Source organism: Drosophila mauritiana, chromosome 2L, assembly GCF_004382145.1.
Source record: "Drosophila mauritiana strain mau12 chromosome 2L, ASM438214v1, whole genome shotgun sequence".
NCBI lineage: Eukaryota > Metazoa > Arthropoda > Insecta > Diptera > Drosophilidae > Drosophila > Drosophila mauritiana.
Window position 1 is genome coordinate 12656834 of NC_046667.1, and position 121896 is coordinate 12778729.

The 121896-nt window shown below is 43.6% G+C and overlaps 9 protein-coding genes across 15 annotated transcripts; 4 read left to right on the forward strand and 5 right to left on the reverse strand.

Moving 5' to 3' along the window:
• The first annotated feature begins 6401 nt into the window (after positions 1 to 6401).
• LOC117141781 (high mobility group nucleosome-binding domain-containing protein 5) lies at positions 6402 to 7624 on the forward strand. Its single transcript, XM_033305417.1, has 2 exons — positions 6402 to 6678; positions 6859 to 7624. The coding sequence occupies exons 1-2, from the start codon at positions 6523 to 6525 to the stop codon at positions 7549 to 7551; spliced, it is 849 nt and encodes a 282-aa protein (XP_033161308.1). The 5' UTR covers positions 6402 to 6522; the 3' UTR covers positions 7552 to 7624.
• A 6262-nt stretch (positions 7625 to 13886) lies between these two features.
• LOC117139577 (V-type proton ATPase catalytic subunit A) lies at positions 13887 to 18086 on the forward strand. Its single transcript, XM_033301989.1, has 5 exons — positions 13887 to 13992; positions 15151 to 15249; positions 15611 to 16308; positions 16417 to 17394; positions 17462 to 18086. Exons 2-5 carry the CDS (start codon positions 15174 to 15176, stop codon positions 17552 to 17554), a joined length of 1845 nt encoding a protein of 614 aa, XP_033157880.1. The 5' UTR covers positions 13887 to 13992; positions 15151 to 15173; the 3' UTR covers positions 17555 to 18086.
• A 217-nt stretch (positions 18087 to 18303) lies between these two features.
• Positions 18304 to 20823, forward strand: LOC117139570 (V-type proton ATPase catalytic subunit A). The gene is made up of 2 exons (XM_033301977.1): positions 18304 to 19555; positions 19622 to 20823. Exons 1-2 carry the CDS (start codon positions 18407 to 18409, stop codon positions 20702 to 20704), a joined length of 2232 nt encoding a protein of 743 aa, XP_033157868.1. The 5' UTR covers positions 18304 to 18406; the 3' UTR covers positions 20705 to 20823.
• A 12566-nt stretch (positions 20824 to 33389) lies between these two features.
• LOC117148065 (protein YIPF5) lies at positions 33390 to 40256 on the reverse strand. Its single transcript, XM_033315259.1, has 6 exons — positions 40073 to 40256; positions 39805 to 40010; positions 39353 to 39387; positions 37439 to 37549; positions 37104 to 37288; positions 33390 to 33850 (listed from the first exon to the last, which is right to left on the reverse strand). The coding sequence occupies exons 1-6, from the start codon at positions 40165 to 40167 to the stop codon at positions 33688 to 33690; spliced, it is 795 nt and encodes a 264-aa protein (XP_033171150.1). The 5' UTR covers positions 40168 to 40256; the 3' UTR covers positions 33390 to 33687.
• A 145-nt stretch (positions 40257 to 40401) lies between these two features.
• On the reverse strand, positions 40402 to 43771 carry LOC117148916 (V-type proton ATPase catalytic subunit A). Its single transcript, XM_033316639.1, has 5 exons — positions 43695 to 43771; positions 43229 to 43361; positions 42265 to 42962; positions 41202 to 42179; positions 40402 to 41146 (listed from the first exon to the last, which is right to left on the reverse strand). The coding sequence occupies exons 2-5, from the start codon at positions 43302 to 43304 to the stop codon at positions 41054 to 41056; spliced, it is 1845 nt and encodes a 614-aa protein (XP_033172530.1). The 5' UTR covers positions 43305 to 43361; positions 43695 to 43771; the 3' UTR covers positions 40402 to 41053.
• A 387-nt stretch (positions 43772 to 44158) lies between these two features.
• LOC117150491 (serine/threonine-protein kinase Tor) lies at positions 44159 to 52898 on the forward strand. Its single transcript, XM_033317394.1, has 7 exons — positions 44159 to 44676; positions 44732 to 44952; positions 45115 to 45681; positions 46066 to 46799; positions 46856 to 48797; positions 48857 to 51394; positions 51469 to 52898. The coding sequence occupies exons 1-7, from the start codon at positions 44451 to 44453 to the stop codon at positions 52633 to 52635; spliced, it is 7395 nt and encodes a 2464-aa protein (XP_033173285.1). The 5' UTR covers positions 44159 to 44450; the 3' UTR covers positions 52636 to 52898.
• Positions 52899 to 53037: 139 nt separating this feature from the next.
• LOC117150492 (ubiquitin conjugation factor E4 B) lies at positions 53038 to 58830 on the reverse strand. Of its 2 annotated transcripts, none has more exons than XM_033317396.1 (9): positions 58454 to 58830; positions 57516 to 57840; positions 55948 to 57360; positions 55315 to 55886; positions 54811 to 55207; positions 54633 to 54745; positions 54001 to 54325; positions 53601 to 53943; positions 53038 to 53535 (listed from the first exon to the last, which is right to left on the reverse strand). In XM_033317396.1, the coding sequence occupies exons 2-9, from the start codon at positions 57720 to 57722 to the stop codon at positions 53267 to 53269; spliced, it is 3639 nt and encodes a 1212-aa protein (XP_033173287.1). In that variant the 5' UTR covers positions 57723 to 57840; positions 58454 to 58830; the 3' UTR covers positions 53038 to 53266. The 2 variants fall into 2 exon arrangements, with proteins under 2 accessions (XP_033173287.1, XP_033173286.1); XM_033317395.1 differs by having other exon boundaries at positions 57516 to 57843.
• Positions 58831 to 59254: 424 nt separating this feature from the next.
• On the reverse strand, positions 59255 to 60989 carry LOC117150401. Its single transcript, XM_033317265.1, has 3 exons — positions 59898 to 60989; positions 59476 to 59604; positions 59255 to 59407 (listed from the first exon to the last, which is right to left on the reverse strand). The coding sequence occupies exons 1-3, from the start codon at positions 60843 to 60845 to the stop codon at positions 59354 to 59356; spliced, it is 1131 nt and encodes a 376-aa protein (XP_033173156.1). The 5' UTR covers positions 60846 to 60989; the 3' UTR covers positions 59255 to 59353.
• Positions 60990 to 61570: 581 nt separating this feature from the next.
• LOC117146978 (zinc finger protein 521) lies at positions 61571 to 99360 on the reverse strand. 6 transcript variants are annotated; one of them, XM_033313934.1, is made up of 7 exons: positions 98420 to 99351; positions 89412 to 89453; positions 69414 to 71087; positions 68566 to 69340; positions 67510 to 68240; positions 66767 to 67445; positions 61571 to 65192 (listed from the first exon to the last, which is right to left on the reverse strand). In XM_033313934.1, the coding sequence occupies exons 3-7, from the start codon at positions 71024 to 71026 to the stop codon at positions 63021 to 63023; spliced, it is 5970 nt and encodes a 1989-aa protein (XP_033169825.1). In that variant the 5' UTR covers positions 71027 to 71087; positions 89412 to 89453; positions 98420 to 99351; the 3' UTR covers positions 61571 to 63020. The 6 variants fall into 6 exon arrangements, with proteins under 6 accessions (XP_033169825.1, XP_033169667.1, XP_033169903.1 ...); XM_033313776.1 differs by having other exon boundaries at positions 66224 to 67445; XM_033314012.1 differs by having other exon boundaries at positions 67046 to 67445; positions 67510 to 68252.
• Positions 99361 to 121896: the final 22536 nt, after the last annotated feature.

The following is a 121896-nucleotide window of genomic DNA, read 5'->3' on the forward strand; positions in this document are numbered from 1 at the left end:
CAACAGAATGCGGTATAAATTTACATATTTTATTGAAAATTGAATAGCGCCAAGCAGCAGCAGAAGCCACCAGCTCCTCGTCCAGACAACAACAGGAATAACAAAGTTAACAAAATCCAGAAGAGCATATCATCTGCCCCCGAAAACCCCATGAAACATAGATCCCCGAAGAACAAAAAGCAGTGTGCAGAAAAGAATGAAAGTTTTAATACGAAAGAAGCATTCAATAGAAAGGCAAGCACAATAATAACAAAGGGAGCAGTTGGGGGGGGGGGGGGTTGGTTGGCTTTTCCGAGGGGAAAACTGGGAGTCATGACTAGATGAAAATATGACAGTAAGTTATATGCCAAAGCCAAAACAGGAAAAGAAGCGGAAATGGTGGCAGTAGCAGAAACAGGAGTATCGACAAACTGCCGAGCACCGCATCGAAAATGGTCTTTGCAAATTTAAGAGGTCATTTAATAATTGAACAAATGCTACTATACATTAAAGAAAAAACTTGGTTCGCAATTGGAATAATTTTAGCTTAATAACTGCATTTAGCTGTACATTGTTGTAAAATATTAAATTGTTATGGCCTGTCATGAAATGATATAAAAATGCATTTGAAAGCGTACAAGCAGATTATAATAAAATTTAATATATAAATGACTAGATGTATTGAAAAAGTGTTGAGTAAATTAAGCATTGAACAAATATTAACTTAATAGGTGCATTTATTGTTGTAAATTGTTTTATAATTCTGCATTGTTACATTTTAAAGTGAGTTAAGCCAAACCAATTAAACAATAAGTACATATTTAACAAATAAATAATGTAAAAAATGCAGCTGATTTCCTTTAATTTGCAATTATAGTATTTTTTTAAAGTTTTCGAACGAAATTCCTATACTCGATTTCATATGACTATCCCTAGATACCCAATAATACCAAGGGCATTGGAACATTGCAATTTGTAGTTGGTAGTTTTGGCGCAGGAGGAGGTGTTACTGCAGTTGTTGTGTTGGCTGATTCCGATTCCGAAGCGGATTCTGCGCTTGGCCTCGCTTACACGGAGATTCATTTCAAATCAATACACATAAAGAATAAAGGTAGCAAAACCACTGAACCACTGAGCACACGATAGGAAAAACGGATGGGGTTGAGTTCGGTGTTGGAAGCAGGGAAAATGGAAAAGCTGAATCGAAATAAGCTGATGTCGGTGTGAGTGCCTTCGCAGGGCATCGCATAATTTAGACAATGTCTGTCAATGAAGTGGAGCAATTCGATTCCAGCGCCATTCTCCGAAATTCTGCATTCAATTTGGGAATCTATCTCAGGTGTCGAAACAATGTGAGATATTTGCCATGTGCCTGGGAAGCTGTCATAAACTTCGATTATGCCAGGGGGAATCCGTATATAAGGCTGAGATCACCAGAGATTCCTAGTAATACCGTGAATTAAGTTTAGTAGCTTGATGGGTTGGCAAGGAGACTGTTACTCATATTTAGCACATACATAAGTCAGTTACTTAACTGCCAAATAAAAAAGCTCAACTTTTAGTAACTAAATCTGTTAGTAAAATGACCACCGGGAAAATCTATAATTCTGCTCTATGTAATGAAAAGTTTTGCCTTGAAAATCATAGCACGACAATCCCTTTAATTTGCCGCATCAACCCGTCTTTTCAGCTGTAAAAAAACAATGTAATTCCAGATTAAAGTTCACTACCATAACACCTGAGCAGGAAAACCACCAGCAGACAGACATATTGCTCATACGCCATGGTGGTCGCATTCCCAGTCTCTCACTCTCTCTCTTCTCTCGCCATTGTAAGTTAATTAGCTTTATTCCGCAAGTTTAGCTGCTTTCAACTTTACTTATCGATTTGCGTGGACACCCATTTCCGTTTCCACCTCGTCTTAAAGTCAAGCCGCAGAATCTCTTTTCTCCCAGGGCAAAGACTCGGTGTTTGGCCTTAATGAAAACTCACGCTTTAACAACCACCACACATCGAATCCACGCCCTCAGCAAAATCATTTAAAATTGTACAGACACATGCCACGCCCTTGCCGCTCCCGCCCATACACACACGCACACACACGAATACACAGTAACGCACATGGGACTGTAAGAAGAAGTATCAGCCGCAGAGACTGAAGGTGAAATTGTTGCTAAAAATGCGGAGCGTAAAAGTGCAGCGTACGTGCAAAATGTACCGCAAACAGGGGCGTAGCTGAAAGGGGTGTGTAAGTCATGTTGCCCCATGGAAAGCCAACAAACCCGGGCTCAAAGTTTTCAATGCGCGCGTACCGAAAACAAAAGGTTTTTTATTGAATTTTGAAATGCTGCGCTGAAGTGAAGTTCCTTCTGTTCGCCCTCAACCGCACAACACCCACCACCCACCGCCCACTCCCCGTTTCACTTCCGTCAACCCATCGACCCACATTTCAATACCGCCCGTACAGGTGTATGTGTGCGCTTAGTGAAAAAGCCGCGACTGTCACGCTGCATTTGCTGCAAGTTGGAGCAGCATCAGCCAGAAGAATACCTCAGCCAGGTGCGACTTGGGCTCAAGCAAAGCCAGTACGTGCCAGCGGGGGGTATGCACTTTCAAAAATATTATGGCATGTTCCTAGCAGTTTGATGTACTTTTTTTGAAAAGTTGGACATGTCTTTAAAACGTATTGAGTTTGATGTTCAGCTAAGTCACCTATAACGTTTTAGGGGCGGTAGTTATATTATATATTACATTTTAGAGTGAATACATAATATTACAAACCAATCTTAAGTATTTGGCATAATGCAAGCAAAGGGGCAAGCAGCTCAAAAGGTTGCAATGAAAATGTATTAACCAATACTCTGATTCTGCACTCTTTTCCTATGCACCCCCATATTTAAACGTGCAATTTTTTAAGTTTTTCCCTTACTGCATTGGAATCTGTAACCAGCGGGGTGGCAGATTTTCCACATCGCTAGTGCGATCAAAGTTTAGCGGGGATATTTTAAAGCTTGTCAAAAACGTTGCAATAAATAAACGTGGCTAGCTAAAGACCCCACCCTTAAACGTCTTGAGGCAGCTGGAAAAATGCGGCAATCCAAGGGCTCTGGGTCTGTGGTGGAAAACATTTGAAAGCGCTTGCGGGTAAATAACGTTTAACGGACATGCTTGCACCTTCGGCTAGTTGCCCCAGGCAGCTGTCAGGTATTTAAAGTAGCAAGGTGAAAGGAAACCAACTGGAGCGATGAGCATTTAATTCACACGAAAAATTAAATGCATATATAAATGTCTTTTCTGAGCTCAAAGGCTATTAGAATGCCACTTAAATGCATTTTGCTATTATTGATTAATGCAAAACGGTTTACCTTAAATAAAAGTGGCTTACTTTTGGTTTGGATCCTTCTTCATTCCGACGACCTTCCATGGATAATGACTTCTCTCATTCAGGAACGCACTACACAAAAACTGTCTACCAAATTAGGGCCAAAGTTGTTGGGCCAAATCGAAGGAATTACTTGGAAATGTCCTGGCAAATGAAATGATTACCTGGAGAGGATTCCGAGTTTTCTTTTCATGGCAAAACCCACACATTGAGCCACAATTAAGCCTTTAGTCAATGCCTCTTGATCATTCCCCTTTGCGACGTGATTACATAAATCCCAAGCAAAAAAAAAAAGAAGTACGGGCTGTGGAGGTCGTGTGCGAACCTTTTTTGATTATGATTGGGACACATGGTGAAATGACTGCTGGTCAACTCAATATGGCTAAAAGCCAAGCGAGATGGCCAGCAGGTCCTTGGGTATTAGGCTAATTGCTGAACCAACCTGAAAAGATATCCGGATGCGGATTGAATCTGTGGAGTGGATGCAGCTCCTTGACTCATGTCAATGCCAAGCCCAGTTTAATCAACGTTCCACAGACTTTTTCTCCCTCACTTAGTTTTTGCCGACATTTTTTAAGTCCTATAGTTTCGCATACTCTTTCTGTGAGCTGTCTTTCCATGCGAATGCAATTGAAAAAAGATGCTCTAAAAATATATCTATTAAAATCCTGAGATACCAAATAGTGCATTCCATAAAGAATTCATAAATTTATATATGCTCGCAATTTCATACAACGTATTTTGATTTATTTTATTGTAAGCTGAATGATTTTATCATTTGGGTATTTTATATTTGGGACATTATACAAATAACAGCTTCTAATATAGGTGACTTGTGACTATATCATTTTCATAATGCCATGATTTTCCATTGAGCTTTAGAAGTAGATTTTTTTTCGTTAGAGTATTCGCAGCGTACCCTTGCTGTTTATTCTTTTTTTTTTGTATATATGCATCCTGATGTTGGCAAATTAATTCAGGAAATTCAATAAAAACAAGCACCAAAACATGGCAAACAAAACTCGTCGAGTCGTCGAGAATTTGCCCTCAATGCTCGCAGCTCCATGCAATCAAAGAGTGCATAGATAAATCACCCGGCTAAATCCAGAGGGTCTGGGGGACATGGGCGGCTAGTTGGGTAGGGGTTTTCTGGATGCCTGTGCCGGGTGGCGGTGGGTTAAACAACACGGCCAAAATGTCAATGCAAATTTAATGGCTGACAATTTATATGCATGCCAAGTGACTTTTGGCCAACTACTGAACTTTGTGTGAATGCGAAAGCAGCCGGGGAACTGGGAACAGTTTGGAGTAGCAGCGGCACAAAAACCGGATGTGGATGGTGGGTTGATTCGATGGTTGGGCTAGAAAAAAGTTCTGAAGGTGCCAAGTGGCTGTCAAACTTTTGCCAGCAAGCGGGCAAGTAGGAATTCGCCTCGCCCAAAATCGAATCGAATGGAATGAAAATGCGAAATCGAATCGAATTCCTCGTTTTGGTCCTTGCTGCCGCGGCTCATAAATTAAGCCAACGCATTCCCCTTCCGACCACCGCCGCCCATATCCTTCCGCTCTCCCTGCACTCCATGTTAACATTAACGGTTTATTTATGCCGCTGCCGACATTTAAAATGCATTTCCTGCGACCAGGTTGGCCTCGGTCCCTCAGTTGAAACCAGCAGGCCAAGAGAAATGGCCAAAAAGCGATGGATAAACAGAGCTGGGGAAAAAAAAGAGGATTAAGCCGAAGAAACAACTTTAAGACGTGTATTTATAACGCAACCGGGCAACTTTATGGCAACGCATCGGGCGCATAAATACGGAAAGGTGTCGACGTGACTCCGGAAATAGCCAGTGACGTAGTCCCGAAAATGCCTCCGGGAGTAGTTAAGAACTCCAAGAAGTGGGTCAACTAAAAGTTAAATTTAATTTCAAATAATTTTCATCTTATGCCGATTTGCACTATAATAATTTGGGGAGATAATAATAGTTTGAATAACTTCTAAGTCAGTACAAATCGAAAAAGTTATTTATCACAATTGAAATTTAACAAGACAATGCCACTTCTTATATGACGTCACTTACATCCCACATTTGTCAATTTAAGTAATTTGCCTACACATTTGCTTTCCGGTATTGCCACTAAAACGCAGTCCCATCACTTATTAGCCCAAATTTTGTGGTCAAGTCTCCTTTGTCGTTATCAATCAACCGCATACAAGACACTCACAAGTGGTTAATAAATTATTAATTAAGTTGAAAATCAAGACAGCAATGCTCATGATTGATGGGTATTCGGAGAGGGATGGGAGGAGCTCCTGCCTTGCGACTGGCGCCAAACTCAGCCAATCGAAAGGCAATAATGCCCATTGTGCCACTTGGGCATTTGGTTTCGGTCTTCTGGCCTGGTGATTTCCAATGACAACAACAATGGGGCCAGTGGAATTGGATCGGTTTTGCAATGTGCAGCGTAACAAAGTCGCTTGTTTTGGCCAACGGCAGCAACAGTGGCAAGAAAGAGCTACCAAACCGCAAGAAGTTGGCCCGATCGAAGGGTTTTTTGTCGGGAACAACGTTATGCACTTAAAGACAAAAGAAATATGGCAAACAACCAACCGAAAAACAAAAAAACAAATAATGAAGAAAAAGGGTAGGAATGCTTTATATTAAATTACTTCGAACATTTGACACCTCTTATAATTTGCACAATATTTTATGAAAATATAACCATATATCAAATTCGTTTTGTAAATTGCAAGATACGCAAAATCAATTCATGCCATGGAATATAATCAGTACGTATACTGAGATAATGAAATTAATTTTGAATTTAATATACAATACTTAGAAATGGCAAAAATGCTTAGAAATATTTAATATACGATTTAATTTTCAAAACAATACATACCTTTGCAATACCTACTACTAAACGCAATACACCGAAACGAAACCCAAATAAAAAGGGGTGCAAAAAGCTGGTAGCAAAGTTGGCAAATCAGCCGCAAACTGTGGCAGGGCGAGAAGGGTTTGGATAAAAAGCTTCGGCGGCTCGAGGCGAGTCCAGTAGACTGCGATAAGCGGGCGTGGCAGCCACACCAGAAGTAGGGGAAAAAACCAGCGGGCAACAGCAGCCAGCCAGGATAACACGGAGCAGCAGTGGCATCAGCAATGCGGCCGGCTTGGCAAGTGATAACGCTGCTGGGGCTTCTGGCCACGGCTTTGGCCCTCCACTCAACGCCAGATGGGGCAATGGCCATAAGCGCGGTGCTGCTTGGCCAGGACTTTGAGGATTTTCAGCCGTACTTCGCACATAAACAGGAGCAGGTATGGAATTCTAAATTTCTAGAGATTTAGCTGTAGTTACAAAAGAATAATTGAATTTAGCTAAAAGTACTTTAATTTCCCTTTAAAGGTTATTATATGATTGAGCTCTGAAAGTTATATTTTTTATATTAAGTATACGCCATGTTGCAGTACCATTTTAATTTAACAACCATATTTTAGGAAGAAGATCAGCTAGTGGCCGCCACAAAGCACGAGGAGCATTCCGAGGGTGGCGAGGAGGAATCTGGGGAGGAGCACCACAGCGAGCACTTCCACAAGAAGGGGGGAAAGAGCAAGAAGGGTCACAAGCACGGCGAGCACTCCGAGAAGGGGGAGAAAGGTCACCACGACAAGGAGGGCAAGAAGGGGGAGCACGGCGAGGAGGAGGGTCACGAGAAGAAGCACAAGCACTCCGAGTCCCATCACAAGAAGAAGAAGAAGGGCTCCAAGGGCGAGAAGGGCAGCGAGTTCGAGGATCACGGCTCCTACAAGAAGGGTCACTCCATCAAAGGCAAGCACAATGTCCACAAGCTGGACGAGAACAAGAAGGAGAAGAAGTTTTACGATGAAGATCACAATGAGGGCGGCGAGGAAAAGCACGGCGGATTCGAGGAGTCCAAGAAGCACAAAAAGGGCAGCAGCTTCAAGAAGGGTCACCACAAAAAGGGCGGCCACGAGGAGCACTACGGCAAGAAGGGTCACAGCAAGAAGGGTCACAAGAAGAAGGGCCATAAGGGGCACAAGAAGAAGCACGAGGAGTCCAAGAAGTGGGGCCACAAGAAGGAGCACGGCAAGAAGGGCGGCGAGGAGCACAAGAAGAAGTGGCACAAATCCCACAAACAGAGCAGCGAACACGATCATGGACATCATTAAATCTCAAGTCGACCAGCCTGCGATTTTTCATTATTTTGTTGTATTTTTTAGGCATTAAAAACAGATAACTCAGACCCAGTTAACAAGTAACTGTTTTACTTATTAGCGAATTAGCATTGTAGCTCTAGGTTTTTAACGTTTTAAACAAACCTACAAAAATATGTAGCATAATTTACTGACCTCTATGAGTCATCGAATTTCTTCGCTACTCTCAGCGGAATCTGTTCTTAGGTAGGTTATTTAATTTAATGTGCCATTCGTAATCTCCTCTCGATGCAGATAAATTATTTAAGAGGCAGAAATGACGTTCATGTTCCATATAGCCTAACATGTATAATGAACACAAAATGTCATTTGAGGATTTGCCATAGTTATCTTTAAATTACGACCTGCAAGCAGCCACTACTACTCATGTACGCAGCTGCTTAGAAAGAGATTATGCAGGACCCAACCGCCCCGCACTCACACAAGCTCATCATGCAGATTAAAGAAAACATAATTAGGAGCAAAATCGTAGTCATCTTTGGCCAAGGGCTCACAGTTCAATTGGCGATGCCAGGTCCTTTCCCTGTGCCCTTTACCCATTGCCCTTCGCCCCCACACACCTGCAACGAAGCTATGGCCAAGCGTTAAGTGAAATATGAATGTGCCAGGACGAAGGAGTGAGACCGAGGAGCAGGGTGGCCTAACCCGTTCGTGTCAAAGGTTAATTACGCATACTGCAGGTCATTCCCTTAGTCGCCTTCCTGTCGCAGCACACAAACACACACACACACACTCAGATATGCACACTTTAGCCCACATACGTGTATATGCATGTTTGCTTAGCCATTTCCGGTTCGATTTTAGCCCAAATCTTGTCCATTTTCTAGCCTAAGCAAACAAACGGAAACTGGCTTAGTTGGAGCAGCCGTTGTGGAGTCTTGGCAGGACAAGCGGCTCTGTTTGGTCTCATATGCTAATCCCTACGACCAGCGTCATAAATCATTTTCAACCAACTGGAGAATGGATGGTGGTCCAGGGACAGCCGGTCCGCAGGACAATGGGGTTCGGGGTTAAGTAAAGTTCGTCTGGGCCTAAAAGCATTTGACGATGCCCTCTCAGCATGTGAGTTCAAGCAAGCATTAAAAGCGCATCTTGATTTTGACTATATAATTCATGGCATATTTTCATTAAAGCCAGCTCATTTTTTAGTTATGAAATGGTATAGCGCTTGTAGTCATAATAAGTCATTCCAAATTAGTAATTTTTTAAAGCATTTAAAGAAGCCTAATTTTTAGAAGCCAAATTCCAGCTCTTGTTTACTTACCGTGCTCAGGAGCATTTCCATCATCTACACTTTCGTGCGCATTCTTCACGGCGTTTTCCTTCTTTCCGCGGATGAGTTATGCTGCAATCTTTGGCAAGCAGGGTATAAAAAAAAAATGTATGCCAGATCCATGGGGATCTGAATCCTGCAATGCCCCACAACAACTGCAAGGACCAATAACAATGGCATGAATATAACAAAAGCTTCAGTCCCAGACCGAAAAGTAGCTTCAACTGGGACTCAAAAAGCGAGTTTTTGTGTGACTCAGCCTCCGTCTTTTTGGATTTTGTGTGAGTTGCAACTGCAAGGTGAACAGTCAACAGTTGAAATTCGCCTAAACATAAAATGCACTAAAGTCAAAAATAAAAATAAGACAATTTTTGATGAAAGTGGAGTTATAGCCAACGTAGAATTCCATTGAATTTAGTTAATCTAAGCCCTTCTAATTAAAGTACTCCGATTTAAGTTAGTACTTCTTTTCTTTCTGTGCAAGTGTGTGTGCGTATTTGTGGTATCTGTTATTGTTTTTGGAAAATTGCCTGAGCAGCAACGACAAATATGGCAGGAGCAACAAGAATCCCACATGGCCAGTGCAAATGCATTAAGGAAAGTGGCTGAGAGTGCAACAGCGGCGCCGGCTTAAAGGGGCTGCAATGCACAAGGGTGGCGGAGGTGGGGGTGGTTTTGCCTAAGAGAGGGGAGCAAGCCAGGCGCTGCCGTGTGGCCTGGTGTATCAGCACTAAGAGATCATAAATTACACAAGTCGGCTAATAATTCAGTTAAGTTGAAATGCGCAACACACAAGTTGCACAGCTTCTACTGCAAAGGGGGAGGGGGGTGGTTGGAGGCTACTGGAAAAGCGAACGCTGATGAAGTTGGGCACAGGCTTGGGGGCTGGCGTTGGCGAGGGGGGGTCGAAGGGTAAGTGCCACCACACACATACGCTTGGGAGCCATTTGGAGGAGTGGTGGGGAATGGCGAGTGGCTCTCCAATTTGGGTTTATGGCCTTTATTTGAGAACTCGTTATAGAGGAGGGGCTATCAGTTGCGATTCAAAAATGATGCATAAATTAATATTTAGCAATACTACTTAACAGTGTTTGAAACCAAAGTTAGAGTTAGAAACTTTAAACTATTTCAAAAAATTTTAAAAAGAGTATATCAACGAATTGTATTGGGATATTACAATAAATCTTAAGTACTTATGAGTATGGTTTATAATTAAATTCAATTGAACCATAAAACTTATTTTGGTACTTATACCATAGTAATTAGTTTAGCATTTTACCATTAAATGATCGATAGTGCAGCAGTTTGAGGGGATTTCCAATATTCTTGGAAATTAGTTTCAGTCTCCCATGTGAATGAACTAATGGGTGTGTGTGGAAAAGTTTATTGCTTATGGGGAGCAAAAGCTTGGACCTCCTTGTTGGCCCTGGATAAAGCCCGAGTTTTGGCCATGTTGTTGTTTGGCTCTTTGCGTTTGCCGAGTCTTAGCCCTGTTTGCTGTGGTAAAATGCATCCTTTCTTTTTGCCCACAAGGCTTAACTAAAAGTAATTTGGTTTACTTAATAAAGTATAATATTACAGCCAAATATAAGAAAAGACGCCTGCAATACCTTGAATCACAAACTCTTTAAAATTTACAATATGCTTAGAACCATTTTAAACCAAATTAAATTGTTTGATTAACAATGTAGTTGCATTGCTTATTATATAATTATATTACAAATTCTATCCCAGCGCGTTGGGTTATGTCAATTAGCGTATAATTGAAATATTTATGCGCACATATGAAGGCCAACGAAAGGCAGAAGTTCGACCATTAGAACCCAAAGGCCAAATGAGCTGGCACCCTTTGAGCCAGAAAACAGGGCGTGCTGGGGGCGATGCATCTGCTTGGGGACAATTAGGACAGCTCGTAAATATGCCAGAATGCGCTCGGATGCATCAATGAATGTGTCAATGATTAGGCACGCCGGGACAAAGGACACGATGGCCACGATGATGGCGCAAATCGAAATGTTGCACTCCACGTTGGATGAGCGAGAGGGGAGGGGGGAGGATGCCTAATGCAACTGCAGTGAAATGGGGCAGGGTAAGGGTAGTGAGGGGCACGATCGCCGAGGGCCGAGGTGCGGTAACAGGCCATAATCAAGCGAATGGAAGCGAAGGACAACGGCTGCCACGATTCTCAGTGCACTGGGAAAAATGGGAATTACCTATTAAATAAATTAAGATCTATAAGATGCCTATGAATATCCATCAGATTAATAGTAATTCAACCCAAAATATATCTTACAAATATATAAAAAGTGCATTCAAAACATACATGCCTATTATTACCACTCCGCTTATATGATATCTACACATTTTTAAGTACCATTGAGCTGATAAGCAGCTCGTGTTATCTTTTAGATAAGAAAAACGCTAAGCTGATAAATATGTGCGCCATTTCATTTGGTTTTTATAATGCATGCAAAGAAACTTTTGGTGCAACTATCCACTTTCCACTATAAAATGTAAATAAAGAAATGTCTGAGTATTAAATATTTTCTAGTGCACACACACACACCCACATTCGGCACACACACACACACACATGGCAGTGCCATTGCAGTCAATTTATTGTGACCAATATTACGCCCGGACTGACTCGCCGGATAGCTCCCGTTTGTTGGTGCCAAGCGGGAGGAGGTGGGTGGCAAGTTGGTTGGGAGGGGGGAGTTGGTCTCACTGGGTGCATGTAAATTGAAAATTATGGCAATGCGCAACAAGATTAGCCAATGGCCAATGGCTGCTGGCGGTGCTGGCGGTTCCGAGCCTTCCTAACAAGACCCAAATGAATTTATCGAGATGGGCGGCGATGTGGAGGGGCGACGGGCGGTACGCGAGTTGCACAGACATAAACTAAATGAATGCCCATGGCCGCCAAATGAAGTTATGACTTAATGTATACAGTTATCCATATATGTATCTATATGGAGGTCGAGCCAAACAGGCAGATAGCAGTCGAAATATCGCGCAGCGAGCATAAAGTTATTGCAAATATATGATATGCAGATTTGTGAGCAAAAGTTAGCACAGCCTGGAGCTCAAAAATGAATCAAAATCAGCGAACGGAAGTCAGTAGAACGCTAAATTATGTTAATTTCATGCTTTATGCTTAATGCTTAACTGAACCAATAGTTTTCAAATATATATGTATGTGAATTCGGAAAAAGAGTTGCAATTCTGCTTAATGAAATGCGCTAGCAATCGAAGTTTTCGATGCTACAAGAATACATCTTAGAAGTTTTTCACACTAAAATGTTGACAGAAATGCTGATTTCAATGCATATCTGTGATAAACACGACAAGGATTTTATCCACGACACTCACATACTATGAAAAACACTGGGAAGTGGCCCAGGAATCGAGTGGATAAGGGTGCATATCCCAGCTTCGATGTGTCAAATTCATTCCACTTTGGCGCTCCTCTGCAGTCAGCAGAGTCAGTCGAGCACTTTTCTGCGCCATTTTGACACCGAATCAGAATCCGAAACACTCAGTCACTCACTCACACACACACACACGCATACATCTGCAGTGAGGGGAATCCCCGTTCCCAGGGCTGATAGAAATTTGCAATGAATCGCAGGCAGATCCTCATGCCACGTGCACTGCTGCCTTATTATGCAAATGCTGCGACTCGAGATGCGCTCTCGCCTGCCAACGTCATCGATTTATAAGTTATGCAAAGAGCGGGAGCCAGAACTCACATACCTACCCTCTGGCCCTGGCGTGTCCTTCGCATCCTTCGCATCTCGGAAACATAGAGGCTTTCGCTGTTCGACTTCTATGTTAGCATGGCTTTACGTTGTAGTTGCCACTTTTGCTGACTGCAATCTGAAAATTTAGCTAAATCAAGCTGAGTGCAGCGACACTGAAAAAAACTATCATGGACTCAATTTATTAGTTATATATTCTTAAATATTATATTATATATTCTCAACATTTACAATTAGCACATTCATTTTCCTCTTTAAATAAATCCGCCATTAAGGAGAATCCAGCTAAAGAAATCTGATAATTGCTGCATATTGTACTATTTACTTAATGTTAAAAAAGTATAGCATAAAAACAATCTGATCAGGTTAATCTTAACTTTTTCGCTGCTCCATTCTCATTGATTACTACCGCACAAAAAGTGGGGAAAACGTGGAATCCTAACTAGATGTACGGAAGAAAGAATAATGGATAAAATACAAAGGGGCAGGGCAGCAAAAACTTAAATCATTGGCAAATACCTTTTTACGTTGCGGATTTTAATCAAAGTTTTTGCCAGCGCTGTGAGTTTCTTTTTTTACTTAAATTGGTAATAAAAAAAACTACGATAAATAAACATTTTAAAATAATTGCTAACAGCGTGTTGTTGCGCTTTAGTGAACTTATTAGTCGACCCTCGCTCCGGCCAATGTCCCCATTTGATTAATTTAAAACTGCATTTCTGGACATTTAAAAGGGAAACTAATAGCTTGTATAATTAATTGATTGCCATTTTTATTGAGGGCATTTAACACCATGAAAAGCCAGGTTTAGGATGGTTTTGTATTTAAGCTATATATTCCTTGTTTAAACATGATCACTATGTAAGCATATTTTTTATGAGTTAATAAATATTGTGTTCTGTAGAACTTAAAAAGTTCTTATTCATTTTGATCAAGTTTTTGACATATTTATGTACATATGCAGTTTGATTTATACCGATTGATCATCAATGACTTAATAAATGGATTCATACAACTTCGAAAAGAGCTCGTTTACTCCCAAAACTTCAGAATCAACCCACGAACTTCGTCGAGCCAGTGTGACCCCATCCGCTCTTTAGCTCGCTCTCGCTCCATCTCGCTTCCGCACATCGATTGACGAAAGCTTCGCTCGCACTCGATATCAGCTCACAACTTCGGTTGCAAGCTCGCCGCGGAAAGCTCGCGATCACACGGGTCGAAATCGAAATCGAATTGCGGTAGGGAGCTTTTCGAAGTGCGAGCGTCGACGTTTTATTTCTGCGGCTCAGTCGGTTTTAGTTCGTTCTGTTGGAGAAAAGCAGCAATCACACGTTCGCAAGGTGAACGCGAAGACACAGCAAAGTAAGCCCCCCAACACCACACACACCCACCCCCCCAAAGCAAATAATTAACTATAAATAATGGTTGGAAATCGGTTCTGAGCGATTTAAACAATTAGCGAAAGAAAGCGGCATTGAAATCCGCCTTGAATTCGCCCCGAAAAGTGACGAAGCAGCGATCAAAGCGCAGAGCGAAAACACGCACACAGACTGCAAGTGTGTTAGATAATAAGTGCAGCACAAGTCCACACTTGAGTAAAATAATCCCAGAAAAAGCCGAGTAACAATTAGTTTTCGAAGGAGCTTAAAAAAGTGCGGTATGAAAACGTGAAAATTTGCGCGTGGAAAATTATTTTGCCTTGTCAGCTGACCCCCTTCCCCGTGTTCGCTCCATCCCTGTCGCACCGCGGGTCTTGTGATCGCCGCCGCTCTTGCGCTCGCTTGCTCTCCCATTTCGAAACTCGAAACAGAAGTGGGAGTTATTCGTATTCCGATAATGAAAAACCAATATGGAGAACGAGCGACGTAAAAAGGCGGCCCAATAATTTTTACCATTTCCCTTACCCACTTTTTTTTCATTTGTCAGCTGACGGCAATGACAGTAGTCTTGTGATCAACGTCAAAAGCAATTGTCAAATATTCGAACTCGAATGGAGAGCGAGAGAGCCAGAGCGGAGAGTTGCTCTCCCACTCCACCCTCTCTTGTTTTTCTTTGCTGATAAATATGAAAACCCGCATATTTTGAAAAACATGCATTTCATTTACATTCCTCCGTTGAATTTGTTAACCTGTGCGTGTGTTTTCACAGCTATTATTTTATTTATTTAGCGATTAGTAGCGATTAATTGCTCTCTTCGAACTTTCAAAGCTCTGTCACGTGAAACGAAAGCTCTGCTTTTAAAGTTTTACGCAGCATAATCAAAGAGGGGGAGTTAAAAAATAATTAAATCAATCGAAATTAGTAGCTGCTTACCTACCATTTTATAACCTATAATCGAAAAATCGAGAGCCGTGGACTCTCCAAAAACTTAACCTGTAAATGTAGCAGATACACCTGCCCCTTGTCAGCTGACAGAGGGCTGAGCAAGAAATTAGTGATAAGAAAATGTTCACATTTATCTTCGCCCTTTTGCAGCCAGCATTTAACACTTTTCCTCTTCTATTTTCCCTTCTTTTGCAGTCGAAAAAACAGAATAAAGCAAAATGTCCAACCTTAAGCGTTTCGATGATGAGGAGCGTGAGTCCAAATATGGACGTGTCTTCGCTGTCTCCGGTCCTGGTAAGCACCCGTCTATACTGATTAACTGATTAACTCATGCTATCTAAAAGTTAATAAAAATAAGTTAATAATATCTGTAAACTGGAAACCTCACTTTTATGAATAGTCTAGAACTTACACTTCTGTGTTTTGGTTTAATTTTTCAAAATTAAATGTTAATAAATTTAATAATGTATTAATTACTTGTTTCTTTGAACTTTTTTCTATAATTCTACATTCCTAAACATCATTGAGTATCATTAATAGTAAAAAGTTGTAAATGAAAATGATGAAGGCCGAAAAGGTTTCATCTTGGCTGAGTTAGAAAAAACTTAATGAATGAAATATAGCCCCTCTAACCCAACCAACCGCTTCATTCCAGTCGTCACCGCCGAGGCCATGTCTGGATCAGCTATGTACGAGTTGGTCCGCGTCGGCTACTACGAGCTGGTGGGCGAGATCATCCGTCTGGAGGGTGACATGGCCACCATCCAGGTGTACGAGGAGACCTCTGGCGTGACTGTCGGCGATCCGGTGCTGCGTACCGGCAAGCCCCTTTCCGTGGAGCTGGGACCCGGTATCATGGGCAGCATCTTTGACGGTATCCAGCGTCCCCTGAAGGACATTAACGAGCTGACCGAGTCCATCTACATCCCCAAGGGTGTGAACGTGCCCAGTTTGTCGCGCGTGGCCAGCTGGGAGTTCAACCCCCTGAACGTCAAGGTCGGCTCCCACATCACCGGAGGTGACCTGTACGGTCTGGTGCATGAGAACACCCTGGTCAAGCACAAGATGATTGTGAACCCCCGCGCCAAGGGAACAGTGCGTTACATCGCCCCCTCCGGCAACTACAAGGTCGACGATGTCGTCCTGGAGACCGAGTTCGATGGAGAGATCACCAAGCACACCATGTTGCAGGTGTGGCCAGTGCGTCAGCCACGTCCCGTGACCGAGAAGCTGCCGGCCAACCACCCCCTGCTCACCGGACAGCGTGTGCTCGACTCGCTCTTCCCCTGTGTCCAGGGCGGTACCACCGCCATTCCCGGAGCTTTCGGTTGCGGCAAGACTGTGATCTCACAGGTGAGTGTCCCATAAATTAAGATATTAAGGAGCGCTGCCTCGTGTAGCCTCCATATACTCAAGTTTCGTAAAAAGACAATTCCTAATAAAACCATTACTTGCTCGCAGGCTCTGTCCAAGTACTCCAACTCCGATGTCATCATCTACGTCGGTTGCGGTGAGCGTGGTAACGAGATGTCTGAGGTACTGCGTGACTTCCCCGAGCTGTCCGTGGAGATCGACGGTGTGACCGAGTCCATCATGAAGCGTACCGCCCTTGTGGCCAACACCTCCAACATGCCTGTGGCTGCTCGTGAGGCCTCCATCTACACTGGTATCACCTTGTCCGAATACTTCCGTGATATGGGTTACAACGTGTCCATGATGGCTGATTCCACCTCCCGTTGGGCTGAGGCTCTTCGTGAAATTTCTGGTCGTCTCGCTGAGATGCCTGCCGATTCCGGCTACCCAGCCTACTTGGGAGCTCGTCTGGCCTCCTTCTACGAGCGTGCCGGTCGCGTCAAGTGCTTGGGTAACCCCGAGCGCGAGGGATCCGTGTCCATTGTCGGAGCTGTGTCTCCTCCTGGTGGTGACTTCTCCGATCCCGTGACCTCCGCCACTCTGGGTATCGTGCAGGTGTTCTGGGGTCTCGACAAGAAGCTGGCCCAGCGCAAGCACTTCCCCTCGATCAACTGGCTCATCTCCTACTCGAAGTACATGCGGGCTCTGGATGACTTCTATGACAAGAACTTCCCCGAATTCGTGCCACTGCGTACCAAGGTCAAGGAGATCCTGCAGGAGGAGGAGGATCTGTCTGAGATCGTGCAACTGGTCGGCAAGGCTTCTCTGGCCGAGACCGACAAGATCACGCTGGAGGTGGCCAAGCTGCTGAAGGACGATTTCCTGCAGCAGAACTCCTACTCCTCGTACGATCGCTTCTGCCCCTTCTACAAGACCGTGGGCATGCTGAGGAACATCATCGACTTCTACGACATGGCCCGTCACTCCGTGGAGTCTACGGCTCAGTCTGAGAACAAGATCACCTGGAACGTGATTCGTGAGGCTATGGGCAACATTATGTACCAGCTGTCGTCCATGAAGTTCAAGGTGGGTTAACACGCAGATTTATCCATTACCTAGACACTGTGTGACAACATTTTTCAATCCATTTCAGGACCCTGTTAAGGATGGTGAGGCCAAGATCAAGGCTGACTTCGAGCAGCTGCACGAGGACCTGCAGCAGGCCTTCAGGAATCTGGAGGACTAGAGACCGCGCTGGCCCTACTTTTACACTCTAATCTTATATTTGTTATATAGTTAACGTTTAAAAATGAAAGCAGTCAAAAACCATCCGAAAAAGCCTAATCAAACACCAACAATTCCGTGCTGCATTCGATGAAAAACAAAAGTCCAACAAATACCACAACTTCTTGGTGCCTGCGAGAGATGTAAACATTCCGGCCTGCGGTTAATACTTTCCCCTAACCACGCCCCCTCCGCCCCTTTGAGGGGCAACTATAGGCAACAACAACTACTACGTCCTGCTATGTACTTCCATTTACAACAACAACACCAACACACACTTGAATAAAAGTACACGGACACCGGCGCACACACACAACACATACATAAAAGACACAAATACAAATGCATGCATAAATAGTATTATTGTTTAATGAATGGAAATTCTTGTTTATTTGTGAAAAAGTCATGTTTTCTCCCTGTTTGTTTGTTAAATTTATGTAAATATTTAAAGTATGAAATATTAAATGTACGAATAAAGTGCAACAACAAATACATTTAATGTAATTGAAAGTGAATTTCCCTGGCAGCAGAATGGATATTAAAAATGTGTCACCTCGATAAAAAGATAATAAGTTAATAACTCAAAATATTTTTTTTAATTTAAAACCTTAATTGAATATAAATACTTGACTATGTGAACAAAAGTTTTAAAAAAGCTAAAATGGGAATATTTTAAAAAGCATAGTCTAAAATCCTATATAATTTGCAGTCATCATCTTAGTCATTCTATAAACTTCTGCCGCATTGATTTTATTTATTTGTCAATATTAGTATAAATTGTACCAAGTGGAAAAATTGTATATATTTAAGCCAAATGGAAAAGAAGTCCTGGGTTGCACCGCTCACCTCGTTCACCAACAGTAACGCAAGTAACGAAGACAGACCCCGCAACTCGGGATCGGTAAACCAAGATGGGAACCCAAGGTCCATGCCTCACCCAGCAGTTCCGGCTAAGAAGTGCACATGTCCCAGCTGCGCTTGCCAACGTAATGACCATACAGCCAATCCGGTACCCCCTCCGCCTCAACCACGCAAGCCCGCAGCCGAGCCGGAAAGCCCCCACGATACAGTCAATGACGAGGACAGTTTGAAGGACATGAGACGTTCGACGGACCAATCCCACAAGAGCGCTCACATCGCATTGGAGAAGAATGAGGACTCGGGTTTTGTGATCGAGCAGGTGGTTGATATGCACAAATATTCGTCGGATGAGGAAGAGGAGGAGGAGACGATGGGTCGCATTTTCGGAGTCTCCGGTCCGGTGGTCAATGCCGAGGAGATGGCCGGCGCAGCCATGTACGAGCTGGTTCGCGTCGGACACTCCCAGCTAGTTGGTGAGATCATTCGACTGGAGGGTGACATGGCCACCATTCAGGTTTACGAGGATACTTCGGGTGTGAGCGTGGGTGATCCCGTCTACCAGACGGGAAAACCGCTCTCCGTGGAATTGGGACCCGGCATCATGGGCAGCATTTTCGATGGAATCCAGCGACCATTGAGGTCCATCAGTGAACTAACCAACTCCATATACGTGCCCAAGGGCATCGATACGCCCTCGCTGCCCAGGAACATTGCGTACGAATTCACACCCGGAAAATTAAAGATCGATGCTCTGATCACCGGCGGGGACATCTACGGGTCTGTTTTCGAAAACAGCATGATGCACGATCACCGCCTGATACTACCACCCCGCTGCAAGGGTCGCATCCGCTGGTTGGCCCCGCCCGGAAACTACTGCGTGGACGAGGTCATCGTGGAGACGGAGTTCAACGACGAGGTCACGAAGCACACCATGCTCCAGGTGTGGCCCGTACGCAAGTGTCGTCCGGTGGAGGATAAGCTCCCCAGCAATTCACCACTCCTGACTGGCCAGCGCGTCCTGGACGCCTTCTTTCCATGTGTCCAGGGTGGAACCACCGCCATTCCGGGAGCGTTTGGATGTGGAAAGACCGTCATCTCGCAGGTGAGAGGGTTGATCTTATATATATTATTTTTAAAATTGTTATATTCCAATCACTTGTACCCCTAGGCCCTGTCCAAGTACTCCAACTCCGATGTCATCATCTACGTGGGCTGCGGCGAGCGCGGGAACGAAATGTCCGAGGTTCTCCGGGACTTTCCGCAGCTTGAGGTTGAGGTCAACGGCACCATGGAGTCGATTATGAAGCGGACTGCCCTGGTGGCCAATACCTCCAATATGCCGGTGGCTGCCCGAGAAGCCTCCATCTACACGGGCATCACCCTCTCGGAATACTTCCGCGACATGGGGTACCATGTGTCCATGATGGCGGACTCCACATCTCGATGGGCGGAGGCGCTGCGTGAGATCTCCGGACGTCTGGCCGAGATGCCTGCCGATGCTGGCTATCCGGCTTACTTGGGAGCTCGACTGGCCTCCTTCTACGAGAGAGCCGGACTGGTGAAGTGCCTGGGCAGTCCCGATCGTGAGGGATCCGTGTCCATTGTGGGAGCTGTGTCGCCTCCCGGTGGCGACTTCTCTGATCCCGTGACCTCCGCCACCCTGAGTATCGTTCAGGTCTTTTGGGGTCTGGACAAGAAGCTGGCCCAGAGGAAGCACTTTCCATCGGTGAACTGGCTGCAATCGTACTCCAAGTACATGCGCACTCTGGACACTTACTACGAGGAGTCCAATCCGGAGTTCACCCATCTGCGAGCCAAGGCCAAGAAGGTATTGCAGGAGGAGGATGACCTGGCGGAAATCGTCCAACTGGTGGGCAAGTCGTCGTTGAACGAGGAGGACAAGATCACTCTCGAGGTGGCCAAGATGCTGAAGGATGACTTCCTGCAGCAGAACTCGTATAGTCAATACGATGCCTACTGCCCCTTCTTCAAGACCATTGGCATGCTGAAGAACATGATGACCTTCTATGATGCGGCCATCCTGTCGGTGCAGAATACGGCTGACAATGAGGCGCGTGTAACCTGGGGCTTGATCCGGATAAAAGCCGCTCATATTCTTTACGAGCTCTCCACCATGAAGTTCATTGATCCCAAGCTGGGCGAAGCGACTGTCCTGGAGAGCATGAACAAGCTACATGACAATATCCTTTCAACTTTCCGGGAGATAGAGGATAATGTCGAGGACTATTAGAAGTTGTAAGGGTTAAGTAAAGACTTAAATTATTGTATCGATTAGTATTTTAAAAATTAAAGTGCATCATCTGTCATAGAAATGTTATAAGGAAAGATGAAATATTTGTATTTGTATGGTATAATAAATGTATATATAACAGATATACATATTTATGTACAATTGTTCGGATATTATACGAACTCTTTAGTAAAACTACGATTTAATTAAATTATAAAAGCAAAGCCAACATTAGATAATCATAATCAAAAAAGTACTTACGTTTGCATGCGAGAGGAAACCACATTGAACCGAACCGCCACCGAACAGCGATTATCGAGTAGTAATTGCAGCCAACTTATCGCAATCATTTTCCAGTTGGTGAAAAGTCATTTACCCGCCGACGCGTTTTGCTCATTAGAAGCCATAATGGTGCATCGTCTGCCTGCTCTGAAAATTTCCACCCAGCTCCCCAGCTGTGGATGCCAGCCGCAGTTAATCCTTTGCCCAACCACGGCGCGAACGCAAAGGAGATTATAAAAAATTTGGTTGATTTATAGGAAAAGTTTGTTAATGCGCCAAAAGCGGCCACGCCCCGACAAAACGGGAAAACGGACCGAATTTCCCAGCTCACACCTCTGGCAGCCGCAATCGGAAAAGCAAACGTCAAGGCCCTGTGAAGGGCTTTTTTCCGCAGCAAGGGAGCGAGAGATCGATTTCGATTCAATTAGTGGAAATTAAATGTAAGTATATATGTACAAGTCGCCACCACGCTCGCTGCAACGCCACCCCCCGCTCCCTGCCCACCGACCCCTTGTGCCACCCACTCGGTGGATTGCGATGATTACATTTCCGCAGTCCGCCCGACCCCGCCCACTATGGCAAACCAAGTCAGCCATAAAATGAGCGCCCAGCAAAAGAAGCAAGCCAAAAAATCAGAATCAGTTCAATTGCAAATTGAAAATCCCCTTACAACTTCCGTTTCCGCTATGCGAGGGGCCCTCACTGAGAGAAAAGTGCACTCGAAAAAAAGGGGGGAACTAATTCTTTTCTATGTAAATTGAAACACATCAACAAATTAATTCGTAATATAATTTTTAAGAAGTTAATAAATAAGGCATGTATTTTAATCATTTCTCTCTTATATTTCTCATATGTTTATGTAAATTAAATGAGAATTTACTTTTTCGTGTGTGTGTCTGCCTCTTGCAGACGTGTGCGTATGTGTGCGAGAGAGAGAGTGTTCGGTAGAGTGCAAGTGTATGTGTGGGAGTCTGGCTGCCATGACAAACGTGGCGTATGAGCAATGCGCGCTAATTGGCTGCCATTCGATGCTCGCTCCGTTCCGTTCCGTTTCGTTGGCATCGCTCTGGATCTCAGAGCAGGCGAGTATCCTTGCTCCACATCCCGACATCCTGCTCCCTGCCGCCTGCCATCCTCGAGTCCCTGAACCATTTGCCATTTGCGAGTAGCGAGCTGAAAGCTGCTTGGGCTCAGCTTGGGATTGCGTTGCTGATGGCGGAGTTTCACAGGACCAGAGTACTGAGTATGATGGGGCCGGGCTTCCTGGGGACTTATTGCATAATTTGAAGGGGTTAAGCCATTGAGCTTTAATGCAAAATTTCAATTGAACGTCAAACAGTCAATTCGCTTTAGCGGCGATAATCGTAAAAGGATAATGGCGCTAAAAGCGCATAAAAAGGCAGCAGTCAGGCGGCAAGGACTTCTGAAAGCCACCCCCCCACCTCCCTTCACTCCTTTCCCAGCGTGAGTGTGAGTGTGTGACTGTGTGGTATGTGTATGTGTGGGGGTGAGTGTCTTTTTTCCTTTTTCCGTCTGCTGCTTGGCCTAAGTGTGCACTCAATTAAAGGATTTCTTTTCGGGACAGAGGCTAACGGCCAAACAATATTGGAATGGTTAGATAAGCCCGGCGCCCACTCGCTACCCTTTGCCAGATATTTGCCCCTCTCGACATTTTTAAGCCGATCTGTGCAGTATCAGACTGGGCAAATACAAAAAAGCAGGCTTTGGAAATTCGAGTAAATGCCATAAATAGGAACGTCTAAATATGGGCTTATTTAAAGCGCCATTTAAATTTGAGCTACAGATTGCTTAAAATTAAAGCTCGGAATGCTAAAAACTAATATTGAATTAAGGTTTAAGAAACCTACTTTTACGTTTTATCTGCTTATGGCTAAAATATCCAATCTTATCTCTTAATAAACTTATAAAAATGTACCTACCATATATGCAAATAGAATATTTTATTATCAATTAATTGATTTATCGCAATTTTCTATAAACAAAAAGCATTTATCGCTTTATTAATAGATACGAGCTTAATTACTTAATGACGTTGCACTTGCTATTAAAATCGCTTACGTAACTAATCTAATCAAAAGCTCTTGATACTCATTAGCCCAAATAAACAAGCTAATAGATAGATCCAATGGGCTTTTAACAGATTATGCATTCCTCCATAATCTCAATTTACATGTTCACTGAACAATTAAAATTCAGTAAAAATACGTCGACCTAGACATCGCAGGATCGTTCAACTCCTGGGACTTCTTTCGTGATATCCTATCTGTTAATTTAAGGTCTCAGCGCCCAATCCTTAACCCATGCCCCCAACTCACCGCAATCGCTGACAAGTTTAACCCGAATGGGAAGCGTGTGCCGAGGCCAAGGACATGTTTCGCTGCTGGTTATTGTTGTTTCTGGTTGTTGTTGCTTGGCCGCAGGGCCAAAAGGATATCATAAGCACATAAGATGATGAAGTTGGAAATGCTGTGGAAACCCCGGTCTGAGTGGAAAACCAGGGCGCCACAAGGACATGAACAAATGGCAAAAAAGGGGGCGTGGGAACACGGATGAGGGCAACTTAATTTGCAACTTATACGCAAAATCCTTTTGATTTTGTTATGTCGCCGCTTAAAGGTCTTCAGTGTCCCCTGGTATATCCTTTCCGCTGTGTGTGTGTGTGTGTGTGTGAGTCTCCCCGGCTAGCCTGCAGTTATTTACCAAACTTAAGGGTGCAACCTTTTCGCCTGGTTTTCCACGTTCTTTTCGGTTGTTCTTCGGTTTCGGCTTGGCCAAGTTTACATTTTCGTTGGAAAAAAGGTCCGCTGATCATTGTCCTTTTTGGCCCTAACCATACACACACACACACATAGGCGAAGACATATCGGGCTGCTGTTTAAGGGAATTTAAATTAAGCCTATGCAAATTCGCCTCGGGATGCTTTTCTTTCTTCAGCGCCTGTTTTTCTTGATTTTTTAAGGGAGATTGAACCACCAACTGCTGGCTGTATTAACGCCGCATTATGGCTGCAGTCACGCCCTTTTTTGGACTCGCCCATTTATCACAGTAAACCAATAAATAAGAACATCAAAATATGAAATGATTGTTATTCAAATACGTATATAGTTTTTTTATTTTTTTAACTATTATATTATTTTATTAAGCGTTGAAACCATACATTCTAAATAGCATCTTAACAACATATATAAAAACAAATCTTAATGATTAACTAACAAATCAGTGCTAAGATAGTTCTTTCTATCTTTCTGTCTAAGAACAATATATTACATATAAAACAAAATTTAAACTTAACCTTTGAAAGTAAAGTATTTGGATGTTAAAAGCGTGTCCCTTCGCCTTGACCAGTTTATTGGGTTTCCACTGTGCGCACACATGAATCAGCGCCTTAATGTATGCTCTGAAAAATGCTATGAAAAAGTTTTTGCCATAAAAATTTGCTCGCTTCTTGGAGCTTTACAGACAGATGGAAGGGGGAGCGGAAATGGAGAGGGTGACTGGGGTTGGGGCCGGGAAACTGGGGGAAAGTCCTCTGCCACTTGCTGCGGCGTGTCGCCTGTCACACAACAACTGCCCTATCACTCACTTTCCCCCACTTTCCCTCACCGCTGCTCCGCAGATAATGAAATTGTTGCGAGCGCAGAGAGAAAAAGAAACTTTTCGCTGTGTTCTGTGTTCATCAGGCGAAGGCAGGCAAACATTTTAAATACAAAAGGATATGTGTGGGCCAGGACGAGGAGTCCTTTTACAGTGACATTGATGAAACGCTTGAAATTTACTGCGCTACGACCTCCTCCACGCCTTGTTTCGCTTTAAAATAAAGTAAAACGCACTCAAACAAAATCTACAAAAATTTATCTATGTACTATATGCATTTAATAATAGATAAAATGAAAAAAAAGTAATTATGCCTAATTAATAGACATTTTGTTAAATAATGATTTCTTAATCTGTTTCTACGAATACTTCAATGATGAAAATTGTTTTGCTCAGTGTAAAGAAACCACTCTTTATGTCCTTTTTTAAACTTTGTGGTTTCCTCGCATCCTGGTCCTTGCTCTGGTCCTGATTCTGTTTCTGCTTGCTGGCATTGTTGTGCTTACTTATCCCTGTCGAAAAATTGCCGAAACTTGGTGAAGCGCGTCCTTGAGGTTGTGAAAAACGAGAGGAGCATGGGAGGCTGACTGAATGAAGGAGGGAATGAATGAAAGGGAGCTCTCCAGCTCGTAGTCAGTGCATTTAGTCAAAAGTGATTGAAAAGGCATTTTGTTATAATGCCAACTTAATGACAACGAAATTACACCAAAAGCCAAGCCAAGGGAGCGGCAACAACAATCGCTGCTAAGCAAAATGAGTTTCCAAATACTTTGAGTCCGAAACTTTGTCTCCGCCACGCATAGAGCGCCCCAAAATACAACAATTTCCCGCCATTTTCCCCTAGCTGCTATTTTTAATAGAGTGTATGTGTGTGTGTGTGTGGGTGTCCGCGCTTTCCCGACCGCTTTTCCGGCCCGCCTTTTCCCCAAACACTCAGCTGGCCTGTCATGCTAGCAAAGCGTTTTAATTGTTTGTCGTGGCCATAGATTTCCCAGAATGTTTAAGTAATCGAATCAAGGCTGAAATCTTCTTTAAGATTAACTCGGTGCTGAAACTGATTGCAAAACTTTCGCCAACGGCTGCTAGACAGATAGAACTGAAGCTGAAGTCGGGATAATTAAATTGGTGGGGGAATTAAATGCGCGAAAACTTGGCTTAGCTTAAAGAGGAGAATATTTATTTCACTATATATATTCACTATATTTACATTATTCTTCAGACAGTTTTTTTCATAATAGTATCTTATTAAACCCATTAGTTATGGCGCTTTGAAAAAATGTACTCATAAATCCACATAATTCACTTAATTAAAATCAATATTCTCGATTCCTTGACTCTTCCATTTCATTTTTTTTAGTTTGCACAGCTTATCGCTTGATTCCCAATTCCTGTGCAAATCGAATAGGTATTTCCTGCTGCTTGCACTTCATGGGCTCGATGAACTGAGAAATCCGGAAAATTTTGTGCCTTTCATTGTCAGGCTCTGTGTTAAAAGGGCAAAAGAGTTTCAATTATTCACATTGAATAAAACGCATCAGAGCGCACACACACACGCACGCATTCGCACAGATCTGCAGAAATTTTTGAGTGCAAATATGGTAGTTTCAGATGGTGTTATATTAACTTTAACATGGTGAAATTTATATAAATTTGATTAATGAAATTTACATGAATTTATATAATTGCATTTAGAATATTCTTCAGGTCAAAAAATATCTTCTTTCCTAATGTTTTTGTTCAATAGGACAACGTTTACATTAAAAATAAATTACATACTTAAAATTTCACTTCTTTTCAAGAATCTGTGTAAAATTATATTTAATTTATTTATATTTATATTTAGTTTAAGTGTGATACTTAACTTTATTGCTATTATTTTCACCGCTGCTGTATACGCCACACACACAAGCGCAGAGATTTCTGAGAACCAGAGAACTGCAGCAAGCCACTGGCAATCTAAGTGCGCTCGTTAAACACTGGGTGTCTAGGCACCCGGGTGTCCAGCTCTCTGTCCCGCTCACTGTCCCGCTCTCTGTCTGTATTCTCCGTTATGAGTGAAGAGTGCGATCGGCACCCGCAACGCAGTGTGGCGTATTGATTCGGTTGCCTGCACATGCAGATTTTGACTGGTTGTTTGTAAGCACCCACGATGTGAGTGGTGAGTGGCACACGCACTCAAAATTGTGTAGTTGAAATGCCACCCTTGCAGTTCTCTGCTGTGAACTCCCTGCTAAACTGGCATCTGCATCTGGAGTTGGACTTGGAGCACGTAGCCGAAAAGTATGCTATTGAAATATTTATGCATGCTCGCCTTGCTCGTTTTCTTTGTTTGCATCCGTCTACTTTGCATTCTTTCTGTGCCTGTGTGAGTGTGAATGTGTGTGGTAGAGAGAGAGAGAGAGGTGAGTGTGTGAGTGCAGGCGCAAGTGTGTGTGCGGCTGATTAAGCATTTGACATACATATTTGCCTGCTGCAGCGACGAGTTCAAAGCGCATTAGGCATGCAAAACAAACACGTGCCGACACACAACACACTCTATCTGCCTCTTTCTTAGACACACACTAATGCAGAGGCGTGTTTTTAGGGGGTTCTAACTGAATTTTAATCATTGTCTTAATTATATTTTTAGCAAGGTATTTTTTAAATTCTATTATTTAAGATTTTATTATATATTTCCGCATTCAAGTGTTTCGTATTTGCAAAAGACAAATAAGAATCTTGTAATTCTGATTATGAAATGTAACTCACTTTTAATCTTAATTATTTGTTAACTATGTTAACTGCATTTTGAAAAATATTAAATGCTTGATTTTACAAGCTTTCTATAAACAATCAGTTAACTTGAGGGGAGTTTAAACCCCTTGAATCCCCACCATTGATCGCTGCACATTTCACTGGCCTATGTGCCGCATTTTCCTATTAGCAGCCAGCCAGTCGAGCAATTCGCAACAAAATATGCAAATGCAGCCAAGCGAGTGAGCCCAACCCCCCTGCCAACCGGAGATCCCTTTGACGCCGCCCTCCTTTTTTTGGGTTCCCTGAAATCTGTCTTTGGCCGGCATTTGGTGCATTGTTTTTCTGTCTGTTTGTTTGTTGTCGCCTGAATGGTTTCTAGCCGAACATTTGCCAGACAAATTTGCAGCACGTGATGCTACAAATAACAATATTAAATAACTCTGTCAAAGGGTGTGTTTGGCCAAAGTGAAACTGGGGGGAGCACACTCAAAAATTTGTAATCACATGATTTCATTTCCCAATGAAATAAATAATTTAATAAATTTTAAGCCTAAGTGTGGAGTTACAAAACTGACTTTTCTTATCTGACTGCAACCAGCGCAAGAAATCAAAAACTGGAAAACTCTGTATTAATTTGCATATTTCGAATCATTAAGTCAACTTTTATACTCATGTTGAACTGAAAGCAATTGCTCCCCAAGTTACTATATATTTTTGCCAAACTTGTCGCACTAATAAGACCCATTGAAACCACTTTTTTGGCAGCTACTCACTCGATCCACCATTTTCCCCATTGTTTCAATTATTCCTGCCTTATCTCAGTGAGTTCAGACCCGGAGAGTCCGGGGAGCAGCAAGGACTTTAAGGAGTCGGGTCTGAAGGACAAGAGAACTGTTATGTTAGCTTTTAATTGAATTTTGAAACCGCATAACTGAAATCGCAAAGCCAGCAGCCAAATCTTGACCTCCGCCTCGATTTCCCACTTCCATTCGACAGGCAATAAAAGTGTTGTAAAAATTTCGCCAAAAGTAATTTGCGCTAAGCAAGTTGGTTGCTTCAATCGGGCTATTATCGAAGCTTTATTACCCTCTATAGGGATATTAAAAATATCAAATTGATATTATCAATATCAAGAAGATATGTGTTAAAAGTACATAAATTTATATGATTAAATTTTGTTTTAAATATTTATTTTATGAGAATTCAAACTATGTATATGCTGTCCCCTCCAATAGTTTGGCACCCCTTTTGCAGCCTTAGTTTTTGGCGGAAATCCACCCGGCGGATTACAGGCGATTGCCACTTGGCGATAGCACTGCCAACAGCTCGACCGAGGTCCCCATCCTTCGGATGGTATCTACTGCCCCCCATACCAACCCGTATGGCCCCGGTCAATTAGTTAGCGCATTAAAGGGGATTCCAGAGCTTTCGAGAAAGCGAGTTGGCCGGTCAAGGAATTTATTGGGCTCCCAAGTCCAAGTCGGTTATCGCTGTAACCAGGCTGCTGCTGCCTGGGTGGTTATAGAGGGAACCATGCTCGGATCGACTCGCATCCGACTCCAGTTGAGTCGTAATTGACTTGTTGCCAAGTAATCGTTGCCTGTTAACTGCTGTTGTCAGGGGATTATCTACAGTTCAGTTGAAATCGACTGCTCCACACATCCCTAGGTAAGCTACAAGTCGAAGTTCAGTCAAGTGCATAAAAAGTGAAAAACAATAAACATCATTGGGTGGCTACTTTGGCCAGGACATGGCCACCACTCAGTTGGGTCGGCTGATAATTTAAATTAATATCGAATTCAATTGAATACTCGGTGTCTAAGGCATTTTCCATTTCCTTTGCACAATACCATTTTAATTGGTGCACTGAGCAGTAAAGTTGTTGCTGCCAATTTTATTGTTTATAACAAGAAGCATAAGTATTATAATTTAGGTATTTCTGAGGAGTTTCGATGGAATTTCATTCAATCTACTGCAAAAAAGGTACTTTCCGCATTTTCCATCTATTTTAAAATGTTTCCCACAGAGTAACGAAAGCACCTAATCTTAATCTGGAATTTATAGCTACTATATTTATCACAAATATATATATATACCATATACCGAAATCATTACCAAGAGGCAGTGTTTCTATATTCTGAACTCCCAAAACTCTCCCACTGCGTGGCAACCAAACCACTCTTCGGCTAATTGGTTCTGCAATGGTCGAGTGTCCTAGAATATTTACCTGGTCCTTCGGCCATCCATCCATCATCTCGCCAACATGCTCAATCTCTGTCTGCAACTGGCGCACCGGAAGTGTGGCCGCAGCAATCAACGCGCCAAGTTGCAAGCCCGCTCATCCCCTTTGTGCTGCACTGGCGGCCATTTTGGGAGCTTAACCATAAATGTTGCATTTCGCTTTTAAGCTGCAACCTAACGATGTGTGTGTGTGTGTGTGTGTGGCAGCCGATGCAGGGGGATCGAACCTCGGTGTTGGGTGATGGGCGGTGTGGGGTGGCTCGAGGATGAGGCTTACCAGCAATTTGGGTTGGCTTTTCCCCAGTCAAATGGGGCTGCGAACTGGTAACCAGGCAGCATCTGGCCACCTTTTTACACGTGCCTCGACTGCGGCGCGTCCTTCAGCCAACCGCTCATCTCCGGCTAATTCTCTATGCATTTCAGTGCCGCAATTCAGGAAGAATCCACCTGCCATTATGGCCCCGCTGCCCCCATCGCTCCACCGACCATTCGCATCCCTTTGGCCGGAGATGTGGTCCATTAGAATCTTCCACTTGTTGGTGCCCAGTTGGGTATCGGCATACTTTGGTGAGTAACTAGTCTTGCAGCTTAGTCTTCAATTAACTTATTGATAGTCACTTGAAAAGGTACAAATCTAGTGTATATTAAAACAAAGGGGTTTTAAGCGTAATTATCGAACATATTTTCTTTAAAACAATGTTGTATTCATTCAAAAACCTTTATTCTTCGTTTAATACGATTATTTACATTTAAAGAATTTATATTTTAAATGTTCTTTTGATAAGCTAAAAGATGAAAATGTGGGGAGTTAACATATAATGGCATTCAATTAATTAATTTTTTGTATAGTGAGTTTTTACTTACTAGTGTGAAAAGTGATGAAATGAGTAATGATTTTTTGGTAATAAAATTGCAACGATTTTGTTCTGCTTTGTCACAGCGATGAATCCCTAGGACATGCCAATGTTAATATCATCACAATTTTTCATTCAAAACATAATACTCGATGGTGATTCACTGCTGAAAACGTAATGAAAGGATCTGCAGGATGGCTGACAGCTTGTTTCGCTTTTCCTCCTCCTTCGTTTACGTTTTTTTTTTCGACCATTCAATGAGCTTTTAAGAGCGCTAATTAAAAATGTGGCAAGTGTAACCAATGCAGACGCCTCCCCCCTCCCCCGCTACCACCGCCTTTCATGCCATTAAGGCCTGGCCCGAAAGGATGCCACATAGTGTGGCTGTCGTCTCCGTTTCTATTGGCTGCTCTTGAGCGTTTTGCGTTTCTGGGAGAGCGCAATTAACGCCTTTACTCTTGGCATTGGCAGCCCTGGAAAAACTAAGGAAAACCGCAGGAAAACCCTCGAAGCGCCCAACCCCGCAACGCTTTTCTTGCGCCCACCCAAAAGCCCCTGTGGTTATTGCGGCTTTGTTTGTGTGGAAAGCGTTTTAGATTGCATATTTATTAAAATGCAGCCAAAGTTGCAGCACATGAAAGCACAAACGCAAGACGAACGAGCCGAGGAAAAGCTAAAATGTAATAACTCTTGTTGGGAAAAATCCCAACCCACCCCCTTGCCGGTTTTCCCATCCCCTCCGCTTTTCCTGGGCTATGCATTTCCGTAAGCAGCTTTTGTCCGCAGGTGTTTGCTATTGTGTTGGCTCAACGCTTAACGCTCGATGGAAAGCGATGCGTTGCGGGAAAGGCACTGTCAAAAATTATAGATATTTTTAAAAATATTTAAATATTTATATTTTTATTCAATATCATGTATTTATAGCAGCGAAAGAGGAAAGAAATTTGTACAAAGCTGTTGGCACCCACTTTATGCCAAAAATATCAATTCATGAATTAATTTAATTAATGAAAAACTAATAGTATGATTACTGATAAAATTTAGAATTAAACCTTTTATATTAAAATTTCCTTTGAAATATGCCATGTCAGCTGCAAGAATTTTCCTTAGTGTACCGGTTGAGCGCTCATTTCGTTGGCAAGGATTTTTCAAGACCAAGCTGCTTATTATCGCGAAAAATGAAAAACGAGAAAAAATAGAAACGAGCGGCAACTAATAAGCTTATGGCCATGCAACCAGCCGAAGAGCCAGCCAGCCATCATCATCGTAGCCGGTTCCAGCTAATTGTGAGCTAATTCTAATTATCAGCAACACATTCGAGAGGCACTGGCTCTCGGTTTGGTCCTGGTTCCGGCATCAGGACTCCAACGACCCCGCCGCCCGTCCCCATCAACGTCTGCCAGCTAACGAGTGTTTATTAATAGCGCTAATGGCAAGCGACGCCTTTGATGAGCGTAAAATGCTTAAGCACACAGATCCTGGCCGGGCTTTTGGCTCCTCCTTCTTCATTCGGGCCACGCAATTAGCGCACAAATATTTCCGCGTCTATATATATTTCTTCTCCTTTTTGTTGTATTTTTTTTTTGGTTGTTGTATTCCCTCTGCCTTTCCGTTTTGGCCATAAAAATGCTCAACCGAATTGTAGTAATTACAACAATTTGCATAAGAGGCAAAGGGGCAAAGTGGCGGGGGCGGAAATCAAAAAGCGCAAAGCGCACAGAAGTATGCTACGCATTTTGCAATTTATTCAGGCAGCCAAACGGGAAAAGGACAACCCAGAAATTCTGACAAAAAAAAAATACAAAAGAGCGCTGAGAGAAAACGCTAATTATGTAATATGAAAATGCGAGGACAACGTTGTATTATTTGCATATGGTAAGGAGAACCTTTTCTTTTTCCACATCCCTTTTTTTGGGGCATTTTTTATGCTGATTTGTTTTTTCAATCATTATCAAATTGAATTAACACTCCCCATGCGGCCAGGAATTTTATTTAACAATTCTTATTACCTTTACCAGTGCATTGCAATGCGAAAACCACACGCAAATGGAATCGGCATGTATATCTGGCCAGCATCTGCTGCACTTGAAATTTCAATTAGGCCAACGAATTCACAATTGAATAGATTCAAAAACCTGCATTGCTTCGCACACTTGATGTCGATTAGTGCCGCAAAGTGCAACAAACGAGCGGAAGGCAGCAGCAGGATTGTGAAAATCATAAATTCCAACAATCGGAGGTGGAAAATTCGATTCGATTTTCTTTCTACGTTCAGTTTGGCCAGGTAAACGTGCTGGAAATGGCACTAAAGTCCAAGGAGGAGATACCCGAGTGATTCACCGGAATATGTAAACATTTCTTGCAACGATTCATGAATATGAACAAAGCCGATTGCCCAACAAGAAATGAAGGTGTGTCAAACGATATCGTAAATATTTAATTCCAATGCAACAGAACATGTGAAAATGCCTGCAAACTGCAAAGTTACGCTTAAAATCTTTTATATTTCATAATCTGAAACATTTTATAATGAACAGCAAACAGAAAGATTACTGTTTTGCTATGTTCTTTCCGATTATGCTTAAATATAAATATTTTTATTAATTCACTTACCCCATTTCGTTTCGCATGTTGTCCAAAGCCCGTGCAATCGATTAACTATCCAGGTAAATTTGCGCCTGGCGATTCGTGGCATAATACCCGTATAAATACCCACAACGCAATACCAAAGTTCTTAAAACAAAAAACAATAATTGCACAAATATAGGGCGAACACGAAGAGCATTCCGAAAAAAAGCGGGGGGCATATTGCCTGAGTCGCGTTAATTTTGCATGCCCCAAAAAGTGTTCAGTGCGACGGAAACGGAAACGAGAGCGCGAAATTTCAATATGCTGCTTACCACGACTACAATTGTGCATGGCAAAAAACCAATTTCAGTTTGTTAACCATTTTTTTATTCGCAATCAAATTTATTACATTGGCTGACAACAAAAGTATTGAGTAAACGCGGAGCTTGGCCAGCGAAAAAGGAGAATGTGGAAAACAAATTCGCAATCGGCGCTTATTTTCTTAAAAATATACATATCCATATGTGGTTCGGGTTGGCTCCTCCTCTTGCTTCTCCTCCTGACATCTGTCCGTGTGTGTGTATTTATTGTGCTGCAAGAGTGTGTGTTTGCAGGACAATTAAAACCAGGCAAACACAACAACAGAGGGCGTAGTGGTGGTGGAATAGCAGCGGGGATCTCGTAGCCCTAGTAAATGGTAATCAACGCAAATCCTCCATAGAGCACCGCACACGGATAGGCAATCAGCAGCTGTTGATGGTCCATGGAGAAGGCGGTGGCGAACAGTTTCGAGGCCGATATGGCGCACCAGAATATGGAGATGCCGCTCACAATTAGGCCGAGTGTGCCCCTGCAAGAGTGAAACGAGATACCAACTCAGTCCAGATAGATATAGACGTCGGTGAAATCAATAAACAATGCATATGCATGAAGCACCGCCTCTACAGAGTCAGAAAAATCCCATGCGGAAGTGTTCTTAATTCCACTACAAATCTTACATACTTAGCGAAAAAGATGAAACTTATAGAAATTTGAGTAGCTAGAGTCTTGCAATATGATAGAACTGGAAATGTACTCTTCTTCAGTTGGAATCTTTATATTTAACTTAGTTATCAATAGTGACGATAAGATGTGGAAAAACATAATATTTACATAAAATATAATTCAGATAGTTACTGAGCTATTTCATTCGTCGATGTCCTTTTGAAATCCGAAGATAATTAAAATAATGACTGCTTTTGACACTATTTTTCTCAGTTCATCGACTTGGGATATACTCTATTCGGCTGAGTGTTCATAAAAAAGGATGAGTGTGCATGTGGGTGTGGGGTAAGTCTGAGCGTGTGTGCGAATGAATGGGCAGGGCAAACAAAGACAGCAGGCGATGTGCCGGCAAAAGGATGTGCAAACATAGTCCAACTACAAAGCGCACACATAACCAACCAACCAACCAACCCACACTCGCTCACACAGGGAAAGCCCAGCGGAAAATGAAAAATTGATTTCAAAGCGATATACGGAAAATGTTACCTTTATTCCCCAACGCACAAGTCGGCGAAAGATTAAAGGCGAGCTTACGAAGATACAATCCGAATAATTACTTTGATTTCGTGGTTTCAAGCAATATTTTTCGCATTATCTTACCAAAGCAATCACATGTTTACTTTGAACTTTACTATAAACTTGAAAAAAATCGTATCCAAATATTTTACGATCAATAAATCAAAAAAAGAAAACAATATCAAAGTTATAGACTCTATACGGTCAGCAAGGATAAACAAAATGTATACTTGAGTTAGACATAAGATTAAACACTTGAAAAGCGAAGGAAAAAAAGTTGTGATCCCAGCATCTCTTCGGTAAACCCATAAAATCCGACAAAGAAATCAATTTAGGAAACCAAAACATAAATCCCCATATTCCAGAGTTCCAATTTTCAGCTACACGCACCCGTTTAATGGATTGCCTTTCTGTGGTCTCGGCGGCTCGACTGTTCTTCTCTTTCCCATTTCCCGCCACTCAACTCAACTGGGCTCCCGGGTTTTTTTTTCATGGTCCCTGCAATCTTGCCCAGAACTGTGTCGCACGATGGTCACTGTGTCCAGCGCAGTGCTGGTGCCAAGTGATTTTTTGGCCCCGAACTGGGCAGCTTAAATGGTCCGGCACTAGCCTAAAAACCAATCAAAACAATACTATGTAGGGCCGGATAACTCGACTGTCTGTGTAATTTTTGCGCACTTTTGCATCACCAAACAAACTCAATTAAAAAGTCTGTCTAAAAAAAAAAAGAGGAAAAGGGAAATGGACAGCGGGGAATCGCAAAAATATTTACTGTAAACTTGGCTGGCACTCGCAGGACTATATGAACATCAAAGCTAGCACACACGCACACGCACACCACCCACAAAAGTGCAAGCGCTTAAAGCCAACAAATAAAAAATGCAAGCAAACAGGCAACCAAAATGGCAATTGCACTGGGCAGTTGGACAGTTTGGTGATAGGGTTGGGTTGTGGGCCGGAAATCGCTGGTGGTGGAGTGGATTGGGTGGCAGGATGGGGCAAACAAAGCGCGCTTGGTGTCGAGTAAGCTGGAGCAATAGTTGTTTTCCACACACACACACACGCTCATATCCACCCACGCCCACCCAGCGCAGCACTTAGCTTCCCCGCGCTGCTCTGAAATTATGACGTGCCAACGGGATGGTGGGTGATGGGTGGAGGGTGGTGGGATGGAGGAGGTGCATCCACCAGAGAGAGCGCTAAAAACTCACGCAGCATTTGCGTGTTGCTCCTCGCATGGCCATCATAAAAAGCGTGGCGAGTGAGTGGAGTCAGTAAAAAAACGGAAATAAAAACACAAAAAATGACGGAGAGGAAAGGCGGCGAGGGGCGGAAAACGGCAGGGAAAAGTGGGCGGCGAGTGGGCGGAATGCCCGAGCCAGCAAGTGCTGGACACATATTTGAAAAGGAAACTACGTGAACGAAACTCAACGGGTGGCAAAACAGGACATGGAACGTTAGACAGATGGACACTGGACCGCCGGGCAGGAGCATTTCCACCACCGAAACCGCCCACTTGGCCAAAAACCACCCACTCCAACCATTCGCAGCGCGAAAATTAAACGGCGCATAGTTGGCGTTATTTGGCTCCGCTTTTTGCCTGTCTTGCCTTGGCTTCAATGGAGTCCAAGCTCCCCCGTCCTTCGTTTTGTCCGTCGTTGCGAGTCCTTGGTCCTCGGTCCGCAGTCCGTAGTCTGTAGTTTGGCAGTTGTGGCCCTGGAGTGCACTAAAAGCGCAAATTAAGTTGGCTACTCGTTTTTATTCGCATCCGTGTGTATGCATCGCTGGCCCAAAACTGCAACAAAATTAAAAACCTAAATTGTGCGAAAAGAGCCAGGGGGAAATCAGGCCCAAAGGATGGGCAGATAAAGAAAAATTAAACGCTGGCCGATGAGGAATAGTAGTTGCATACTGGAAACTAAAAGGTCTGCTTCCAGCACACGTATTTATGAATGAAACTAAACTATCTCAAGTTGCCATCATAAGATTAAGATGCAAAAGAACTAGAACTAAAACTAGGAAAAAGATTTAAATTAGAAATTCGTTGGCGCCAATAACCTGAAAAGTCCTAATTGCTATTTACAAGCCCACACTGGGGGATTTTCATCTTCGCAAGGGCAACTATTTCATTGCAGTTACATGACCGTATCAAACAGAACGGCAGACTCAAATCAAACAATCGAAAAACAACGTCACCCGCCATAACAATAGTAATAACAGCCAGAAGTGATCAACTTGAATGGGCGAGGAGCAGCGGCAGCAGCAGCAGCAGCCGGAGTCCAAGCATCAATAGAACAAATTTGAGCGGTTGGAGCGGATCGAAAACGTGCTGCAGTCGCAGCTGGACGAGCTTAGGCAAAAGTTTGTAATTACAGGCCACAAACAATGAGGATTCGACGCCAATGCATTGGCAACTTTTCAATTAAAAACATAAATATAAAGCACAGCGACTGATGGCTTGAATGGCTCGACTGCCTCCACTGGCCAACGAAATGAATGGAGGGCAGATGAAAAGCCAGCGACTTGTGTCAACAATTACTTACTGAATGGTGATTAAAATGTTGATGCCCGACAGCACCACCATGGGCAGCAGACAATAGCCCAGCACGGAGGCCACTGCACCGAAGGTAACCTGCGACCGGCTGACCATCAGGGACAGCAGGCAGTAGAAGAAGATGCAGCCCATTACGCCGATGCCGTAGATGTACGAGAACGTCACCTTGCCGCTCTGTGGATAAATTAAATATAAGTATAAATAAGATAAGTGATAAAACGTAGGCCATATTGCACAATATATAATTTTAAACGGAAATTCTTACTTGAAATATTGATTACAATTGATTTCAACCACATTTAGAGTATTATCTGAAAAACTTACCAGCAGCAGGAAGCCGCCAAGTGTGAGGCAAAAGACCAGTGGACCCGCCATGTCAGTATCCTGGAGGATTTGCTGGTCAGTACCGCGCAGCGGATTCAGCACGGCGAGTGTCTAGTGAGAGCGCGAGAGTAATACGATTAAAATTAGAGCAAGTGAAGGATTACACAACGACAGGAGCGGATTGGGGGTTGGGTAGGGTGAAGTCCGTCCGGCAACAGGCCATCATCACTCATGGAGCTTGCGGCACGACATGGAATTCGGAACACGGGACTTTGGACCCGGGACATGGGACACGGGAAACTACACAACACAATTCATTTGTTCGCACAGCGGTCATAAAACGAAGCCCAACTCCCGTTTTCCAAACATTTGTTCTCTATGCGTTTTGGTTTTGCCCCTTGTTTTTGCACCGTGTGCAGTGGCATAGAAGTTTGAAAAATGGAAATTGATGATAAATGATATTGCTGACCAGCCAGCCATCCAGCTAGCTACCAAGTGAGCCGGGGCTTGGGAACTCGGCCAAAAGCTGTCAACGCATTTGACGCATGCGAATGTGGGCCAGGGACAAGAGCCATGAAATTTGATATTAGAGTCGGGCAAAAGGACCCACTGAAAATTGTCGATGAAATTCCGAGTGTCTCTTTGTGGCTTTACCAACATTAATTGAGATTGAAAAGAATTTGAAGTGGAAAAATGCAGGCCATACATTGTGGTTGCAAATTAGTTTTCGATATCCAAAACTAGACCAAATTGGAGTTGTTTGTAGTGCCGCAGCCATATTCAAATGACCCTATTGCAAAGGGGAGAATTTGTATGCATATCATACGATTTTAGTATACATTTTGTAATAGAGCTAAGTGTTTGTTAGTCGTTTTTTTGTGTGGATGGATATTTCCCGTGAGTACGTAAAAGCCTTGAAAAAGCCGCTGTTGACCTTGCCATTTGCCAACGATCCATTACTTTAACAAACAGGACCAGAGTCACACACAAATCTAACCATAATTCCCCCAGCTAGCTGATGAACAATTTAATTAGCATTTCATTTCATTTCATTTCGTTTCAGTTTTATGATGGCACACGGAGTCATTAACATTAACATTTTCATTTTTCAATTAACACAAGCGTAATAAATTCCGTGCCGGAGCGAAAGAAATGAGAATCAGGCGCACGCAAATTTTTTACAAAATGGACAAAAATGCAGAAAGTTACACAGCGAACTGGACCGAATGCGAGGGGTAAAAAGTGTGCGAGAAAAACTTTAATTAAAAACACAAAAGTTGCTTTATTTATTTAAAAACAACTACGGCCACGCCGCCGGCGAGTGCAATGAAAAAATATGTCTTCATTAACGACACAAACCCGCAAGTGCAACGACAACATAGCACACAATATAAAATGCATACAAAAAAATGGCATAAAAGCGAAAAACAATAGAATTATTGCGCCAGGAGGAGATGCTTGCAATAAATACAAAAGCGGAATGCAAAAACATTTAAATTTCAATTAAAACGAAGTTGGCGGACGCGCCGGAAAAGCGCGGCCTAAAGTGGCCGCCCAGAAGGAAAGCCACCCATTGCGTTGCACAAATTAGAAAAAGGCACTGGGCCGCAACCGGGACAGGATCCGGGGAAAATGCGTAAAGGCAAAGCAGGAATTACGCGGCGGGTGGAGTAATTGTCCGGGCAAACAAAGTGGGCAACTCAAAACTCGCAGCTCCTTTGCGGCGTGTGTCGGTGGAATCGGGCGCATAAAATATGCAATTTGCCTTTCTCCCCTCAAGTTCTAAATTTGAAAATGCGTTCAAGAGCAGCAGGCTGTGGGAGGAACGGACAGGAAGGGGCAGCTCCAAAGGTGGAGTACGCAAATTACGGAAAGCTGCGGCGTAGCATTCTTTGTTCTGCTTTCTTTACTTACCTTTTGGAAGATGTGATTCGGATTGATGCCCAGCTCTGGAATAAAAAAGGAGGAAAGGGAAAGTTCGTTATGCGATAAAAGATAAAGATGATGGTCAAATATAATAACTTATTTGACTCAAGAACTGCAATATACATATAAGTATATAGAATGAATAAAAGTATCTGTTAGCTAAATTGATCATCACTGAATTCTTGAGTTAAGTGAATAAAATGCACAATAACGCTTTTTAGTACTATAAATATTAATTTCCAATAGCCAAAACTACTGGTCATATTATAACAATTAAAAACGTATAAAGAATAACAAAACTTGGTTGTATGCAAATATATAGGTGTGAAAAAGTTATTATTACTTTGGGCTCAAGTTCTCTAAACAAGTAACAGAAATCTAATAGGCTAAAGCTCGCAAGTACTTAAAGACTGGTATGCCCATTTGTAACCGAATCTCACCTTCCAACAGTGGGGGCTCATCATCGAATTCGTTGCCGGCTCCTCCGTCAGCAGCTGACTTTCCGCTCTTGTCCTGTCCGTAGCTCGTGTCGGTGTACGCCGTGGGATCGTAGAAGCCGCCCAGTCCTTGGCTCGGCGGCTGGGCATACGACGCATCATAGTTAGGCGGCACTGAAGCCTGTGTGTTGTCGAAGGTTTGGAAATTGCTGCAAGCAAGTGGAGCAACAATTGTGAATGCTGTGAAATGGAATTCCGGGTAACAACTCACAGTTCCTGGCCAAATTCTGGCATATCGAAGTTGTAGCTGGCATCGGCCGAGGGCGCGGAGCCGTAAAAGTCGTTGGGTCCGCCGAACTGAGACATGATTACATTTAATTTAAGCGTAATTCATATATTTACAAAATGATATTTAATTTAACAACACGTCAACTAGAGATGAACAATAGCTAAATTTAACCGATTAATTTCGACGTTACATATCGCTTAAAGTAGTCTACGGATGATATCGGTGCTATCGGAAATCGATATTTTCTCGCCCATCGATTTGTTTTAAATTCAAAAAATTACGCCACTTTATAAATAATAAAAACCCGATAATTTTGTAACATTCATAATACATTTTATTTCCATAGCTCCATTTGCAACACACACAAGTTACTGAAATAGCTATCCTTTGGTAGTAGAGGTACATGCTTTTGGGGCTACGTTGTTATTGCGTTCTTTAAAGGTCTATAATATGTAGGAATATAATATTTTGTAATTTCGTAAAGATTCAAACGCCCTTTAGACTTGTCGTTTAGTTGGTTTAGTTTCACACAATAGGGTAACGAACACAATCGATAACTATATGAAAATTTACTAACAATACATAGCTGTGAATTATATTTATATATCAACATAGATAATTATACATATGTTTCGTAATATGTATGGTATTTATGTATATGGCTGGTTTAACTGCGTTCCATTTGCGCTACCGACTAATTATTGTTCGTCTTTCCTTTCGTTTTGCGTATCTTCTTCTGGTGATTCGACTCTGACCTGACTAGACCTGAAGCGGGCCAAACTGTTTGTTAAACTTATAAGTAAACTTGGATTCAAATATCTTATTATGCATTATGTAAATATGACTAGATTGAATGGGGAATTCGAATAATAACCTAGCTTTGGTTTCTTATTTCGTTTGGTTTGCTTCTTTATCCATTCCTCTCGCTAGGAAAGCCCGCAGTTGGTTTCTGGCCGTTTCCGCTTAGTCCTCCAGATTTCGGAAGGCCTGCTGCAGATCCTCGTACAGCTGGTCGTAGTCCGCCTTGATCTTTTGCTCGCCATCTTTCACAGGGTCCTTGAAATGTGCACTATTAATATAAATATGCATCGGCATAGATAAACCCACTCACCTTGAATTTCATCGACGACAGCTGGTACATAATTCCGCCCATCGATTCCCTGATAGTGTTCCATGTGATCTTGTTGTCCGACTGGGCTGTGGACTCAACGGCATGCCGGGCGGTCTCATAGAAGGCCATGATGTTTCTCAGCATGCCCACCGTCTTGTAGAAGGGACAAACGCGATCGTATGGTGAGTAGGAGTTCTGTTGCAGAAAGTCGTCCTTCAGCAGCTTGGCCACTTCCAGGGTCACCTTGTCGGTCTCGGCCAGCGATGCCTTGCCCACCAGCTGCACGATCTCGGACAGATCCTCCTCCTCCTGCAGGATCTCCTTTACCTTGGTACGCAGTGGCACGAACTCGGGGTAGTTCTTGTCGTAGTATTCATCCAGAGCACGCATGTACTTCGAGTAGGAGATGAGCCAGTTGATCGAGGGGAAGTGCTTGCGCTGGGCCAGCTTCTTGTCGAGACCCCAGAACACCTGCACGATACCCAGAGTTGCGGAGGTCACGGGATCGGAGAAGTCACCACCGGGGGGAGACACAGCTCCGACAATGGACACGGATCCCTCGCGTTCCGGGTTACCCAAGCACTTGACGCGCCCAGCACGTTCGTAGAATGTGGCCAGACGAGCACCCAGATATGCAGGGTAGCCGGAATCGGCAGGCATCTCAGCCAGACGACCCGAAATCTCACGAAGTGCCTCGGCCCAACGGGAGGTGGAATCAGCCATCATGGCTACGTTGTAGCCCATATCACGGAAGTATTCAGACAGAGTGATACCAGTGTAGATGGAGGCCTCACGAGCAGCCACAGGCATGTTGGAGGTGTTGGCCACCAGAGCAGTTCGCTTCATAATGGACTCGGTGACGCCATCGATCTCGCAGGTCAGTTCGGGGAAGTCACGCAGTACCTCAGACATCTCGTTACCACGTTCGCCACAACCGACGTAGATGATCACATCGGAGTTGGAGTACTTGGACAGGGCCTGCGGATGGTTGAAGTACAGATGGGAAGGAATTGCCATTTAATAAGATGTACGATGTGGATTAAACGAATAATTTGCAACTTGCCTGCGAAATGACGGTCTTGCCGCAGCCAAAGGCACCGGGGATGGCAGTGGTGCCGCCCTGGACGCAGGGGAAGAGCGAGTCAAGGACGCGTTGGCCCGTGAAGAGCGGATGGTTGGCTGGCAGCTTCTCTGTGACGGGACGTGGCTGACGCACCGGCCACACCTGCAACATGGTGTGCTTGGTGATCTCGCCATCGAACTCCGTCTCCAGGACAATGTCCTCCAGGTTATAGTTGCCCGCGGGGGCAATGTATCGAACGGTTCCCTTAGCCCTGGGTGCCACAATCATGCGCTGCTTCACCAGCGTGTTCTCGTGTACCACTCCATAAAGATCTCCTCCTGTGATGTGGGATCCCACACGCACATTCAGCGGATTAAATTCCCACATCTCTGAGCGCGACAAAGCAGTTGTGTTGACACCTTTGGGTATATAGATGGAGTTGGTCATCACACCAATGTCCCTCAAAGGTCGTTGGATGCCGTCGAAGATGCTGCCCATGATGCCGGGTCCAAGTTCCACGGAGAGTGGCTTGCCGGTACGCAGCACCGGATCGCCCACGGTGACGCCCGAAGTCTCTTCGTACACCTGAATGGTGGCCATGTCGCCCTCCAGACGGATGATCTCGCCCACCAGCTCGTAGTAGCCCACGCGGACCAGCTCGTACATAGCGGATCCAGACATGGCCTCCGCCGTGACCACTAAAAGGGTTTAAAGTAGTTGAAGGAAAATAATCATGAAAAAAATGATTGGCAGGAGTGGATGGAGCAGGATAAGAAGCAAATTGAGGGAGGTTATTCGGAACAGGAGGAAGAAGAAGAAAGTAGACAGAAGGATGAAAAGGAGAGGCAAGATAATAAGGAAGATGTGGAGGAGTACAGTTAAGAACATCAGAAAGAAAATAGGAAATTTAAGGATTAGAGATCTTGGGGGTCAGCTCATGAAGGACGCTGGTGACGTCGCTTACCTGGTCCGGATACCGCGTAGACACGGCCATACTCCGACTCGCGCTCCTCGTCTTTGAATTTCCTCAAGTTGGACATGGTCGCGGTTGCTGCTCTTCTTCTTCTTCTGTCGGTAACGGTCAAATCGTTCGTTGGCTGTGGAAAAAAGTAACCGTTTTTCTTATAAACAAAAACACGCATTTTCCATGCCCCCGAACGAGAGAGCGTTTTCCGCGAGGAAAATCATAGGTGGCGCTCATGTGCAGCAGCAGCCCCCAGTGAAAAGCTTCACACCCCCGCAGCACAGAATCGATTTTCCAATACAATTTTCACACATGCCACCAACGGCAATCTGAATTTTCCACCTTTTACACATCACAAAAGCAATTTACACACTTCCTTTTCATTGCACACCTTGGGGTCAGTGTTCTAATTGTTTTGTGGCATAAAAACTGTTTTTTCAGCTGCTCTAAAATTAAATAAGCTCACATTTGTTTCACCAGCTCTTATGAAAATTCTCCTGCTTTTTTGATTTCACTCTAGTATTGATCTATCGGTTATCGGCGAGGGCTCCAGGTTGTCGTTAGAGATGGGCTCACATCGTACTCACACACGCACGCACGTCATGACAAATTAATAGTCGGATTCCACTAGCACATTCTGCCGTTAAATATTGAAGAACCTGTTGGTAATTAATATATATTTTACATATGTTTGCATATCTCTGCTAATTCCCAAAGTCTTCAATGCAACTTGTTCACTCCAATATTATGAATGTTTTAATTTGTTTAAACTTGTTTTAAGCCAATTTCTTTTTCTTATAATAAAGCACAAATTTAGTAATTACTTCAGTATCTTATTTTTAAATGTTCTCTAAAATTTAAAAAGTTTATAAGTCGGCGCAAATTCATAGAAGTATCTGCAAGAAAATATCGATTGTAAATTCATCGATTTCTCTTTTACATCACTAATCGGCAGCGGCTGCAATAAATTTCCGTAAAAACCGAAGTAATCCGGAATTAAAGGAAGCAAACGACCTGCATCCGTGTGAGATCGTTCGGCACCGGTGCCGGCACATGAGATCATATCGAGTGACCAGTGGAACAGTGCGTGCAGCGCCCCAGGGCAACCGAAAAGATAACCTCCAAAGTCCGGAGACAGCAGGCAGATGCACCTGCTCCACCCTTTCCCATCCCAAATGCAAGTGAAAATCGCGTTTAAATAGTGATTATACCCTGCCCAGCCATGTCGACGACGTCGGTGGTGCAGCAGTTCGTCAACGGGCTTAAGTCCCGCAACCGGAATGTCCAGAACAAGGCCACCCAGGATCTGCTCTTCTATGTAAAGACCGAGCTGCGCGAGATGTCCCAGGAGGAGCTGGCGCAATTCTTCGACGAGTTCGACCACCACATTTTCACGATGGTGAATGCGACGGACATCAATGAGAAGAAAGGCGGTGCCCTGGCCATGAGTGAGTTCCTGGTTCGCCGGCAGTGCTTGAGAGGATTTAACGTCTTCCCTTTCAGAGTGCCTGATTAACTGCGAGGGCAGTCTAACTGCCAGGAAAGGCATTTCGCCCTATCTCAACCGCCTACGCGATCTTCTGCTGATCAACGATGTGTCCGTCATGGAGATTGCCGCCCGCTCCCTGGTCAAGTTGGCCAACATGCCCACCTCCAAGGGCGCCGATTCCTTCGACTTTGATATTAAGAAGGCTTTTGAGGTGCTCAGAGGCGAGAGACAAGAGGTGAATCATAAGGGAAACCTAAAAATTAAGCTTTTAAGTCTGATTTCGAGATGAAGATCTAAGAATTTTATAATAATGAAAGTAATAGTTGTAGTTATAGAAATGCATTTAATTCATTGAAAGTGAAATGTTTAAGCTTTTTTAAATGTGTTTATTTTTCAGTACCGCCGCCATTCAGCCGTCTTTATCCTCCGTGAGCTGGCGATCGCCCTGCCGACATACTTCTACCAGCACATCTTGACCTTCTTCGAGGTTATCTTTAACGCCATCTTCGATCCCAAACCTGCTATACGAGAGTCAGCTGGCGAGGCTTTGAGGGCGGCTTTGATTGTCACCGCTCAGCGAGAGAGCACCAAACAGTCCAGTGAACCACAGTGGTATAGAATCTGCTATGACGAGGCGAATGGGAGCTTCAATGCAGATTTGGCCTCTAGCAAGGATCAGAAGGGCGTGACCCGAGATGATCGCATTCACGGTGGCCTCGTCGTCTTCAACGAGCTCTTTCGCTGTGCCAATGCCACCTGGGAGCGGCGCTACACGTCGCTGAAGACGCTGTTCCCCAAGACCCAACACAACAAGTTCCTGGAGGCCAGCAGTTCGTCGAGTATGGGTTCCCAGCTGAATACTCTAGTGCCGCGGCTAAAGGTGCCCTTCATTGACAAGCTCGGCAGCTCCCAAACGCATTTGGGCGAGGGAGAGCATCACAAAGGAGTTGCCAAGTTCGCGAGCGTGAGTCTAACGATCAAATACCTCCAAACACGAATGTATTTGTCATTTTCATTTATTTACCTTTTGGTTTACGTAGTATGTACACTTTACATGTATCTAAAAACCAAGCGATGCCTGACGGGAAGAAATCAGCTGACCTAATTATAGTTTAAAAATTGTGTAAAATGTCGAGGTATTCATATTTAGCAGTAGAGTGTGATACTTTACCAGTAGTAATTGTGGGGCGGCAATCAGGCAGCCGTGTTTTTATTAAAAATAGTATATTTTTCATTTCTTAATTATAAAAAAGATATTTTAATGTTTCTTAATTATAAATACAAACTCTTCACTTATGTTTAAGCACCTTAAAACATACAAGTAACTAATAATATCGACATCCACCAGCACAACGTACTGGAGTCCGCCTATGCTCAGGAGATCCTTCAGGAGCACTACACCAATATTTGCGACAATGTTTTGGAGCAGCGAACTTCGAAGTCTCCGTATGTACAGCAGGCACTCCTTCAAATTCTGCCCCGATTGGCTGCTTTTAACCGTGCGGTGTTTGTGGAAAAATACCTTCAGACATGTGTGTCGCACTTAATGCAGATCCTGCGGGGCAAGGAGAAGGATCGCACGGTGGCCTACATTACCATTGGGTACATAGCTGTGGCGGTGCAGAGTGCGATCGAAGTTCATCTATCCAGTATAATGACCAGCGTGAAGGTCGCTTTGCCGGCAAAGGATTTGACCAGTAAACGAAAGGTACCAGTGGATCCTGCGGTCTTTGCCTGCATAACGCTCCTTGCGCATGCCGTTAAGTCGGAGATCGCCGACGATGTTAAGGATATCCTTGAGCAGATGTTCTACACGGGTCTCTCGCCAGCTCTGACTGTTTGCCTAAGAGAACTCTCCGAGAATGTGCCGCAGCTAAAGTCGGCCATTACAGAAGGATTGATCGGAATCCTATCCCAGGTGCTGATGAACAAGGCGGCTGTTTTACCATACACTGCTTTGCCAACGATCGCCATCGATGGCTCGCTAATGCAGAATGGTGACGGAGCCACCACAGTGCTGGCACTCAAAACGCTGGGTACCTTCAACTTTGAGGAACAAAACATGCTGGACTTTGTGCAACGGTAAGCCTTAATTTAATATATTTTAGTTATAGTACAAGGTTTGATATCTTTTTCAGATGCGCTGACTTCTTCATCGTTCACGAGCAGCAGGAGATTCGTTTGGAGGCAGTGCAAACATGCACACGACTCCTTAAATTGGCAGTGCAATCCTCTGAAAGTATGGAGAACTCCAAGACCCTCAGCGACACCGTTTCCCACGTGATTGAGCGCTTGCTTATGGTGGCCATTACTGATATGGACTGTAATGTGCGAATACGTATTTTACGTTCGCTGGACGAGACCTTTGATGGGAAACTTGCTCAGCCAGAGTCTCTAAATTCGCTATTTATTACGCTGCACGACGAAATCTTTGAGATCCGGGAGCTGGCAATGGTGACCATTGGTAGATTGTCGTCCATAAACCCGGCTTATGTGATGCCCAAGCTAAGAACCACCATGATCGAGCTGATCACGGATCTGAAGTACTCGGGTATGAGTCGGAACAAGGAGCAGAGCGCAAAGATGCTTGACCATTTGGTGATAAGCACCCCCAGGCTAATATCCTCGTACATGAATCCGATCCTCAAAGCCTTAGTGCCCAAGTTGCATGAGCCGGAATCGAATCCAGGAGTTATTCTGAATGTGCTTCGCACCATTGGTGATCTAGCAGAGGTAAATGGAGGCTCCGATGAAATGGAATTGTGGGCAGATGACCTTCTGTCCATTTTACTCGAAATGCTGGGCGACGCTGGCAGTCCGGATAAGCGAGGAGTGGCTCTGTGGACCTTGGGACAGTTAATCAGCGCAACGGGCAGAGTGGTTAGCCCATATCACAAGTACCCCGTGCTCATAGACATTTTGATTAATTTCCTTAAAACGGAACAACGTCGATCCATACGAAGGGAAACGATACGAGTGCTGGGCTTGTTGGGAGCCATGGATCCTTACAAGCACAAGATGAACAAGGGCTTGATTGATAGCCAAAAGGATAATGTTTTAATAGCATACTCCGATGGCAAAGTCGATGAAAGTCAGGACATCTCCACCGCTGAGTTGCTGGTTAACATGGGCAACGCATTGGATGAGTATTATCCCGCTGTGGCCATAGCTGCCTTGATGAGGATTCTACGGGATCCCACGTTAAGTACACGTCACACCAGCGTGGTGCAGGCGGTTACTTTTATCTTCCAGAGCCTGGGCATCAAATGTGTGCCGTACTTGGCCCAAGTGCTTCCAAATTTGCTGGACAATGTACGCACTGCGGATAATAATCTGAGGGAGTTTCTCTTCCAGCAGCTCGCCATTCTGGTGGCTTTTGTGAAGCTGCACATCATTAGCTACATGGGAGATATTTTCAAGTTGATCAAAGAGTTTTGGACCATAAATACGCCTCTGCAAAACACTCTAATCAATTTGATTGAACAGATCGCCGTGGCTTTGGGATGCGAGTTTAGGGATTATTTGGCGGAGCTGATCCCGCAAATTCTGCGAGTGTTGCAGCACGACAACTCCAAGGATAGAATGGTCACGAGAAGGCTGCTCCAAGCTCTCCAAAAGTTTGGCAGCACCTTGGGTTACTATCTGCCGCTGATTTTGCCTCCGATCGTGAAACTCTTCGATTCTCCGTACGTACCACGGCAGGTGTCACTGGTAGCCCTGGAAACGATCAACAATCTAGCCTGTCAGCTGGACTTCACCGACTTTTCCTCGCGCATCATACATCCGTTGGTTCGAGTGCTGGACGCTGAACCAGAGCTTCGGGACCAAGCTATGACAACCCTTCGCTCACTGGTAAAGCAACTGGGTAATAAGTACCTCGTGTTCGTGCCTATGGTCCAGCGCACTCTCAACAAGCATCGCATTGCGGATCCCGAGTACGAGGACCTACTGAGTCGGATTAAGTCCAACAGCACACGGGCGGATTCCTATGGAGCCGGGGAATCAGCTCTGCGGCCGGCCAGGTCCAAAAACAACGAGCCATTTGTGACGGACCGAAATAGCAATAATAAAAATCTGCAGGTTCGTTGATAATAGTTTATTGTTTTGTTCCAGCTATAACATTTTTTATTTTCTTGTAGGTCACCACAAACGAACTACGAACGGCGTGGCAGGTGACGCGGCGGGTGTCCAAGGACGACTGGGTGGAGTGGCTAAAGCGGTTGTCCATTGGCCTGCTAAAGGAATCGCCGTCGCACGCACTGAGAGCCTGTCGTTCGTTGGCCCAAGAGTACGATACGCTGTTGCGAGATCTTTTTAACGCCGCATTTATCTCCTGTTGGACGGAACTTTCGCCGGATTTGAAAAACGAGCTAACACAGTCGCTGATTCAAGCCCTGCAAGTTACCGACATGCCGGAAATCACCCAGACAATCCTCAACTTGGCCGAGTTTATGGAGCATTGCGACCGCGATCCAATACCAATAGAAACTAAGCTATTGGGTACTCGAGCGATGGCTTGCAGAGCTTATGCGAAGGCATTGCGCTACAAGGAGGAGGAGTTCCTTCTGCGAGAAGATTCCCAAGTTTTTGAGTCCTTGATTTTAATCAACAACAAGCTGCAGCAAAGAGAAGCAGCGGAAGGTCTGCTCACAAGGTATCGGAATGCAGCCAACGAACTAAATGTTCAAGGAAGATGGTATGAAAAACTTCACAATTGGGATGAGGCGCTGGAACACTATGAAAGGAATCTAAAGACGAATTCCTCAGACTTGGAGGCGCGACTCGGTCACATGCGCTGCTTGGAGGCCCTCGGAGATTGGTCGGAGCTGAGCAACGTGACCAAGCACGAGTGGGAAACCTTCGGTGCGGAGGCCAAATCAAGAGCAGGACCTTTGGCTGCGGTGGCCGCCTGGGGTCTCCAGGATTGGGAGGCGATGCGGGAGTACGTAAGGTGTATACCAGAGGATACCCAAGATGGAAGCTACTATCGTGCTGTCCTCGCCGTGCATCATGACGACTTTGAGACCGCACAGCGCCTCATTGACGAAACGAGGGACCTCCTGGACACGGAGCTCACATCAATGGCGGGCGAGTCTTATGAAAGAGCTTACGGAGCCATGGTTTGTGTACAAATGCTGGCGGAGCTGGAGGAGGTCATCCAATACAAGCTGATCCCCGAGAGGCGAGAGCCCTTAAAGACCATGTGGTGGAAGCGTCTTCAAGGAGGCCAGCGACTAGTAGAAGACTGGCGAAGGATCATCCAGGTGCACTCGCTGGTGGTAAAACCGCACGACGACATACACACCTGGCTGAAGTACGCTAGTCTGTGCAGGAAGAGCGGCTCCCTGCACTTGTCCCATAAAACTCTGGTGATGCTGCTAGGCACCGATCCCAAGCTTAATCCGAACCAGCCACTGCCTTGTAATCAACCGCAGGTGACCTATGCGTACACCAAGTACATGGCTGCCAATAATCAGCTGCAGGAAGCCTACGAGCAGTTGACGCACTTCGTCAGCACCTATAGCCAGGAGCTAAGCTGTTTACCTCCGGAAGCACTAAAGCAACAAGATCAGCGACTCATGGCCCGCTGCTATCTGCGCATGGCCACCTGGCAGAACAAGCTGCAGGACAGCATCAGACCGGATGCCATTCAAGGCGCTCTCGAGTGCTTCGAAAAGGCCACCAGCTATGATCCCAACTGGTACAAGGCCTGGCATCTGTGGGCATACATGAACTTCAAGGTGGTGCAGGCCCAAAAATCGGCCCTGGACAAGCAACAGCCTCCGGGAGCCAGCATGGGCCTCGACAGTGATCTAATGATCATACAGCGATACGCCGTTCCGGCAGTTCAGGGATTCTTCCGTTCAATCAGCCTTATAAAAGGCAATTCGCTGCAGGATACGCTTCGGTTGTTAACTCTTTGGTTTGACTATGGCAACCATGCGGAGGTGTACGAGGCGCTGCTCTCTGGAATGAAGCTGATCGAGATCAACACCTGGCTTCAGGTTATCCCGCAGCTTATTGCCCGCATCGATACCCACCGTCAGTTGGTGGGTCAACTGATCCACCAGCTCCTTATGGACATAGGAAAGAATCACCCGCAGGCTCTGGTCTATCCTCTAACAGTCGCTTCCAAGTCAGCATCATTGGCGCGCAGGAACGCCGCCTTTAAGATCCTCGACTCGATGACGAAACACTCGCCCACCTTGGTGGAGCAGGCGGTCATGTGCAGTGAGGAGCTCATCCGAGTGGCGATTCTGTGGCACGAACAGTGGCACGAAGGTTTGGAGGAAGCCTCGCGACTTTACTTTGGAGATCGCAACGTAAAGGGCATGTTCGAGATTTTGGAGCCACTGCATGCTATGCTGGAGAGGGGACCGCAAACGCTCAAGGAGACATCCTTCTCGCAGGCCTATGGACGCGAGCTGACGGAGGCGTACGAGTGGTCGCAGCGGTACAAGACATCGGCGGTGGTGATGGATCTGGATCGAGCATGGGACATCTACTATCACGTCTTCCAAAAGATCTCGCGCCAGCTGCCACAGCTTACCTCCCTGGAGCTGCCGTATGTCTCGCCCAAACTGACGACGTGCAAAGATCTCGAACTGGCCGTGCCCGGGTCCTACAATCCTGGCCAGGAGCTCATCCGGATTAGTATCATTAAAACCAACCTGCAGGTAATGATAACATTTTCTTTGGATTTCTTAATGGCTTGTGGGTATTAATGCAAGTTTCTCTACATATATTTTAGGTGATTACTTCCAAGCAGCGCCCGCGAAAACTGTGCATACGCGGCTCCAATGGCAAGGACTATATGTACCTTCTAAAGGGACACGAGGATCTTCGTCAGGACGAACGCGTGATGCAGCTATTCTCCCTGGTGAACACATTGCTGTTGGATGACCCCGACACTTTCCGTCGTAACTTGGCCATCCAGCGGTATGCGGTTATCCCGCTCAGTACCAACTCGGGTCTTATTGGTTGGGTGCCACATTGTGACACCCTGCATACGCTAATCCGCGACTACCGCGACAAGAAGAAGGTGCCACTTAATCAGGAGCATCGCACTATGCTTAATTTTGCGCCAGACTATGATCACCTCACGCTGATGCAGAAGGTGGAAGTATTCGAGCATGCGTTGGGTCAGACGCAAGGCGACGACTTGGCCAAGCTGCTGTGGCTCAAGTCTCCGTCCTCCGAATTGTGGTTTGAGCGGAGAAACAACTACACCCGCTCACTGGCAGTCATGTCAATGGTTGGATATATCCTGGGTCTGGGCGATCGTCATCCATCGAACCTTATGCTGGATCGAATGAGCGGCAAGATACTGCACATAGACTTTGGCGACTGCTTCGAGGTGGCCATGACGCGCGAAAAGTTTCCCGAAAAGATACCCTTCCGTCTCACCCGGATGCTAATCAAGGCGATGGAGGTCACGGGCATCGAGGGCACCTACAGACGCACCTGCGAAAGCGTGATGCTGGTGCTTCGCCGCAACAAGGATTCCCTGATGGCTGTGCTGGAGGCCTTTGTCTACGATCCGCTGCTCAACTGGAGACTGTTGGATGTTGACAAGAAGGGCAACGATGCGGTGGCTGGGGCGGGTGCTCCAGGTGGACGTGGCGGTTCCGGAATGCAGGACAGTCTCAGTAACTCCGTGGAGGACTCCCTGCCCATGGCCAAGTCGAAGCCATACGATCCGACGCTGCAGCAAGGCGGCCTGCACAACAACGTGGCCGACGAGACGAACAGCAAAGCCAGCCAGGTAATCAAGCGGGTCAAGTGCAAGCTAACAGGCACCGACTTCCAGACGGAAAAGAGCGTAAACGAGCAGTCGCAGGTGGAGCTGCTCATCCAGCAGGCGACCAATAACGAGAACCTTTGCCAGTGCTACATTGGCTGGTGTCCGTTTTGGTAGGTCAACCGATCCGGCAGAGATCCCGTGCGACAACCGGCAATTGACTGAGCGAGATTACGAACTTACGATTACTACTGCTAACTGAATTGGGTGCAAGCATCTCTGGAGAGGATTCCGAGGTGACTGCAAACTGTGCATTAGGTATAAAATATTTTTATAATTTATGTTAGAGGTACGCTTAATTATCTATTATTTGTAAATCAGATTGGAAACTAGATTCCAACTTTGTATAAACCATTAAAAACCGTGAAACCGAAAATCAATTAGACCATTTGTGTTATTCATTATTTTTTATTTGGAAATCCAATTGCAAGTAAATTCAATTTTTTAAATCACCAAATCACCCGCACAACTCGGTATTGTGTCGTTTTTTTCGCAACCAAGTAGAAAAACAACGAAAGATTTGCGAAAATTTTCAATATTTTTCAAACATCTAAATTATTAGGACTCCTAACGGGAGCGGTGATTAATGGTAACTGATACTTGCAGGCCACCCAAAAATCGGGCGCACCACAAATAAACTAAGTCCTGCACAAAGAATATTTATATTTATATGTAGAAGATAGGTAGACACTAAAACTGCACATTAAACTAGTCCTAAGTATAGCAGTATGGGTTGCGGGTGCGCGACTTAGCAGTTGTTCCGCTTGCCACGCTGCTCCTTGCGCCAGGCGTCGATGCGCTGCTTCAGCTCAATGTTGGCCACCAGCATGTCCTCGGTGAGTGGCTGCCGGTTGAACGGGTCCGTGCAGCTGTTGAGCAAGTGGCGGGTGATAATCGCCCGATCCATCACCGTGCCGGAGGGAAGCACCACTGGGTCCGACATTAGCGTGTCCATCAGCGGATCCTTAAACTCATCGGGTGCGTCGGCGCACTCATCTTCAGTCTGTTGGTTGGTAACTGCAAGGGAAACGTTTGCATTTGCATTTCAATCAGATTTATTTAGTGGTTTCTTATGTTCTTACCGTAGATTTCGTGAGCTCTCTGTGTGAGCGCCTTGAATCGCTCTACCTCCACCGCCGATCGGAGGGCCAGTCGGTTTATCCTCGATGCTGCCTCGTTGCAGATTTGAAGGTCGAAGGAGCGCTCGTCGGCAGCCAGGGCCTCAGCGAATCTATCACAGTCCAGGTGGAGATATATGTCGAAGATCTGGGCCAGCAGACTGCGTGGCTCCCAGCCGTATTTTGCCGGGTTCTTGACCTTCAGGTCGTTGCACTTGGGCCCGGCCAGTTGTTTCAGATTGAAATTCAGCATGGAGCTCAGTCGATCTACGAGCTCGTCGCGCATGAACGGCTCCTTAATGTCGCTCTAAAATTGATAATCGGTTTAAATTTAAGATGCACACGTATTCTCTTCTTCACTCACTGTCAGATAGTGAAACAGATCGACTGTCTCGCGAGCCAAGGTCAAGTAGGAGCGACACTGGCGCTCGTCCGTCGCCAGCTGAGTGAGTCGGCTCTGCTGCTGCTCCGCGCTCATCTTGCTGAGATTAGCCTTATCCGAGAGCAGCTGCTGGGTCTGATGGATGCGCTTCAGGTTCTCCAAGCACTCGTCCAGCAAAAAGGTGGTGTCGTTCATCAGCATATTGACAAACTTCACGAACTGATTTCCCACCCGGGATTCACAAATGACGGCCTGCCGATGGATGGGGTTCTCCCACATGGATTTAAACAGATGGCTAATATGATATCTGTACAGGAATAATATTTGATTAATTACACGTGTTTGTAAATCATTCATTAAGCGAATTGAGAGAGTGCTTTGCATTTATGCGTATTAGTATGAGATTGCGAATATGTGTATATTCATGTTTGTATTGCCAAGATAAATCACTTAAAAAGCATTTAGCTTTATATAAAAGAATGTTTGTTTATCTACGCCTCAAATAACTTTCGGAACTTTTCCGTGAGGCGTTACCAAAGTGAGGGTGCGTAACAGTCGTTATGACTCACTCTAAATTACGAAGGTAGCGCGGTTGGGTTCATTGGCATGCTCACCTAATGGTAAACTTATCGTAAAACTCAGTGCTTTGGCCCGTTGTCTCTACGTCCACATAGAATCTCATCAGTGAGCTGACCAGGGCGTTCTGGGCCAACTCATGGTTCCACATCTGTTTGGAGCACATAAACAAAGCTTTAGAAATATGACACTTAGGGGATTGTAACCGGAACCTACCGCCGCGTTAATCGAGTTGGCTGGCTTCAAGGAGAACACAAACATCACCTCAACCAGCTTGGCAGTCACATAGGGATTCTTGATGAGGTGCGATGCGCAGACGCAGGTTAGCAGCCAGGTGATGATCGAGTGGTCGATGCCCTGACGGATGTCCATGTTGGCATGCTGCATGGTGAACAGGATGAACTCAGCGATGTCATCGATGTACCACTCGGGCAGTGCGGAAAATGCATCCGTTGGTAATAGCTGCTGCACGGGCAGCTGGGAGATGAAGGGTCCCCCGATCGGGCGTCCCTCGAACTGGTATAGCATGAACTCGCAGACAGTGGAGTAGAATTCCGTGCAGCGCTGGAGCAGGGCCGGATCCAAAAGAGTGATCTCGCAGCAGGTTTTTGATCTGAAATTAGGAAGGGATACCAAATTAGATCCAAAGATGCGTCACGCTTAGGTGGAAGTGACTCATAAAGCGTGTGAAGGTCACGAAATGATTTTTAAGTAACCTACCGATTTAGCTTTCGCAGTTGCTTTTCCCAGCGTTCCTTAAACTGATTATTACGGTTGGCGTAGCGGGAGTTCATCCAATGGGACTTGGTACGGTCCAGCTCGTCGATTAGTTTCTGCAGTTCCTTAATGGCGCGCACCTTCTGACGGTAGCGCTGGATGGCAGGCAGGTAGCCCAGATGATGGGCCTGTAGGGTGAGGAACCAACACTGCGTCTGGAAGTTTGTGTTCTCCACGGGCTGGCTAAAATCACGGGCCAGGAAGTTGCGGTACTCCTCCTCGCTGTACCTTATCTTCGTGTCCTGCTCGATGTTAACGAGCGAGTTCTTGTAGTAATGGAAATTTGGCTCAATGCGGTCCAACTTGATCTTCACCGACAGCTGCTGCAGCACGCTCATCAGGTTAATCATAAAGCCGTCCCTGGCCAGCAGCTTTTCGTCGCTGGCGAACTGCACACGACGATCGTTGTGCCGAAGGATACTGGCGATGTATTCCAGCGTCTTGGGACGACTGCTAGCATTTACGCACAGCGAATGGAACACTACGTGCATGTGAGTGCGCATTGAGTGCAGCTCCTAAATGATTAAAAATTCATTCAATGATTACATTGTTTAACAATAGTACTTAATTACTCACCCATCGCAATCGAGAGCTGGAGGCATCTTCAAGCTTGTTCTTGGTGGTAAACTCCGCAAACTTGATGTTCTCCTCAGCGAACAGCGACACGGAGAGGAAGGGTCCCAGAAAGCTGCATTTTACTATTTCGCGACCGGAGATCTTTGTGCAGATCGGTGGCAGGAAGTTGGGCTGCCTGGACACGAGATCTGCGATGGGTCGCACACTGCCCACCTTTATGACGACCAGTTTGGACAGCCACTCGATTTGCTGCACACTGATCTTGGAAGTGCAGATATTGCGCTGCATTCCGGCGAAGAGACCACGAAGCACCTGACTGAAAATTGTGTCGAATGTATCGCGATCCTGGTGCGTGTGGACTATCAAGTCGATGAGGAAAGGCTCGCTCACCTTGGCCATGTACATCAGATCCAGCAGAGCAGACTGATCCATGTGGCTGTTGAGATTCTGGTAAATGCGATCGGTGAGCACCAGGACGGTCATTCGCATCACCTGTTCAAACGCCAGCTGCAGAGCAGGCTGGGTGAGCGGCGTCTTTCGGCAGCACTCTGCCTGATAGTTCTGGTAGCAACTGATTAAATAGAGCAGCACGTGGTGTTTGGTGGTGGCCACGATGCTAAGCACTGGTGGAGCCACGCAGTTACCGGCTGCCTCGCTACTAGTCGCTTCAATTGGTCCAGATGCGCCAGCAGCCGCAGTTTCTCCGCTGGCAGTTGCTCCTCCGGTGGCTACTGCGTTGGCAAGGATTTCCTGTACTTCCGTATCATCTGATTTAATTTTCTTGGCAGAGGAGAACTCTTTATCGTCCGCTTTAACGGAAACGCCCTCTCCTTCGATCAGCTCACCGTTGTAGATCTTCAAAGCAGCCTCCATGAGCACATTGGCCACAATGCACTCGAAGTCGAATCTGCGGTGGGGCTGCTGCTCCAGGAAGCTGGCACTCTGTGCACAAATGATGGACCCGCTACCGTACTCATTCCACGTGGCATTCAGCAGGCTGGAGAGCAGCTGTTCGTTCTGCTCATCCGCACTTTTTTTTGGGCCGCCTACAGTTTCAATGGACAACTCGGCATTTCCAGCTAATATCTTGCAACTCTGCAGCACACTCCTTTTGGTGGCCTCGGCTGTTGGCAGGCTGAGCGCTGGCGTCATATCCACATCTTGCACTGGTGTCGAGACCACCGACTTCATCTCCACATCCATGTCCGGTTTTCCGCTCAGTTCCCTCCAGGCGGGCGCCGAAGTGGGCAGTGACACCTCCTTTTCGCCAGGCGTGGCCTCACGTACCAGTCGAGACTCGCCAGAGACGTTGGTCGGCTTCCGTGGCGCCTTCTGAGGACTAGTAGTCAGGGGCGCCAGGACATTCTGGATGCCACCTCGGGCGGCCAAAGTTCGAAGACGACGGGCGCGCATCTGAAAGAATTTAAGAGGTTAGTTCCAACAATTTAGCTTTTACCAATTTAAGTATATTCACTTTCGTTTTACATAATAGTTTACTTGTATTAATGATTTAGATAACTTTGAATATGATATTTTGTTGCTTCATTAAGTTTTCGAAAACGGTATACCTCTTCTGCGGATAATTCGGTGACCACCACAGCCTCGGCCGGCTCTTGCGGCTGCACATCGGGGTTGGGCTGCTCAGGCTGTTCCTGACCGGGCATCTCGCCCTGCGGCAACTGGGGCTGCTGATCCTGTTCGTGGTCCTGATCCTGCTCCTGATCATCATCCTCCTCCTCCTCCATGGGCTTTTGTGGCGGCTCTTCTTCCGGCATTTCTCGTATCCGCTGGGGCTCTGGGAAACAATGCGCAGTTGTGCTACCAAATCTGTTTTCGCCTCTCTCACTGTTTTTGTTTGTTTGTGGCGTAGTTTTTCCGCCGCTTCTTCTGATGCTGCTGCAAAATAAGAGGCGATGATGTGGGTTAATGAACCAAACAAAAGCACGCGCAGTCGACAAATAAATAAAATAACAAAATGTGAGAAAATTAAAACAAAGTCCAGCGGTCAACGTCAAGTTCACGAGGAGACAATGCCGCCATCGCGAAAACCAGATGGATTGGTCGTTTCTCTTTGTGCTACGCAACTACGCACTACGACGGATGATGTGCAGCATACCTGGGAGCATACCAGGACAACTGACCTGCCGCACACAGTCACCATGCGAATCAAAAGCGGACGCAGAGCTGCCGAGGTTGACAAAAAGTGCACGGCTGCAACTATTTTTAGAAGGGGATTTCTCGAGCACTGGCGCTGCACTGCACCCAAAACAAGTAAACAATATCATAACATATGCGGAATCGGATGGCGAAACCTTATATAATGGTTAGGGATAGGCGATCGTATAGGATCGGATCGGCACGGGATATCGCCAGCTCATTTGCGCATTTGAGACGGCGGATAAAGTACACAAAATCGTGGGATATATAATCGGACATTGGGCCAATGTGAGAGGGTGTGTGAAATGCGGAAAATCGCGGATTGTGTCGCACATATATTCGCACTTACCTGACTCGTCGGACCGACTTTCACCTGCTGCGAAACTTATTGCTTGAGCTACGGCCCGTAACTATTGCATTTTAGGGAATTCTATCTGGTTTAGACAATGCAACCGAGCAATTCCACGTCTGGTGACCACGCAAAAAATTTCTCTTTTGTTCGTCGAGATTCGAGGGGATTGGTTATCGGCACTAGGCTGGCTATATCTATGGGGGGATCGCCCGAATGCGATCCGTATATCGACACAACTGCTTCACTGGCCAGACGATGGGCTCAAGAAATACAGACCTCCGAACTCTGCTCCAATTGAATTACTTATAATTTTTGGGTTTCGCGTCAGTCGACGAACTCAGTTTCAGTTTGGTCTGGTGGCCGACAGTCACACTGGCCGCGGCGTGGTCACACTTAAAGATGGAATGTTCGCCGATAGTTGCTTTAACCCTTGCAGGGCCCTCATATTTTTGTTTTCATTATCGAATTTAAAATTTCGTTAAACATCCGAAAAGTTGTGAATCATTTGAATACTACTTGTAATTTTATATTAGCACTTTTGTTTCTGCCTTAAATTGCAATAAAGTTCTCACAGAATGTATTCCCAATTTATTTCCTTTTTGCTCTAAGAGAACTAGCTTGAAAATATCTGAAACTATTATTTGTTTCTGGTAATAGTCGTTTGAAAATATCTAACTCTTAATCGCTGAATTGCTAGGAGCGAACTTAATCTACTGACTTACGACGGAAGACAAAAATTAGGCCTACCAAAATATTTATATCCCGTATGACACATAATGAAAAGAAAGCGTTGTTTAGTTATTTTTGTTCAACAAAAGAAAATCATTTACTTCATTTTACAAAAATGTTACAATTATGTGGAACCTAATTATGAACCTAATACCTAAGTAACCGCTACTAGAAATCCGTGTATCGCTGTCGCAGACTCTGCCGTTTGGCAACGTGATGCATCTGCAAAACACAAGCATTAGAATTACAAACTGGCATTATATGTGGTTTTAATTAAGATAAGGACTAACCAAGCGCTGCTGACGTCGTTCTCGATTCATTTCGTAGGCCTTGAGCAGCGAGGGGCACGTGCGCTTGATGAACTCCTCCGATTCCCAGAAGAGTCCGCCTTGGTTCTCGTAGCGCAGAAGGAATTCAACCTGCAAGGATATTAAGGTTATTAAATGATACCCACAATTGGGATAGAGGGCAAACGACATATGATTCAGACTGGTTTAAAAGTTTTCCTAATGAAAGCTGATCTTTGATTTATTTATTTTGTAAAAGCACTTTAAACAGACGGACAAGTCATAAAGCAAACCTCCTTCTTCTTTTGTTTACTAGAAATGATACCAACAAAGTCTTGTAAATGAAACTGTTATCAAATTCATGGCAAATATGTGAACCCTAAACTGTACTGATAATCTATTTCTTTCCTATTGCAAAAACGTACCTTTCCCGCCTTGGTCTCCTTGCCCAGAATGCGTTCAATGCCGTTTTCGGGCTTGATGCGTCTGAAGAAGTCCTCGTCGTTGTACTCGGTGACCACCTCCTCGCCGACTTCGTTTAGCATGTCCTCGATGCTGAGCAGTCCATCCTGCAGCCGCTCGCCGTTCTGTTCGACGCGCTGCACGTACGTCAACGGGTGCTGTTTGAGGTAATCCTCCGCCTCGGCGATTGTCTTGGCCAGATCGAACTCCTCCTCCGCCTCCTCCTGCTCATCGTCATCGTTGTCCTCGTACTCACCGTCCAGCTCCATGCCATCACAGTTAGCGCCGCTGGGCGAGGAGGTTCGTTTGGTATGCATGGAGCGTCGCTTTCTTTTCATCCAGTTCCCGCCGTCGTTCTCCTTGACGTCCGGATGGAAGCGTACCTTCTTCACGCGGACGGACGACGAGGCGGAATCTGTTGTTTCGGGGGTGGACTTGTCGGGTGTCTGCTGCGACTCCAGCATGCTGCCGCTGATGCTACTGGAGGCGGACGTGGGTGTTGATGTGGATGTGGATGCTGATACGGAGGCGCCGGTGCTCTCCGCCAGCGTGGTTTCCTTGAGGTTCTGTGAGATAAGCTTGACTTTCGTCTCGAAGGCAGTGCATGGAGATGTGGGCGATTTGCTGGCTGGATGTTCTGGTGGGGATTGGCTGCTCTGCGGACTGTCGCCCTCGCCCCGCGTACCCGGCGCAGCTTCAGTCTTGTGATCCTCCTGCTTGCCGGCTCCCTCCATCGAACCGGATTCCTTGTTAATCGATTCCGCAGCGGAATCCCTGCTGCAGTTGTCCAGATCTCCGACTGTGGAGTCTCCGTCGCCCGTCGTCGTTGTCTCCACCATCACACACTTGATTTGCATAGATTTGTCCAGCGAGTCACTGCCAGCCGAGTCATCATTGGACTTGGTATCCATGTGGTTGGGTGGCTCCGTGTGCTCTGCGTTGGCTCTCTCTCGTTTTGGGGCTCTGCTAAAGTTCAGTTTTGGCTAAATGCATCGCAATTCAATTGTAATCTTTCAACAAAACGGCTTTCTCAGTGTTACCGTACCGTCAACTATGATAAATACCTTCCAATTTGCGTAGCTGACTTGGCAGCGATTGTGAAACGGTGGGAAAAGCAACAGGGTGCTAAATATTTTATTTAATTTTATATTTTTTTTGACTGCTTTGATTATTTAGAGTGGATACGACCAATATTTTTTCTATAATAATTAATAATTATAATTTAATAATAATTTAGTTGTTATTTAAGTGACTCAGCGGGAGTAATCTTAAATAGCATTGCATATCCCTTTTGGATCTTTATTCCCTTTTCTTTATTTAAAAAAAGAGTAAAATAATCATATGTTCCATATTCCATAGTTCCACAGAGTTGCCATATCTTGAAATTCACCTTTAAATTGCTTTACCGTTATATCGTTACACAGGCTACCTTTCAAATTAAAATTCCGTTAAAAAAGTAAAAAAATAAGTACAGAAATAAGAAAAATGTTTATGCGCTTTCAATTTCATAAAAGTCAATGAAATATTTTGCATTATCATCTGAATTTTTAGAAACGACTTTTGGCCTCTAGTTTTGAATTTCCCGATTGGTCAATTGCGTTTAAAAAAAGTACCAAACATACAGATAGTCGGTCAATTGTAAATGCAACTTGTGTTGTTTTTATTTGATTTCTTTATTAACAATTGTTTTTGTACATTTTCTCTTTTGTAATTCAATGCCGTAAATCTTATTGTGTGTTTGTGTGGTGTGTGTGTAAGTGTTGCGTGTGGCTGTGTGCGCAGTAAACAAAACTAAGTTATTTACACTAGATTTAAGTTTAAATGTAGTTCAATGTTAAGGACTATTTAATATATAATATATTGTGTGTATAGATATTCGTATCGATATAAGATGTATATATGCATATCAAAGGCGGTTTGCAGTTATATCCAAGTTAGATTCTGTATACATATCGCTTGTTTGCGCTATATCTTCTGGTTTTGATTTGCTTTGTTTTCAAATGTTTCCTTGCATTAAGTTTAAACTATTTAAATATGGCCCCGCTATTCCACATGTGTTCTTTTTGTTTGCTTACAGTTTAATGATAACATTTTGTTTGTAGTGTTAACGCCTACACTGTGCTACAAAGACGCCGTTTGCTGGAAAACATTCGCATTAATGATGAGAACATAACTAATCCGTAGTAGAAACTAATTACTATTAACTAATTTTAACCGTGTGCTGCACTTGTACAAAATAATATTGCAAATATTGCAAAAATTTCCCTATTCTCTGTTGATTTTTCAATTGCATTTTAAATGTGTTTCTTTTCGTTTCTATAGTTTTTATTTTTGCAGCAGCAGTGTGTAAATATATATATGTATAGATTTATATAGTATGTATATAGTACCATATTCATTGCATGATATACGCGCTCACTTTCTTTTTGTTTTTTATTTTTTTTTGCATTTACAATTATCAATAATCACAGTTCCCATTCGAAAAATTAAACGAATTATTTGTAGCAAGACATAATTTTGAATTTATCTCTTTTTCTCCTGTACAAAGTTGATTTCCTTGAAACGCTTTTGGATCTTGCTCGGATTGGGTTGGTTTTCCAATTTCATATATTAAGCCGATGGTAAATATATAGGTTCTATATTAAAATGCCTTCTATAGTTATCTCTTTGATAAGTTACAATACGATTAGTTTAAATTACATTTTGCACCGTTCTAGCAAGTAATTACATTAAGAATTCCGGCTTATCCCATTTGCAAAGTATTCGAATAATGGTATTTCATTCCATTTTGTTTATAAATTATGGTTACGTAACACTAACTTAGGTTCTAGAAAAAACGTAAATGTGCAGGAACATGTTCCAACTAGGTGTGTATAAGTGGGTGTGTGTTAGTGACAATAGAAATCCTAAAACAGGTGCCTAAAACGATTTCCCAACTCCACTAACGCATACCCCAAAAAAAATGGAAAAGCATAAGCAACAACAAAATATTAACAAAACCAAAACTCACTTAAATCGAAATATAACCATAGGCTTAGTTGGATAAATTATGGATTAAATTAAAAGATTCGACCCCTGGATGTGGCCTACTTTCTGGAAATGACTTTGCCCGTCTGGGCATTGACCAGTATCATTTTGTCCGGTGTTGCGGGTCGCTCCTGGCCGGAGGTGGAAGTGGCGTCCTCCGACTGGTTGGCACTTCCCCGGAGGATCCTTCTGCGCAGGCGATCGCTGATGTTCTCGCTCTTCTGGGACTCGGAATTGGCGCCCTCATCCTGGGAGAGCTTCACACTCAAACCGCCATCGTTCTTGTACAGAATCAACTTGGTGCTGGACTTCTTGGCCGACGACTCCTCCATCCCCTCGACAGCTGGCTGTTCATCTGTGCTGTTGCTGCTCGGCTGCTGTTGCTGCACATTGGCGTTCATCACATTGTCCTGGTTGTTGTTGTGCTCGGTCTGCTCCGCCTTTGAGTCAGCAGTTTCCTCCGGTTCCCGCTCCACGCTGATCTCAAGCTGATCGTAGCAGGTGAAGAACTCCACGGACTTCAGCTTCTCACTGGCATTGAAATGCAGCGCCGTGTGCTCCTCCATTTCCGCCTCCTCATTGGCATTGTAATCACAGTGGGCACATTTCTGGTAGTTGGGAGGTGGAGGATTCACGCAGGCGTGCTTCTGGAGATGCTGCATGAGCTCCTCGTGATGCTGCGTTTCGAATGGACAGTGGAGACAGCGTTCCGGTGCCGGAATGGACTGGGGCATGTCAACGGATCCTGCATCACTGCTGCCATCTGCGGCCAAATCACTGGTGGCCACCGAAGCGCTGGTCGACGGCGTGGAGCTGCTACGTCGCTCCTCGTCCTCCTCGGGGGCTTCCGCCTCGTTTTTGGTCACCGACACTTCCCGGGGAAGTGCGATCATCTGGCCACCGCCCGATTCCAGCTGCTTCTTGAGCAGAGAGTTCTGGTTGTCAAACCCACCGGTGGAGGTACTAACTGCACCTCCGGTAGTCTGCTGCAGCAGCTGCAAGCTCAGCTCATTGTCCACCACCCAAATGGTCTCGGGACCGGTCAGCTGCAGCAACTTGGGTGCCGGATACTCGACATCCTCCTTGCAGTTCCGGTACAGCTCCTGGCACTTCTCCTGGTAGTGGGACATGTGCACCGCACGGTGCAGTTGCAGCAGGGTCTCCTCCGACGTACGATACTCACAGTAGGCGCAGACATAGCTCGGATCCTGATCCTCCGGCTCCTGGTCGCTGTGTGCCAGCAAATGCTGCTCCAGCTCTTGCTTGGCATTGCGCTCGTCATTGTGCTTCTGGGCAAAGCGAGCCGGACACCTGGGACAGTAGCTGATCAGCTTATATTGGTACTCCGGCGGCAGTTGCTGTGGATTGAGCTCCGCATCGGAGGCAGCATCCATCTGGATCTGGGACAAATCGATGGAGAGTGGTGTTGAGGCGGGCAGTTGTTGCACCTGCTTGGCAGCTGCGGCCAACTGCAGGGCCACACTGAAGTCCAGACCCAGCGAGGCAGCTCCGCCTCCTCCTACACCTCCGGCTGCTCCTGCGGCTGCACCTGCTCCCGATGCCACCATCTGCTGCTGGTGCACCGTTCTCATGTGGCTGCTCAGATGCTGCTTCTTGGCACACACAAAGGTGCACAGGCGGCACTCGTACTGCGTGGGCTTATGAAGCGACACATGGTAGTTCATCTGGGATTTGCTCTCCGAGATGTACGGACAGACCGGACACTTCTGCTGCTTGCTCTTTGTGTTGTTGCCGCCGCCGCTGGATCCGATGGAGTGCTCCGCCGCGGTCGTCAGGCGGGTGACCTCGATCTGGTCGTTCTGCTGCAACTGCAGCAACTCCTCGGCGCTGCTGTTGGCCACCACTGCCTTGCAGGCTGCTGCCCAATAGGCCGCCGCCGCTTGTATATCCTGCTGGGTGTTGGCCGCATTCACCACTGCAGCGGCGCTGGCGGAGAGTGGTGTGTGGAAGATCTGCTCCAGCTGCTTGGTGGTCAGCAGCAGGGGCTGGGCACTATTGCTGCTGATGTTGCTGTTGGCATTAGTGTTGCTGCCCGACTTTAGGATGTTGCTGGTGATGGGATTCGACGGATTGTGGATGTGGGACTGGGATTCGTTGCTGGCACCTGCTCCCAGGGGTCGGTAGATGGGTGGTGCGTTCGCCGAGACACTGGCTCCTCGCTCAAGGGTCTCGATCCGAATATCCCCGGAATGCTTTAAGCGACAGTGCCGCTGTTTTGGGAAAAACAAGGGAAATAAGTCAACAATTAGTACAACTTTTGTATGGGTAAATGGCATTTAGTGTGTGTCCTTCTGTTTTCATGTATATGTATGTATGGTGGGTGTATGTGTGTGTGAGTGTGCATGTACGTATTATGTGTGTGCCCTTGTTCAGGGATAATAAACCATGAGTTTAGCCCAATCGAAAACCCTCGCACCGTAATGGGAATCCCTTTAAGGTTAGCTTTATATTTTTATGGTGTCATGGGTTTGTTTCTTTTTTGGTTTTGTTTATGATTTTGGATTTATGGATTACACTTAGTTCGAGAGAGAGAGAGAGCAAGCAATACTTTCACCAATGATTTGCTTATAGTTAATAATCGTTTATCATATAAGTGTACAACAAAAGCAAGACCAGACACCACACATTTAAACAGTCAAAATCGGGATAATTAAAGATGGGGCTTACAAAATAGACTTTGCATATTTACCAGCGCAGCGCAAGGACTACGGACACAGATGGAGTGGTGAGATGGGTGGCAGAAGGTATCGGATCGGGGACTGCAAATTGTCTAGGTTGTGTGCTAAGCTAGTAGGAGATCTTGTTTGAACTTCCTACGATTCCCAGACTTTTTGAACTGGAAGTAGGCACTCTGGCTGATTTACACTACATTCATTCCTTTCTTAATCATTCACAAGTTCTTCAAGATTAGATAAATACTTATAAAACCCATTTGATAAAATATAGTTTTCGATGAATAAATATAGATAATTTCTAAAATATTTAAAAAATTATACAAAAACTTGTTAAACGGGAAAATATTAAATTTTATAATCTTATATTAAGATCTGCACTGTGGAATGCTTCTATAAAAAGTTTAGGATAATAGATCCCTCCAATCCTATGGACTATTATAAAGACCCTAGTAATTCAGGTGACTTGGCGTAGTTCGGGTCAAAAACGAAACTTTCGGGGATTGGCGGCTCGCTTCGGTTTTTCAATGGGACAAAACACAAATCCATTAAAGTGCACTGGGCCATACCTGGATGACATGCTTCCAATTCGAGACCTGGTGGCAGTGGCCGCAGCGATACGGCGACGGTTCGCGTCGATCGCCATCGGCCATGGTCAGCAAGCTGGGACTACCTGGACTATGGCTATGGAATCTCGTCTGCGGATGCGACATCTGCGCAACGGTTGGCGCATGTTTCTGCGGCGCCATGGCAGTCATGTAGGCGGAGGCGGAGGATGAGGCTGCCGGCGGCGGTGGCGACGATGTGGTGGAGGACGCCGAGGCGGACGCTGAGCCGGCGGCCGATGAAGTGGAGGCCACCGAAGACGATGATGACGACGACGACGACGATGACGAGGGAAAGGAATTGGAGCTGGGATTGGCTTTCGTGTTAGTGCTTATGGTGTGGACATGGGTTAGACCCGACGCCAGGTGGCAACCATCACCGGCCATGTGTGAGGGTGGAGCATGATTTTGGTCATTGTGATGGGATGAGGATGATCTGTGGTTACCCGCACCCAGTGGATGAGCCAGCGGTGTGGCAGTAGAAATAGGAGTAGGAGTGGTAGTTACTGGCAAAGGCGATGCATTGGGCTTGCTGACTGAGTTGGTGGGAGGTGGTGGTGGTGTTGTGGTATTGTTGGTGGATGAGGCGACGTAGACGGCATCCAGCCGGAGTCCATTTCCCACAACCGAGTTACTGTTAGCGTTAGAAGGATGATTTCCATTTCTGGCACTGCGCGGTGAGGTGAGCAGATCCTGCAGCGATCTGGCGGTGTTGTCTTTGGTGGTTCTACTAGTGGTTGAGTTCGTGGTGGTGGTGTTCGGCGACGTCAGACTGTCGGCACTTGCCTCGTTTTGACTCGCTTTCTGCTCACCGTGCTCTAAAATGGAGGCGGCACTGGCTTTCGTCGTATTGGCTTGTGGCTTTCCGCCCGCCAACGCCAAAGCAAGTCCGCTCAGAGCGCTGGCGTTCGGAGTGGGCGAGTGCTGGGCCTCCTGGATGGCCCGCTGCAGCAGTCCGGCCGAGATGGCCGGACTCGTTCCGGCTGAGCCGGAGTTGGGCGACGACTGTGACTGCGTCTGCGACAGGCACATGGCCGCAAAGACCTTGTTCATGTAGAATTGTGGACTACCGCCCACGGATACCTGCAGTGGCGATGTGCTGGAGTTCCCAGAGTTGGACTTCGGGTAGCTGGCGTCCTGGTAGTGAATCTTCACGTGCGCCAGCACAGCATCGCGATTCTGGTGCCTATTGGTTGAATGTAAAACATCAGTACATTAAAATATTGGCTTTCCCCCTTTCCGGAACTCACCCGAAGTTACACTTGCGGCACCGATAGACGGTCCTCTTCTCATTGCCCTCCTGGTGCACCTCGGTGATCAGGTCGTCGCTGGGCTTGCCCTGCATCACGGATGCCTGATTGGATCGCTTCACCGGGGAAATGGTCACAGAGGGCGTGATCATCGTGGACTGGTGCTCCTTCTGCTGCTGCTGCTGGTGTTGCTGTTGCGCCATGGCGGCATTCATCATGGTGGCCAGCAAGGGAATCCGTATTAGGTTGTCCGCCAAATGGGCATCGTCCAGTACATTGGGTTTGTTGGGAAGCACTGGTTCCAATGTGATATCCTGCCCGGAAACCGAGCCGACCTTGGCATAGTCCTTGAGGAAGGCCAACGAGGCCACCTGGTTCGGCGTCATCTCGCCGGACTTCATCAGTTTGGGATCACCATCCTCCTCGGTTACCTTCATCAGGGTAATGTATTTGTTGTACTTGGTGTAGTTCCTACGGCCCGTCTCGTCGTTCATCAGAACCTTGGCCGTCTTGTGCGAGGGATCGCGGATCGTCTTCAATCGGATGTGCTTGGTGATGTCCCAGCGCCAGTTGGAGCGGTACGAGCAGAGGGAGCACTCAAAGGGCTTCTTGTTCAGATGGCCCACGATGTGGACGTGGAAGCGGGACGCCGTGGAGGCCCAGAAGCTGCAGTGCGGACACTTGTACACCTTCTTCAGCGAGGAGTTGGCTGCCTCTTCCTCCGGTGTCATCTTTTTGGTTACCTGCAGTGCGTGAAAGAGTCAAATTTCATTTTGACGTGGCATATGCTCGTGCTGGGTCAGGGGATTCAACAAAATGATACCCTAAGAAACTAAGGAAACAAAACAGTTGAGATTCTAATCCTTGCAGTTGAATCTCCTAACTAATCTTCTTTGAAGAAATCATCTTATCCCAATGAAAAAAGTCCTATTAAAATAAAGTCTTTTCATCAAAAAATTTAATAAAAACTTTAAATTTAACATTTTTTTTTAATTTTCCAATAAATACATAAAGAAACTTCTCGGGGGAACTGTGCTAAGTGGACTCCGGACTTACCTCGCCGTATCCGGGTGCCGTTTCTACGCCGTAGTAGCTGTTTTCCTCGTTGCTGGCCGCCTGACTTCCGGTTGGGGACTTGACCAGGTTGTGATTGTTCTTCTCCTGCTGCATGGATGCGGCGGCTGCGGCAACAATCTCCTTGGTGGCCTTGTTCCAGATGCACACCCGCTGCTGCTGGACGGCCGCCTGCTGCTGGAGGCTCTGCGAGTCCGGGCGCCGACCGCCACTCTCGCCGGAATTCGAGTCGTACATCTCGTTAGCGCAACGGATCGCCTCGACGCACTGCTTCAGATGGTGCATCAGATCCGTGGAGGACTTGCAGCGGTGCCGGCAGTGCTGGCAACGAGTCGATCCCGTCACACTGAGATTCAGTGCCGAATGGGAGTGATGATCCTCGTCGTCCTCATCGATCTCCAGCCGATCGTCGGCATCGTCCTCGTGCAGTCCAGCATCATCCTCGTCGATGATCACCGCCGAGGCGTGACAGCTCTTGCCGTGGATGATCGACTCCGAAAGGCACTTGGCCACATGACCGCACTGGCATACCAGATTCTCGTGCTGCGCCCCCGTCTTCAGTTTGTCCATGAAGCTGGACTTCTTGGTCATTTGGCTGCGCGTCGAGTTCTGAGAGGCCACCGTCGTTGCCGGCGACAATTGTGGCACATCCGACTTGTCAAGCATCTCCGAGATCTGTTTCTCATTGAAGAACATGGAGGCAATCTCCGTTAGGGAACTGCGCGAGGCATTCGTCTCCTTCGAAAGGTTTAATACGCTGAGAAGAAGGAAAGAATTGTGATTAGGATTGTTTGGTGATCTTCGGTGATGGGTGGTCTTAAGATACTTACTCTTTGGCCCCCTTGCTGATCGGTATGAGATTGGGCATGGTTCGCTGTGCCCTCGGCGTGGGCGTGCCCACACTGGAGGTGTCCGAGGAGCATCCGCCCTTCTGCGAGAGATCTGTGGGCTCCTCCTCATCGTCGAACTTGCTCCGTTTGCCGTAGTGATGGAGGTGCATCGGCTGCTCCTCCCCTCCGCTCATTGCGTCGTCGGCATCCTCGACGCCGTCCAGTTCGTCATCGACATTGTTGTTGTTATATTGATCCTCCAGCTCGGCTGAATCGCTGAGGAAATCCTCGCACATCTCGCTCGCTCCGACTTTATTCTGGCGTCTTGGCCAAATGGAGCCAGCATTGCCCACCGGCGGCACATGGTGGTTCATCTCGTGGACCGTCAGCGATTGCTTGATGTCGGCGGTAAAGTCGCAGGCGGCGCATTTAAAGGCTCCCGCCCCGCCGTGATTCTTCATGTGCCTGTCCAGATTCCATTTGTAGGGCGTGCGGAAGTCGCAGGTGACGCACTTGATCATCGGCATGGAGTGGTACTTGACGTGCTTGCTGAAGCGCGCCTTGATGTGGGTCACATAGCTGCACTTGTCGCAGCGGAAAAACTTGGTCTTGCCGTGCTCGGCCAGCTCGTGGGCTCGCAGTTGGGTTCGATAGAGGGTGGTGAACTCGCAGGCGCTGCACTTGAGCAGCCGGTTCTGGGGCTCCTCCCCGTTGGAGGGTGGCGTTGCCGAGCCACTGGTGGGCGAAGGAGTTGGTGGCTCGGCGGGCGACTGACGCTCGTAGTCGCGAAGGACTTGCATTTGTCGCTCATACGCACTGGTGGCCACCAGTTCCAGTTCCCGCTGCTGTTCGCGCTGCTGCTCCTCGCGCTGTCGCTGGTTGAAGGCCTGAATGTCCCGCTGCAGCTTCTCCTCCTGCAGGAGCAGCTCCCGCTTCACTTGCTCCAGTGTGGGCACATCCGGTACGGTGACTGTCAGGGATTGGCCACCCATCACACCCACGCTCTCCTCCAGTCGCCGCTTGCGTGCCTCCCGGCTCATGCCCCTCTTGCCTCTGGCCTGACCATGACCACTGGGAATGCCGTCCGTGCAGCCGTGCACCATCTTCATGTGCCGCACCAGCTTCTGGAAATGTCGTGAGGCGTACAGGCACAGCTTGCACTTGTTGATCACTATCTTCTCGCCGTGCACGTCGCGCAAGTGGGTCAGGTGGTAGCGCGGATTCTGTGTGAAGTACGCACAGTGGTTGCAGCTATAGTTCCGCTTGATCTTGCACTGCGGCAAGCCTTCCTCCTTGGCATCCATGCCAATGGCGACCTGCTGTGGCTGCTGTTGCTGCTGCTGCTGCACGCTGTTCACGACGGCAACTGCAGCTGCCGCTTGGCGCTGTTGTTGCAGCAACTGCTGCAGCCGGAAGCGCTCCACATGTCGCTCCAGTAGGGATGAGCCCGCCTGTGCGGCTGGCGTATTGCTGGTCGAGTTGCTCGTCATGTGTCCCGTGTTCCCGCTGGTGGGTTGATGAACACCCTGCTCCGTATACAGCTGATTGCCGCTGACCACGCTGCGCACGATGAGCGTGTCTCCTGAACGCTGCACCATTGAGGGCAGGTCCATGTTGCTCCCGGTCTGATGGTCTTCTGTCCTGGCAACTCCCTCAAGACTGGCTAGTGGTTAGCTGCAAGAGGGGGAATTGTAATCGAGTTAGATGTGGTTGAAAGTAATCTCATTTAAGCCACATGGCAGCTACACCATGACGGAATGTTTGCTCCCTTTATTCAATATGGTGAAACTCTATTTAACTCTTTAAGTTGAGATGACCCATTTTAAGCATCAGTTAAAGGCAAATTATTAAGAAACCCATGTTAAATAATCCGCCAGTTCTTTATACTACCACTATCGTATTCTTGGGCATCAAACTGGAAAAAAAGGACAGAGGAAATGAAATCCCATATGCGATACAAAGGATGTCTTAAATGCAGATTTCAACACTTGCCCAACTCATTACACATACATTAACACAGGCACACATGAATCGCCGCCTGTTTCTGTGTGTGTCAGTCTCATAAATATTTCAGCATTTTCCCCTCGAAACGCCAACATCCCCCGCTCCGGGCAACCTTTATCAGCAAAAGTTGGTTCGCTTTTCCCAACTTGCTTGGCAGGATATTAAAATGAAATGTTTTCTGTCCGCCGAAAATGCGACAAAGTAGCGTAAAATCAACAGAAAGTCGGGGAAATTGGGCAACGGAAAATGGAAAATCATTCGAGAGTTTTGACAGGGAAAACGAACCCAAAGAGTCGCCTCAAATCTCAGAGGTAAGCGTATTGTAGTTTGTGCGTAACACAAATCCATTTTGGGGCTAATTGGAGTTGGCCAAGTTGAAAAAGGGAAACGGAGGATGAGTCCGAGTAAGAGAGCTGGAAAATTTCAATGCTCCCACACAAGCACACACACATACTCATAAAGGGTCGGGATCCAATGAAGGTCAACCTTTTTTTTTCCAAGTGGAGCCACCGTTTGCATGAGTGCACAGGAAGGGAGGAAATACGTGGGCGCTTTCCCCACTTGCGGCTAATCCTTGGGGTGTCGTTTTTATCAAATGCGGTAATTTTGCTTTTTAAGCGTTTTTTATTGCCCACCCGCAATACACATGGGTGTGTGTGTGTGTGTGCGAAAGTCCTTTCCGCACAGCAACCGCAATTGTGTTTTGGCTTAGAGGAGGACCATCGAAAAAGGAAGAAACAATTTGATGGAGCATCTCTCTGGTGCCATCATTTAAGTAACATATTTAATTATAAAAAGAGATGGCGCGAAAATACATTAAGATAAACATATACGTGCACACACACACACTCGTGTAGGCTGTGTACTCTTGACATTCAACACGTTTATTGTCGCAGAGCAACAAGCTCATCATCCTCCCAGCATCCTTCATCCTACATCCTCATCAGCGTCAAGGCGGAACTCATTAACAACACGAGAGAGAGAGGAGGGGATGTGCGTGTGTGTATGTGCGTTCGTGTGGGTGGTTGGGTGGCTGCAGGGCTGGCAGGACAACATGCACAACAGTCACTGTTAACGATCACTGGACGGAAGGACACACTCCATATTCATTTAACCTGGGCTCGGCCAGGTGAGCTGTAATCTGTTTAGCATACATGGTGTATGCACTTCTTCCACGGTAGAAGGATTCATTTCGAAAGAAGGTATTTTAAATACATAATAAATGTTATTCCATTTTTATGCTTCAAAGAGCTTCAATATCCAAATTCACTTTAAAGTACTAAGGTTTTTAAAATTGAGTTCAGCATACGACTTAGTCACGGTTTCTGGTAGCCCTCGTTCTGGACAGGATCGCCTCATACTTATGCATTGTTGACACCGCGCTTATTACGGAAGGCACTGGAGAAAATACGTCGACGAGCTGCTTCCTGCTTATTTGCCTTTGTTTACGTTTTGTTTTCCTTATTTTTGATGTTTTCTTTTTTCTCCTCAGTTTTCAGTTGTTGTTGCCCTATTGTTATTGTTGTTCTTGGCTGTGTAAATACGCTTATATACACACACACACAGGCACAGACACACAACCTGCTTATGCGGCAACACGTTTTGCTTTGAAATTTTAATTTCTCACGCGACGCCAAAAAGTATGCTACGAAGGATGAGGCAAGGATGTGCTGGGTGAAAGGGGCTGGCGTACGCACTTGGCGTTCCCAAGCTGTTGCCATTGTTTGCTCTTCTTGTTGTTGTTGTTTTTCTTGCTGCTGTTGCAGCCTACGCGGACTTAATTAATCTTGCTGTGGGCTTAGCCCGTTGTCCTGGCAGTGCTCGGTTATCCCGGTTATCCTCCACCCTTTCCCGCAACCCAATCCCCCCTTACCAACCGGTTTGACGCTCTAAGACTTCTTTTCCGCCTTTTCGGTCTGTTTCTGTTCTGTTTTTTTGGTGATAATGAGGCGACAGGACTACGCCTTTTTTTCAGCGGCTGCATTAAAAACTGTTGAGCGTTGGCGGTTTGATTGATGGTTTGCAGGCCCAGAGTCCTAAAACGTTTCAGCTTTTTAGCTTTTTGTCACTTTAATTAACAACCGCACAGACTTAGCGCTTTTGTTACTTTAAATAAATATGTTTTGGAAGATTCTATCTATCTGGGTTTTAATTTCGCACAAAAATTTGAATATTACCATCTTTAATGAAATTAGTACTTTAAACTGGATTCACTTCCCTAATTGCTTCATTCGTCAGCCTTGTAAAATGTAAAAGTTGCATAATTTGTTCATTACACCGACATAAATGTCCTGAATTTTCGGTTCGAATTTTCGAAGCTTAATTGGCACTGCAATCGTTAAGTTTCTGTGGACCAAGTGGCGTTCGGGTAGCCAATTTCCTTGTTTGGTCATTTGCTTGCGGAGCAGCAGGAGCACGGGCAACCGGAAAGGGAAGTGGAGCGACAGGAAATGGGAGAACGGAAGCTGTGTTGTTGCTACAAATTAACTGCAAACTGCAGTGAAGTAAATAAGAAATGCGCCAGAGGGAGAAAGGTCTCCAGAACGGTCGACAAAATGTTTATTCATCATCAATTTGTTTATTCGATGGCAACTAACGCTTTCGATGCTCTTCATGCTGGCCATTTCGTTTTAATTTCATGATCCTTTCGAGAGGAAGTTATCGCCCCCGTTTACTGCTGTGCGAATTGCCTTTGAAAACGTTATAACAGCCATCGTAAAAATGCGATGTAGCTGCGAGTAATCGGCAAGTTTATAATTAAGAGCGTTTTGGAATATTGCCTTCTTAAACACAATTTGCTGCTTTAAAAATTTATATTCGAATTGCCTACGTTTAAGTTTAAAAGCAAGTTATCCAGATTTTTGCCACTTCCCCGTCGCGCTAAATAAAGTTGATGAGGGGCGGAAAAGTTTTTGCCATTCTTGGTCTGGGTGTTATTACTTAAAGATTCTGTTGCTAAAACTAAAACGTCGAGGCAGTCAAAACTTTTACAAAACAGTCAGCCACTCCACTTCCTCGACATCCTTAAGGATCAACGGGGCCGACGCATTTATATTGCCTTCACATAAATCTCAACAGACGTCAAAGTTTATTTCGCATTTTTGAAATTAAATAAAGATTTGTCACGTAGAAATCCATTTGCTGAAAGTCACCCACACACACACCTATTGAGTTGTCCCTAGCACACGCACACTGATGAGACGGCATAAAGTAAAACTGTATTTTCTTATTTCCAGCTCTCTTTTCCCTATTCTCCTAGACAAATACCAAGGTCGAAACCTTGCCTGCTAAGATATTCGAGCACTTTGGCATTTTCAATTTTTTTTGTCGCGGAAAAAAAGTTGACCGGAAGTCGCCGGACTTTCCACTTCCGTTTTACATTTCAGTTGAGTGGCCGTAATGTGCTGTGAAATCTAAATTAAGTATTTATCAAAGTGCTACGAAAAGTCCGCATTTTTCGTTGGCTTTTTTCCTCATTTGGGAATTACTAGGGGCGTTGGTACGAGCATATGCTGGCATATGTTGACAGTCACCTGCTGTGCCCTCTGGCTACGAATGTGTGAATATATTTCCGTGGTCGCCCGATTTGATGAGATCCGCCCACAAGTCGCCCTGTTCCTTCATACATAAACATGACGCGAAGTTGTCAGTTTCACCTCTTGACACTCATACGCCATGTTGTCCATCCGCAACTCATACTTTTTTCCAGCTATATACGTTCCTCTAACAGCAGGAAATATTTGGGTTTAAAAAGTAGAGGCCGAAATTAAATTATAAACAAACATATGCTTCGAGAGCATCAGTTTGTAATAATAAATGGGTAAAAAACAGCCTATAGAGTGCATATAAAAATGGCGAAAAGAAAAACCACGAGGTGGTAAAAATCTGAGAGACATCTATGAAACCGCGCACATGCAAATTAATAGGCAGCACAAAAATGGCAGGACAACGTTGCTAATGCGCCCCGTTTGCATTGTCTGCTCGCACACAGCTACACACACACACACTTACACTTGGTTCGCCTGTCGTCGGATTTAACAGAAAGATTTTCTTTTTTTTAAACGAAACAGGAACAACAAAAAAAACGTCTCTCTTTTTAGCGCTCTTTTATTTCCCTCTCTCTCTCTTTGCCAATGTCTTTTTCGCGATTATTTCGCAGCGGTCACACAACGAGTCGGTCTAGCGGTCCAACAACAACTGAAGAAGTGACCGCCGTGGTTGGATTTTCACAGGGAAAATTCTGTGAATAGGATGCTGCTGTTGGTGCTGCCTCAACTACGGATGCTGTTGGTAAGTTGGCCTCTCTTGTTCTGCAGATGCAAGACTGTTAAAGGATAACAGTTGGAATTTTCGTGAAGAGAAGCTCTAAGAGATGCAGAACAAAAGAGAGAGATAAACCCCTCTCTTTGTGAATGTAAGGCAACAGAGAAAATCGAAGGATGTTAAGCAGATTCGGTTAGTTAAAAAATAGATTTTGGAGCTCAGCAGGGTTTTTTTATAATTTCGAAAGACATAAACTAAAAAATATATTTTTTCAGAAAAGAAAAGAATTTAAGAAAATTTAATAATGTATTGTCTTAAATTTCGTTCTAAGCCTGAACATCTTATTAACTTATTCATAACTTATTTAACTGTTTTTCAATTCCGCAAGCAAAGCCAATCGGTGTAAACCACAATACCTGTTAAAAGGCAAGACAACATCTCCATTTACACCATTTTAATTTGTGGCAATCCGAATGACATTTTACCGCACTTAATTTGTTAACCAGGCAGAAGAACGAGATCCACTTGAAAAGAAAAGCTGACGGACAAAAAGGAAAGGTATCGGGGGAAAATAATGTGGAAATCAAGCGCACTTCAGCCGGGCGGCAGTTGTCGAGGCGCCTAAGTCGAAACCGTAAAATGAGACGAGCTGCTATGCGGGTTCCGTTTCAGCATGGGTTCGGTTTTTGGGATGGCTTCGTTTTGGTCCTTGGGCTGAGGGCTGTGCCACTGTTCCGTGTCCTTTTTCAGGGCAATCAACACAAATGCTACTTAAAAATTTATTTGTGACACGCACGAGACGCAGACACAAGGGGAGCGGGTGGTGGCCGGAAAGAGAATCCAACTAAAGGCGTTGCAAAGCACAAACACTTAACACGCAGACTGTGGCAGCCAGACACACACACACAAACAGGCAAACGCACCCGCAGATACGCACACACACACAGACGGACGCATAAGGCGCCGACAAAAAAGGACAATCAACATTTTAACACTTTTAAGGCAAAAGGATACAACGTGGAGGAGGGGCGCCCCAGTTGAGAAATGTGTTGCGGTCATGCATTTTTATTCCCTCTGCACTGCAAATTATTAAACATTAGAACTGGTTAAAATGGAATAGAAGGAAACTTGTATGTTTCGCTGCCAAGCCTTCTTCTATACGAAAAATTGACATTATTTTTCCATGTGCACACAAAAAAGGGAAAGAGAGGTCAGAGCAACGGGTTGGAAGGACATGCAAGCCCGGAAGGACAGGAAGCATCCACGGCCAGCATCAGACACGGACACTTGACATTTAAGCCTGCCATTGAGACGGGTCCTGTATGGTTTTCCTAACCATTCTGCACTAACCATAGGCTTGTGATAAATGTGGCACATTTTTGTGCCTTCAGTTAATTCCTCAGATTTTTACTGCATTTATGAACAGGACATGCTCAACAAGCTCACGTTTCTACGCCAAATATTGACCAGATGGGAGAGTAGTAGTTAAACTGCAGTTTGTACTGACACAAATCTTTTAAGCAACTTCTCGGTAAACTTTTCTAATCAAACACTCGGCCACGGAAGCGTTGAAGAGTGTTTTTCGGATATGTGGGAAGATGGGTGTGTTTAAGTCCGTGTCTAGCCAAAAACTCGACTTGTTTGTTTGCCTGTTGCCCCGATGGAGCTGCACTTGTATCCTGCAGCTCGGCTCTTTTCCACCCAGCTAAATGAAGCAGCTCAATTTCGCCCACAGAGTGAAGAGAAAGTTCCTCGAGTGCCGCATGTGGAGCTTGAAGTTTTTCCATCTGCAATCCTATGGGTACACAGAGACCTCCATCCATGGCGATGTGGTTGCAAAAAGTGTTGCTTGGTCAGTGCATGAGGCAATGTGGGCGAGGGATTCTGCCAAGGAGGTGTAATGAAGCCGCACAAATGCACACAACATTGTTCGGGGGTTCAGGTTTTTTGCAGTAATCAAAAAGAGGAAAAATGAAAAGTAATTTGTTGCAGTTTGTTTGCTTGACCCGACACTGACATGGGAAAGTTAAAGTCGTATTGTTTAAAAGTTGGGTAATTTCGATTGGTTAAGAGAGTGCAGAGTTCATTTCATTTTTCAAGCTACTTTATATCGATATTCATATATCTTCTTGGCCCTTTAAGAACAAATGATATTTATGTATTGTATCATAGCCCAAAACTGGCAAAGGAAGGGCTGAAATGAAATATCAGTCATAAACAATGAAAATGGTGAGCAAATAAATTCTTTATGTTAAGGCCAAATCATCACCATCAATAAGTCAATAGCTTTTTCATTCGAATGTGCTATATATATCCATATAACTCAGATGCCTGTTGTCAAAAATCGAATTGGCAATATTTCATTTATATTTCATAGCCTATTTTTTAGGGAAACAAACCATGACTTCACACGCAAATTCGATTGGTTCTCAAAGGGGTAAAACACGCATACACGTGTATTTTACTTTCATACTTTTTTCCTGTGGTATGTGCGGCAAGGAGGCAGGATGCACACGCTCGCCTCAAAGTTGCTGCAAGTTGCAGTCAAAGCCGCAGCCGCAACCAAGAGCGGTACTTCATCAAACGAGCAACTTGCCGCAAGGTAACACACACAGTTCCACACACTCAAATGCAAGACAATTGCAGGAGCAATAATAAATTCAGAGCTCAAACATAAGCTCCATTTAAAGAATATGCTGTCATTACAATTTCAAAGTTACAGACGTTAAGCGCTCTAAAAATACTAACATATTTGTGTGTTTACCATAAATTCATTTGCTAACTGCCATCTCAAGTGCTATAACCATGCCCGCTGCTGTGCGTGTACATATACCATGTAGTTAAGAACTCTTTGCTTTGGCTGCAGCCAGCAACTGGGAGCTCGCCACTTGTAGACACGTGCACAGTTATAAAAGCATATAAAATTTCCTATTTAACTTCCGGCATGTTTCAGCACACACACACACGCAAAGCATGCACACACAGCAATAGGGATATATAAAGTCGGGTCTGACATGGTAAGTCTAAAGAAAACATATCCGTGACAAAGTAAACCACCTCCAGGTGCAACCAACAATAATAATACTTTTAGTAGTTGATTTTTTTCATTCACTTTCCACTTTTTCTGCCATGGTTTTGCTCCGGATTTTTCCTTTTTCGCAGTTTTTCCCCCAACGACTTGCAACTGAGTTTTGGCTTTGACAAGATGGCAGAGGCACTAAGCGAACGACAAGAAATTGAATTCGGCTGCAGGTGGCAGGTAACACCTATTCCCCCACCCAACACCACCCACTTTCCGCCCAGCTCGGCAGGATGTGTGACAGGCTTTTGAGCTGAGTTTTTGCGGCACCTTGACAGCCGCAGGATTTAGCGGTCCCCAGTCGGGACTTTAATATTTAATAAGCTGACTTCGGTCTAGGCAAGTTCAGAGCAGAGCTAAGCCAAAATACCCCATTGGCTCTAAAAAGGAAAAAGAAAAAACGAAAGGCAGCAGCAGCAGCAGAAGCAGCAAAAGCCGTCTTCAATTATGCAAAAGAGGCGTGGCTTAAAGGCAAGTTGGCCCAGACGGTGACATGGCCAATGAATTGGGCGAAAAAAAACAAGACCAAGGCCGGATGAAAATTATGCAGTGGTGTGGCAGATTGCAAAAGGTTTTATTCTGCGGCGAAAGGTAGCAAGAAACTTGGTGGTCTGCTTACTTAGTATAATCCAAGGTGCGGAAACTTAAGCCAGAACTAAATAAAAATGCTCACTAATAAGCTTTAAACGAATTAAGTCAACTACTTTTAACTTAATTCTCATTTATAGTTTTTTTTTAAATGAATAAATTTCATATCTTTCTAAGCTTTAACAGGTATGCTTTAATTTCGATATACTATTCCGTTTTTCCTCTTTCTTAATGTTAACATATGGAACAGCCTTCGTTAAACTTGCACTCCATAAATTCATTAGCTTTCTACCCGCATTTCCAGCCGCCTTTAATCATCAACAGTGCCGTCTTGCTATTTAGCACATCACCCCTAATTATTCACTTCGTCACATATTATCACGTAATGCCTGCCAAGTTTCCATGTTTGTTGGCCGGCTGAGTTCATGGCGGCGCATATTTTAGCACACACGACTCGCCTTCAAGGACTCGACTTTTGGGTTCTATATTCCATACCATCTTGGTCTTTTGGTTTTTGGTCTTTTGGTTTTTGGTCTTTAGTGTTTTGGCCTTCTTGTCTGGGATTTTGTTAGGCACGTTCGATGCTGTCGCCCACGGTTCATATGCACGTTTTTGGTGTTCTTGGGCGGCCAAGTTTATTGTTTGTTGTCGGCACATTAATCATAATTTAACGATTAGCGCAAGTTTTGTTTATTAAATATTCTTCGAGCCGAGTCGAGTGGCGAGTGTGGTTAAAATTTATGGAGCAACAGCGACAACGTCGCCGATGCCACGCGTCGATATGCCACAAAACTGTCATAAATTGCAATTATTTTCACAAAAGCAGAGAAACAATTTATGCATCGCTTTTGCTTTAAGCAAATTTATGGTTCACTCTTTAATTATGTCGCAGACGAAGGGCGTGGCAGTGAAATTTGCATATTTTTGATAACATTATTGCACAGTCGAATAAGAAATGTATTGTATAATGTATTTTCAGATTTTCAGATATATACCGCTGTTCACATCTTTTTTTATGTCTTCGAAAAAGAAAAGCGAGATATGCCCATTTTTCCCCCTTTTCTGATAATATTTCCACCCAGCTTAGTTTATTTTTATTTCGGTTTTTTCTTTGATCAGCGTGATTTTGGGGCCGCTTAGGTTGTATGAAAATTCACAGAAAATCACAGTCGCTTTCATTTTGTACTAAAAGGTTTTCTTAGATCAAAGTAAAGTACATGATTGTGGAACTTCACTTTCTGAATCATTTTGAAAGTGAAACACAAGATCCTCGAATTCTAAGTGTGGTGATTAATAAGTTCAGAATTTTTTTAAGCATTTGAACTCTATAATATAATATTTATAACTGTAATATTTCTGCATTTTAAATGAAACACACACTACGATCAGCCGATGACACACTGAAAGTGATGAGCCACAATCTCTTTTCCCAGACTCGAAGAGAGAAAAACACAGAGTGGAAGAGATAAAAAGACAAATGCAAATTTGAATGACCGTGTGCTGTGAGATATTTAGCATTTGACATTGGTCTATTTGTTCCAGCCAGGGATTGAGGAGATAAGGAGTGCGCGGTGTTTACGGGCTGAGACTCCGACACCTCGGCTATCTACTACTATCTGCCTGGTAAGGTCAGCCACTTGGGCCTGTACGAAACTAATTGATAATCAAACAATTGTCCACAGTCAGACGGACGCACACACACTCTCGCTTGTTTATCTGCCTGCAATCGCTAATTAGTTGCATTGTCCGAGACGAGGTCAACGCTGCGTATGCGCAATGTGCAAATATGGCACGGAGAAGTGTGATATGGCGCAAAGAATATACGATTCACACATGCACACACCACACTGCAATCGCAATGAGAACGCACAAGTTCAAGTTTATTACGCATACGCACCGTTTGCCGTTGAATGGTCGAATCGAGAAGAGCGCAGAGTGCAGAGCGCAGAGAGTGCAATTCTAATTCTAATTTATTGATGCCAGTCAATGCCATGGCATGCCTATAAATGTAACTCAAACAGTTTTCAGCGGCTGTATCTGTATCTGTATCTGTAGCTGTAGCCGGCCGTGACAACAATTGTTGTTGCTTTGGCTGCGTTTTAGCAATTTGCAATTGGTTCAAGATCAGCAGCAAAAATCGTTTTGGCTCTGCAGCAGCATTGCGTGCAGAACGCAGGGGCACAGAAGAAAATTCAGGGGACGGAGTGGTGGTGAAACCAAAGTTTTGGCCTTGTGACAATTGATTTTCGCAGCCACAAAGAGCGACAACGACAGCAATGATTATAAAACCAAAACCAGAGTGAACCACTTTGGCATCCACTCTTGTGGTTAAAGCCTGATTCATAATTTATTCTTAGCGGCGGAGGCCTGAATCGCTTTGGAAAATCACAATAACATTAATGACTCAAAATGAAAACAGCATTTAAAGCCAAACGAGCACTTTAAATGCTCTACGATAATAATAGTTTACATGAACATTTAATAGTGTTTCTTATAATAAATTGATAGCATTAACGTGGATATAATGGTGTAATGGATTCACTAAATTATAATGTAGATGCTTTCATAGAGGGTATCAAAGATCCATGGCAACGTTCCAGTTATTATCAGAGCTCACTTCTTGAGTCATTTGAGTCGCTGCTTGGCATTGCGGTTGCCTTTGGAGCAGCAGCAGCAGCAGAAAATCGCAACAGCAACAGCAGCCGCCGCAGCAGCAGCAACTACTGATGATGAGTGCACAATCGAGGCTGCCAAGTTGCTCAATGCTATCTCATCGCAGCGTGTCTCCTTGCCCGCTCGCCTGCCGTCTCTCTCTGGCATCGTGTTGCTATCTCAGTTGCAGCAGCTTTCAGGGTCTCTGGTGCATCTAAATAAACAGAGTCCGTATAGTATATACAAATTCTGTTTTAGTGTGTTATGGTCTGGCATTCGATGACTTTGAGAACTGTGTTTGCTGAATGACAGCGCTCGCTTGTTGATACCATTGGAACCTATATAGATTATGGGCACAATATCTGAAATTACTACATAGAAGGCCCACCGCTGGGTGGCCAAACACTTGCACTTCGAGTGCCGCACACTGAAAAGTTCGACTTGCCAAGGCTTTTATAACTGAACCTATACGAACACGCACATATACGCGTATATACAGACAGACTCATGATAAAGTGGGCAATGGCAGGAAGGCACACGTACATCAATTTTCATTTACTTATGAAAATTAATAGCATTTCGCTTAACTTGCGCTCGAGTTTTCCCAGCCAGGAGCAGATTGAGCGGCCTCAAAAGGGGTGTGAGTTTGGTTGGTTGGAGTGGGTGGCTTCTGTGCGTGGCTAGCCATTAATCAGTGAGAGAGAATGTTGCCACAAACAAAATTAAATTGCTGCCTGCAGCTGATGGAAAACGTCCCCCTTTTCCACACACCACCCACTACCCTTTCTCTAGCTGCATTTTCTTTATTTTATTGCCACTTTTAATGCGGCATTTTTCGTTTTTTTAATTTTCCGCTCTTGGCTTGACAATTTCATTAAAATATTATTAATTATTGCATCTCGCAATTAATATAATTCTGCCCACTATCGAATTGCAGTCATATATATACATTTTGATTGGTTTTTGGACCTGGCAGAGAATTAAATTGGTAATATTAATGCATCAAGCATAAACGTATTAAAGAGAGAGGAAAAAAATGAAAGGATTTTCACGAAATAAAAATATTTCGAGTGGAATTTCTGTTGAGCCCATTAACGTATTGTATGCGAATATAAAATTCGAAACATATTGAATCAAATTGTATAACAAGCTTAATTTAATAAAGCTTTGTCGGAAATAATAGCACATTTGCAGGTATAAAGTTGAAAAATATCAAAAACGGTTTTTATTACAATCATTTGATTGAAAAGAAAAATATCAGCGAAGTGTTGTTTAATCTAGAAGGACACTTTTTGCTTTAAACACTAAAAAGATCTTTTATCTGTAATTCGATGTTTTCAACATTGTTTTTTGTAGGCCGTATGTGATTTCCCAATTTTATGACATTAATCAACAATATTTCTCAAGATCCTTTTCAGTCTCGCTTTGAGTGCCGCAAAAACCTGAAAGTTGCATAACTCTTCCCATTCTTTTCGAGGGATCGAGCACAGCGAGGTGCACGCAACATGTTGCAAGGCTGTGCAGTCTTAACTGCCGATCCCCTCATGATCGCCAGATGGTTGCTTGTTGGCCAATGTCAATCAAACACATGTGTGCGCGAACTTGACTTTCAATGCGAGGCGCACAAGGCGAAAGCTGCGCCGCTCTGCCGACGTCGACTGTGATCGCCGAGGCGCTGCAGCAGCAGCAGCAGCAGCAACCTTGACCCGGTTCTTGAAACTGCAGCAGCAAGCCACAACAAACATCAGCTGCAGCAGCACTTGTGCAACATTGAGAGAGGCTGACAAACAGGTTTCGCGTTGTGCCGGCAAATGCAGCGCGACTTTTTAGGGGGCGGAAGGGGCCGGGGAGGCCGGCTTCGCTTCTTTTTTTTTTCGGTTTTCAAACCGCGCGCATGCGCACAATTCGCAATGCGTCAACACGCATCTATTAGCTTGCTAGTTGTACGTGCACAGAAAAAAAGTGTTAAAAATAACAAACAGTGAATTACATTTTTTTATTTAATGGTGATGCCATAAATGACTTTTTTTTACCAACAAATGCAAATATAAAAACTATGCTAATAAAAAAATAAATTTATCATATTAAATTTGTTATTTATACGATTATCTACGTTTTCTCAAAAAAAGGCATATATATATGGAAAAACTGTTTATAAATATTTACGCAGCTGTACATAAATATTTTTCAATAAGAAACAAATATATTTGTTATAAATAAAATATTTTCTTTTCCAATTTGACTTTTTTGAATTTATGACACTAAAATATCACTCTTTTGCGTTATTACTGATGTCTCAATGTGGCAATCGGCGATGGTCAACTGGAATTGAAATTGGCTTGCCCACGATGTCCACCGTTCGGCATTGAGTGGCTAAAAAGCGTCGAGTGACGTCAGCCAGTTGTCAGCGTTGTTGCTGCCGTTGTTGTAAGGAGAAGGTCGAGGTTAATTAAGTTGTCTTTGCCAGTGGCAACCTTGTTTGTTCGCAGTTGCAGTCTTGACATTTTGGCTCGAGCAAGTCGCCCCTCTTTGCGTGTAATTCATTATTAATTGTGTCATCTCCTTGCGTTTTACCTGCATTTCCTTCATGCCTCCCGATGCTCCACCGAACGCATTTTGCTGGTTAATTGCTCTGCAATTTGATTAAAATTAAACTGCATTTGCGGTTCTTCGCCAGTTGGCAGTTGCTCTAAGAGGAATTCCCTACCGATTTTCTTGATTTTCCCCATTTCCACTTCTGTCACGTTGCTGGCAGCATATTTTCTTATTAAATTCCAACTCGCAAACGAGAGTGAGAGAGTTTTCCTTCCCCCTTTTTTTCTTTTTGTTGCTCCCCCGAGCGACAGCCGTGCAAATTTAGTCACAAATTGGTAAAGTGAGTGCAGTTGAAAGGCGTCAAGTTGATGCTGAAGGTCCCTACACACACACACACACGTGTGCACAAAGGAAATCAATGCCATGGCACCAAATTCAAGTGGAATTAAAGGACAAAGTTTAAGTTTCCAGTGTTTGTTTTAATTTAGAAGCGAAAGTTTAAGAAATCGTGGTTTATATTTTTTAAAAAATATTCAGAAATACAGACAAACTACAAACTTGCTCACCAGAAAGGAAACCAAGCCATAATGGAAACTTATTGTCTCTAGAAAGTTGTCAAGGAAATCATAGAAGCAGGTGAAAAGTGAAAAAATAAATGCATTAAAGTTTTATCTATGAAGGAGTTGAATGTTTATATTGGAAAATATTTTTTCCCCATTCAACAATTTACGTGGACTCTTTGCTTAATTATTCTATCAAAGCGACCGCTGGCCAAAAATAAACCGGAAAAACCCCACAAAGGAAGCAACAAGTGAACATCAATGCCACCCTTAAAAAACCCCCGAAAAGAGCAAAAGGGAAAATACCGCAAAGGAAAAAAAAACAAACTTTTCCTGCTATTTGCTTAATTAAATGCGCAACGTGGGGGGAAATGGCGAGGGCAGGCGGGGTCAGCAGATAGTACGCAAAGCTCAAAATAATCAACGAAAAATTCCAGCGCAGATAAGTAAGAGTGTATTTGATTACAATACATTAATAAGAAGCGGCGGCAGCCGGCGAAAGGTAAAAAACCATCGAGGATAACGCGGAAAAGCCACGCCAAAGAAAAGTCTTTTTGCGAGCAGCCGCAGCGGAAAATGCCGCAAAAGGGAAAGGTGCAAAAGGTGGAAAGCAAAGTGCCAGAAATCAAGCAATAATAAGGCGCAAAAAGTTAAAGTAAAAAAGATTATTTAATATACACAAAAGAAAGGCTTTAAAATATATATTTTTCAATTTTAAAATAACACATTCCGCTTTGACTTTGTAACACGAAATTAATTCTATAAAAATAATAAAATATCCTTAAATTTAGGGCAGGACTGTACTCAGTTTCTTAATTTCCAACAGTTGGTAATGGATCTTCTCTATTTATAATCAACTGATTTTTCAAAATTATGATATATATATGATAAATGCTTGTTTATTGAGAAGCAGCTAAGCTATTTTGTTGCAGTGTAAGCACAACAATAACAACAATATTTGTGGGAGCCCCAACAGCATCTGCAGGTGAATCATTAAGGCTCCAACTGCGGGTCGGACTAAGCTGTAATTAATGAGCAAGTGGAACATCGTTGAGCCGGGCGCCGAGCAAATTAACTTGAACTGGCGGCCCAGGTGAGTAAAGGGATGAATATGAGGGGTTGGATGGGAGTCAAAGGTTGGGGGTTCAAGTGCAATTAAAGCAACGCCGCATTTTGTCTTGTAATCATCTAATTTTTACCCCGCCCTCTTTAACCTGCTGACGCGGGCAAAAGAAAGCGAAAACCGCACGAAAGTGAATATAGAGTATACAGAAAAATATCTCAGGATTGAATGGGGAAAAGTCCACTTTCCAGGTGCGAAAACTTGTTAAGTTTCAAGGTATTCATTCCAATGGGGAATTTGCTGATGCCGACTTGATTGGTTTGGTTCTGCCAATCAAGGAAGTTAAGATGCATTATGATCGGAGATAAGTTTGATATCGCCTTGTAATTAAAGGCATATATAACTTAATAACTTTTGCAGCGTAGTAATGCTGTTTACTCTAACTTCTTAATTAAATCGCATCACCTTGCCCATCAGAGCTTAATTAAATGCATACATGAATAGTCTTAAGCCATCTAATTCGATTCCAGGAATGGTTTATTATACCGCTTCGATGAATCGCAATTAATCTGCAGAGAAAATCGATTGAGAGACTGGCTCTCAGGTTTCAGCAGTTCTTGCCTCAGGCCTTCTTACGATCTTACGATTGAGGAGGCTAATCTTACTTTTGATTTCCACGTTTTCCATTCATGGTTACCTCTTTTGATTCGCCGCATCCTCATGACCTTCAGCTGCCACATCCTTATTAAGCTGTATCTGAGTCTTTTGTTGTGAAAGCCTCAAAGTTTTCACGCCCCCAACTCCAGTTAATTATTAAGTAGAATACACAAATTTATGGTGAGCACCGAGTTGAAGGTAACATAGCCCCCGGCCACGCCCACTTCGCCCGCACTTCGAGTGTTTGTTGTGTGCGTTGAGGTGTAAACGTTCGGATTAAGTGTCTCAGTGTCTGCTCCCGGCCTAGAAGATGTATATCATTGTGGTTTCGGGAAGGGGGCGTGGCGGAAAATACATCCCCAGTTTTTCCTCTTCTTTAACCACACGAAATTTCCGCTTCGTCCTTAACTTTGCTAATTTTTGTTGCTGTTGTTTTGGGTTTCCGGCTCCTCAAGGTGAGCAGTGAAAAATTGATGAGATTTTGTTTGCTTTGGTTTTGAAGCTAAAGTTTGTCGACACTTGAACTTTTCCATCCTGCTGTTGGAGAGGATTTTGAAAAGGAATTTCCGCTCAAAGGGCTAGGTGAGCAAAGGAATACGGAAAGAGTTTTCTATTTAGATAGTTCAATTGGCGTGCCAAAAGCCGAACAGAAAAAGGGCTGGCTAAAAAGGAGGAGACCGGAAAAGAAAAAACTGTCATAAGAATGGAGCCTGTGTACAGTGATAGCCAAGATAATAGATAATAAATGTATAAAATACATAATTAAAGCATAGTCACTTTAAGTGTATCACCGCAATAAAATACAATTCTCCATACTCAAATTATGGCTATAAAAGTTGTGCACATAAAGCATTTTTGATTTAGGATAATCCTATTTCGAAGAAGGTCGCATTAGAGTTATTATGTGTATTGCAGTTGTATATTCTCGCATTCATTCATATTCATGCTGGAGCTCCATGCAAATAAAAAAATAAGGAAAAATTCTGGACATGAATATATAACGAGTCTGCCTAAGCCATATTGATTGAGGCTGGGAAATAAAGCGACATGCAGTAAGAAAGGGACCGAATGAAGGGGAAATGGACGGGGAAAACTGAGACAGAGTTGACTGAGCACTTGGAAATTGCCAGCATTTCTCCAACATTTCTCCCGGTCGCAGCGAAGTATGCAAGGAAAGGGAAATAGACGACAGTCGCATGCAGGAAATCAAACTTCACTTTTGATTGAGTTTCGTTTGGAACTCGCTTCATAACCATAAGCCGATTTGCGGTCTCTTTAGAACTTTGTCTTTCTTTTAGCCGCTTTCCCTCGTTTTAATTGAATTTTTTCCGAACTTGATCTGGATTTTCCTTGACCAAAATTTGAACTATAGTTACTTAACGGGTTAAAGGGACACTCGACATGCCAAGGATATTTCTATATAACGGCGCACACACAAATGAATATCAATGAACCGTCATAAAGCAGCATCCGGTGCGAGCGAGAGAGCAACTGCCAATGACAAGACTGACACGTAGGCAAACATTTAAGCACCCAACAACAACAGATGCAGGCAAACACACACCAACACAACAGGCTCAAACATACATACACAGGCGACGATTCACAGACACATAAGATTTACACTTGACAGCGGGCCATAGGCGTAGGGCATGGTATTTAAAAGGGGGCCTTTTCTTTAAGTGTTAAACTTATGTAATGTAAAACTTAATATTAGCTAAAGAAGATTCTAATAACAAATCTGAGAGAAAGTCTATTTTTAAGCTTAAGCCCAAAGAGTTACGCTACCCAGGTGTCGCATTAAACTTTGACATATTTTGCCCCAAAAAGGTCAGCTTATCTAATCCCAGTGAAACCTTCTGACCCCCCTTTGCTGCGCTCCTCTTTCGGGTTCCTATGACAAGCACGCTCGGGTCACTTTCGCCCTGCCAATGACATGTGATTTCAACTAATGACAGCTTTTCGGGGCGTTTGTCATCGCAACAACAGCAGCCATGGAAAGTCGGAACCCAAACCAGATTTCGACCCATAACAGACTGAGAGGCAGACTGACAATAACAAGCTTAAAATTTAATGAAATTTTCATGTGCTGGGCCGAATTTCCCTTCGAGCCCATAATAATTCAATGTGAGTGTGCCGGCCCGTAACACATGGCGTATGATTAATGTGGTAGGGTAGACCAGAAAAAAAAGGTTCCTAGAAAGTTGAGCCTGTCAATTAGTTGAACTTTTGTAAGATATTCAAAAAAAAAAATGTGAAATTGTTTAACCAACACTCTCATAGATGGAAAAGCACAGACAAACATGTTTTATTTTATTTGCTTTGAAAATTGCCAGCATCTGCATTTGAATGGGACACCATTTTCTTGCTTTAGTAATGGCTGAGTTCTCGTTATTGTCCCTACCATTTTGCGTCCTTGTGGTGTCAATATGTATTTTTGATTAGCTTCAATTTCATGCGTTTTTGGGTCATGCCTTTTGGCAGCCACCCAGCGAACCCCAATAAAAACTTTGAATTTGCATATGCAATAAATTTTTAATGAGCCTTAATGCAGAGCATACCCCACATGCATTTGGGGCACGTAATTTTCCACTTACCGATATGTATAAAGGAGTGTTCCTCGCCTTTGAACATGTCAACTGCAAAGAGAGAGCAAGGAAGTATATGGTAAGTATGTATATCAGAACATGAATGGTAAATATCAGAATATCGTATACTATCCATAATATTCAAATAGATTCATAACATTTTGTAGTTTGCATGTTTATTTTTTCATCCATCATGTTTGTGCCATATGAAAGCACAGGCTTGAAATGGAAATGTTCTAAACACTTAGTGCCAATGGCCCAGATATCGTTTGCCCGCTGATGCATTAAGTGATGCACTTCACACCACATTCACACAAGCTCCTCAAACACTCACACACAAACGCGCGAATTTTCCAACACCCTCTTATTGGAACTTTCATCGTTGACAAGCGCTTCCCTTTTGACCCTAAACGCAGGCGCTATTGGTCGCTTGACTGATTGATTGATTGACTGATGGATGGTGGGCGAAATGGTTGATTGGATGCATCAATTCGAAATTGAGATTTAGTTGTCAAGTGGGTCGTGCACTCTCACATTGACACATTATGATGCCGGACAACATCGCAAGTAGCATACATTTGTGGGCTAAGAATAACATGCATAGATGTTATTGTTACCTAACTTAAAAATGGAGAAGATACCAACGTTGTTCCTTTCCTGTTTTGGTCACGAATTCAAGGCAACAAACGCGGCCTCAAATGTGACCTTTTGTTTGGCTCCCCGCCACAAAGTATTATCCTCACACTCGCTCCCTTTAGCCGACGTTCCCATTCTCCCTTCTAATGTTAATGGCTTGTCTTGGCATACAATTGGCTGCTGTTGTTTTGCTGGTTTCCCTCCCACAATGTTGGCCTAATTAGCAGCTCAAAGAGAACGGCCATTTGCCACAGTCACACTTTCACACTCATACATACACACAGACAACCACCGCTCACAGGAGCATTAAGGATAAGCCAAATGTTGGCTTGCATTTATCACGCATACGCCGTGCTAGCCAAAAAACCACTTTGTGTGGGTAGAGACGGAAAGTGCCAAAGAAATGGTGGCGGGGCGACTAAAAATGTAATTTTGGCATTAGGCGAGCTTGGCAAACATAAAATTACCTTGATTAGAAACTCAAATGTGGCTCATGCCGAATAAACGAGAGTAGAGGGAGATATGTGTGCCATGGGGATCTGGCGATTGCCACGTGGCCATATACATATATCAGCACCGACCTAAGCCTAAAACGACTTTGGCCCGCGCCACAGCCACCCCCTCTGCTTTTGGGCCAACCTCAAGCCCATATATCAACGTGCACCTGTGCCAAAAGGGAGGCTGCGGGGCAATGGGAATAAAGCCAGGACCAAATGATGCTGCCTTGGGTGTTGGCCGCCATCTGAGGAATGGCTGAGGTTTTGTGTGCTGGGGAATGGGGGTGGGTGTAGAAGTGGGGGTGGTGGAGTAGCCTAGTGGGTGGGAGTGTTCTGCGGTGTGAATACCCACATTCATGCATCGCCTGTTACCTTGAGGCGGGCCAAGTCGCAATAAAAACCAAGCGTCACACATAAAAAAAGCAAGGAGCCGATGATAAAGAAAACCTGTTAAAAGTCGACATGAAAATGCACTATTGGCCATTAAAATATATGTGAAAGTATATGAAAATATATCAATAACTTTATTTTAAAACATACATACGTTTAATATCAATACACTTTCGAGTATATATACATTTTTATAAAACATTTAACTTTTGTTTATAACTTATGTTAGATATACTGCTTGTAAACACTTTAACATGCAGACAAACCATTGAAAACCACCAAAATATTTCATATCCTGACTGAAGGATACTTGTACATCTAGGTGAAAATTGCGCAAACTGCTGAGGCATGTCCTCAACTTCCCTTCCCTCTCCTCGTCATCATTCCGTATCAATTACATAACATATGCGTTTATGTTTAGCCATAACAAACACCGAAATGGTAGGGGAAAAGGTGGGCTGTGTGGGTGGAAGAGTCCTGCAGACACAAGGCTAATCAACGAAATTGCTGCTGCCTTTTAGGCGGCCAGCATATGGCTGGCATAACCTCAGCTGAACCCTCTGTTCGGCACTTCAAGCTTTGATTAGAGGGCGTGGCATGATTGATGAACCATTGAATGACCCCAAGAGTACTGCAGTAAATCCCTCCACTTGTCCACGACTTTGTTTCGTGCCGGAAAACTTTGAATGAAATGAGTGTTATAAAGTTTTGTGCCACCCCTTAATCTCTTTTCGCAACATTGAAAAAAATTTGCAATGCAGCATGAAAAGTGGCACAAAAGCCCTGACGGTAAAGTTTTTTATTCGTTGCTCTTTTTTCAACAGCAGCTAAAAATTAAAATGAAGCTAAGCAGCAGCTGCAGCAGTTTGCACAGCCGGGATTCTATCGCCATTCGGGAATGGCATTAACAAACTTTCAGGTCAGTTAAAAGGCAAAGTTGCCAGCACCCAAGGTGAGTCAATCAACAAAAGGATTTCAGCCAGCTGAAGCTATCTTTTATTCACGGCATTTTTGGTGAGGTTTATTTACTGTCCATTTACTGTCCGTTTAAGTTTAAAGATAAGAACTGAATCAACCGAAATCGCAGTTTATTGCTTAGTTTCGTACATTTAATACCTCATTCTTTAATTAAAATCCTATTGTTTATATTTCATGGTTTTATGGCCTTCAAGAGCCTATATGCAGATCAAACATATGTTCTCATTGAGGGGCACTTTCAATACAAGCCAAAAGCCCTCGACAGCGCCAATCAACATCGCTATGTGCCAGCAAACAAAGCACTTGAAGGGCTCGAAATTCGCTTGGCTTTGTCATTAGGCGACAAGTCGAAAGGACATACTTGAGCGAGTATAGGCGTACTTTCTGAATAGATGTGGAACCATATTCAAAACACGCAACACTTGTCAGCAGCAGGCGTCGGCAATCATTCAACATGAACACTCAACCGGGGAAAACAATGAACTGCACAGAAAAAAATACAGCTATCGAATTCATCTGAGCATGTTATGCCAAATATTTTTATGAAAATAATATATTTTTTTATTATATTCATTAAATTTCGTAATATAAACCTTTTTATCCAACATTCACTTCCTAACTATGAACGCCTAGTACCGAATGATTGTTCACTTCTGTGTGCCTATGATTTCAAGTGCGATGATTTCTTTAGTCCTTGGCTTTGAGCTGAGCATTTTTTCTCCTTTTCCTGGGCTGTCATCATTAAAGCATCCCCCATCGCAACGTTTCCCTTTGTTGCTCCTGTTGCTTACGACTTTTAGTTGCCGCTCGAAGGCATTTGGCACATGATTTTGGTCCTGCGAGCGGTTAACAGCAGTCCTTAGCACTCATTCCACGACCAATATATTTCTGTGTGCACGTTTACGCCTTAACACCTGCAATGACTTTGTTGACAGCTGAGTGGGTTGAAGGTTGAAGCCAAGGAGGGAATTAGGGCGCAGCAGCTTATTATTATATGTGTCATTTTATGAGAAGATCGTCGGTTCTTGTTGATATAAGTATTAATTTCAACTATTAGTTTATGATAAAACAAGCAACTTTAAGCAATCCACTTTCCAAGCAGTTATTCATTATTCATCATTTCATTCGATTTCAAATATGCCGCCTGAGCATTTGTGTTGCCTACTTGTGAGCGCAATTGGGGTACAAAGGCAAACAATTGTTTGGAGGTCGACTCTCAATTGCCTGGACTAAGCCCCCAGAGAGTCTGTTTGTATTGGTGCTCCTTTGTTTGTTTGGTTGGCTTGCACTTCACTTAATTGAATCAGTGCGATTGACATGTCTCATCTACATACATACATATATGTATGGATTGGCATCGAATGGAGGAGAATTTGTGTGCTCAGAGATGATCTCTGGCCAGCTTTGGTCTGAATGTGCTAGTGCAGGGGTGTCCTTTAGTGCAGCATTCACAATGTTCATCAATTATCAACTAAGAAGGACCCGGCGAGAGGGAGACCAGAGCACAAACAGAAAAAGCAATGAATCTAAACAAAAGGCCTACCGGGCCAGAGCGAACGATATGTGAGGCCAGCAAGGACGTGGCCATAGATTATGCCCATGTATTCAGCAGCTAGAAAGTCTTGTTTATGACCACCTTTACCCCCGTTGCCAGTTTCCCTCCGGACAAAACAGGGACCAAAGGTCAATGTGAATTGGCTCCAGATTTTTGGTTCATTGCCTGTTGGGGCTCCATACCATACACATAGAGCAGCTGGATTTTGGTATATATGACTAAGAAATCCCTGATTTTTGCAATGTTTCTCCTTCGCTCCAAATTGGTTCAGGCAAAAGGCGAAAAGTTAGACCAACTAACCGGCAGGCACAAACTACAAGCTGGCACTTTTTTCGGGCGCTAGAAAAAGGCAATATTCCGGGAAGTTTGGGTGAAAAGTGGCAGTGTTGAAGCCTTGTACAAATACAATTTAAGTAAAACAAGCTTGGCAACAAAGTTTGTGCAGTGGAAAATGTTCACTTCCCTTACTTCACTTTTTTCTACTGTTTTTTTTTGTGCTCGCTCTGCAGTTTTGCCTTTAGTTGCAGTCACATGTGTGTGTTGGCTGAAGAATGGGTGAAAAAGCCAGGAAAAAGGGGCGTGGAGTGTGAAGAGAGGCGGTAAAAGGAGAAGTGAAAGGAAGGATCAAAACGAGTAAAAAGCCAGAAGGACAAAAGCGCAGAAGAAAAGCGCTTGCCAAGGAAAACTCATTGATTGCAACACGCAGACAAGAGAGAAGGACACCGAGATGATGGGGCAAAAAGGGGGCGGCCAAATGGGGGCGTTCAAAGGCGTTCACATGGCAAACATAAGTCGCACACTCAAATCAATAGCTTTGACAGCTTGGCATTGTTTGAAAAACGAACCGAAAGAGTCAAGCCAAGGAAGGAAGGTTGATCGAATAAGAGATACACAAGTGCAGGGGCGTGGTGGCGGGCTTTTCCAAAGGGGTGAGAGAGCGTGCTGTCCCTGTGTGTGTGCCAATTGCATTCATTTGACTTGACTTGGCTGCCAATTGTCTCGTTGCAATGGAAAATTTCTGCCAGACGTCATTGAAAAAACGAAAACACACATAAAACTAACAAACCGAATGGATAGAAAATCGAAATTCGAATGCTAAAGAGCTTCTCTCAATTTGTGAATATTTGAAATCATTGTATATATGAGATTTTCTGGGTCGATTGAAAGGAAACCAGTCAGCTAGATTGTAGAACAAAGCTTGGATTTCAAAGATTTTTCCTTAATTTCTGTGTGTGCTTGAAATGTTGTTATATTTTCGGAAAATGTTGCCACCGGCACGTGCTATTTCTGCAAAATTTCCTCGCATCTGGCAGAGGAAAAATAAATAAATAACATTAAGCAGATGAGTAATGCAAAATTAAAGAGACAGCAGGCAATGAGAGCAAATCGGCAAAGAAAAGAGAAAAAACAAATTGTTCAAGGATTGCAAATTGCAATTACGAAAAGGCAGCAACAACAAATCGGCTAAAGCTGCCAGACGAGCCAGCAACAACAACAACAACTACAACAACAGACATCACATCAACAATGAAATGGCAAAGTAAAAAGATAAAAACTACCTTGGCCCAGTATTGAAAGCGCCTATAAAACTCATCGCCCCAGTGTGTGGGTGTGTCTTATACGTTGATACTATATCCGTGCATATAGTAGATACAGATACTTGTGCAGGGACCAACTGATTCTGCCTCTGCCACTGCAGCGGCAACAACACCAATAACCAGTCAGAATAAATGTCGTTGCACACCATCGAACCACCCCGCTTCATCCCTCTCCCACGTAGCAAAGTGCATTGAAGACGTGACCAAGTCGCCAAAAAAAAAAACACAACCAAGACAACTTTCGTTTCATTTCATTTAAGTTTCAGTGCAACGTGGCGTATGGTTATTATGGTTCTGTTTGTTACACTGGAAAAAACTAACATAAACATATATCGAAAATGATATATTTAAAGAAGACATGAAAGTTAAGTGATAATCACCCATTTAACACGACTAATATTATACACTTAGATGTTGGTTATACTTTTTTTTAAATATTCTAATAGTTCAAAAACTTTTTACGGTGTTGCTAGCATAAAACTGAGGAGTTTCGAACACGAGCAGAAGGACGGTTGATCAGGGGTGTTCAACAGTCTTATCAGTGACAAAGTTTGCCCAAGTCAAGCACTCGACATATTTGTCGACCAAAGATTGGAGGAGGCAGCACCAACCAGTAGACGGCACAGAAAAAGTGCAAACAAGAAATATAAAAAAAAAAGATGGAAAATAAGGGAAAACCTGGCCAACCTCAATGCTGTCGCTGCAGCCTGATAAGACACACACATACTGTGCAAATTGGCCAAGTCATAAAGGCGAACTCAATTTGCTGTTGATCACGTTCCTTTTTAGCCATTTCCCGCAGACCAACTAGTGCAACAATGGAAATCTTTTATTACCAAAGAAGTGGGCCAGCCAAATAGAAGAGTAAAGCTAAAAGAAATACAATTAAAATTATTTATTAGCCAGTCGACAACAGAAATTGGCCGAGTAGGGATGATTGGGAGGCTGAAATTTTGGACGATGGGCTGAGCAGCGAGAACTGGCGCACATTTGGCCATGTCTTTTTGGCCAGTTGCCAACCATAACAGAGCGGCAGTGGCAGCAGCAACAATGCGACCAAGTTTTGCTACGCCCATTCTGTTGCCTTTTTGGCTTCTTGGTCTAGAGCTTATTTATGTGCGTTGGCTGCAAAATATGGCGCAGAAAATATTTTCCTCTATTGCCAGCTTTTCATTTTCCATTTTCCATTTTTTTTTTATTTTTTATTTTTGCAGCAGCCAGCAGCATCTTGTATATTTTTTTCTGGCTTATTTACTGCACAAGTAGCCAAAGCTAATTGGGTGGCCATCGAGGGGTTGGCGCGGCTAGAGTGCATTCTGCATTCTTAACAATGTTTATGGAAGGCAAATATTTGTTGACTATTGCCTGACATGGAGTGGCAGTTCTTCAAAGGCTGTAGCTGTTTTCGTTGGATCGCAATTTTCGTCAACTTAGCCAATTAAGTATAATCGATTATAAATGATTGGTGTTTTTTATATTCACTTGTTAACATTCCTTGGATGATATTTTAATAGACTTAACAAAATTTCTTATATGAGCCATGCATTCGTCACCATCCAATCTGGGAATCTCTCGTGTTGCTGGACAACTTAAAATGCACTGTAATCACATTGGCTGCGGCTTCGGTTTCTTCGGTGGCTCAGCCTCAGCCATTCTTATCAGCAGAAAAGAAACAAGAAGCCCGAAGAACGCTGAACGATGAACGAAGAATGTTGAGCCAAAAAGTTTCAGCAAGCAGTGATAAGTTAAGTCACTGAACTCGATCTCCACAGAAGCACACAGCACACGGTTCTTATCAGGAGCGCGTATTATTTGTTTTACCCAATAATTTTCGGGGCGCTGCCTCTAAAATAATTGCCAAAAATGTTATGGTTATGGGAAGCGAAAGTGAAAGGTTGATTGACAAATCGTGGGAACGATATACAGATGTGTATCTAAGAAGGAAGGGCATCGCAGGACAGGAGCAGGGTTCAATTACCTGGCGGCGCGAAGGTAAACGAGCCAGATAATAGATTCGGCGATGTGAATAAACTCATTTCTCTGCTGCACTCGCATCACATCATTTGCCCTGATGTATTACCTCTCCCAAAAACAGATTTGCTAATTAAATGGCAGCCATATATATAAGGCGTATTTCCAACAAAAATTAATTAAGGAATTGTCACATCAATCAGACGGCAAATTATGGGCTCTCGTCTTTCTTTGCATCTCCTTGTGCACAAGAATTTTTAAATAAACAAATAAAATGCAGAAAATAGATTTATGCCCGTGTGCAGCAAAATTTATGACAGATGTAAAAAATGTCCCTCGTTCTATAATATCTTTTCTTTCACGTTTTTATGTGTGACGTTGATTCCGGTGGCAGAAGTGGGATTTGCCATCCGAGAATCGCGAACTGAGACTGACCAGCTGCCCGGTGGCCATACTCATGGCCCTGACTGACACTTTCACTTATAAGGAAATTGTAAAAAAAAAAATATAGCGAAAATGTGGGAGTGCAGAAAACACTTGCGTTGATAATGAGAAAAGTTTCGTCTTTTTGTTCTGCCTACACTTGTTGTTCTTTCTTGCAATGCTTTCTTTTGTTTGGACGATGATCCTTGGTCTGGTAATGAGATATGCACTTGGCGACTTTTGTTTACAGTGCTTCTTCTTATTTGTTTTTAAGGGGGGAGGTGGGGCTCAAGTATTATTCTTTGTAAAGATCTCGCACTTGGCTGTGTCCAGGTGTTGTGGTCTGTTCGAAATGTATTTTTCATGGCTTTTTCAATTACCCAACCACCAGCTGGTTATGTTTATTCCAATTAAAATCCGTTGACCAGGTTTTTTAAACAAGTCTGATTCTAAAACCTTATGGGCCTATGTTCCAGTTGACTTACAAAGAATTCTTTGTAATATGACCCTTTGGGGTTTTTCCAGAAAATAGCGCCATAACAATATACTGCATTTTTGTTTACTTATCACTCACCGAACTATATTCATCTAAAATAATTTTAAATAAATGAGAAACAAACAAAAATTGTATTTTTAATTTTAATAATAAATTTTGAACATTAAACATCGACCTGCATTCACTTAAGTTCCAAAATATTCAATTTCACTGACTTAATTTTTCTTCAATATTTTTCAATATTTTCACTTAATATTGTGTAAAGAAGCAAACGCCAATATTTCTTGTTTACACTTTTCTCATGGCCTTTTGCTTGTTCACAAGCGTATTCTTACATTGGCCAACCTGTCGTATGCTTAATGACGTGTGCATAATATAAATATTTTGCGACGGCAATAAATGGTTTTCTTTATGTCAGCTACAATCTATTACTCAACAATCACAGAGATCACAAACATTCGTTGTTTACCAACCTTTTGTGAAATTATTTCCTTATGCCCTCCAGATCGATCGGCAACGAATAATATGTATTTATATATAAAATTCACTAGCACGGATATCCAAAATGCTGCTGAAGTATTCCAAAATGCAAAGTTTACGGAGTATCCACGACTTAATTTATTTTAACACTTTAATGCGGAACTAATGGATTCCGCCTCTTGTACTTCTGTTTATTTTGTATTCCAAAAAAACGAAAATCTGTATAAAATGCACGAAATGCGAGTAGAATTCTCTTCTCTCGTTTCGTCGGTTGTTTATGTTTTGGCAGAGATTTATAAATATTTTTGCACTACACTTTGACACTTTGCTTTTCCAGATTGAATATACAATTCAACAAAATGCAGTTTTGTGTTGAGATGGGCAGCAAAATAATCCCATTTGCTTCTTCGGTGTTGCGGTTTTGTATTTGTTGCTATATTTTTAGAACACGCACTTTTTCGAAGTGAAATTCTTGCTTAATTTGTTTTTTTTTTTTTGGCACTTTCGAGTTTCTACCCTTTTGGTTTTCGGTTTATTTCTGTTTCGGCGGCATCACTTTTTTGTGTGTTGCCTTCTATTTTAAGCAGTAGAAATATTCTGCGGTCAGCGATTTAAAAATAACAATAGCTCCACGAGCAGGAAAATCGAATGCACTTCTTGTTTCACTGGGATTTTGTTTTCTATTTATTTGGCTTGAAGAATTGGAATATTGATTTCCAGTCGCAGAGATGAATAGTGTTGTTTTGATTTGACTTTGATTGGGGCTGTTTCTTATTTGTGCTGGCGTTTCCACTCAAAGAACGCGATTGTGCTTCAGTTGTTTAGCGATTTCGGAAGCGAGCTTCTTCGTCTGCTCAAGAGTCCACGTTTAACCGCTGCGGCGTTCCACTCACTTCGATGAACATCTTGTAACTATTTTCAAAAAGCGCACGAACGCAGCTGCAGAGCGACAGCCAACCAACCAGCCAACGCCAACCAGTCGGTGGCACAAGCCATAAGAACCGAACCAGAGAGCCGAGCGGAGCGGACAAGAGAGCTCCACGCTTAAGAGAGCGACGAAGAAGCGAAGGGGAGCAGGAGCATCCGCGGTGCTGCTGCTGGTGCTGTTGTGTTGAAGAATGTTGAAGAACGCAGATGCTCTGCTGTAACACTGCCGAAGCGAAAGCCGAGCGCCAGCCGAAGTCGCACGAACAACTGGTTGGTGGGGGGGCATGCGAAAGAGACAGTCCGAGAGCGCGAGAGCAAGCGAACGAGGAAAGAGCGCCAAGCCAAGCCCCACAGTGCAGTTTCCAAACAGCCGCACCACCTCCCTCCCAACCGCATGCCCAACAGCTCACCGCTCTGCTAACCGCCCACTGTTAGCCGCTCTGTTAGCACCGGCCGTTTGTTGTTCTTGCCTGATAGAAGCCATATGTTCGCAAATTTCATGGCTAAATGCCCAATCTAATTGCCCAAAGAAGCCACAGAATAGCATCACAGCCCACCCACTTTCCCCTTTACCGGGAATGAATATTTTGTTTTTACTATTTGAATTTTTTGATAAGAACGCTTAACGAATTCCCGAAATCCTGCTTCAGTATGCGTAACAAGTAACAAAACTGCTATGAATCAGTCGGAAGTCGAAATTTTCCAATATGGACAACTACCATTCTAAGCAGAATTTATATTTATGTTTTTTATTATTGTTTTTCAAAACAATTAGACATCGTGGGTAGGATTGGAACTTATTAAACGAATCACTGCTAGAGCTCCCCACCGTCCAATCAAAACTTGGTTGTTTCCAAGTCTAATTTACGGATAAGTCCTGTTGCTTGGTCTTACCAATTGCTCGCAAAGTTTGCCATTTGCTTGGGCTCGATTGTTTCTTCCCGGTCATTAAAGTCACTGAAAGTATTAACCGAACAACACAAATAACTATGAACGGACAACAATGAGGCTTAAGCACAATAAGCGCTTATTAAATGCCCTGAATGCGAATCAAGTTTCAGCTAAATGGAAAGTGCCAGTCGAGGACGCGGGCAAAGTAGCGGTAAAAACAATGAAAATGCCATGGCCGGAAATTCATGCAACGGAAGTTGAAGAAAAGAAGAAGAAGAAGCAGTTGCGCAAGATGGGGTTGGCGATGGGCTGCTGCCAATGCCACTTGGGAGCCTCAGTCACCCGCAAGACAGTTCCCAGTCGCCACCCCCTCGGTGTTTTCCCCTTCTGCCAAAACAATGATGGCCAGCTGCTACTCAATGAGGTTTCCTTAACCAGGCTATCTTTTTGAGTTCCTTTTGTTTCAAATTTCCAGCATTATAATTTTTAGGAGAAATTTCAGTTTTAAAGGAAATCCCTTTTGTTTTGCCTAACAGTTAAATTTACTGCCACTTTAATAATCCACATAAATATTAAGAATAAACAGTAAAAAAATTCATATTCATTGAAAAATGTCAGACTTAAATATTTAAGCGCATCCAGCTTCAATCTTCTTATTAGGCATTGTGTGGATATTATTGTGAATATCCTAGCAAAAAAGAAGTTGGTCCTTAAATATGCATCCCGGCTTAAAACTTTCATCCGCCTGCTAGTCTTTCGTTTTTGCTTTCACATCCGTTTGGCCCATATCCTGACTCAACCCGTTTCAAGCATCTTTTTGCTCGTTTTACCATTTCTCCCTCGAGTTTTCCTCAAACTCAACAGTCATCCGAAAATTTTGCATGCCTTGGCAGAAACAAAGCGAGCGCAAAATATTCTGCCGCCTGGGAATTGAAATGGCTAAAACAAGTGGAGGACAGGACACAGAAGCGGATGCTCTCCGGCTCGATTGAATTTCATGCGAAATGCTTTCGTATCAGGCGCAAGGATAAAGGATACAAGATGCCACACGAAATTTGCCAAGAATCAGCACGAACCGACTGCTGCAATGGAAGGAATTCTAAAAATCAAAAATAATATTCTAAGGCATAAATCAAGGCGGACCAATACGTCCCGCTCCGCCCGATTTGATAAATGACCGCCTCGGCACTTAGCACGTGCTCTCAGTCAGTCCTGGGAGTCAGTCACTCAGCTTGTCCAGGCACAAGGACACATATGTATACACGGGGACCCTTGCAAATGTTATTTATGGGGCTATGGGCGAATGCAATTTGTTGTGGTCAACAAATCGCTACACACGAAACTCTGTTTTGTGGCCAAAAATGAGCAAGATCATTAGAGAGTCGGATGGATGATGGGGATGGGGATGGAGACCAAAGGTTTATTAGTCACTTCCAAGGAATGCGAATCCCAAAATCCCGAGTGGCGTTGGCGTTGGCGATGGCACCAACGAAAAGGTGAAGGCGAGGCTCCAAATATCACAAACTCTGCGCTAAAAGCAGCCAAAGAAACGAGCTTAAGCCAAATGGCGTTAATCCATGAATTATTGCCTAAAAGCATGCCAAAGCGCATTAAAGTCGAGGGGTGACAATGACATCGAGGAGCTGTGGAGGCGAGGAGGACTCCCCCTGGACGGAAAGGTGAGCGGATCAGGCAGGTAGCCAAAGGACAAGCCAGCAACAAGATATCAATTGAGCATTAGAGAGTCTCGAGAAGTGGGATACTCTCCAAAATAAACACAATTTTTTTGTAAAAGGAAGAGGCTAGATTTTATTGATTTACATTAAATGAAAGCTTTAATTTAGTAAAATGCTGGTTCGAGCTGAACTATGAAACGAAAGCATTTGAAATTGATTTAATAAAAGTTTACAAATCGACCTGCAAAACTTAAATACCCCATATATCCCCTGAGCATTAGGAATGCCCATGAAAGTGCCAATGGGGAACATGAAACATACATTTTGATTTTTTAACTCCAAAAAGACACGGCGATAAAACAGAAAAAAGAGCAAAAAAAAACACAAAAAGGCAAAAGTAAAAAACACTGACCGCAAAATAAATAAGAGCCCAACGATAATAAAAAGGGGTAAAGCGAGCCAAATGTTTTGGACCGCACCCATCAGCAGAAGCGGACCAATCAGCCACGCCCCCGCGCTGCGGCGCATCCCCCCGCCCTAGGCTATATATATATACATGTATATCGCACTTTTCTGTGTGTCACAAGTTTAGAGTTATTCATATCGTTTTTTTGCAAGCCGCTTTTTGTTGTACGAGCATTTCTGTTGTTTTTATGAGTATTGACATTATAATCAACGCCGTTTTCAATTTCAACCAACCTTCCACAAAAAAATAAAAAATGGGCATCCCCCTTCCGCTGGACCGAAAAAACTCCTGTTTACTTTTGGGTTGGTTTCTGCTCCTTTTTATTTCCACTCTTTTTTTGACCAAAAAAAATATGTAAATTATAGCTGAGTGTATTTGTGTGTGTGCGTTTGGGCCATGCGTCAGTCACCTGAGTATTTCATTTTTTCCATGCTGAATGCTCCCGTTTTTATTGGTCCGACAGATAGTTTTGAGCTGAGCTGATGCCAAATCCCCAAAGAATTTCGATTTGAGACGTATTCCATTTCCATTTGGCTGATGGCCAGGCGGGGAATCTTGCTGGAAGTTGAGTGGAAAGTTTCTTGGGAGAATTTATGACTTTAAAAAATATTGTCTTTCGGTTCGATTAGTTATTCTTATACATTTTTACTAAAACAACCTACAATATTTACAATTCAACAGAATAGGCTTCCTCCCATTCTATATATACCTACTTACAGGTCAAGCATCTCACTGGAACTCTTCTGGCTGACAATTAGCTTAAACTGTTCCCCGGGCGACCTAAATCAATATTGGGCCACTGACCAAGTCTGGCCATCATTGTGATTTATGGTGCACCTACTCCGCCCCCCAACAAAAATGCTGCAGTTGAGTCAATATTTTTGCAGTGAGCAGACCTATTCGATTTCAGACCTCCAGCTCCAAATTCTGGGATTTGAGGTGGGGGCTGTGGCGGACGTAAGTTGACCTTTGTTTCAAAAGCAAACAATGACAATGAACGATGTGAAAGACAAACCGAGAGCACAAGACCCAAAACCGAAAACCAAATGAAAGTCCAAACGAATTAAGTTATGGTTATTGACATTTAATGCACACATTTCACTTGCTCCCTTCTGGATTCCCGTTGACAGACGAGCTCTGTTCGAAAAGTGCCTCCGGAGGGGGTGGTGGTTAAGTCCAGCTAAGCGTTTAATATGATCCCAGCGAGACTGCAGCACTTACATACATATATACCAGCAAACAAACGGCTCCTGCCGCTTGTATCTGTATCTGTACCTGCAGCTCTGCATTTGAATCTGTGAGTTTGTCTGTCAGTTTTGGGTCGGACATTTGATGCTCTGAACAAACATTTTTTTTCAGCGTTTACGGATTGCACCACAGCTGCTGGTAAGCTGAGATCCTAAATTTTTATAGAACCAATCTCGATTACCTAACATATTTGAAGTTGAGTGAATCGCAGAGAGTGAGGGTATACTCGATTCGTTGAAAGAAGAAAGTGTTTCCGTCCTTGCTTTAAAAAAAGAATCTTGAGATTTCACCCTTGCACTTTTAATATATCCAATCTATATACAATATATTATTATTAGATTAGGATCTATTAAAATTCTACGCCTATTTCCGCTGCATCTTCGCTGTCCCTCACCTTGCAATCCAACCGCCGACCACATCCATCATTACAAATTTTCCATTGTCTTGAATTTCAAGTGCAATGTCTGGCCGCCGCCACCTCCTCCGCTTAGCCACCCACAACCGTCGTTTTGTTTCCCACCACGAGCTTTGTTGTTGTCTGGGTCACGTTGCCAATATAGTTGTTGCTACTACTTTTTTTTATTGGCCACCCTCAGGGTCAAATCCACCCCCTTTGCCGCTAACCTTTTGCCAGACAATTAGTCTGCGCGCATGCGTCGCCAGCTTCATTGTCAACTTGGTTTTTTGGCTTGTCCGCCAATTGCCATCCGTCCGCACGTCCGTCCATTTGTTTGTCCGCCGGTTTCGTCGTCGTCGTCGTCGCTTTTCCCATATCCCAAGTATCGGGCGTAGTAAAATGTTAATTAAATTCAATTAAAATGCGCTGCGAGTCTTCGACGAAATGTTATTCACATTTCAAGGTTAATTTGACGTGCCGCCTCCAAAGCGCTTTGAAGAAGTGCCAAACTTTACAGCGGTTTTAGGCTTGATTTGTGTGTGCTTGGACCAACTGCAAAGTTCAATCGTTCAGTTGGTTCCGCAACATTAGATTTATTTTATGCGCGATTTAGTTGAGGGCTAAGCAAGCTTAAGTACGGAATGGAAAAGTTTTTAATTGCCGATGGCAAAAAATCCCCGCCATCGAAGTCTGGAATTCTAGGGGATGTTTGTTTGTGCAACCATTAAAGATATCAGCATTAATGGTTACCTCTTAATGATTAAGCGATTTTTTTCGAATTTAAAACAAAAACTATAAAAGTTGAAGCTTAAAAAAAGATATATATAAAGGTATGAATCTTAAAGTGTACTATTTCTTCTGTATTTGAATATAAATGCATATGGCTCACCAATTTAAAATTTAAAATATTTGTGATTTTATGAATTTTATTTATTAAAATCATTTAGGATAAAATCTCTTAAACTTCCATCGAGGCTAAATAAAATGTTATAAAAATCCAGCTGTGACCTAACCATCAACCACAACATTTTCACAGCGAATAGAAACGCAAGTGGCACACAAGGATATTATTAATAATAAATTGACTAAAACAGCATTAAGCCGAAACCGAATTGTAATAAAAATTATTTAGCTGACCACAAATTGAGGGAGTCGCTGTGCCCCAGATCCAGATCCATAACCACTCCCACCCCTTGGGTCGGTGGCCACCCCCTGCGGCGTCAGCTGCCACTTAATGACTGAATGAATGGCCAACACGTTGCCGCGCGGTGGGCGTCAGGGGGCGTGGCTTCAGCGGGGGGAACGGCTCAACCGGTGGCAAGGGGGAAAGCATGGCCAACAAAGCATTTAATGTTTTTATTTGCGGGCGGCAGAACCTGAAAGTGGCAGCCTGTGCTCCTCTTTAGTGGGGCTTTGCGGCAGGACTCGTGACAAAACGGTTGCTGCCCAAGGGTGGGTCGTGCAACATGTTGTTGCTGTGCCGCAACGCTTTAAAGGGGATTTTTCCCAGAATTTAATTCGTTGGATTTGCCCCTAGAAACGGTTTACCCAACTCTGTGAGATTAATTGGACGAGACCCTCAGTGATCCAAGGATCAGACCTGATGCCAGTTTGGCTTATAATTCGACAATTATCGAAATGATTGTGGGGCTTAGGCTGGTGTGGTTTCCAGGTGATTTCAATTGGATTATTGTAATTGATTTTGAGGGAATTGGTAATGCGATATCTGGACAAATGCAATTATGTGCCTATTTACTTGTATGTGTAAGCATTGAAGGTAATTTGGATGGCACTTTAAACCAGTTTTCATGAATTCTATTTCTAATATATTCATCAATATATATCAAATCAAATATATCATCAAATATATATATCAAAATGATTTTAGCTTATGAATAAAATTTAATATGTTTTAAAAATTATACTAGTGTATCTAAAAATCTGAAACGTACTGTAAGTACTTTTGCTGTACCATAAGTAGTTAAACTCGATTATTCCAATCCAGCAGCTCCACAATTTTCCCTGTCCACTCTAGCTCTCAATTTCCCCATCCAACTGGCCATATTTTCCCACATTTTCCGCTGGCCAACAGCCTTGAACCCTCACCGCCTTCAGTCCACTGATCGCACATAGTAGTTCGTCTGTTCTCGTTTTCTCGCAATGAATTTCCATTTCATCTTTATTAGTTTGGCCTCCTTTTGGCGCGGTCTTTAAACAAGAACTTTGGCACAAATTGCACACGCAGAGCGAACATTCCGACTTGCCTCGAGATTTACAGAAGGCGAAACAGAAACGGCCACAGAAACAGAATCACAATCTGAAATTTATGCAGTTCGTCCGCTGGTGACCACAAAAATAGAAGCCACTTCAAGGCGCTGACTGACTCAGCTCGACTGCTGCCGCTGCTGTCGGCCCAATGTTTGTTTAATCTGTCTGCCTTGGGATTTTCCTTTATTGCCCCGTCGCTTTTTGGGTCAGTTTTCAGTTTTTCAGTTTTGCGAAAAATTATAGAATTTATTTCTTTGCCTCTGCTTAATGCTGAATGCTCAGACCTCAGTCCATAGAAAAGGGAAGGCGGCGAAATGGCTCGTAAACATTTTAAGTCTGCGCTGGCCGGTGAGTGATTATTTGCCAAGTGTATCTGCACACGTCAAGCGATAAGCGAGTTAGCGAAATTAGCGACAAATCCCAGCCACCAAATATATGTTTAGATTGCTCGACAAGAGCCACAAAAAAGAAAAAACAGCGGAAAAGAGCCCACAAAAAGGGCCATCACGACAGGTCCGAGTGATATGATAAGCGGCAAGAACAGGCCAATCAACCCAAGACAATGTGTGCATAAGGTTAAGATCTGTTTAGATCCGCTAATCCAGCTACTTATCTAGATTCTTTCAACAAAATATGGTTCAACAAAGATGATGACAAATGTATGCCAGCGTAGTCAGGCGATTCTTCATTGAAATATTTCGGTTTAAGAATAGTACTTATAAAGTCATTTATTTGACGCTAATGTAATCTTCGCCTGTTAATCATCTTTTCTTTAATATTTTTTTTCTGATTTTTATTTTTATTTGCATTGCGGTTATTAAACATTATACAAACTTTACTTAATAGTTATATAGAAAGTATATAATGTTCCAAAATATATTTATTGAAGTAACAAGAGCGCAACCCACAAATCCGTTGGCAATTTATGGTTCGACCTTAGAGGAAGTGCCTTAATCAGTGGTTACCAGTGCCATTTATAGAGTTTCCCAAATCTGCGCTGCTTTAGATACCTATTCGACAAATCGCTGGCCATTTCGTCTTGAGCCTCAGAAGATACATATGTATCTGAAGCTGCGAAAGTCGACTAAATAAATAGTTACGAGTAAAAGCGGGATTTCGGGGATCAGCGGGGGCCAGGGCACTCTACACATGTCGCGCACAATTGCCACTAATTTAACGTTGGTTTTTCTTTCATTTTCCCTCTTGGCGCAAAGCTTTCTTATGCTTAAGTCTGCCTCCAAAGCTGACACTTTGCGCTGCTACTTACACACACATTACACTCGCACTTGTGTGTGGTATGCCCCCAGATACAGATGCGGCTGGAATGGGACCACACTTGAGAGCATTACTAATCTGTGTCTTTTTATAAAGCCACGCCACTGCGAGGTCAGGCCCCAGAAGAAGAAACCAGCAGCAGAAGTAGCAAAGCATCCACGCCAACGACGATGATTCGCCGGCAAAGTATCTCTAATGAGACATAAGCGCAGAGCACTTCAGTGCCCAACTTAGTTGGACATCTCTCCCAGTTTCTCGGATTCTGGGGGCACTCTCCTTCTCTCTATTCCTAATACCCTACACAAGAGGCTATTCTTTATAGATAATTATGTCTTGAAATGTGTTTTAGATTGATCCACTAAGACCTCATATATGTGCATTCTAAGGTTGATATCATTCAAAATCTATTAATTTAATTTAGTATCGTTTTTAGAGACAAGAGTATAGCAAGTATCTAATCAAGAACTAATAGTTTCTTGTACCCCCTTTACTTCTGATTGTGGCCCTTGGATTGGCCGGGTAAAACGTCACTTTGTGGACAATTTATGTAACCGAATGATTGTAGGCGTGCCAGCTACTCCTTAAGAAAGCCTCCTCTCCACAGAATATTACCTAAGACATAAAACATTTCCCAGGCGGGTGACAGAAAGCAGAAGTGCGGATCGGAGGGAGATATAGTAGTGGGAACGTGCATTGTAAAGATCTGGAAATCAACGCTGTGGCCCCAACCAGCGATAAGAATCTCAAGTGCAAAGCAGCCAGCGAAGCGTTCGACAAAAAAAACGAAACACAAATACAGATACACAGGCGCAGATAGAGCTACAAATACAGATAGGGAAAAGTATCTGCTACCGCTGGTGGCTTTACAGCCTCAATAGTTGTCTGCTATTTGAATAAGTATTTTTCATTGAATTTCGTTTCGTTGTGTAAATTTTCAGAGTGAGAGAAGAGGGAAAAAGCTAGTAATTAAGATGCACGAGGCAAACGGCGGAAGCGAAAAGATGGCGAACCTCTGCTCAAATTGTGGGCGGCTCTGTGGGAGTGGGCGTGGCATGGAAAAGCTCGACGTCCGTTTCACATGAACAATTCGTGGCGATAATTTATAGAATAAATGAAATGCACTTCATGGCTATACACACAAAAAAAAAATAATACTATATACTTGAAAAAAACTACCTCCGGCGGCGACCAAGTCCGTTCCGTAATTAATCTATCTGCGGTTTTTGACGTGCTTTGAATAGTCCCAGCGATTATGGCTCGCTGATCATCATCATCAGCATTAACATTAACATCAACATCAAAATCAACATCTCATCTCAGCTCAGCTCAACTCAACTGAACTCATCATTGTGTGGGCTTACCACAAAAGGTACCGAGCTTATTAGATGCCACCTTCTTTTGACTTATGACAAAACAACAAAAGTGCGCACATATATACTAATAAACGACGCGACAGCCAAAAGAATGCAACTTAATTTGTATGCCAAAAAATATAATAATAAAACGACCCAAAACAAAACGAAGCATAACGAAACGAAAGAAGCGACAAGTCAAACAAAAAGATGAGCACTCAACAAAGGAACATCGGACAGCGAAATGTCTGCGAGTATCTCAGACTGGGACTCGGACTCGGATTCAGAACCAGACTCGTATTCGGACTTCAAATGAAATCAAAAGTGCAAATGACAACAAAAGGCAGGAATCGGGGGACTCAGGTTTACGAGCAGGCCGAGATTGAAGAAGATTGAAGCACCGAGGGAAGGGGCAGGCTTTTGGTTAATGAGAGCCAGCAAAAAAACTCAGATACAAGTACAATACCACGACGCAAAAGAACCAGCAAAGAAATTCATTTTTCGAGGTGGCACTGGACGATACTTATTGATTAGCATATTGCAAGTGATTGATAGGATAGGGTTCGACTGAAATATACTCTAGTTCTATTTGTAATGAACAATAATAAATTCTCAAATGCATAAGTTTTCCATAATTTATATAAATTGGTAATGTAGCTTAGTTAAATATATAGATAAAGATGAATATTATAGGTTCTTTATAAACGAACACTAGACAAGTAAGCAAACACAGTTTTGATTTCAAAGGCATTGTAGCCACTTATGCTTGCTTTTATTTAAAATTTCGATTATTGACACAACTGAAGATCGTTTATTTGAACATGTTTCTCTTTCCAGACAATCGACAATTCTTATAAACCAAAATTTGTTGATAAAGTATTGTGCTCTGTGAAAACTTATTTGAAATTTGGTGAACTAAATTGGAAAGTTTGTTGCTACTTTAGTATTTGTTAGAGTAGATATACTTAAAAATAAATATAATATTCAGCAATTGCAGAATACTACTATAAACTTCATTATTACAGGGTAGCAGGGCAAAATGTAAATCATCGTGTGCAAAAAGTGAAGAGAAACCAACAGCAGCAACAAAAAAGCCAGCGCCAATAATCAATTGGAGTGTCTGTCTTGGGTTTTATTTTTTCGGGGCGTTAATGGGAGGTGGTGGGGTGGTGCTGCTGGTGGTTCTGTCGGTGGTTCTACTGTGGCTCGGTTTGGTTAGTTACCGCCAGCGGCGACCGCATAAAGTGGAAGACAAGTGGCGGCATGGACAAGTGCCATAGAAATTGCGATTGTCTGTGGGTGGGTGTGTGTGTGGTTGTGTGTGAATTTCTTGTGTGCGTGTGGGTATTGCACAAGAGCCAAATGAAAAGAACGCAATGCAAACGCAAGACACCAAAAAAGCAATAGCAAAAGCTAAAAGAATCCGAAGCAGAAGCACAGGCCGAGCAAGAAGAGGATGGAAGGCAAAGGCACAACTCAAGCACGCACTTCAGACGCAAAAGAGACGGACGGAGTGCCAAACGGACGGACAGTGCGGACGGACAGCGCTACAACGCAACAAGAAACGCCGGACGGGCTAACTTCAGATACTCTTTTAGTGGGGTCTAAGCTATATCCGTAAGATATAGTCATAATTCAGAAATCTTCAAATAATTTGGAAGAGGATAGTATAGTTAGCAAATGTAAAGGTTTGACTAGCTGCTTGGATTTTTTTATATTTTGAGATACATTTTGGTACATCATACTTACTCTACCCCATTTGCAAAGGGTATCAAAGAGATATAGACAAGGCACAGGCTATTTTATAGCTGCTTGGTGATGAATGACTTGGGCGGTTTGGGCCTAAGGAGGCGGGGCTACGGGGCGTCAGGTGCGGAAATGTCATTTGAGCTGTGCATTGGATTCAATGACGGTATGGATGAAGATAATGATACCGATGATGATGATGACGAACTACGTCCATCCACGAGCTCTTGTTGTGCACGTTCCATCGTTCCGAGTTCCAACCATTACACATACGAACTTTCAATAGTACAAAAGTACGAAGAGCGAAAAAAGGAGCACAGTCACCAGTTAGCAGTTCAAGTGTTTTTCCAGAAGCAGAACAATGGAGGTGGAAGAAGCAGCAACAGCAGCAGCGACAAATAATGCAAACAAATTTTGAGATACGAGTACGAAGAGTTAATGAAATTATATAATTGAAGCGACGGACTTTTGATGACAAAAAGAAATAAGTAAGTTCAAAAACTTAGCTAGAAAAAAAACTTGATTATATGAAACATTGATAAGTTATTTTAATATATCGGATATCTAATGTGCAAACTAAGTACTGATAGTTCCTTCAATGTCAAATCTCGTAGACCTCAAGAACAGATAAAGGCATTAAAATAATTCACTTCCACCATCGCAATTAACGCCATGAAAACATTCGCAGTGTCAACGCGAGACTTGGCTGCAATCCATCAAATCGAAAGATTCAATGCGAGCAAACTGAAGAAACAGTGGCGATCGGTTGAGAAATGGAGAGGAGGGGAAACCGATAGGTATAAACTTCCCATAATAGCGCTAATTGTATGATATTTAAAGTTGATTATTAAGCTGCCACTCGGAGAGCAAATAAAGCGCATTTAACAATAAAACAATTAGCTTTAGTAGTTTTTGTATATCAATAAAACATAACAGCAATTAAAATGTCACTGGCGAAAAATCACAAGCGACTGCAGTCGCTCCACCACTCGCACGAACTCATAGATACAGATACATTTGTATCTGGCCAGCGCGTATGGCATTGCAAAAAGTTTGTATGTTTGCCTCCGCGGGCTTCTGCTTCCAGTTTCGCTCTAGCCGTACTTTTATTTATACGTATTTATGGTTGTGTAAATTTTAATTTAATTGCCAATGATACGCGTCATTCAAACCTCGATGCGATACATTACCGATGACGACGACGATTGACCACGACTGTGATGTTATCAAAAGTAAACAGACATGTACGAGTATGTGCGTGTGTGTGTGTGTGTGTGTGTGTGTGGATGGAGTTGAGAGTGTTAAGCGAATAATGCGGGGGATTTTTATGCTCTATGAAATGTGCAAATTTAACAATGCTGTGACCGATGGGATTGGCTGATATTTGAAAAGGGGATTTTATTATGATCCAGCGAGTTTATTGGGTTATTCAAAATGGCTGTAATTTGTTTATCTAAATTTCATTTGATTTAGTCACTTCATTTCAATAACACAAGCTGTTGTTTGCTGCATTACTTAACAATTACGATACATAATTAAGTCAGTCATATTTTACATAAATTGAAATCATAGTTTTCAATGCAAACTGAAAGAGCATCTGTAATTCGGCTGCTGCCATCAGCTTGTATTTTATTTTATTTGCCATTTTATTGGCGTATTTCAAAATTGTTTGGTGTTGCACGATAGCAGACGCACCGATACCGTATGAAATGACACTCGAGGGGCCACTTTTGCTCGAGTTTCCTTGGCCTGATGGATGACTTGCTACTTGATGGCTGCATTTCTGCTACTTCCAATTGAAATTCAGCTAGCTTTCAATTTAAGGTTCGCCAAAAGCGCTCAGCTAATGCGGATTCAAATTCAGGCTTGATAAATTGTTTGACAGCCCATTGAAGCGTGTAATTTTTCGCATTGTTTCACTTGCCATTTGAAATGAGTTTGCAGGCTAGTGATCTATCGCCGCCAACCGATCTAGCTCTGGCTTTCCTGTCTTTCTATGTGCCGGGTGTTAGATTTAATTTATGGCGCAACACAAACGCTCCATGCTCTACATATTCCGGCTACCAGTTGGTTAAAGGTGTGCCACCCCACCGAAACCGAAAATGTTTGGGTCGGTCAGAGACAAACATCATGCGCCCATTCCACGCGGTTCGATGCCATCCCATCCAATCGCTAATTGTCATCGACACGGGTCTTTGTTGTTCTGCAGCTGACTGAAATGAATGGATGGAAATTGGGGATGGGCCACCGGGTGCTTCTGTGGCCGATGCACTCCAAGAAAAATCGATCGAGCAACGATTTCAATATGCATTACGAAAAAAAAACCATATATCCTGTTGGGACATGCAGTATATCTATATCAAATCGTTTCCATTGATGCTGTTCTCCAGGCGCGTTTCGTCACTATGTAAGTTTTAAAATGTTAAAAACTTATGTTATTTTTTTCCATGGACTTCTGTTGTTGTTGAAGTTCCTGCTGCTGATGATCTCCATTCCATGGCAATTGCCTATCTGCCGAAAATTATCAGCCAGCGACTGAGTGACCTCGCCTCTTCTCTTCTCTTCTTTTCTTTTCTTTTCTTTTATTTGGTTATTCTGCTGCTGCGACTGGCTTCGCATTTATTCAATTTATTTCTATTGCCGCCGCACTCATATCGCCAGTTTTCGTGTCGAGTTTCGTGCCGAGTTGAGCTAAGTTGCGTTGAGTTGAGTTGGGTTGAGCCAAGTCGTCTTCTTTAACATCTCCTTGGTCTTTGGCCACAATTGTCATTGTACTAATTCCATTAAATGATGGCGACTTGCGTGCTTTTGTAATTGAAGTGCTCGTGCAAATGGAAGACGAAGCAGCGAGCGCAGAGGAAGCAGTACAGTCAAGCCACACTATGGCGAATGGCTACATATTTTGGCAAAGTATGATAGGTAGACTTATAATAAGAGACAGCCATTCGTAATTTAAATAATTGTAGGTCTTATTCTTCTTTAATTTATCAATTTATCAATAAACCAAACTTTAGAAACTGCAGTAAGATCCTTAGAGAATCTTCACAGTGATAATAGAGCTTCGGCAATGGCACAAAGCATCAGCATACGTAAAGTAGAGCTGGCGTAGAAGACTTTGACTTATAAATAGCGGCTAAACCGGAGGAAGGGAGGAAGTAGTTCCGGAGGTGACTGAATAGTGTCTGAAAAGCTGAGACATCGGTCGAAAAAGAGCAGCTCAATAACTAAGCCACGCCCCTTTCGGTCCACATATGCTTGCTCGAGTGTTCAGTCTGCTCGAATTGAGACATTCAACGCCATCGATGTTGCTGCTGATGCGGTTGCTGCTGCTGCTGCGACTGCTGCTGCTGCTGATGTTGCTGATGTTGCCGCTGTATATGTTGCTGCTGGCTCGCTCTTATCTGTTGCTCGAAATTCCTTCAAGAACGAGGGGAAGTCTGGCACCGAGAATGCTATACCCTTTCATCAATAATTCTTTTTATCGCACAAATAAATAGAATTCTTTAAAAAGAAGGGATGAACTCGGAAATGCCTATACATTATGAGTGAGTACTTACATTTATGAGAAATTTTAGTGTGCTTTAAATTAGTAAACTTGGAAATCAAATTATATTTGTTAAATGTTCAGCTCATAACTTTCCAGCATGCACTTATACCTCTATAATTTAATAAAAAGTATACATAAATATAGTCGCTAAGCTTCTAAGAAATTAGAGTATTCCAGTCGGCTGCTTTAGCTTTGCACGCGCTTTTCCCCCCTTTTAACCTCTTTTCCACCCATTTTCCTTTGCTCTTGTAACGAATGCTTATCGTGAGGGCAAAAGCAAAGCCAAAACGAGGCCGTCGTTGTTGCTGCTGTAGAATGCAATTTTCTAATAATTTCGTTTTTTCATTTTGCGTTGTTTTTTTTTCTGCCATATATGTATGTATGTGTGCACTTGTAATCACCATTAAAAGCGCTTGAAACTTTCTGCCCGTTTCCTTTGAGTTCCAGCGGCTGCCCCCTGACCCACCATGCAGCACCCTGCACCACCCTGTGCCACCACCACCCAACCACCCACACATATCTACTTATGCAACCCACAACAGCTTCCCGCCAAATCGTCCCTCTAATCGCCGAACTGCAGCTGCTCAAGTTCTAATGAATATGTTAAATCTGACCTAATTTTACAGCGTAGAAAAAAAAGTTCAAAATTGTGCGCTCAAATGCATTCGCATAATTAGATGCAGCAGAAGGGGGCGGGACAAAGGGACGTGTCTGCAGTAATGCGTGCATTTTAAGTGTTGGCGTGGTGTGCAAAGTCTGGGGCGAAGGGCAAAAAAAAAAACGTTGATACGAGCAAAGCCTTTTTTTTCAGTCAATTTCGTGTTGAAAAGTTTGCAAGATTTACGGAAGAACATTTTTAGTTTTCGAACATTTTGGGCAGATACTCGGAAATGTAGATTGTTCCTATCTAAAATGGAAAAGTTTTGCAATAAGGATAGAACTTTTCTGGTAAAACTAGTTATTATAAAATGACTCCAAAAAATATTAATATATATACGAGCGTTTTCTTATCCACTGAGAATTGCTATTTTGCCCCTTTTTATTTTGAAACAATTTAAATTAATTTTTTTTGTGATTTAATCCTCATCAAAAGCAAACTAATAGATCAGCTGTTATCTACTGAGAATTGCTGTTTTGTCCTTTTCTTTTGAAACAATTTAAATGATTTTTTTATGATTTAAACCTCGTCAAAAGCAAATTAATAGATAGTAATACAAAAATAAAAACCATAAAAAACAATCATATCGGCGTCCTACTTTATTTTTAAAGCACCTTTAACACCCCTAATATTCCCACAGCGTCAATTCGAAAACAATTCACTCGAAGTCAAAGAATAATAAAAACAATCAAAGAACAAACCAAATTAAAAAGCAATTCCCAGCTTGGAGCGCCATAAGAAGTTCCGTGCTGTAACCAAGTGGACAACACTTACAACCTATCAAAAGCATCCCGGCCACCCCATGAAATGTCTCAATTTTGCGCTCGACAAAACTCCAAAAGCAGACCATATAATAAACACATAAAAGTAAATAAAAATCGCAATAAAAAACAACAAGAATACAAAATATCTAACGAACTGAGAGTGGACAAGCCGAAGTCGAGATGATGAAAATATCGGGCATTGCCAAAAATACAAAAAAATGGCTTTTTCTGCCAAACCAGCAATAAAGTCGAAAAGCAGTTTATCAAATCTCCACGCACCGAGGGGGTGGGATTTTCCGGGGAGGGGGTGGGGTGTCGCTTTTCTGGGGCGATGTCTCCCTGTTGCCACAAAACAAACAACAAAAGCCCCTGACGATTACGCATCGTGTGTCGTCGCCAGTTTCCTGACCAAATAAACAATGGAAAATAAGAAAAAGAGGCCGATGGCGATTTTTTAATACCCTTGAAGCATTAGGAATTTAATTTTAGATATTAATACTAAATATTGTTTAAATAATTAAACATACTGTGCTTTTATTATTTTAAATTTTCACAATTGCTTATTAGGCTTTTTAAAAAGATATTTCCCAGTTTATAAATATCGTGTTAATTTCTTATTCAGTATATAAATCAGTTTACTGCTGAGTTTCCTGTTTCGCAGCATTTAAAAATAAACTTACTGTTAACAAACAATTAAAAGAATACTTACAAAGATTCCTCGGGGCGTCGCAAACTTCTATCCAATTTCATGGAGCCATTTGTAATGGCCTTGCAACATCCCAATTCCCGGAAAACTTTTGCCGCTGTCTTCTCGTCAAAAGGATACGCAAGCCGCAAAATGCGGGGAAGGCGGCCAAAAAACTGGAGATGTAATGAAAAAAGCGTTAAATGTCTTAATTTTTCCTTGGCGTCTTTTAGCGAGGAGGGAGAAAAACGCATGACAGGCAATTTTCGCAAAAAGTTTTTTAAGAAACTGGAAACTCAAAACAGTTGGTTGGGTGAAATGAAGGGAGAGCCGGAGTTCAATGAGCCGCACAAATTAGCAATGGGTCAGGCGGAGCACTTGTGTGGTCAGTTTTTGGTTTGAATTATTGACATTTGTGTCAGCTACCCCTAACCCCCTGGAAAAATACTGCCCTCCATCCAAAGTTCTGGGGCAGCGTTTCCGATTTCTGTGGCGACAGCTGTGTAGAGTGGATAGGGCTGGGATCATATGGAGTGGCATGAGCATTGGCTTTTTGAGGAATTTATGCAATTCCAAGTGACTTCTGTGCGATTGTCCGAGTCTTTGCCGTTTGGAATTTGCGGTTTGTCGGAATTTTTAATTGGCGAAAAGCGGGGTTGTGTGTGCAAATGAAATGCAAACATTAATGAATAGCCAAAGAGTTGATAAATAGTTTGGCTAAAATGGCATGAAATCGATTTAAATTCAGTCACTGCCAAAGCAATGAATAGCTGCGGTATTTAAAATACATCATTGGTATTTACAAAATGCTGATATTTATTCAAAAATGTTCAATTATCACTTGCTATAAGCTTTAATGCCAATTAAATTAGTAAATATGAGCATATTTATATATATGAATTATATATATTTTCTTATGATTTCAAATCATTTAAATATTCACAAATTTGTGCGAAGGAGAAAAACAAATAGTTAGCATTCTCTATAATTTTTATTCGACTTAATTATATTTAATGATACCCATAAATTGCATTTGAGGACTCAATAAAACAAGAATAGCTCATGTGCTGATGACTAATTAGGTAATTTTGGCTAACTTTCCGTTTCGCCTGCAACCCTCTGCAATTGTTAACAATTATTGTGCGTGCATATAGTATAGACTTTTATGTTTATATATATTTCGCTGTGTGGCTGGGCTTTTTTGTTATGGCAACAGCTGCTGGGTGCTGCGGCGGCTGTTGCAGTCCGACAATAAATAAACAGCGGGCCACTTGAAATTGGATCGCCAAAAAAGAAAAATAAACAACGAGACAGACGGCAGCCATAAACCCGCACACCATCCACCAAACACCATATACCACACACACACACAAGCTCGAAAACAAACACTCGCCAAGGGAGTTTTCACTTTTCTGACACTTGACTTTACTTGGTTTGTCCAGGGTCCGAAGTCGGTTGACCCTGCCCCTGCCCCCAAAAAGCCCCCAAATGCCCCACCATGCTGGTGATGATGTCACAGCAACTGGCCATAATAACTCATAAATGAAAAGTGAAAATCGTGAGGAGGCCCTGCCTTCTGCTCGCCGTAGAAAGTTGCGCAAATTCTTTGGCCCTGGGGGCTTCGCATCGGGATCGGGGCTACCGACTGGAGCTGGAGATGGGGCTTAACTTAAATATTTGTTGAATTGTCACGCTTCTTTACATCATCAGCATCTTGGGGCCGATTGCCATCGGACTCATCATCGTCGGCGCTGTCTTCACCTTCATTCCGGCCGCATCCTGCGTACGTTTTTGAGGACAGCTCTCGATTTGTTTTATTTTCCATATCACACGGATGGGAGAAGAGCATTCAAGGCAAGTGAATTTAAATACTCTACGAGTTCTGAGCTACATTGAATCATTTTCTCATCGGATACTTGGTATAAGGTAACATATTAGCACTGATTATTTGCTGGCTACTTGATACCATCATGTATCTTAAACTAATGTTCTTATAGATAAAAATTTAACAAATTTAAAATAGTTAATGGAAGTCATTCTAGGTTATTAATACTTACTAACATATATGTATTTTTTATAATATTTTTATTTATTTTTGATTTTTATCTCTCTGAACCTCAATTGTATCTATTTCCTTCCCATACAAAGAGTAACTTAACTTCGTAGCACTTTTATTGCAACACTCTTATTCGTTTTGTATCTATTGACCGCACATTCCGACACTTGCATTCGTTGACGCCCCAGTCTCGAATTTTATTCCACAGCTGAGCCGAATCCGTATCTGAATCTCAGTTTGCAGCTGAATCTGAATATGAAGCTTTTACTGCTGCTGTTTCTGGCCTGCGGCAATTATGAAACGGCAGGCAGCAGACGGCGACTGTCGTTGACATTGATAAAATCGTTGGGCGCGTGCTGCGCCCAGACGACAGATCCGATGAATTCAGACACAATCGGAGATACGGATGCCAGAAGGTAAAAAAGGGGCCAAAAGTTGCTGGAAAAGCAGCAACGCAGGCACAGGCACTTATCGCTGGCGGCACACAAGCGTTTTTCCGGCACTCCGACTTTTGGTTTCATCGCAACGGGCTTGGACTTCTTAGAAAATTGCTTCCATTGACCGAATGCTATCCACATTCGAAGTCGTCTGCATTCGCTTAGCATATATTTCAAGCTTTTTGCCTGACATTCACTTTTTAGCTGCTCTGCTGTAATTTATGTTGCTAAAGTTCTAACACGGGTCACGTCGCAGACAGAAAGGTTAAAATATTCTTTAACTTTCAGGAGAGGCTTAAAGATACAACTTAAGTTTAGAATATTATAAATTTTATGATTTTATGATATGAGCTTAGCTTTCAATCAATTATTAATTGCTTCAAGGTCTTGTTATTTGATCCAAGAGAACCCATTTAAGCACCAAAGTCTCTAACACATTTCGAACTTAGCTTGAAACATTTGCGAGACCAAGAACCCATAGACCTACACATTTGTTTCCCCTTTTCGGTTGTTTGGCTTTGGATTTTCGGGTGGATGTTTGTTGCCGCCTGGGAACCGGTAGCGACGTCATTTAAATAAACAATGTGCACTGGTTCAAATTTATGCGCATATCAAGCTGACAAGGTTATGAAAATGCTAACACAGCCAGCGACTGCCAGACAGCCTGGTTTTCAGTTCCTGTGCACTCCACTTTTCCCCCAGCTTTCTACTCTAGGAAACCCGTCTCCGTATCCTTCAGCTGCTTACCCGTAGGCTTCGCCGAGCTTAAGGCTGTATCTGTCTGTCTTTACCTTTCCTCTTAGGCACAACTCACCTATGATTCATATCTGATGTCCTGAGTTCCATCCTCAGCTGGATGAATAACTTTTTGGAGGAGGAGGCGGTGGAACTGTTAGCTGGCATAATTGAAATGTAAATTTACGGGAGGAGTTTTCAGATGCAGACAAGTGAGGTGGCTCTAGTGAAATTAATATTTTGTTTGTCATCTAACAAAATAAACTAGAAATGGCATAAGAAATTAAGGTGCAAAAACAAAAACAGCTAGCGTGTGAAAGTGTGATTGTTAGGACTTGTTATTGAGTTGGATGGAAAAAGTTCTTGTAAACTTTTTGGTTAATAGTAGATATATGGTAATGGAAAAAAATGTGAAATATTTTTCTTAAAATTTCAAGTATTCTATAGTTTTTACAACAGCAACATTTATTTCATCAGCTGCAGTTCGCCAGCTAGGAAATAAGCACACCCACCCCAACCCCTTCATCTAGAGACAAAGCAACTCATTTCCCTAAGCATATGCAAAATACATATTTAGCATATTTTTTGCTGGCATTTTTATTTTTCTGGTTTTTAGGTGGAATAGTACATCTTTATGGCGGCCATTTGGTTACACATTTGGTAACTGGCGTCGCTCTCACAAAACGTGACTTTGCCTGCATTTTTGCGCCACTTGCGGGTGGATATCGCCGCCCATTTTCCCCTTTTGCCACCACCAACCACCCCCACCCGCGCTTGATCCACAAAGCAGACACACTTGCGTAAGACCCACTTTGGTGGTTTCATAATCAACACATCCAAGTGCCGACGACTACGACGACGGCCATTTTGCGGCCACCATCAAAAAAATGCCCAACAGAAGTGCCAACCATCCACCCACTGGGAAAACTCTTAGGAAAACTCTGCCCCCCGCTTCCCGCTCCGCACTTTCATTCGCCCAGTCGGCCTGCATAAAACGCTGCTTATTAAATTTCGCTCAATTTTAATAAGCAACTTTTTTGTGCGCACATTCCCAAGAAACAAAGTGAAAAATGCTGCAATTATGAGTTTTCCTCCTCAACGAAATATTTGTATTAAAAAAGAAAATCTGTGAAAGAAGATGCTCTTAAAATATAAAAGAAAATTTAAAAGAAAAAAGAAAACATTAATAAACAAATTAAGCAAATTTAAGCTCCTCACAATTGCCAAAGCAATCGTTTTAGCGACCATACCCTTTTCTAAACCAAGTAAAAGATAGTGTATTTGAGCACTGAGTAAAACAAAATAAAAACAGCAACGGACTGTGATGACTTTTAATGAATTTTTCACGCGCGCTTTTGCAAATGAAACTCATTTTGCCGGGGCACGTTCTTCCCTCTCGCTTTTGGCGGGGAGCGTTTTAAGCAGATTTGCTCGCATGAAAGCGAAAACTAGCGAGACTAAAATGTTATTACGCATACGCTCCGTTGGCCGACGGATGGCCCTTAAATTTGGGTCAATTTTAGTTGTTTTTCGTATACGAAAAATTTCCAAGCGCAAGTGTTTCAGTTTTATTCGTTTTTTTCATAAAGAGCCTCAGCTTGGGCGACAGTTCATCGACTGAAAAATGTTTAAACAAAAGCTGAAGAAGCAACAAGCTTTTCTCTAGTTTTTGCAAACGAAATGAAAGAAATGAGTTCACGTGCCCTCCCCGTTTATTTTAATTGTAAGATATTGTTGTTGCTGCTTTCCTTTATTTATATTTCCCTTCTTTTTATTTTATTTTTTTTTTTGCTCTGTTGGCTAACAAATAAAACAGAAATGAGCTGGGTTTTGTGGCCTAATTAGTTTCACCTGTGTCAATGTGCAAACAAAGCCGCCAAAGCATATGGAATGTATGCCAGGAGCTTTTGTTGCTGCTGCTGCTGCTGATGAAGAAGACAACAACGGACATATACACAAATATATATGGTATAATATTCAATGGGAGCCAGACAGACGAGACTGCATCCCAAACAATGCCAGCATTTACTGAAAAATCCATCCAGGGTAAGAGCTTCATTTGTGCTTTCTACAGAAGGCACCTATAAAGGAATAATAATCTCCACCAGTGAATGCTCCTATATTTTCGTTTTCATAATCACAGCTCCAAATGAAATAATTAAAGAAGAATGCTTGAAGTAAAAATAAAAGATAATCATCATATGCTTATGAGTCATATATTTTATTTTAAAGATGATTAAACTGAAGTCATTAGAAAATAATATAATCATGTAAGTTTAACATATTTAAATGTGTGCGCGGCGTGGGTGCAATAATCAAAATGGGTTGACTATGAATCCAAA

Bases quoted from the DNA above. Each gene is read 5' to 3' on its own strand.
- LOC117141781 (XM_033305417.1), top strand. From the start codon at position 6,523: ATGCGGCCGGCTTGGCAAGTGATAACGCTGCTGGGGCTTCTGGCCACG. The intron at 6,679-6,858 runs GTATGGAATTCT...ACCATATTTTAG, and splicing joins TCGCACATAAACAGGAGCAG to GAAGAAGATCAGCTAGTGGC.
- LOC117139577 (XM_033301989.1), top strand. From the start codon at position 15,174: ATGTCCAACCTTAAGCGTTTCGATGATGAGGAGCGTGAGTCCAAATAT. The intron at 15,250-15,610 runs GTAAGCACCCGT...GCTTCATTCCAG, and splicing joins CTTCGCTGTCTCCGGTCCTG to TCGTCACCGCCGAGGCCATG. The intron at 17,395-17,461 runs GTGGGTTAACAC...AATCCATTTCAG, and splicing joins TGTCGTCCATGAAGTTCAAG to GACCCTGTTAAGGATGGTGA.
- LOC117139570 (XM_033301977.1), top strand. From the start codon at position 18,407: ATGGAAAAGAAGTCCTGGGTTGCACCGCTCACCTCGTTCACCAACAGT. The intron at 19,556-19,621 runs GTGAGAGGGTTG...TTGTACCCCTAG, and splicing joins GAAAGACCGTCATCTCGCAG to GCCCTGTCCAAGTACTCCAA.
- LOC117148065 (XM_033315259.1), bottom strand. From the start codon at position 40,167: ATGTCTCAGTTCGGCGGACCCAACGACTTTTACGGCTCCGCGCCCTCG. The intron at 39,388-39,804 runs GTGAGATTCGGT...TTTTTATTCCAG, and splicing joins TGAGCCCCCACTGTTGGAAG to AGCTGGGCATCAATCCGAAT. The intron at 33,851-37,103 runs GTAAGTAATTGT...TCACTCTTGCAG, and splicing joins AACATTTTAATCACCATTCA to GGGCACACTCGGCCTAATTG.
- LOC117148916 (XM_033316639.1), bottom strand. From the start codon at position 43,304: ATGTCCAACTTGAGGAAATTCAAAGACGAGGAGCGCGAGTCGGAGTAT. The intron at 42,963-43,228 runs GTAAGCGACGTC...AAACCCTTTTAG, and splicing joins CTACGCGGTATCCGGACCAG to TGGTCACGGCGGAGGCCATG. The intron at 42,180-42,264 runs GCAAGTTGCAAA...AACCATCCGCAG, and splicing joins GCAAGACCGTCATTTCGCAG to GCCCTGTCCAAGTACTCCAA.
- LOC117150491 (XM_033317394.1), top strand. From the start codon at position 44,451: ATGTCGACGACGTCGGTGGTGCAGCAGTTCGTCAACGGGCTTAAGTCC. The intron at 45,682-46,065 runs GTGAGTCTAACG...GACATCCACCAG, and splicing joins GAGTTGCCAAGTTCGCGAGC to CACAACGTACTGGAGTCCGC. The intron at 46,800-46,855 runs GTAAGCCTTAAT...TATCTTTTTCAG, and splicing joins ATGCTGGACTTTGTGCAACG to ATGCGCTGACTTCTTCATCG.
- LOC117150492 (XM_033317396.1), bottom strand. From the start codon at position 57,722: ATGCCGGAAGAAGAGCCGCCACAAAAGCCCATGGAGGAGGAGGAGGAT. The intron at 53,944-54,000 runs GTGAGTGAAGAA...TATCAATTTTAG, and splicing joins ATCTGTTTCACTATCTGACA to AGCGACATTAAGGAGCCGTT. The intron at 53,536-53,600 runs GTAAGAACATAA...TTTCCCTTGCAG, and splicing joins GAGAGCTCACGAAATCTACG to TTACCAACCAACAGACTGAA.
- LOC117150401 (XM_033317265.1), bottom strand. From the start codon at position 60,845: ATGGATACCAAGTCCAATGATGACTCGGCTGGCAGTGACTCGCTGGAC. The intron at 59,605-59,897 runs GTACGTTTTTGC...ATATCCTTGCAG, and splicing joins AGGAGACCAAGGCGGGAAAG to GTTGAATTCCTTCTGCGCTA. The intron at 59,408-59,475 runs GTTAGTCCTTAT...TGTGTTTTGCAG, and splicing joins AACGACGTCAGCAGCGCTTG to ATGCATCACGTTGCCAAACG.
- LOC117146978 (XM_033313688.1), bottom strand. From the start codon at position 71,026: ATGGACCTGCCCTCAATGGTGCAGCGTTCAGGAGACACGCTCATCGTG. The intron at 68,253-68,565 runs GTAAGTCCGGAG...CACGCACTGCAG, and splicing joins CGGCACCCGGATACGGCGAG to GTAACCAAAAAGATGACACC. The intron at 65,193-66,223 runs GTATGGCCCAGT...TTCCCAAAACAG, and splicing joins ATTGGAAGCATGTCATCCAG to CGGCACTGTCGCTTAAAGCA.